This window comes from Peromyscus leucopus, chromosome 12 (genome assembly GCF_004664715.2).
Source record: "Peromyscus leucopus breed LL Stock chromosome 12, UCI_PerLeu_2.1, whole genome shotgun sequence".
Taxonomy (NCBI): Eukaryota; Metazoa; Chordata; class Mammalia; order Rodentia; family Cricetidae; genus Peromyscus; species Peromyscus leucopus.
In genome coordinates, this window is record NC_051073.1 from 51,889,865 (window position 1) to 52,012,809 (window position 122,945).

Here is a 122,945-nt window from a genome sequence, read left to right on the forward strand (position 1 = left end):
ACCGCCCGGCTCAAATAAATACTTCTTATTTAGTACTACTTTTATATGGTGATCAAAAGACCTTTTCAATTACATCTAATCATATAGCTGTTCTCCATGGATCAAAGCCAAATTCTAGATGGGTAAAACTTTGAAGGATCCTACGAACGGTCATAGCTCCCTTTACATACCTGCAAAGCCATCATGTGGAAGAATTAGCTTTGTTCCTGCGGCTCTAGAGGGCAGAAGTGCAAGTGAGTGGAAGGAAGCTGAAAGTATGAATTATTTTTCTAATAAGGAGATGCTAGACCGCGAAAGAACATGCTGCCCTGTGAAGGAGCAGGTTCCCAGATCCCATCAAGTTTGAGACCGACTCTTCCTCTCAAAGCCAGCTTGAACTGGCTACTGCAGCAAACCTCCAAGGCGTTCAGAAATTCCAAGTTACTAAATTTTATTAAACCTTGCAAAAATGGCAAAAATATTTCCAATGCTGCAGTTTAAAAGTACCCCAATTCTGGCTCACTGTATGGTGTTTCTCAAAACACTCAGGCTTAGGGGGTGGGGTGGCCCTCCACTGTAATCACAGCACTTGGAAGGTTGAGGAAGAAAGATCCCGAGTTCAAGACCAGCCTGGACTAGACAGTAAGACCCTGCCTCAAAAAAATAAATAAATAAATAAATAAATTAAAATGAACAAAAACGCAACTTAGAATCCTGAAAATTCTTCCAGAATCTGAAAGAAAACATTGCCAAATTAAAGGGCACAAAAAAAGGCTTGAGTGGAAAGAAATGCTGTCTGCCTAAATCTGGCCACTAAATCCTCACTGATCACTTCCGGAAGCAGTCTCCTGGCCGAGCTGGGGACTGTTCTCTTGACCGTATCTTTTTTTTTTTTTTTTTTGTAGCTGTGTATATTTACATACATGCACATATGGCAAGGGAGAGATGACGCGAGTCTCTCCGTGGAGAGCAAGAGAAATAAGGAAATAAGCCAGGTGTCTGAGCAGGGCTTCTGTGAGAGCAGGGCGGAGAGCCAGTGAGCGAGCGACATTTCACACCTGCAGGAGTCCTGCAGGTAGCAAGGCTAACAGCGGACTGGTGCACCCTCTTGAGAGGCGACGCGCTGGCTTTCTATTCGCTTGCCCGCGGCTAGAGTGCACGTTCATTTATTTTGCACCTGATTTCCTCCTTGATGGCTGGTCACATAGGTTCTTCTGGACTAGCCGCTACTTGGCTGAGGGGTTTGTTGTTGTTTTGAGGTCGGGAGGGAAGAGATCAGTGAAAATTCTCTCTGGGTACGTGGAAGGTTCTCAGCGATGAGAAAGGGAAGACTTAAAAGCCTAAGGGGAAAGCAGCCTTCCCTGGCCCCCCACGTCTCGCGCTCCCCCTACTCCAAACGCGTGACCTCCTTTGGAGACCCCAGGTGGCACATCAGTATTTGATCTGCTCCTCTCCAGCCTGCTGCGGGCGTTCGGCCACACACCACCCAGCTGCTGAAGCCGGCGCCCAGCCCCGCAGGCGGCTTGGGAAGGACCATCTCCGCGCTCGCCCCCACCTCGGGCTGCTTGTGTTTCGGGGGCCCCCGGGGCGCGGCGCCCACCATGCTCGGCTGCCCGAGGCTGGCGCTGTTTTGCGCGCTGCCCTGGCTCCTGCGGGCGGCGGTCCCCGGCCACCCCGCCGAGCCCCGAGCCCAGTCCGCAGAGCTGCTCCGCGATCCCCGCGACCCCGCCAGGGGCGCCGATTTCGATCACGTCTACAGCGGGGTGGTGAACCTCAGCACCGAGAACATCTACTCCTTCAACCACACCAGCCACCCTGGTCAGGTAAGAAGCTCGCTCCCACCGCTGACTCCAACTTCCGAGATCGCCGAGCCCCCTCGGTATCTACGGCTGCACTCGGAATGGACCTAGGGAGACTTCAGGAACCAGGAAACCCTCTCTCTCCGTCTCTCTCCTGCGAGGCAATCGCTGCCCTGCTCCAGCCTTGGCACGGGCTTTGGTCACCTCTCGGTGTCACCTCCCTCCCACCCCAGCCTGATCGCTGCCATTCCTGGGCTTTGCAGAGAGAGGCTCTGGGACCCGCATCCTCTGCGGATCCTGGCTCAGGCTGGGCCTTTCTCCAGGATGTCTGGGTGGCTATGTTCGCCGGAGGACGGAGGAGGGCGGGGGGAGGACAAACCTGTTCCTAATCCAGTGCGGACCCTTCAGTCTTATGGCATAAGGGAAGGTAGAGGTGCTCGGAACCTAAAATGGAAAGCATGTGAGAGTGGACAGTCTCTTGCGTTCTGTTACCATTGCCACGCTGTGTGCTTGGTTTTTTGATTTTTTTTTTTTTTTTTTATTTTTTAAAGCCTAGTCAAAGACGTTGTAACTGTGATGCTCAGGTGATCTGTCCAGGCTTTGATTATAAATACGGGTGAAAATTTGTGCGAAAGTTCTAGATCTGTTTGACAAGAGTTTCGGTGAGGCAAGGAGGGAAGAGAATTATTTCAACAACCATGCCTCTGACTTATCTGATTATATAATGTAAGACAATGCACATAATTCACATTTTCCTTAGAAGAAGATACCTTTAGGAGGGGTGGCTGTCCGGTGTACCTCCTTCAGTTTTCTACCCGTATAAAAGCGTTTACACACACCTCACCATGGCAGCATTCTCTGCCCCCTTGGGGGCACTTCAGAACCAGATGATTGGAGTACCTCTATGCCTTTCCATCCCTGAGTCTCATTCAGGGTCATTGAACTGAGAAATTCAGTGAATTGTGTATTGAGAAAATGTCCCAAGTTCCCCATCTCCTACCTGGCACCAAATCTTATGGCATTTTCTCCAAGGCAGCAGAGACCTCGCCCTGCCCAACTCCTGTAACCCTAAGGTTGGGCCCTGTGGCAAGTGGACGGTGCTGTGTGCAAAGACATTCAATTGCATACCCCACACAAGGGACTCCTGCCTGCCCAGTGTGGGATGCTCATCAGCTGACTGATATGTTACACATAAGATAGGTTCCTAGTCCTGTGGTTTCCTGGAACTAGATGAGAGTCTTGAAAACCGCAGGGTCTCTGGGGTATAGCGCCAGCTTCGTCCTAAATCAAAGAGAATCGTGACAGGCTTTGGTGTTTCTTCAGTACTCCTGAGAGACAAATGAGATGCCTTATTTTATTTTTCTTTCATCTTTCCTTTAAGATTTATTCTGTTTTTGTTTTATTTGGATGTGTGAGTACCTGCGTGTATGTGTGTGTACCATGTACTTGTGTAGTGCCCACAGGAGCCAGAAGAGGGCGCCAAACACCCACCCTACCCCACCCCCAAGAACTGGAGTTTCAGGCAATTGTGACCTTTAGACCTAGTAATGGGAGCTAAATTGAGGTCCTCTAGAAGGGCAGTATGTGCTTCTTTGGTTGAGCTCTCTCTCCGGCTTGCTTGCTGAGATAGAGTCTCATTATATAGACCAAACCAGCTTCAAAGGTGTCATCCTCTGCCTCCGCCTCAACACTGAGACTACAACCATGCACCCACCATGCCTCCTAGAGGACAGACCGCTGTTTTGCGTTGCGTCCACCTTTCTCCTTAGTATTGCAAAAATCCCTCTACCTCATGCAGGTTGTGCTGTCTATACTTGAGCTCACCTTCTTGACTTTCCTTGGACACTTGAGATATTGAGGCCAGGAACACAATCACGCTCTGTTCAATATTTCAGAGCTTTATAAATGTTTTCTGCAAAACTAAATGAAAAGTGGATAAACGCCTAAGAAATAGTTAAGATGAAGTCAAATAAAATAAAAAACATACTGGAAAAACATTTCACTATGTCCTTTCTATTTTGCATATGTGTGCATTAAAGCGCTCTTTAGCTCTTAGTACAATAAAAAGTCAACAAGAGTAAACAGTCCTTAGAATTTTTACTAATAAGTTACTAGTCCTAGAAAACAAAGCACAAGATAACTGGTGGGTTAAACCAGCAATGCACAGCGCTGTACTAACTCACCAGAGATTCCCCCATGGAGGGAGGAAGGATTCCCAGTAGCCGCTCTCCCTTTCCAACTCTGACCTGTCCATCTTCTCGGCCACTCCCTCTTCCCACAGCCCCAAAGGTTGGTCACCGCTATCTAAATTCTTTGTTATTGTTCCACATTGAACAACTTTTACCTCCATTTCCAACTCCAAACTCACTGAGGAGCTGAATAGAGATCCATCATGTCCAGAGGAGGAGCTTGGCATGACCAAGCAGTGTGTTGGTAAGGCAGGACTCCCTCTAGTTTGGGGTCATTTCCCACTACCCTAATTCCAACAAGATTTTTTTTAGTTTGGAAAAAAAAAAGTGTCCAGGTTTTTGTTTGTTTGTTTGTTTGTTTTTTGAAGCCATTCTTGTTTGCCGTAGTGATTTCCTTTGTCTTGAAGAAGGAAATCTAAAATTCAGGCTTTGGTAAGAGAGGAGAGGGCAGGAGCCTTTGCCCCAGGCCTTTCCCATAAGCCACTGCTTCTCCTTTACCACGGGGAATGATGTCACCCGGCTTGTGTCACTCGAGCTGAACTCAGCACCAGGAAAAGTCTGATATGCCTTGAGGCCGGGACTAGTGTAAATATGAAGTTGACATTTAAAAAAAAAAAAAATCACCGAAAGGATGGACTGACCAGTTTAAAGCCAAATAATGGAAACAGTGGTTAAAGGTTCAGGTTCAGCGAGGTAGGATTCCTTTCATTTCTCTGGAGAGGAAGTGTCCCGAGACTCCTATGACTGGGAGTCGGAGGAGTGACACTGTGCAAGCAGGTATAACAGGGCTCAGCCAACCCAACAGGAAGTCGCCTTGCAGGAGAGTCACCGGGGATATGTTGACTGGGACAAGGGCACAGACACAAGTCTACAAGGAAAGGAGACCACCATCGTGGCGACTGGGAGGAACAACCGATGTTTCCCCTGGGGCTGTTTTACCATCAGAGACCCTTACCGAAAAGTGTAACCCGTGCACAGCGGGCTGTCTTCTCTGAGGCTGGCAGGGACAGAATTCCACATTGGCCATAGCATTTGAGATCTGGAAACATCCCTTTTGTTTACTAAGTGGAAGCATTTAGCTCTTTTTGTTGCCCCCTGCCCTGCCCACCCCATTTGCTTGTTTTGAAGTTAGCATACAAAGTAATAGATTTCATTGTGTTGTTTCTCAAACTTTGTTTACATTGGTCCTTCCCCCGGCTCACCCCCATCCCCTGGCTGCACCCCATCCTGCCCTTGTACTGTTCAGCCCCCCATAGCCCCTTTCTACTTCTGTATCACACACTCTGTTACTCCTCCTTCCTGAAAAATCTCTTTTTCTCTTTTATGGTCCCTTCTAGTTCCGTGACCTATATCTACACCCACACCCACATAAATACACATACAAAAATTAAAATCTTGGACACATGTATGAAAAGTTATTGCAGTATTTGTCTTTCTGAGTCTGAGTTGTTTACTTAATGGAACAGTTTCCAGATCCACCCATTTTTCTGCAAGTTCCATAGTTTCATTTTCTTTTTTTTTAACCCATGAGTAAAATTTCATCATGTGTCTGTGTATCACATGTTCATTAGTCATTTATCTGTGGATGGACATCTAGTCTGATTCCATTTTCATATTGTGAATAGAGCATCTATGAACATGGATGTGCAAGAATCTCTGCCTAAGATATAGAGTTCTTTGGATATATGCCCAAGAGCAGTATAATTGGGCCCTGTGATAGTTCTATTTGTACTTTTTTGAGAAACCTTCATATTGATCTCCATAGTAGATGCCCAGTTTATATTCACACCAACACAGAATAAGGGCTCCTCTTTTCTCGTACCCTTTCCATTTATGTTCTTTTGTTTTTGTTTTGTTTGTTTGTTCTTCGAGACAGGGTTTTTCTGTGTTGCCCTGGCTGTCCTGGAACTTGCTCTGTAGACCAGGCTGGCTTCTAACTCACAGAGATCCCCTGCCTCTGCCTCCCAAGTGCCACCATCCAGCAGTACATTAGTGTTCTTAACAGTAACCATTCTGACTCAGGTGAGAGGGAACATCAGCTGTAATGAGTCTTTCTTTGTCACGCCAGCCAGCTCCCAAACAATGACATGGAGACTTCTGATTAATTATGAAAGCTTAGCTTTAGCTTAGACTTGTTTCTAACTAGTTCTTATAACTTAAATTAACCCATTTCTGTAAATTCATGTGCTGCCATGTGGCTTTTGGCTTTCACCTCTCCTCCTGAATGTCCTACTTTCTATGCATCTGGCTGGCAACTCCGCCTTCCTTCTTTCCAGAGTTCTCTCTCTTCTCTGAAGTCCCTCCTATATTTCCTGCCAAGCTATTGGTTCTTCAGCTTTTTATTACACTGAACACAGTAATCCATTTCCATACAGTGTACAGGAATATTCTGCAACAATCAACCTGTGTTTTAACTTTCATTTCTTTGATGGTTAAGGATGTTGAACAATTCATTGACCATTTGTGTTTCTTCTTTTGCCAAGTGTCTATTTGGTTCATTAGCCCATTTGTTGACTGTCAGGGGTTGTTTTGTGTTTAATTTTTTTAAATCTTTATGTGTTCCACATGCTAACAGCTCCTTCCCCAATCTGAAAAATGAATGGCAAATATTTCCTTCTGTTCTGGGGCTGTCTGTTCACTCTGCTGACATTTCCTTTGTTGTATAGAAGTGTTAATTTAATGCTATCTGGTTTGTTGATTCTTGAGGCTATTCTCTGTTACTGGAGTCCTATTCAAAAAGTTCTTGCCTATGCCTATATCTGGAAGTGTTTGTTTTTGTTTTTCTATATTTTCCTTGAATAGTTTCAGAATTTGGGGTTTTAAACTAAGGTTTTGATCCATTTGAGTTGATTTGTGTGCAGGGTGAGTGATGTGAACATAATTCCATTCTTCTGCAGGTGGATTATATCCAGTTCTACCAACACCATTTGTTGACTAGGCTGTCCTTTTTTCAGTGTATGTTTTTAATGCCTTTTCCAAAATGAATGGCCATAACCTGTATGGGTTCACTTCTGGGTTTTCTGTTGTGTTCTATCGGTCTACATCTGTAGTGGGTAGCCATTCCAGCTTGGATCTGGAAGTTCCAACCCCCATTGAGACTCTGGCAACTGTCATGCCTATGAGGCAGGGTCAGGGGAGGTGCCTGGAGACCTGAGAGCTGGATGGGCGAGTGCTCTCTGTGCCGGGACCCTGAACGGTGGAGGTGGACCGAGCAGAGCTCCAGAGAACACCACTGGACTGCGATACACCTTCCCCAGACCCTGAGACCTACCTATCCCTTAATTTGTGAGTTACGCCATTAAATAAATATCCTTTTAACTACGTGGAGTGGCCATAATAATTTCACCTACATCTGGCACCCAACGTGGGGCAAATTCCAAAGGCCTATCAAATTGTCTCCCAAATAATTGCATTTATGCCCATAGATAACTGCTTCTGTTGGCTTTGGTCAGAGATGCTGTTTTTCATAACTACAGAGTAGCAACTACAGAGACTCATGGCTGCTCAAGGTGCTGAGAACACATGAAGACTACTGAATGTCCACCCCTAAATAGACCATCTGCAGAGCACCCTCCGAGGCTCAGGGAAAATCATGGAAGAAAGGACAGAGATAATCCAAGAGCTGGAGGAGTGGGTGGAGTGTTGTAGAACCCTATCATCCAGGCATGGAATGGTCGTTATACTCTGGATTCACAGTAGCTATAATTGACTGCAGAAGATCTGCAGGAGGCTGGGCTAGTCATGAGATCCCACACCTGCCTGAGGATTTATATCCATTTGATCATTACTGAGGAAGAAAGTGACATTTTCTTCACTGTTATAGCCACCAGTAAGTTACTCACACATCTGTAATCATCCCTCCAGCCCTTGTACAAATGTAAAAGGGCTGGAGGGATTATCTCTGTCCTTTCTTCCATGATTTTCCCTGAGCCTCGGAGGGTGCTCTGCAGATGGTCTATTTAGGGGTGGACATTCAGTAGTCTTCATGTGTTCTCAGCACCTTGAGCAGCCATGAGTCTCTGTAGTTGCTACTCTGTAGTTATGAAAAACAGCATCTCTGACCAAAGCCAACAGAAGCAGTTATCTATGGGCATAAATGCAATTATTTGGGAGACAATTTGATAGGCCTTTGGAATTTGCCCCACGTTGGGCACCAGATGTAGGTGAAATTATTATGGCCACTCCACGTAGTTAAAAGGATATTTATTTAATGGCGTAACTCACAAATTAAGGGATAGGTAGGTCTCAGGGTCTGGGGAAGGTGTATCGCAGTCCAGTGGTGTTCTCTGGAGCTCTGCTCGGTCCACCTCCACCGTTCAGGGTCCCGGCACAGAGAGCGCTCGCCCATCCAGCTCTCAGGTCTCCAGGCACCTCCCCTGACCCTGCCTCATAGGCATGACAGTTGTCAGAGTCTCAATGGGGGGTTGGAACTTCCAGATCCAAGCTGGAATGGCTACCCACTACATACATCTCTCTTTCTGTTTGAGTACTATGCTTTCTTTGTCACTGTGGCTCTGTAGTATAATTTGAGATCAGGTTTTATGATACCTCAACAGTGCTCTTTCTGTACTGGATTGCTTTGGTTATCTGTGGTCTTTTGTTTTACCATATAAATTTTCTGATTCTTTTCTAATTATTTAAAAACTGTAGTTGAAATTTTCATGGGAAGTATATCGAATGTACAGATGACACTTTAGTAATAGAGTAATTTTCACAAAGTTAACTCTGCCAATTTAGGAGATGGATATAAGCATCTACCTTATGTCTAGTAGCTTCTTTAATTTGCTTTTCAGTTTCTTACTTTTGGGGGGAGAGAGAATCTAGAAACACTTTACATCCAATTTTTTTTTAATTTTTGAGGATTTCAATATGAGTTCTGCATTTACATCATTTCCAACCCTCCCTTTCCCTCTAGAACTACTTCCTTGTATATCCCACTCCCCTCTCAAATTCATTACTTCTTCTTTGGGGTGTGTGTGTGTGTGTGTGTGTGTGTGTGTGTGTGTGTGTGTGTTTAAAGCTGATTACATGGGAATGAGTAATCTACGGGGGGGGGTGTCATCTCTAGAGAAGACTAATTCTCCTTTTGTCAGCAAAAATTAATTAATTTAGCTCTTCAAGTAATCAAGCTCTTCATCTAGAGGTGGGGCCTTGTGAGATTTCATCTACCCATGTTGTCATTGTGTTGGTCTTATTTAGGTGACTATATTTTAAAAGTTTCACGGGTTCAGATTCCTTGTCATATATAAAGATACTGCCTCATGGTAGACATCATGATTCTTTGGCTCTTACAACCTTTCTGCCTCCTTTTCCTTAATGGTCCCTGGCTCTTAGGTACAGGGATTGTGTTGTAGAAAAATCAACTAGTGCTGGACATCTAATAGAGTCAGTTGATTTCTACATTTTGACCAGTTGTAGTTTTATGTAATGGCCTCCATCTTCTGGAGAAAAAGAAGCTTTTTTCAATCTGTGAGTATAAGGATCACTATTTATAATGCAGTTAGAAATTATGCTCAGAGGGCGTTGGTGGCGCACGCCTTTAATCCCAGCACTCGGGAGGCAGAGCCAGGCGGATCTCTGTGAGTTCGAGGCCAGCCTGGGCTACCAAGTGAGCTCCAGGAAAGGCGCAAAGCTACACAGAGAAACCCTGTCTCGAAAAAACAAAAAAAACAAAAAAAAACAAAAAAAAAACACATTGCTTTCTCTAGCCGGGCGGTGGTGGCGCACGCCTTTAATCCCAGCACTCGGGAGGCAGAGCCAGGTGAATCTCTGTGAGTTCGAGGCCAGCCTGGGCTACCAAGTGAGCTCCAGGAAAGGCGCAAAGCTACACAGAGAAACCCTGTCTCGAAAAACCAAAAAAAAAAAAAAAAGAAATTATGCTCAGGGTTAGGAAAGTGGCAGTGGTGGCTTCTTCTCTAGGGTCCATGATCAGCCACAGGTAGTTGTCTATGTTTACAGCACCAAGCATAAATTCTCTCGTATTGAGTGGCCATTAAGTCTAATTAGATGCTGTTGATTACCCCAAGGATTAAGTACCACTCTAGTACCCTTGGGGACATCTTGCCGTGATTGTCATTATTGTGGTTCATAGGCTTCACAGCTGGGTAGAACTGCTGATTGCTTTCTACCCCAACAGCTTGTATAGCACCTTCTGGTGCTATGGAGCTAACCTCAGGGAGATGGCTTCTGGGTCAGTTCCAGCTGGATTACTCCAAGCCACGTGTCCAATGTATGTGGTGCCTACAGCACTGGGGTTTTACCTTAAAGTTCTGGGAGGCAGCCAAGGACAACAGCAATAGCCTATATTGTCTGAGGAGTCTCTTCAGGTCCCCTGACCAACAACATGAAGGGGGATTTCCCATGCCAGCCACTGGGGTTGCTACATAGTCTATGGCTCTTGGTGGTGGTGGTGGTGGTGGTGATGGTGGTGATGGTGGTGTTTCAACCTGAGTAGCATAATTTTATTAAAACTACATTTTGTGTGTGTGTGTGTGTGTGTGTGTGTGTGTGTAGGTCTTTCACCTTCTTGCTTAGGTATTTTTAAGCTGTGGTGAAGGGATAGTTTTCCCAATTTCTTGCTCAACAAGTTTGTTACAGTCATAAAGAAAAGCTACCATTTTGTTGTTGATTTTGGTACCCTTAAACTTTACTGAAAGTGTTCTAAAAGCTTTCTCTTTTTTCCTAAGTATAAAATCATATTGTTTGCAAAAAGAGATAATTTGACTTGTCTTTCTATTCTGTACCTCTCTTTTTGTCTTTCTCTTCTCTAGGTAAGACTTCAAGCACCGTATTGAATAAGAATGGAAACCTTTTCTAGGTCTATATTTTAAGGAAAATTATCTTCATTTTTTTTCCAGTTCAGTATAGTTTTGTCCATTAATCTTTTCGTGATGTGTATAGTATTTGTTTCTTGGCTTTACTAACATCAACTAGTAGTTGCTTATCTGGACCTGATCGTTGTTATAAACTGGGTGCCAAAACAGACCACAAGATACAATGAAAGCCACTTCAAGAGTTTTATTAGGGGGATAGGAAAAGAGCGCAAGTGGTCAGCCTGCCGGAGAGAGAAATGTGGCGGAAGTGGGGATGGGAGGGTGGAGTCTGCTTTTAAGGATAACTTTGAGCATGTACAGTGCCATGCTATGCATGCACATAGATTATGTAGGCTATAAGGCCCTGGAGTGACTAAGCATTTTGCCTGGCTGCTGGTGGCGCATGTGCGACCATGAGACTCAGGAAGTGGCTAGGAGGACATTGGGAATGATCACAGTTGTAACATCCTGAGTTCAGAGCCAAACAACACTACCCAGTCCTCGTGAGCAGTGAAGTATCTGGACAGCCCAGTGCTAACTTTTGGCTATATGTTAACATGCAGAACCTTCGTATTTGTTGGCTCCTTATCTATAAAGCTACTAAAACCAAATTGAAACTATTTTTAAAGGGGTGACATGCATGATGCTCAACAGGTAAAAAAGTGTTTGCTGTGTGAGCAGTCCTCAGAGCCCACAGTGGAAGATGAAAGAAGAAAATGGATCCCCAAAAGTTGTTCTCTGACCCTCATACAGATGCCATGGCACGCATGAACCCCACTCACACAATAATCACATGCACACACACACACACACACACACACACACACACACACACACACACAATTTTTAAAGGAAAATATTTTTTAAATTCTTAGTGTAACTGGGCAAAATTTTTGCTTGTCCTTATTCCCTAAACTCTACAACATGACAACTCATTACTCAGCATTTGTACTGCATTGGCTATTATAAGTAATGTAGAGGTGATTCAAAGACTACATAAGGATGTGCATGAGCTGTAGGAAAATGGCATGCATAGTATATAAGGTGCTCAAGCATCTGCAGAACATGGTGTCCCTGGGGTCTCGGTAACAATTGTAAGGATACTGGCACACAACCGTAGCACACATTAAAAGTAACCTACAAGAGTTAAAAACTTGGATGTGGTAGCTCAATTCTTTGTAAAGAGTCAGGGCATGCTGGTTCATTGTGCACTGAGGCCAAGAAACCTCCATTGCTGTCCTCCCACAGTCCCCTAGACAGGACCACTGCTTGTTGGAGAGAGGAATATCTCATTAACACATCGTGTGGATGAATGGTCCTGCAGCAGCACATACCACTGGCAGATCTGGTGTCTGGTTAAGGGTCTGTTTTCAAGCTTGCAGATACCCGCTTTCTTGCTGCATCTACCAAGGGGCAAGAATGCCTCATGCGAAGCAAGGTCTCAAGGTCTTTTCTTATAAAGGTGCAGATCTCATCCCTGTGACCTAATTACTTCCCCCAAAGCTCCATTTCAGACATCATTTGAGGGGATTAAGTTTCAACCTGTGAAGAATTGGGGTGAGGTGTGAGACATAAGCATTCAGTCCACAGAAGTCACTTCCTACATTTTTCTCTTTCACTGTGAAAATGACGTCACTAGGTCATGAGGGTGCTTAGAGATTGACATCACTTCAGTTAGGGAGCTGACATTATGGAGGGCACAGCCTGATTATGTGCTGAGTTATAGAATGGATTCTGTAAGTTTGTGGTATCATATAGAGACAGAGACATGCAGATGGTGAGACTAGTCTGAACTGATATATAAAGTACATCCCAGATTTCAAAGACCAGATAAAAGCAATATCAGATGTTTTGATGATTTGTGTGTGTGTGTGTGTGTGTGTGTGTGTGTGTGTGTGTGTGTGTGTATTTAAATGAGATTGTTTTTAGATATTTAAGATTGAACTGGCCAGGCAGTGGTGGCCCATGCCTTTAATCCCAGCACTTGGAAGGCAGAGGCAGGCGGATCTCTGTGAGTTTGAGGCCAGCCTGGTCTATAGAGTGAGATCCAGAATAGCCAAGGCTACACAAAGATAACCCTGTCTTGAAACCCTCACCAACCAAAAGAAATTGAATTGTTTGTATAAAATTCATTTCACTTATCTGTTTTTGCCTTTTCAACGTAGCTACTAGAAGATTTTTAGACAGGCATATAACTCATATTTTACTTTCACTGGACATCGCTGAACCATGAACTCCTATGTTTTAGAGAAATTCTATATCCTACATGTAGTTCAGTTGGAGGAAACTGAGCTTTAAAAGGTCATGGTAGGTAAGCAGAAAGAAGGGGAAGGGCACTTTGGGCACAGAGAAGCAACCTGATTTCTTTTCTGACAAGATGCTTACTTTATCATGAGCTGTCAGCCTATAATGGGCAGCTTCTCGTTGGCTGTTTAGCTTGAGCTGCTGCTTATAAAGAAAACATGAGACCAGTGCTTCATCCTTCACTTGCCAAATTTGAAAATATTGCATTGTTTCCTAGCACCCCATAACACTGTACCATTATCAGTTACTGACTTAAATATACTTGATGCATTTTGGGTCATTGTTGCTTTTATTTTTATTTAAGGGGGAAAAATCACCCATCATTGGGGAGTGAAGGCCAATTTGAGCTGGCTTCTGTTTGTTTGTTTGTTGTTTTGATTTTTAAAAGGAAGTCTCATGTAGCCCAGATTGGCTTTGAAATCACTATGCAGGCAAGAGAAACCTTGGGCTACTGATCCTCCTGCCTCCCTCCACCTCCCAAACTGTGGGATTACAAGCATGTGCCACCATACCTGGCTAATCTCTTGCTTGCTTTCATGAGAGTTACTTTGGTTCCTAACCTGCCATCAGGTGTGGGCTCAGGAAGGCCAGGTTAGTTAGAGTGAGAAATAGTTTTTGGAGACCACAGTACAAGAACTAGGGTTTCTTATTGCCAGTGGTCGGTAACTATTGTTCCAAGCCCTTTCAGTGGCATTCCCTAGACTGGTCAGACTAGGATGCAGCTAATCCTCCCTGTGACAGGTGAGGCAAGGACTCCCCAACTACTTCAGACCCACGATTTTACCCAGTCATGGATTATGGAAAGGACTCTCAGAGTCCTTTTTATAATACAAATCTTCATTAGTGGTCTCTGAAGTATGATAAACTTCCAGTTTTCTCTAGGAGATACCAAGGCTCTTGCTCTGTTTTTATGTATCTCCTCAACACTGAGCAGTGAAAACATTTTTAGTTACACCTAAGGACAATAAACAACTAAAAAGCGATCGGTATTGGGGAAAACACAGGAAGAGAGTTTGGGAGATGTGTTTTTATAAACCCTTTCCCTGCCTTCAAAAAACTCTTTGTTTTATAAATCAAACAAATGTAAAGTTGACTGTTTTCTAACTCCCCCCAACCCATTTGGAAAGCTTCCTATAGGTCTTTCCACCGCTTAGAAGTGGTTTGGTTTCCAAGGCCTTCGCTCCCTGTGTGTCCCTGCGGTGTGCACACACGTGCGCTGAGCTTGGCTTCCACTTCCTTTGTTCCTTCTTTCCATCATTCCTGCTGGGCAGCACGCCAGTCCGATTGCTGGGCTGTGGGTTTGTTGGCGGTGGCTCTTTGTTTTATTTGTACTGTTGTGATGGTCTCTTCTGAGAGAGTACTTTAAACATCTGAAACAATATGCAAAGATGTCCCACCTTTTCCCCCCACTGTGGTCTCAGCTGGCTACTTTCAGTATCTTTTCTATGTCCTTGCTTGCTATAGACTTCAGTCTAAAAGACCTAGGGGGACGTGTGAGGCCTTGAAATCTCTTTGCTGCTGGAAGATGCCAGAGATGTCTCTGTTTCCTGTTCAAATGGAACTGACCCCTTGATGTTAATATTATTAAGGGTTGTCATGCCGCGGTGGCTGGCTCTTCGTGCATTGTTTAACTCTAGGCCTCACAGAAGTTCCCAGTCAACACAGCGGGAACAGGGTGCAGCCATGGCTCCAAGGCATAGCTAATGAGCTATCTGAGTGAGGGTGTCTGCAAAGGAAAATATCAAAGAGACTACCAGAACAGAACACAGAATCAGGGCCATCTATTTCACCAGAGATACAAAAACATTTTAATAAACATTACATTTTTTTCTTGGCTATTTTGAAAATGGAAAAATTTAAAGCTTTTGTTGATGAATTCATTGGCTATTTAAGGGCAGGAGAGACCCAATGAGAACATTTTACTTAAAAATTAGAGTCAGCAAGAAAAATATCACATTCTATTAAATCCTCCATCTAAGATCCTTTCTTTGGCTTAGGTAAGCAAGCTTCTAGGAATGTGTGTAAACCTCACTGTACAAAAGCAATAGATTCATATTTTAAAAGAGAGTGTTTGCGCATTGGTGGGATGCCTCAGCAGGTGAAGGCTTGTACATCAAGCATAAGAACCTGTACTCTATTTTGGGGACCCACATGGTACAAGGAGAGAATCTACTCCCCAAAGTGGCCCCTGGCCTCCATGAGCTCACTACAGCCTGTGCATGCCCCAACCCCCAAACCAACCAACCAACCAACCAATAAATAAATAAGAAATGTAAAGATAGTATTTCCTTTCTGGAGAAGTAAAAGTGAACAGCAGTATTATGCAGCAGTCATATGTTATATTTTAAAAGCTAACCGGCCTCTAATAGCACATAAATCTCAATTCTTGAAAGGCAGAAGCAGGAGGATTGCTGCAAGTTCAAAGCCTGCCTCAGCTACCCATTGTGTTCTAGCCCAGCTAGGGAGACGTAGCAGGACCCTGTCTCAAAAAGCCAAGCCAGCAACAAACTTGGAGTGGTAAACTGAGCAACCAAAAATTACTTGCTGAAGTAATTCCTTACTTAGAGTTTTGATTCCTTCAAAACATTTGAGTGATAACAGCAGACAAAGAAACAGATTCGATTAGAGGCAGGGACACGGAGATTCTGATCTTGTACAAGATTGAACAGGGCACTTTTCAACAGACTGCTTAACAAGCCTGAAACTGGAGTGAAGGTGGCTTGCACTGCAAACATGTCCTGAGGAGGTTGAAAACAAGCTGGCTTTGCTGATAAGAGAGCTATAGTGATTCACTTCCTTGTCCCAGCTGCCAGTGCTGGGACATTGCCTTTCTCTTTAGGTGACCAAAGGCTTTTTAGCAACTAATACTCAAACCCCTGTGGGAGACTTGTGGGAGACCTGTGGGAGACCAGCTCCCACATTCCCTCCCTCCCTCCCCCACCTTCCCACCTCCCCCCCCCACCCCCCGTACTCTTGTAGAGGGTTGAAGTGAGAAATATTTAGATAGAAGGATAGAGGGGAGAGAAACAGAAACACAGGATAGCCTCGGGAGGGCCTGGATCCTTATCCACTGGCCCCTTCTGTCTCTTCTAAAGGGCTACTTATAAGAATGCCAAGGGGTGGAGCAAAGACCCCCCCCAGCTCAGCCATGTGCAGACCCTTCCAATTACCTGGCAACCATACACATGGTCAAGCAATCCTCTAATGCAGCCGTGCTGGGTAAAGCAAGGTCAGATCTCACTAGGAAACCTTTGTGGGCCTCCACAAAGCCCCATTTTAAAGAACTCTCTTTTGGACCCTGCTCTCGACCGACGGTTAGCCTCAAGGCTGGCCAGAGTGACAGCAGGTGCTTACCAGGGCACTGCCCCAGGAAGTGGTGACGATCGCCTAGGGTTTGGTAATATTCCAAGTGTTTTTGTAAATCACTATATTTCTGAACATGGGGGCAAATGAGATTACCTGGCGTTAGCAAATGAACAAAAGCCTTCTCTGGCTGTCTGGGAACTTGCAGTTGGTGTCCTGGAGCTGCAAGGATAAAAATGAAAGACAGAGTGCATGCATTCTTTCTACTTCTACTCTCGGCTTCCCCACTATTAATAACTTGCATTGACGTGTTACATGAACGATGGCCCACCATTGCTACGTCACTGCGTTCGTCAGCCACTGAAGCCCATAGCTTACGTCAGTGTCCCCTCCCATCAGTCCTCACAGTTTCAGGGGGCTGAAGAAATGTCATGTCCCACCGCTGTACTATCACACTGAATTCTTTTATTTCCTCAAAATCCCCCATGCCTTCACAATTGTATCTCTCTTTTCTTCCTTTAAACCCCCGGAATACTGGCTTATTTTTCCAAAATATCTCTCAGTTTTGACACTCCCAGAGCATCATTTTTAAAGGAGGTCCAAACATATCACCTCAAAATATGCTTCTTCGGCATGCTGGCCCTTTCCATGTGGGAGGCCCTTGAGAAGCTGCAGATACAAGAAAACCTGGACTCTGAGCCTTCATTCAGATCCCTAAAAGCAGGAAATAAAATCCCATGGGAAATGGACCTTCCTCATATTGAAAGAATAGTGACTTTGTCATCCAGGATGACAAGGTGAGGCAGAAAGTGTTTTGTACAAACATTTTAGACAAACCCTTACCTCCTACCCACTAATCTGTTGAAGCAACTACCCAAACTCAATTTACCTTATTCACCCAATTCAGTGTATAATCACTCAGCTGTAAGTGTATCTTTAGAACTTCATGTATTAGGACTTCCACATATGCTAAATGTAATTAACTTTACGTGCTTTTCGACTTTTAATCCGTACATGTCAATTTAATTCTTGAACCCAGCCAGGACCATAAAATGTCAAAGGTAGACTTTGGCGTCTACAGTTGCAGCCATACAACATAGAGGCTTTCAGACTTGCTTCCTTCACTTAGCAGCATGCATTGAAGGTTTTCCCATATCTTTCTTAGCTTCCTAGTACTAAATGGTACTCTACTATCTAGATAAGCCAAAGTCCATTTATCCGTGGTCTCATTGAAGAGCATACTGGTTGTTCTCAATTTAGGCCAATTATGAGTAAAGTGGTTGTAAATATTTGTGTAGATATAAGTGTCCAGCTCTGTTTGTTTTGCCTTTGTTGTTTTTGTTAGGAGACAGGGTTTCTTCTCTGTGTAGCCCTGGCTGCCCTGGAACTCACTCTATAAACCAGGCTGGCCTTGAACTCAGAGATCTGACAGCCTCTGTCTCCTGAGTGCTAGGATTAAAAGCATGTGCCACCACTACCACCTGGCCATTGTTAAATACTTGGAGGTGTGCTGGATCAGACAGACTATATTTACCTTTGTAGGGTCTGTCAACATTATCTTCCAAAGTGATCATTTTGTGCTTCCATCAGTGATGGACAAGAGCCCCCGATGCTCCACACCTTCAGGACGTTTATGGCCAGCGTTTTGAAGTCCAGTCCTTTCCACAGATGCTCAGTGCTGCCCCGTCATTTGCATCTACAGTTCCTTAAGAACATGTGTTTCTGAGCACTGTTTCTATGCCCGGCAACTATCTGGTTACCTTCCTTGGTGAGGTGATGCTTCAGACCTTTTGATTATTTTTACATTGAAATTTTCAATTCACTGTTGTTGAGCTTTAAGGTTTTTTTGTGGGTGTTAGATACCAATCCTTTGGTAAATATGTGTTTTATGATATTTTCTCCCTACTTGTCACTTCATGTCCTCAACATTGTCATATACAGGACAAACATTTTACATTTCAATGGAGTGCTATTTACCCATCTCTTTGCCAAGTAATCTACTTTTGTTGTCTTATCTAAAAAGTTGTCACCAAAGCCAAAAGCACCTAGATTTTACCCTGTGTTATCTTCTAGAGGTTTTATAATTTTGTATTTTAAATAGATATATGACCCATGTGACTTAATTCTTATGAAATATATAATAAGGGCTCTGTCTAGATTAGTGGTTCTCAACCTGTGGGTCGCAACATTTTTTTGGGGGGGGGGCTGAATGACCCTGTGTCAGGGGCCACCTAAGACCATTGGAAAACAGAGATATTTACATTACAATGCACAACAGTAGCAAAATTACAATTATGAAAAAACACAGATATTTACATTGCAATTCATTACAGTAGCAAAATTACAATTATGAAGTAGCAAAGCAAATAATTCTATGGTTTGGGGTCACTACAGCATGAGGAACTGTATTAAAGGGTCGCAGCTTTAGGAAGGTTGAGGACCACTGCTCTAGATTATCTTGCCTACGTTGTCCAGTAGTTCCAACACCATTTGCTGCCAAAACATGACTGCATGCTGGAAGATGCTGGACCAGCACGTGCTGCTTGACATCTTTCTCATCACCCCCAGCCTCCTCCTCTTCTGCTGCGGCCACTCCTAGCTCTACCACTCTCTTGTCTCTCTTTCTCCCCTGTGTGTCTCATGTCTGTATAGTCCCCATCCTTCTTGGCTTTCAAATCACGCATGAGCAAGGTCAGCCATGAAGATGCCCCCTCTCCTCTGGGTGTGATCTCCAGTGGATGAGGTTTGTTAAATAGGAACGATTTCTGTCTCACTCATCCCAGGAGACAAGTGTTGTTCCTTTCTTCTTGATTCACAGCCAAGGTGAATGATCCCTTTACTACACTTGTCAAGATTTTGCTATAGAGTTTCAATAACACCAGTGACAGAGGAGGGAAATAACTGTTTGTTTGTTTTTTTTTCAGTCGGTAAGTGTCTGTGTTGATGTTGCACTGTTATTTCCTTTCTTCAACTTGGTGAGCTGTTGGGTATGCTTAGCTTTGGAAATGGAATCAGACTTGCATTTGGAGCTTTTTTCTTTTCTTCTTCTTTCTTAAAAACATTTATTTATTTATGTATCTTATGTAAAAGTGCTCTGGCTGCATGTAAACCTGCATGCCAGAAGAAGACATCAGATCTCATCATAGATGTGAGATACCATGTGGTTGCTGGGAATTGAACTCAAGACCTCTCTGGAAGAGCAGCCAGTGCTCTTAACTGCTGAGCCATCTCTCCAGGCCCCAGCTTTTCTCTGTTCTTACAGAGACTATCCTTTAACACCTTAAGAAAGAGGTTTTAGCCTAAGGGCTCAAAGGACCTTTTAAGTCATCCAGTCTCTTCCCATTTGACATGGATGAAGACTAAAGCAAGCAAAATATTAATAACTTCTTATCCAAAATCATGTGCCAGCTATGGTGGCTTGTGTCTGTGATCCCACCACCCAGAAAGAAGGCCAAATGACTAAGGCTACCACCATCCCCCCCCAAAAAAAAGAAAAGAAAATCATATAACTAATTTGAAATCCAAGAATGTAACTCAAATTCTTGAGAATATTTCCTCAGCATCTTTCCACAGAATCTTCCCACTTCCCAGAAGAGCACATCTGTTACACGGATCGTTAACAACAAAAATAACTTGGAAATACCATGGTCAGACTTTCAGTCACATCTCTTCATTATGCAACTTAAAAACCTTGTGTCTGACTTTCTTATATTCGCTAGAACATGAAGCAAGAGGTTGTTGGCTATTGTTTTCCCACACGGATTGTTTAGACATCACTACAAGCGGGGCCTACATTAAGTCAACCTGAAAATGCCACATTTTCTTCAGTGTTTCAAAAAGCCATGGCCAGCATCTTATGTGACCTGCTGCCTCCTGTAGAGCTTAGAAGGCCAGTCTTGATCCTTTCAGGGCTGTACTCTCGAGCGGAGGCCTCTGAGGTTTATTGTAGACATGAGCACTCAGCCTGCGATTTCAGGGTAAGCAGTATTCCTAAGAACTAGTGTTTCTGGATCCTCACTGAGCAGCTATGAAGATGCGCCCTAACCCACAGGACTAACCCACCGTTTCCATCCCTCTAGATGAACTGCCTTGTTGTGGACAGTGTAACTCGAGGCTATTTTGATTAACTTCATGGCTGGGAATATTTTATGGGTCCTGACACGGGAATGCCACAACTTTATTTTCTTCTTCTCCACCACCTGTTAAAAGGAGCCCATGACTGTCTTCCCTCTCCTTCCCCAGTACCTTTACCAAAGGGGAAGATTTACAGGTTTCACAGAAAAGCACTGTTTATTTGGGTAACAAAGGGCACTTGAGGGGTAAACAGAGAGCCAAACAGTGGGGTAGTCCAGGTATACAGAGGTTTGGAGAGATGTGTAGACAGACGAGTTCTAAAGTAGCTGTGAGGTGTCAGGGAAATGGACATGGAAGAAAAGGTGACATGGTGTAAAGCAAGAGTCTTAGCTACAAAGAAGAGAAACAATTGGCTAGCATAGAGGAGAGCTTGTTAGTAGAGTTAGACTAGGATCATGGCTCAATCTCCAAAGTGTTTGCCATGCAAACATAGGATCTGAGTTCAGATATCCAGCACAGATGTAAAGACTGGGGGTAGCAGCAAGTATCTGTAACCCCAGTGTTGAGAGGAAGCAGAGACAAGCAGATCCTGAGCTCATCTGCCAGCCAGCCTAGCCAACTGATGAGCTCCAGGTTCAGTAAAAAGCCCTGTCTCAAAAAATAAGGTGAGGAGTGACAGGGGAAGACATTCACTGTTGACCTTTGGCCTCCATACCTACGTATGTTCACCCACGTGCATATGTGCGCGCACAGCACACACACATGCACACACAACACACACACCATACACACACACCGCACACACACATACACACCGCACACACACACCCCACACACACACACCACACACACACATACACACCGCACACACACACACCCCCACACACATACCACACACACACACACACAACACACACACCATACACACACAACACACACACACACCCCATACACACACCCCCACACACCACACACACACATACACATACACACCACACACACCACACACCACACACACACACCACACACACCACACACACACACAACACACACACCATACACACACACAACACACACACACCATACACACACATACATACAACACACACACACAACACACACACCATACACACACACCATACACACACATACACACCACACACCCACACCCCACACCCCCCCCCCACACACACTACACACACATACACGCACATGCACATGCACTCACAAGATATTAAATAGGTCATGAACCTGAGTTCATTTGACATTTGGAAACCAAGGAAGACTAAGCTTCAAGATACTTCAGCAGCCATCATGAAGAAGGGGAATGATTTAAGTGAAAGGCTCAGCTTGGCAACAGCGACCCTGTTATTAGGTATTCTCACGGCCATGCACTCTGTTGTTATCATCGTCACCAGCCCATCATAAACTCTCTCTTCACCTCTGTATCATTTGCTCAGAGTTGAAAGTACCAAGTAGATGTGTCTGGCTACTGAGCCTGAGCCATGCATCCACTCTTTTGACATCCCAAGTAACCTAGCAACCCACAAAATCCACACAGCGTTGTGCCATCGACAACATTCAGTGGTTTGGGAGACTGTAGTGGCTGTACCAGAAGATCTCATGGACCGTGCTGAGGCAGAACATTTGCTGGACTGTGTGGACCCAGCACAGACCAAGACTGAGATGACAAGGAAGGAAGCTGAGATGCCACAACCTTGTCTGTGACCAACTAAAGACATGACGCTCATCCGATTGTCAGAGAAGATTCCAAGAATGATACATCGCCTCTGCCTCAATGCCACTGTACAGTTAGAGATGGGTTATGCTCTTCAGTGTGGACTTTCTAAGTAAGGTCCCTTCTGTTTGTCTTTGAGAATCGTTCTTGTGAAGTTTGAAGAGGACGCTACTTATGGAAGCTACAATATGGAACTGACCATATTGTTGAGAAAAATGTCAATTTCCTCAGTAATATTTGCTTTCACGAATACTTATTGAAAGTTATAAATGACATCCATCTAGCAATTCTGCTATAGAATAAAAAGATGATAAACATCATCATATCACAACTCTTATAATTATAACAATAATTTTGTAGCAGTTTCCATTTTCATTAAGTAGGCCTTCAAATAGCTCTAGAAGGAATTTGTCTATAGTGCAATCAGTCAGTGTATAAAAAAAAAAATCCAGAGAATGGTTCCCTGGGTTTGGTCTCAAACCATAGGATAGTTATTTTTGCCTCTTTATCACCGTCACAAGAATAAGGCATAGAAAGGGACAGGGAAGATGAAGATGAGAAAAAGAACCATGCACAGATGAGCAAATTCGGTGAGAGGATGTCCAACCAGCATAGACCGCTGGCTCTCTCACAGAAATGGAGCCTGGAGATGCCAAAGCCGGGGGAAGCCATTGGGACTGAGAAACTCACGTACAATCTGTGAGTGAGCCCGGTGAGATGGAGAAGTGTAGCTGTTGGGGTGGGAGGGTCAGGCAGCCCATGACAGATTGTAGTCTTCCAGACACAATTTCTTTGATACCAGTTCCTGGGAAAATACCCGACAGCGTTTCCCAAGTGTGCTCCGTGGAGGACCAGTTCTGGTGTTGCATGCAAAGGAGATGCCAAGCATAGGATGACTTAGCTGCATCCTGACCACCCAGTAGCCATGTTTTGCTTGGGGCATTCTCTGTCAGGGACCCAGCTAGAGGAAAAGCCCCACGGCACAAACCACAGGTACCTGATTTCTCGCGCCTCCCCCCTGCATCCCCACTAGGCTCTTTTGGCATGCGCATGCCCTCTTGGTGCTGCCAGTCAGCTCTTCCCCACCCTTCCACTTGACAACCGAGGATGCTACAAAGCAGCTGTTGAGCATCGGAGGAGCCAACAGTGGCTCTCCAGAGGAGGCGGTGGCAACAGGACAGCGGCATTTGAAACCTTTCAAAGTCTCCCCATTGTTCTTAGGGCAATGCCCCAACCTTCCTAACAAGACGGACCCCACGCATCCCGACTGTAACAGTCCTGCTCCCATCTCCAGCCCCAGAGATATGAAGTTTCTCTTCATTCCTCCATTACGCTTCTCTCTTGCCCTTTCCTCCCCTTCCCCCTTCCCTCTAGCCCTTTCTCTCCTTCCCTCTTACCTCTACCCACAATGTCATTTCCTTTATTTGGACATTTTTTCCCCTTGCTCCATTCCCTCCCCACTTTTCTAGCTTTTAGGAAAATATTCTTCCCAAAGTCCCTTCTGTTCTCCTTTCCCCCAGAAACCTCCAAGTAAATGAAATGACTTGTTGAACTAACACTCCGCATACAAACCACCCATCTTCACAAAGATGGTAACTATGTCTACACTGCTATCCAAACAATGCCTCACACAGGAAGGAATCAAATATTTACTGAATGAACTAAGACCATCCCAAAGCAGCCAGCTCGCCCGCATTGTTCGGTATTCCTGGCCCGCCCACAATCACACATCCCTTTAATAGCTTCCCTGTGTGTGCGGAACTGAAGCTTCTAATATAACATTTTGATCATAGGCCAGACGATGAGGGCTCATAGAAATGTTTTCATATCTAGGTTACCGATGGCAGAGTGGAGCTAAAATGACATAGTTTATACAGCAGTCTTCTTAGAGACGGGCTCTGGGTCGAAGACATTGAGAATCTGAAAGTGGAAGAAGTACGTAGGCCCCCAGGGATCAACTGCTCTTTTCAATGAGATGGATGAGCTGTTCCTAGAAGCCAGACCGTAAAAGGAAACTAAGGTCCTCTGTGGGATGGATCTTTCTCCTTTGCCATTTGCGTTTGTAAGCCTGGCTCCATTCGGCAACAGATAATCAATAGTGACTGATGAATGAATGGCCCACAGCTCTTCTCCCATCTAAACCCACGCATGAGCAGAGTGGCGCTGCCTTCTTCTTCTCTGGGTGTCCTACAGGTCAAACACACCGCCTCACACTGCCTGTCATCTGATTGGTGACACTACCCAGGGAAGTGAATAGTCTGGTGATGTAGCACGAATCTTAAAAGTTCTTATTAATAAAAACAAACCTGGAGCTAGGTATTGGGGTGAACACTGAAAGGTCAGAGAAACAGAACAGGCCACGGCCACCTCACTTTGCCAATCCTCAGCTGATCCTGTTTCCTCAGACTGGAAGCCTCTGAGTCCTCATCCAGAATGAATCTCAGCTGAACTGCTGCTCAAAAGTCTAAAAGCTTATCCAGGCTCTAGTTCACACCTTAAATACCTTTCTGCTTCCTGCCATCACTTCCTGGGATTAAAGGCTCTTGTTACCAGTCTGGCTGTTTCCAATGTGGCTTTGAACTCACAGAGATCCAGGCAGATCTCTGCCTCTGGAATGCTAGGATTAAAGGTGTGTGTGCCACCATTTTCTGGCCTCTATATCTTGTGGCTGTTCTGTCCTCTGACCCTAGATAAGTTTATTAGGATGCACAATATATTGGGGGACACAACACATCACCACAGGGTGTCATGGTTCTCATGATATATTTGAGGAGACTGAGGCCCACCCAGAAATTTTAAAGCAGTTTTTTCAAGGCCACATAGATGTTAGTGCCAGGGAGAAAAAAAAATGAAACCCAGGTCTTCATATCTTTCTTCACTGTGCCCCAAGAGTGTAAAAGATAGTTTTCCAAAGCTGAACCAGGCTGGCGGACTTTTAACCATACCTAGCGTGACCGTCGCAGTGATTGGTTTAATCCTGAAGTATGCACTAACTGAGGGAGTTGGGTCTGCCACACGTATGAAAAGCTTAGCACGGACATCCTCAGAAGGGGATGCTTTGCCCTCTAGGGGGATGGGATTCGGGACTGAAGGCTGCGTTGCTTGGGGACAGCTTTTTCACACAGATCACACGTGAATTGTCTCCGGGGTCTTGCCTACACTCAACCAGCTGTGACACCCAAAGACTCTTGGCCATGTTGCTTGGCAAGCTGAGACACAAAACAGGTCTGGAGAGGTTACTGAAGCAGGTGGTTGTTTACCAATGAGCCAGAACCAGGGTAGAAGTTGTTCAGGTGCTCAGTCACAGGACCCGAGGAAGTAAAAGAAATCCTTGACTGACTGACCCTTCTTATGTGAGTTAATTTGTAGCTCTCAATTGACCATCTTTAAATTTCATTTTTCTTTCATAAGGTATCAACAGCAAACAGCTCAGATAAAGCATAAAAATCAAGGAAGGGTAAGGTCACACATGCCGTCTACCTGGCTGTGTCTACCCAGGGGCTCTTCAGGTCTGGGGTCCATTTTAATTTCTTATAACAACAAATGAGTACAAGCTGACAGTCAGGGTTAAAGGTCAAGGCTGGTGAAAAGGACTTATTGCTTAAAAATTCTGTGAACCTACAGTGCTGGGTTGATTTGTTGTCCCAGAAAATTATGTTGAGATCTCACAGCCAAGGAACCTGGGAATCTGAACTTACGTGGAAGTAGATATTTGCATGTGTGACCAGTTCAGATGAAGTCGTTAAGATGGAACATACCCCAGTATGGCTGGGATCCCCATGAGAAGGGGAAAATGGGAACAAAGAGGAAAAGAGTCAGCGAAAATGTGGACGCATAGAGAGTCTGCCCGGTAACAAGAAGGGTAAAGGCTGAATTAATGAAGCTGCCAGCTAAGGGATGGCAAAGAAGGATTCTCCCCAGCATCCCAGAGGGAGCAAGGCCCTGCTGCCTCCTTAACTTCAGTCCTCAAGTCCCCAGGAATGGGAAAAAATAAATACCTATTATCTAAAGCACCTGGTTTGTGATATTTTGTGACGGTCATCCTAGGACTCTAACCTAAGCATGCAGAGTCCAGTCTAACCTGTTACTGCTCCGTATACTCCCAGCTTCCGCTGGGGCCCCTGGTCACACTTCTCTACCCTCTGCTCTGCGGGAAGCCAGCACAATGGCCAGAATGTCAGGCTTCTTCCTGTGATTAGGAAGCATAATAGATAAACAGACAAATCGAGAAGATAACGTGCCAAACGCTTGTGCAGAGCTCAGTGTGAGGCATGAAGAGACTAGGATGCTTTCGCTCATCGTCACCTTTGTCCTTTCAACCATCGCTTTACACAACCATTGTGGGAGACGGTCCTCCGCAGGTTTCTTCCACAGAAGGTTGGTTGAAATTTTCTTCTTCTCTTTTTTGTTATTTTAAGGATATTTGCTTAGCAAACATCATCATAAAGTTCACAATGCCTCCCCCTAGAGCTAAAGGCAAGCAGGCTTCTTGCCTGTTGTAAAATATTTAGGTACTCTTCAATTCCCAGCACCCACATGGTGGCTCACAACCATCTGTAATGAGATCTGGCTCCCCCTTCTGGCCTGCAGAGATACATGCAAACAGAATATACATAATAAGTAAATAAATCTTTAAAAAAATATTTAGGTATTCTAATCTTGGGGTTCCTCTCTTGTAGAGCAATTGATTGCATGTACATAGGCATCCATCTGGGCCTACTAGTGTCATGATCAGAATGCTGGGCAAGAAGCAGTGATGCTAATACAGTATGTTGTGACAAGTTGTTTATCTCCACCTGAGACATTGGGTCTGTTCCTAGCATTGTTGAGCATGGTAAATGGGGTCACGTCTCAGATCCTTTCAAGTTTATGGACTCTAGCATCTCACGTTTGATCTTCATTCTTCTCATGTAGGTCCATTTTATTAAATGTGCATATATAAACGTATAGCACGGCTTTCCTTACTCTCAAAGTTTACCCCAAAGGGGCTGTGCAATGGGGATCCCTTGTTCACCTGCTCTCTCTCAGTTTATCTTCCTGAGCTTTGTCCACACTGATCCGTATTCCTGCCACTCACATTTCACCAGGGTTTAGCCTCCTGTGGCAGTTGTATTTTTTGTTCTTCTGTTGCGTAGCTTACTTTTGTTTCGTTTGCTCGCAGTGAACTTTCTCATTCAAGATTTCATGCGTGGGTGTGTGTGTGCACGTGTGTTGGAGTTCTTGTCTATAAACTTGGGAGTGGAAAGATAATTCATCTTCAGCTTTGCTTCCTAGTTTCCACTTGCTTCATGAAGTGGTTGTTATGACTTTTTTTTAGCACTAGGCAAGAGTTCCTGTCTTACCTTGCAAGCAAGGTAAGTTCATACATTTGAGACTCTGTCTTTACGAGGGCTCTAAAGTGCTGAATGTGGTTTCATATGTCCTTAGGTAATTCTTTCTTCTTTAGAAGCTGCTTACACCCTGTCTTAGTCAGTGTTCTGCTGCTGCGAGAGACACCATGACCACAGCAACTCTTATAAAGGAAAGCATTTCATTGGGGCTGGCTTACAGTTCAGAGGTTTAGTCCTTTGTCATCATGGCGGGAAGCATGGCAGCACACAGGCTGACATGGTGCTGGAGAGGAGCTGAGAGTTCTACATCTTGATCCAAAGGCAGTAGGGAGAGAGAGAGAGAGAGAGAGAGAGAGAGAGAGAGAGAGAGAGAGAGAGAGAGGCTGGGCTTGAGCATTTGAAACCTCAAAACCCCCACCAGTGACACACCTCCTCCAACAAGGCTGCACTTCCTAATCTCTGTCAATTAACACCACTCTCTAATAACCAAGCATTCAAATATATGAGCCTATGCTATGGGGCCATTTCTATTCAAAACACCACACATCATTACTCCAATTTTCCACAGGTTGGGGGTTTTGTCTATTACAAGTTCTTTATCTATTTAAAATACCAGTCTGTTGCAAATGTACACGTATGCCCCAGCACGCAGCTGTCTCTTCACATCATGTCATGGTTCTTGTATAGCATCTTGGTTTCCTAGTGGACTAATACAAGATTCACAGTGGTGCATGTTGGAGTCCATGATTGGACACAGTGATGGCATTATATTCTGGCCAAGCATTTGTGGCAGCTGAGTCTCAGGAAGCTTGGTTCCTGTCGTGCTTCTTCAGCACCTGGGTATCTTTGGTAAAATCACATGCCCTCTGCGTCTCAGGCTTCTCATCTGTCAGTGAAGGAGTTGGATAGATGATCTCCCTGTCATCTGCCCAGACAGATGTGTCCTAATGCGGTACATCAAAATTACATGTACCAGCCACATATGTCCCAGCTTGCGTGGCAGAGCCACCTTCATTCAAAAGTGACTAGCCTGCTTCTAGTCTTCGTTGACTTACCCCTAAGGTAGGCATTGTGTCAGCCCATAGCTCATCACCACACTCTTGCTGAGAGCCTTGCTCCTAAGGGGGCTGATGACCTGGGACAGATGTGTGGTCAGCAAAATGAAGAAAACTATGACCACCTGTTTCAAACAAGTGGCCCCGGATAGCCTGAGCCATTTTTGTTTATATAGTTTTAATAGTTTGCATGAACAGTTTTACAATCATATTTGTTTCCTTAAGTTTCTAATAATGATTTCAATAATTGCCAGGCTGTTCCCTCGCCTCATTCCTCTTCTGTTCCCCAACTCTCCCACCGGTAATAATTACCGAATTGACTTGTAGCTTTAATATTAGAAGCATAAATAATATAACAAGCAACAAAGGAAGTTTTCTAACTAGGCACACTTACACACAGAACAGTGTGCCTAGTTGGCAGCATTTTGGGTTATAGCATCATGCAAAGTGAAAGAGAGTTTTGCCTTTAGTGATTAATGTTTACCTCTAATCAAATCTAAGTTCTTTCCATTAACTTATCAGCCGTGGCTGAAACAATTCATTCTTCATTGCTTACTACTCTATCTCCTATAAGGAATATACCAGGTTCTCTCCTATCATCCTGTAAACTACATAACTTAAAAGCTTGCTCTTCATAGTTGGCACTGCTTATCCCCTGTTCTCATGTCTCCTTCCTTTCAGCTTCCTACAGTATTGGCACAGCTGTTAGAAAGGAGGGCACTGTGGATTCCGATGATTCTGCTTCATTCCCTGTTCCTAAGACTGTCCCCATTAACTCTTGATATCATCTCTTCATTTGCATTTCTCCTAGACTCTTATGGTTAGAATCATTCTCTCCTGAACAGTTATGCAAATTTGTAATGTCCTGAACAACTGTGACTCTTTCAGACTAATCACAAGGTGTGTTGGAAAGGTAACAGCCTGTTCTTGAGAATCCTTAATTCATGGTCACACTTGAAACATCAAAGGCTTTAGAAGCTGAATCAGGTCCACTGTGTATTTTTAACAACGTCCCCTTTGGTTCACCCCGAGGAGAGTCATCAGGGAGAAGTTTTCCTAATGCAATAGCCATTTCATCTATAGCTCTAAGAAAGTGAGACTAGAGGCAGCCAGCAATGTACTTTATGTAAAGAAAGCAAGGAGAGCAGGTAGCGATATGCTCCTGGGGTCGTGCTCAGAATTATGCAGCAAAATATCCATTGGCCTTGCCAAAAATGGGTTAAATTCTCCTGGCCCTTGCCTCCAGGAGAATTTGTTCATGCTATTCTCAGGCCTTGTCCCCTAAAGAAGTCACATGGCTCCCTGCACACTCTGATGAGCTAGCATGCCTTCTTTGTGGGAAGATTTCCTTTGGTAATCCCCAGACTCTCTTGGAGCTTCTGAGTCAGGGTCTATGCCCAGTGACTCTTGGGAGCATGGGCAGAAAGGGGGGTAAGGAGGGTGGGAGTAGTTAAAACCAGATAAACACCCAGTGAATACAAAGGAGTTGGCAAGGCCATTACACATTAGCAAAGGGATTGGCCACAGTCACGCCGCAGCCATTTTACAAGGCGAGTCTATGCACTGGTGTGTTTAATGATGGCAGCCAACAGCCTCCGTGTCAGAAGCTGAGGTTTCCTCTAGCAGATCTGCAGTCTCGTTACTTTAGCCAAACCAGAGTCAACTTAGAGTTAAACTCATTTTCATCCTTTATATGCAAGTAAAGTGTATCACCTCCAATTTTGAGCTTTTCCCTGATGACACAAAAGATTAAAAAGGGGGTCTCAAAGCTTTCGGAACTTTCATAAACATGATCTGTATACTACCGGAGGCGGAAATCCTTGCATAATTCTCTACTGCCTCTAATGTGATTCCCTGCTTGTAGTAAATACAGGAAGAAACACACTCGAGGTAATAAAAGTACTCTTTTTGTCAGGGAAACAAGAGGAAGCAAAAGGGGAAAACCATAGGCTTTGAGAATGCTCTAGTCCGAGGTCTCAGAGTCCATTCAGCACGGCCAGTGGCCACCCTTCATTAAGCTTTATCTTCACACAGCCCACTTCACTGTGGTAGGCGTAGTCCAATTTTCTCCACTGCTCACTAGCTTTTGGAAAGACACAGCAGATTCTGAGCGAGGCCCTCGATCCTTTCCTCTGGGTAATACCTTATCTGTTCATCTTGCAAAACTGCCCAGTGTCGCACAACTCCTACTCTGGTATCTTTTGTGCCATTTATTATGTCAGTATCTCTTTATCATGGCTGGCAAGATCATTATTAAATAATAAAAAAGTAAGTGGATTATGAAAGCTAGACCAGGAAGATCAGGACGTGGAGATGGATGAGCAGTGGAGGGGCTTAGACAGCCAGGATGTATCTGTCGTGATGCCCTGCTTCAGGCCCAACGATTTCAGCTTCCAGGCTGCGGCTGTGGTGACGATGCTGAGCTCATGGTCGGGCATCTCACAGTAACACATAGGTCAGGCAGTGGATCAGTAGATGGTTCTAGAAGAGAGCTTCCACAGTGTAGGCCCCCAACCAAGGACTCCAACCGCCCACTAGTATTTGTTAGAAATGTATACTCTTAGGCTTGTCCTTCATCAGCTGAATCAGAAACTTCCTGCAGTTGAGGGGAGACTAGAATTGCTGCCTTATAATGAAGTGTGGAAAAAAATTCTGAGCAGCTCCCTCTGACACTAAGTCCCTAAGAAGGGGGCTGCATCTAAGGGAGGACGGGAAGAGGCATGCTGGAGAAGCAGCTTGCCCATTTGAGTTTACCTGGGTTCCGACTGCTCTAAGTAAACCACACTGTAAACCACGTTGTCTAGTATTAGGATGTCTGCATTTCAGTTACCAAAATTCAACGACTTCTGAGTCCACCTACTTCTAAGGTAATTTATTCTGTCAGGCTCTGGGGCTTCTGAAAACAAGGTTGGCAACTTCCTCAAAGAGCCAGGCAGCCAAACTACCAGTTAGGCATGAAGGCACACACCTGTAATCCCAGCACTTGGAGAAATGAGGCCGAAAGATCATGGATTCAAGTCCGGCTTGAACTACTCGAGAAATCCTGTCTCAAAAATCAAAACAGAAACAAAGAAACAAAACTAAAATGCAGTCTACAATAACATACAGCTTTTTACCCACTAGGATGGCTGTAATAAAGATAGGCAGTAACAAGTATGGACAAAAAAAGTAAAGAAACTAGGAACATTGGGGGATATATAAATGACTGAAGTGTAAAAATGATACAACTCTGGAAAACATTTTGGCAGTTTCTCAAAAAGTTGAACATAGAGTTATCTTGTCTCCCAGAAATCCAGTCATAGTATATACCAAAAAGAATTGAAAATACATATTCACACAAAGTTAGTACACAAATATTCATGGCAGCATTGTTTGTAAATACCCTAAATGTGAAAGAAACATAAATAATCATTAAAGAATAGATAAATAAAATGTTGTGTATTCATGCAATGGAATATTATTCAACAATGAAGAAGAATGAAGTTTTGGTATCAAACAAGACAGACCAGGTCCGTGGGGTAAATTTGTACTCAGTTTAAAAAAAAAAAAAAAAACTAAGAAAAGCAATTTCTGAAACAATTGAAAAGCTACAAACAACATGTAAATATCAGATAAATTAAAATGGTGGTGAGATCATATTGTTTATGTTTTTAAGATTTATTAATTTTCCATTGTATGTGTATATATGTTTGTCTACATGTATGTGTATCATGTGCATACCTGGTAACCTTGGAGGCCGGAAGAGGGCATTGGATCTCCAGAGTTACAGACAGTTATGAGCTACCATATGGATGCTGGGAACCAAACGTGGGCCCTCTGCAAGAGCATCAAGTACTCTTAACTACTTAGCCATCTCTCCGGCCCCTGTTTATGGATTTTGTTAAGGAGGCTCTACCTCTTAGAGATATTCATTAAGCTATCTGATGATTAAGTAATATGCTTTTGTGTGTGTGTGTGTGTGTGTGTGTGTGTGTGTGTGTTTCAAAACACAATGAAGCAGTATGTGGAAATAGAAAGTATGAATAAAACAAAATATATTTGTTAATAGGTATCAAAGGTGAATGATCCATGACTATTTATTGTCGTTTTCTTGTTACTTTGGCGTCAGACTGGTAAAGTTTCTGAGCCGCTGAAGGTCTTTGACATGGAGAGTGACAGATGAAATTGACATTGCAAGGGATGCAGCCGAGATCAAGAAGAGCACTGGGGGGCTCAAGTCAGTAGAGAAAAGAGGCTGTCAATAAGGCACTGAGGACTGAGCTTAGTGTTGTCAGGGAGGGAGGCCCGGGTAAGATCAGTCTGAAGGAGTTAGAAGTGGCAGAAGCAGGGACCAACCAGAACCCTCAGGTTTCAGGCTGAGATGAGTAGCTGCATGATGGAACTATTCATTAAAAACCAAACAAAAACAACAACAACAAAACCAAAAAAAAAAAGTCCGGAGTGAAGGGAGTGGGAGATTCCATGTAGCCACATGGAGTTTAAGAGGCCTGTGGAAATCCCACAGTTTAACAAAGAGGTCTGCACTTGAAGTACAGTTGGAGCAATTATCAGCTTCACCACTGTTTCCATGGAAACAGTGTAGGCACAGGAAATGCTCCCTCGGGAACGAGTACTTCTTATCAAATTAATAAATTACTCTTCGCCTGTGCTAACATTAAAAACGTGAAGCAGTGGCTTCATCGGGGAGAATTCAGAGTACTAAGCGATGGATACGACACACAGGCTCTTGGCCTGCATTTGGAATGTGTGGTAGGTCTTCAAGGTTCAACTTGGGACTTGCTTTTTTTTTTAAATTTTTATTTTTCCAGTGTGTGTGTGTGTGTGTGTGTGTGTGTGTGTGTGTGTGTGTGTACATGTGTGTATCTGGAGACCTGGAGGTTGTGGGTGAGAGGCATCCTCAATAGCTCATCCAGCTTATTCACTGAGGCAGTATCAATTGAGAGCCGATTTAGCTCGTCTCTCTAGTCAGCTTGCCCCCGGGGTCTCCTGTCTCCATCTCCTGAGGCTGAAATTACAGGGAGATTTGGTGGCCCCAGCATTTGACTTGGATTCTGGGAATGCTTTAGCCACTGAACTACTTGCCGAGCCATTTTACTGTCCCCCACCCCCCCAATAAAGAAACTTTCAAAAGAATATAAAGGCGATGGATCCATACATAAAAATGCCATGTAGAAGATCACGTTTTATTTTTTCTTTTGCTCTTCTCCATTTTCCTGTATCATCTTCCGTATCTCATACGGTACTGTAAAAGTTTTACGGAAAACACCAAAACCCTGTAGCCCCCAGGAGCAGACTTAGCCTCCCATCTTCAGGATCAAGACTCGCTTGGTGTGCGTCGTGTGCTCTCTCTCATGCAGAGTGGCGAGCTTGTTCGTGACTTACCCTGAAGCAGAGAGACTCAGGCCCTGGAGGATGTGCTGCAGTTGGATAGGGAACAACAGACCATCTCTTTGGCTGTTTAAAAGAAAAAAGGAATTGAAGCAGAATGATTTACCATACCCAAAGTTTGTCAGCAGCTGGGGGGCGGGGGGGGGCTTGTAGACTGTGAGGTAGTTTGGGGGTATGTTCATGATTTTTATATTATTTGTATTTATAGTCAAATAAGGAAAGAGTACATTGAGATCTTTGTTTTTCTCTCCCGGAGTTATTCTTGAAGCCTTTGGTTGACCGCTCAGCTCCAACTCCTCAGTTTACTACTTGACGGCTCCATAATTTGGCCTCATCCAAGAATAACTGAATCAGAGTTTTAAGCAAATCGTATCCAGGCATCAATTATTATAAATTTCCTGGGGCAACTTCAATGCGTGGTCAAGGGTGAGACCCACTTTGGCTATCGTATGAATAATAATAAAAGACAGCTGGAGCACTGGGGTTACCTGTCGTGAGAAGAAACGTCAGGAATCAGTGAGCTTGTGTTGGCCTGCCCCACAGGTGACGGCTGTGCGGGTGCACGTGAACAGCTCCACTGAGAACCTGGACTACCCCGTCCTGGTGGTGGTGCGCCAGCAGAAAGAGGTGCTGTCCTGGCAGGTCCCTCTGCTCTTCCAAGGACTGTGAGTATTCTCTGCCCGGGTAACGTCACTACGCTTGACATTCTTCAATCTCCGAAGACTTAGATGGGTTATTATTATCATTGTTTTGTTTTGTTTTGTTTTTGTCTTAGCCAGAAGAGAACTCAGACGTGGGAATGCCAGGGTAACACATGTCACAGGCAAACACAGCATGCCCCAGCCTGCTCAGGGCTATACATGTCCACCCTCTCTGAATTTCAGATAAGCATTCCGTCTAGGTTTTCAGTACCTTACACCATTTAAGAATCGATCATAGCCGGGCAGTGGTGGCACACGCCTTTAATCCCAGCACTCAGGAGGCAGAGGCAGGCGGATCTCTGTGAGTTCGAGGCCAGCCTGGGCTACCAAGTGAGTTCCCAGGAAAGGCGCAAAGCTACACAGAGAAACCCTGTCTCGAGAAACCAAAAAAAAAAAAAGAATCAATCATAATATTCAATCCCCCCCCACCCGCTTTTGCAAAATAGATCACCCCATAGCCATTCACTGGGTTAGGCCCAGCAGTCAATAGATGAGCAGCACCAACCCCATTCTTCAAAACGCCTCTTCTGCTTGCATTCTTCATTCAGCAGTGTTTACAGAGCAGTGCTGAGTGGGAGGTTTGGGAAGACACTATAAAAAACAACAGGAGTCCCTGTCCTGACAGAGTCCCTGTTTTGCTGAGGAGAGTTCATTAAGGTGTTATGGCACCAATACGGAGCCCAGAAGGCACAGAGAAATGGGCACCGACTGAAATGTTATTACGTGGTTTTCAAAGGTTCAGGAATTTGAGGGTTAAATACTAATTCTGATAGTTTTATCTTGAAATCAGTGAAACTGAAGAAAGAGAAAGGAAAAGACTCTATGGTGGTTTAACCAGGAGAGTTCCTCCCTCAAATTTTGGTGTTTTCCCTTGAATAACTTGGGAGTCTGGCTTAACGCCATGTAGACACCGCTAAGTAAACTGGTCAGGATATAACAGTTCCTATGTCCCTGTCATACAGTGGATGCAACTACAGCTTCCCTAGGGTTGCTATCCATAGATCCAGCCTGAAATTGGACTTAAAGCCACATCAGAGAGGAGCAGAGTGAGGTAGCATATTCTCCCTGGCCCCGTTCACTGTGTCTCCTTCTTGCTGATGTTGTCCACACACCCACCTCTGCAGATACCAGCGGAGCTACAACTACCAGGAAGTCAGCCGCACTCTTTGTCCATCCAAAGCAACCAATGAGACCGGCCCTTTGGAGCAACTGATCTTTGTAGATGTAGCATCCATGGCTCCCCACGGTGCCCACTACAAGTTGCTGGTCACCAAAGTCAAAAACTTCCAGCTCCGGTAAGCAGGCACACGTGGCTCTTTGCTTTCTGCTCTCTTTTGCCTATGGATACTCAGCTCAGTGGCCATCTTTACAGATGAGCCAGGCATTGCTTCAAGAGAGACCTCAATTTGAATGAACCCTCAGGGAAGCCAGTGGTACCTTTGATCTGTTACTGTCACCTGGCGGTAACCTATGTGAATTGCAGGGTTGGTATTCGGTGAGGTAATTTGACCCCCAGGAAAGGAACACTGTGAAACTGAAGTCCTTGGGTCACAGCTCTGTGCAAGTGTTAATGAATGACTTGCAAATCTATTCTGCCACGATGTTTTCTGTTTTCACTTCGTGTAGTATGACTTGGTGTCATCAAACAGACCCTGCGAACATTACCAAACACACAGAGTTTGGAGAGCTTGTATGCGATGAAGATAAACCTGAAAAGAGGTGGTAGCTGGACTCTGCATGCTCTGCTTTCTCAATTCACCAACTTTGCTGGTGACCCAGAAATCCAGAGGATGGTGGTCATGGAGTCCAGATGAGGGGTGTGATAAGAACCAGGTGATGCTGCAGTTTCTGCCATAGAGTTGGGATGACAGCCTAGAATGCATATAGAACACATTTCGACGATGTCCAGAGGTTTCTGTTGTTCTTATTTGAGACTAGGGTCTGCCTAGGTTGCCAGGCTGGCCTTGGACTTTTAGGTTCAAGCCATCCTCATCCCTCTGCCTCCTAAGAAGCTGTGACAAGAGGTATGCATCACCACACCCAAAGAGGTCCAGAGATGCTAAGTCCATGCCCAAAGTCACGAAGACAGAAAAAGGCAAAAATCAAGCCTGGATTCTGCTCACATCTTCCTCTTCTAAGTTCTTCTCCTTATAACACATTCTTTCTTCTTTCTGTTTAAATCCATCCTCCCAAATTTATGTCTCGCTAAATATGCTTCTCAGTTGCACAAAGCATTTGTTTATTCAAATTCAGATTGTAAAATAAGACAGTTCTGCTTTTAGGCATTGCTCTAACTCCTTTCACACACACATACGGCATCTTCCCAACAGCTCCCAACAGCAATGGACCCTTCTGTGTCATTAGAGGTCACAGTTGTAGGCAGGGAACAGTGGGAGGGTGGTGCTCTAGAAACAGGCAGCCACTGGATCGCCGGGCAGGGGGAACACAAGGAGGCATTGAGAAGAGAGTTGTCTACATTGCGCTATTGCGTGAGGAAAGGATTGAAGGAGACAGTATTGGGTGCCGAGAAGTTCGAAGGCTGACACCATGGTCAAGGTAAAAAGTGAGAAGCTGTCTTGAAGAATGTAAGAGATGAGATTCTCAAAACTTGAATGACTATGAAGGAAAGGGGAAACGGGAGGGTCCAGAATGACATCATGTTTTGTTAGAGGAAATGAAGATTGAGTGGTTGTGACTGTGTGGCCAATCTCAAGCAGGAGCTACTTGACATAGAACCTGGTCAGGGAGATTCACGGTTAGTCGCCTCTCCCTCTCTCCTCAGCTTAGAAAGCACTTGAAATGTATAAATTACAGGAACTTTGCTAGAATCAGATACTTTTTGATCTTCAGCTACATTTTTTCTCTTTATGGGGAATGTCAGCGGTCATGACTTATAACATTACCAACAAGGTGTATCCTCACCATGAACTCCCATGTATTCACTGGACTCTCAACACTGTGATCCAGCAGTCCAGTGTGGAGGCAGTTTCCTTGAGGTATGGCAAAGCTGTGGACCCATCTGTTCCTAAGGGCTTTGCCTGTGTTTGGTATATTAAGGGGAGAGACTCCATGGCAGCCAGAGCAGAAAATCAGGATGACTGATTGCTGGCTTTTAGATATTACCAGTGATTGGAGTCTGGGCTGAGTGTTTCAATGAATTGAAATAAAGGCACATAGATTTCAGGTTAGAGCAACAGCAACAACAAACTATCCAAAAGCATATAAGTAGTATAGATCAGAATATGTGATCAGAAGCCACAGATCACATGAGAGAGGACCGAAAGACTCCAATTATTTTTTGGAGTTTCCTTTTATGGAGGTCAAAAGGAGGAGTTTGGTTGGTAAGGGCATATCACAGGTGGTTCTATTCTGATTGACAGGCATAGATTATGTAAGCCTGTGATCATTGCGCATGTCCTTTCTCATGATTCATCAGATCTCAATCATACCATGCCCAACTATGCATAGACCTAGTATGGTAAACAGGGGATTCTCCCCAAATCTTCACTCAGAAGACACAATTTGCATGCACCCAAAAGTACTTCAGACCTGATTGGACCCCTATGTTCATATTCAGAGATTTCTAGAGTAAGACTAAATAGAAACTATCCATTCTTGAGGATCATTAAGAGGAGGAGAAACTTATTCTTTTGTTTGGAGAGGAGTGTGCACCCAGCTCAATGCAGGAGGGGATCTTAATCTAAAAGGCTGCTGGGTGCGTTATTAGGAGAGGGGTGGGGGTGAATGCATAGCCCAAACCAAGTGGAGTCCCAGGCTGCTAATCTATTCTCTACTGCAACAGAGCCTCAGGATAACTGAGGAAAAACACAGGGGAAGCAATCTTCAGCAGAGATGTGTGGTTTGGTACCAGAGCACACTTCTTCACAACCTCTCCCCAGCATGTCCATCACATGGCTATGACTTTCAGTAGAGTTATAATGACAGGAGGTACAGTTATCCAGCCTGCATTCCTTCTCTTCTTATTGTTTGGGCTATGGTGCTCTCTAAACACCAGGGGGTCCTGGCTAATTCCTGGTGAAAGGCCAAAACAAAGAGTGGACAGCAGGGATCTCCTTCTATGACTAGAAAGTGAAAGACGGCCTGCAGGCCATTAAGGACTGACCCAGATAAAACAAAGGAAAATTCTCTCCTGGAATTCCGGAGGCCACTGAAAGGGAACTGGGCAAACTAACAGAGAGGAAGAGAAATGAGTCAGAGGAGGAACAGAGCAACAGCTCTGGACACTGGGCGGGGGTGGGAGGTCATCTGCACATGGCTCTGCTAAGGACTGGGACCTGCTGGCAATGAAGATGAGGGCTAGCCAGCAGGCACTGATCAAGGATGCTGAAAGAGTCTGAGTGGGAAAGAGTAACAACCAGGGCCAATGGTGAAAATGACTTTGAAGCACCTTGTGGAACTTAGTGATCTTATCTCTTTATTGTTATTATTGTTGTTGTTGTTGTTGTCCTAGGTGCTTGTGTATGATCAAAGGTTTATCCTTTCATGGTGGTACATGCCTATAATTCTAGCACTTGGGAAGTAAAGGCAGGAGGATCAGAAGTTCAAGGTCATCCTTAGCTATGCAGAAAGTTTGGACTACATGAGACCCTGTTTCAAACAAATTCTCCAGATCCTGTACCCCAGTATCTCAGTGCCTGCTCCCTGTTCTCCCTAGCCTGTCTGTCCTAAGGACATTATTTTATATTGCCTTGTCCCAGCCCCGCTTTTACCTACCTTTATGTTTCTAGTAGGTTTGGTTTTGTTTTTAGGTCTTAACCTGAAATGTTTGTTTGTAATTTCAGTGCCTCGTGGTGTTGTAGTAAGGCACTTGCCTAGACGCATCAAGTCCAGAGCTAGCCACCCAGCACTGCACAAACTGGGTGTGGAATCACATGCCTGGAATCCCACCCCTTGGCAAGTGGAGGCAGGAGGATCAGAAGTTCAAGGTTATCCTCAGCTACTTTCAAAAGAAAGTTTGAGGTCAGCCTGGAGTACACCAGATTCTGTTTCAAAACCACATGCACACAAAAGAAATCTTGATACTTCTTTAGGACAACAGTAACAGACTTTACCAGCTGTCTCCAAGATAGTCTTCTATTGTGTAGGGAGCATGGGTCTCTTCCTTCCAGCATGGCTAGCCTGGAGAAATGGCTCAGCTCCTGTCTTAGGGTTTCTCTTGTTGTAAAGAGACACCATGACCATGGCAACTCTTATAAAGAAAACATTTAATTGGGGTAGCTCACTTACCGCTTCAAAGGTCCAGTCTATTATCATGATGGGGAGTATGGAGGTGTGCAGGCAGATGTGGTGCTGGAGGAGTAGTTGAGAGTCCTACATTTTGCAGGCAACAGGCAGTGGTTTGAGACACTGGGTGGTATCCTGATCATAGGCAACCTCAAAGCCCAAAGACCCCACAGTGACAGACTTCCTCCAACAAGGCCACACCCAAAGCTACATCTCCTAATAGTGCCACTCCCTGTGAGATTATGGGGGCCATTTATGTCCAAAATACAGCATTACATTCCCTGGCCCCCATAAGCTTGTAACAATATCATAATGCAGTCCAACTTCAAAATTCTCCGTAGTCTATCACAGTCTCAACAATGTTTAAAAGTCCAAAGTCTCTTCTGAGATTCATGGGCTCTCTTAACTTTTAATCAAAATCAAAAGGCAGATCACATACTTCCAACATATAATGGCACAGGATGTACATTAGCATTCTAAAACATAGGGAAGGGAACATAGTGAGGAAATACTGGACCAAAGCAAGATCAAAAACCAGCTGGGCAAACTCCAAACTCTGCATCTCTGTGTCTGATGTCAAATCACTCTTCAGATCTCCAACTCTGTATAGCTTTGTTGATTGCAACACACTTCTTTCTCTTGGGCTGGTTCCACTCCCTATTAGCAGCTCTCTTAGGCAGGTATCCCACAACTCTGACATCTTGGGTTCTCCAAGGCAATCCAGGCCTCAATTTCACAGCTTCACTTAATGACCCCTCTAGGCCTCCATTCAGTAACACCCCTGAATACATGCCTGGCCTCAGCAGCTTCCCTTAGGCGAGGAGGCAAATTCCATAACCTGTTTCTTCTATCCTTGACTCTAAAGCCAGAACCACGTGGCCGAAGCTGCCAAATTCTGCTGCTTGCTGGAAATGTGACATGGCCCCCTTGTTCAATTACATCTTCACCAGCTTTCTGTCCTTCACTGCCTAAGCTTGGCTGTCCTAAAACTTTCTCTGTAATCCAGGCTGGCTTTAAACTCAGAGATCTGCTGGCCTCTGTCTTTCCAGTGCTGGGATTAAAGGTGTGCCCCACCACACCTGGCTCTAAGCTTTTCTTTAGTTTCTTTTTACAAACTGGAAACTTAGCTGAGTGAGAATTTGCCCTGAGGTCACCACTCTCTTTATTCTATTTTTTAATCCATCTATCTCCTTGAACACAGAATTTAGCTCCACTTCACTTCTTGGTGCTCTTTTCCTCCTCAAAATTTACATTTTGTATTTTACCCTGCTGAGTGTGTTCCTTTTCATTATAAACCCCCATTAGAGTTACCACTAATAACCACATAACAGAGTCTATACAAGGCTATTTTAAGATTTTCTCTGCCAAAGAAATCAATCTAAAGCTCTTCACTTTAGCCTCAAGCAGACTCTTCAGACAAGGGCAAAAAAGCAGCCACTTACTTCACCAAAATATCACAAGAATTATCTCTAGGCAACATGCCAAAATTACTCTCCTCTGAAAATTCTTGATCCCCACAGTTCATCAAATCATATTTAGCACCACTGTCTTCCATGCTTTTACTAGTATGACCCATTAAGCAGTTCTTAAAGCATTCCGCTGCTTTCCTAATCCAAACTCCCAGAGTCCGTATTACTACAAACAAAAACATGGTCAGGCCTATCACAGCAATACCCCAGTCCCTGGTACCAACTTCTGTCTTCGTTAGCAACTCTATTACTGTGAAGAAACACCATGACCACGGCAACTCTTATAAATGAAAACATTTAATTGAGGGGGCTCACTTACAGATCCAGAGATTCAGTCCAATATCATCATGGTGGGACATGGTGGCATGCAGGCAGATGAGGTGCTTGAGGAGTAGGTGAGAGTTCTACATTTTGCAGGCAACAGGCAGTGGTCTGAGACACTGGGTGGTATCCTGAGTATAGGAAACCTCAGAGCCCATCTCCACAGTGACAGACTTTCCCCAACAAGACCACACCCACTTTAACAAAGCTACGCCTCCTAATAGTGCCACTCCCTATGGTATTATGGGGACCAATTTAAACTACCACAGCACCTAAGAGTGCTTACTGCCTGCTCTTCCTGGGGGCCAGAGTTTGGTTCCCAGCCCCAACATGATGGCTTACAACCACCTGTAACTTGATTCCAGGGACTCTGACACCCTCTTCTGGCCTCTGGAGGCACACACACACAGAGAGACACATACACACATAAATTAAAATTAAAATAAATCTTTAAAAAATTCCAACATGGAGGCAGGAGAGCAACCTGAGTTCACCCCCACCCCACCCCCACCCCACCCCACTCCACCCCCACCTCCAGCTGAGGAGCTGTTGGTTGTTAATGGCTGCTACAGTAGGGAAAGTTGCTTTTGAGGGAAAGTTGAGGGGTGGCCACTAGCAGGTTGGCCGTGCCCCAGTGGACAACCCCACAGCCATGTGCTTGTAGGCATTACTGATTACACTTGGTGGGTTGTTTTTCTGTTTGTTTGTTTGTTTGTTTGTTTGTTTTAAAGAAGACGTAAAACTGGAAGGGAGATCTAATGGGAAGGGGATGGGGGATTGAAGGGAGAGGGTGAGGAGCAGATGTTTAACACACATTGTACAGATCAACAAAATTTTTAAAGAATAAAATAAAAGTTAAAAATAAAGTAGACAGCAATAAAGAAACACACTCAACATTGACTGACCTCTGTTCTCCCATGTGTGTGGTACACATAAACACATACACACACACACACACACACACACACACACAGAGAGAGAGAGAGAGAGAGAGAGAGAGAGAGAGAGAGAGAGAGAGAGAGAAGGGGAGAGTAAGGAAAGAACTAGATTGGACTGGTCTACCATTTGTTTTGGAATGATCAAGACAGGAGCCTATTTAGGAGGAAAGGAGCAGAAAGACAAAGCAGATTCATAAGAGAGTTGATATCTGTAGACGCAAAGTCCCCGAGAAAGGAAGAGGGAGTGGGTGGGGTACAGGTGCATGAGGGCCAGTTGCACACACCGGAAGGATGAAGCCTGGAGGGTGAGAGAGAGCAGGAGGGCTGGGGAAGGACTGGGGTCGGAAGGGAGCTCACGACAGATGGCAGTCAGCAGACAACAGGGAATGATATTGTGAAGTCCGTGGTGCCCAGTAATAATACAACATGATTTCCTTCAACGGAGTGGGGTTTGGAAGAGCCCTTGTGCCCCGCCAAGAGCTCAATGACATAAGACGTTCTGTCCTGTGACTCTTATGGTCCCTCACTCAAAACCACTGAACGTTTGTCTCTGCCTCACGACCCTCTCACCTTTCCCTCCTTCAGTTGTGTTACTCTCCTATAAATATTTTTTTTTCTTCTTTCCCTATCCCTCTGAGCACCCCTCTGCCTCTTCTTCCTCCATCTTCCTCATCTCCTCTCTTGACTCTCACGTGTCTTTTCGCTTCCCAGCTTCCTTTAACAGCCAAAGCCTGGAACAAAGCTGTGTTTTCGTCTCTTGCATAAGCGTTTGTTTCCTGTTTTTCATTTGTGAAACAAACGAATTGAAACAGTTTTGAAACAAACGAATTGAAACTGATGTTTCTTGCTGTAACGCTAAAGGGGCCGAGGAGTCTCAGTTGACTTTGTGCTGTCGACTGGTGAAATCCTTTGATAAAACACACCTTGCTTACCTCAGTCAGCGCCCTGCCAGCAGGTACCGCTTCACCCCTACCTACATATTGTTCATTTGAGCTACTGTTAGCACCACAAAAACCAGAAGGCTTAAATGTTACTGTTTTAAAAACAACAAAACCCAAGGAACTAAAACGAACAAAGACAAAAACCCCTAGAAAGTCTATGTTGATCCAGTATTACAATTGGAATTGAAATCATGAGAGGCATTTATAAAAATCAAATTTTCAAGTGGTGGTGGTACACACCTTTAATCCCAGTGCTCAGGAGGCAGAGGCAGGAGAAGCTCTGTGAGTTCGAGGCCAGCCTGGTCTACAGAAACCGAGTTCCCAGACAGCCAGGGCTACACAGAGAAGACCTGTTTCAAAAAACAAAACAACAACAACAACAAAAAAAACCAAAAAACAAACAAACAAAAAACCCCAAATTTCTGGTCCAAGCGCACATATTGCTTCAGGAAAGCGCACGCTTTCTGTTGCTAACTTAGAAAGTCATAACCTCCAAAAGTCTTTTGTCATTCCTCTGACCTGGCAAAGAGCCCCGAAGGGCCCATGTTGTCCCAGTAACAGCAGAGCACTGCCCAGACCATACATAGCACACTGCCCAGACCACACACAGCACAGCATACTGCCCAGACCACACACAGCACAGCACACTGCCCAGGACATACACAGCACAGCACACTGCCCAGGACATACACAGCACAGCACACTGCCCAGACCACACACAGCACAGCACACTGCCCAGGACATACACAGCACAGCACACTGCCCAGACCACACACAGCACAGCACACTGCCCAGGACATACACAGCACAGCACACTGCCCAGGACATACACAGCACAGCACACTGCCCAGGACATACACAGCACAGCACACTGCCCAGACCACACACAGCACAGCACACTGCCCAGGACATACACAGCACAGCACACTGCCCAGACCACACACAGCACAGCACACTGCCCAGGACATACACAGCACAGCACACTGCCCAGGACATACACAGCACAGCACACTGCCCAGGACATACACAGCACAGCACACTGCCCAGGACATACACAGCACAGCACACTGCCCAGGACATACACAGCACAGCACACTGCCCAGGACATACACAGCACAGCACACTGCCCAGGACATACACAGCACAGCACACTGCCCAGGACATACACAGCACAGCACACTGCCCAGGTCACACACAGCACAGCACACTGCCCAGACTACACACAGCACACTGCCCAGGCCATACACAGCACAGCACATAGCCCAGGCCACACACAGCACACTGCCCAGGCCATACACAGCACAGCACATAGCCCAGGCCACACACAGCATGGCACTGCCGGCCTTTACTCTGGCTGTGGACTCTAAAGTGGATGTACCACGTCATTTGATACTGATGTTGGCATTCTTAGATGACTTGAGGTCAGAAGTTTACTACTGTGCTCCTGCAGAACCAGCGACCCACATGGGTAACAATTTATGCCAAAAGTTAAAATATAAAAATTGCACCCATTTCTATGAGCTCTACTCAGAGTCCAAACCAATGACAGCCATTACCTTTATAAACAGTGCTCAAATGTTATGACTTCTAAGTAGTACCTCTTACTACATGCACCTTGCCTAAGTGTCTTGGCATGCCATTTATAAAAAAAAAAAAAATGGTTAAGTCTTAAACCATTCCATTTTTATAAGAGGAAAATTGGAAGTAGAAAGAAAGTCTTCGGAGAGCCCTAGGGATTGAAGATGGTGAGGGAGCCCAGGAGTTCAGGTTCAGATTTAGCAATGCAGGAAGAGATGGACATGGGGAGAGTGGCCATTTCATCAGCATTGGGAACTCAAGTGTGTGGCCTTGAGTGACTGGTCTGCAACACTACTGATGAGGCCCGAGTCACGAAGAGCATTCGCAAAAGGACAGCCCTTATGGAGAACCCATTCTTTTCCAGCCTCTTGAACTGCTCCACAGATGCTCACACCAGACAGCGCTTGATGCCGCAAAGCCTCCCTCTTCCGTAATTCTAACACTTTCCCTTTCTCTGTTCCTGGATCCTAGCTGTCTTAGTATATGAGAAACCAATTCCCGGTCAGTTTCTGTTGGGAGATCAAATAACTATACTGGGGTAAAGATGGGCATTAGAAGACAAAGTCCAATCAACTGATCTGTTTGGGAGGCATCTAGGCAGTGGTACCAGGTCCTGGGCTCATTGCATGAGTTGGCTGTTTGAAACCTGGGGCTGATGCAGGGTCGCTTGGCTCAATCTGGGAGGAGGGAACTGGACCTGCCTGGACTGAGTCTACCAGGTCGATCTCAGTCCTCGGGGGAGGCTTTGCCCTGGAGGAAGTGGGAATGGGGAGTGGGCTGGGGGAAGGGGAGGGGGGCAGGAAGGGGGAGAACAAGGGAATCTGTGGCTGTTATGTAGAACTGAATGGTATTGTAAAATAAAATAAAAGGAAAGGAAAAAAAAAAAAAAGAAGAAGACAAAGTCCAAAGCCAAAGAGGATGAAATTCTGGAGAATTCAACAAGTCTTGTAGGAGACTGGAGAGATGTTTGGGGAGAGCAGAGCATATTCCTACCCCTGCTGATTGTCCCACAGTGGCCCTCTGTTCACCCTGCTTATAAGGAATGTTCTTGTGCTGTGGATCCATTAACGTTATTGTAAAGTGGTGTACTTACATTATTCAAAAGGACTCAAGTCTGCATTTCCTCTCTTACTACCTACTTCTCATGATCAAGCTTGATTGATTATATGGCTTGATCGTAATATCTTAAGAGAGTCCAAAGGCGAAAGCAACCATAAAACTAAATGAGGTGCTTATAGAGTTATGACCTCATGGATGTTTAAAGATGTAAAAGCAATCTTCCTCCCCAATTTCATCATTATTTATTGTAGAAAACACAGTCTCCTTGAAGTTTATCAGACGGCAGGTCCAAATGCCCTTCAGAAAGGGCAAGGCACTGGGCGTCTGGCTTAAGTGGCTCTTCTTTAAGTAACCAGTTCTTGCTTGCCAACTCATTTTTTTTTTTCTCTCACTTTTCCCTCTTACGTCTCTCAGGACAAATGTTGCCTTCCGCTTCACTGCCAGCCCCTCTCAGCCTCAGGTAAGTGGAGATTTCCACGGGCTGTGGAGAGGTCCGCATGCTGGTGTTGCACACAGGAACGTCGGAACAGCAAGAGTGAAGTCAGCGTGTGTTATTATCACCCTTGCTCTTACTCTGGGTAATCTAGCTTGTGACTGAGGTCTTGGGCACAGTTGATATTACCACCTGCACTGGGATAAAATGGGAAGCACGCTGTTTACTCCCAGCATTCCTTGGGACATACTTCACTGAGTGAAGTCAGGTGTCTGATGTGTTCCGAGGGATGTTAAGCAGTACTGGGTGCTGTAGGAAAGAGGAGGAGATAAACACAGACTCTGTGACTGTTGACTTCCTGGTGATTGAGATGGGGGCAGGGAGACAGATACGCAAACGGCTGTTCTGAACATATAAAAATAAGACTGATTTCCATTCCTGCCATAATATTGGCAGATTGAATATGTGTCCCGTCAGTAGAAATAATTAGCTATTTTTATGTGCTCCTCAATAAAAAATAACCACAAGCAGAATAGATACATAATTTTTTTAAGGTTGTTTTCCTGATGACATTTCTAACTTCCTTTTTCCCCCTTTCATGGTTTCCGAAAGGCTCTCTGCTGTAACAAGTTCAAAATGGGTTTTTGGTCCTATGTAGTGGCTCACACCTTTACCCAACCACTCTAAACACCAAAACCAAAACGAGAGAAATGTGAGTTAGAGGCCAGTCCGAGCTACACAGTGAGTTTCGAGCTAGCCTCATAGCTATATACTGAGACACTGTCTCGTAACAGCAAGAGAAGACTAGTCTATATGTCACAACATATCCTATGGTTTTTGAAGGCTTTAACATGATTTTGCTTATAAACGGTTACTTAGCTTTTGTTTTGAATATAATAAAACTGGTGAGTGGGATGGGGGAGGCACACAACTTGATTTGTGGCTTCTGCCCATTCCTGTGGTGTAAATCCCTCCCTCCACCGTGGCTGCTTTCCCACGGCCGACATGATGTCGTTGATCATGCTGGGAACAGATGTGCGAAGCGGTGCTCCCAAACCTGTGGAAATGAACTCCTGCGTTTGTTTTGTAGCACTGGGGATTTGAACTCTGGACCTTGTACATGCTAAGCAAGCGTCTTACCCGCTGAGCCGCGTCTCTGGCCTCCCACAAAGCTAAGACTGAAATTGTCTTTCTGTGAAAAGCCATCCTATCTACTGATGCCCAATGGCAAGGAAGGCCACAGGGCATGATTTGTTCTTCTTCATAGTTACTGACCATTTAAAACAAGTGGTATTTAGAGGGCTAGGCAGGTGGTCCAGTAATAAGACACTTGCTGCTCCGCAGAGCACCTGGATTTGGTTCCTAGTACCCACATGGTAATAGGTCTATGGGTGCCGGGCGTTGGTGGCGCACGCCTTTAATCCCAGCACTCGGGAGGCAGAGCCAGGCGGATCTCTGTGAGTTCGAGGCCAGCCTGGGCTACCAAGTGAGCTCCAGGAAAGGCGCAAAGCTACACAGAGAAACCCTGTCTCGAAAAACCAAAAAAAAAAAAAAAAAAAAAAAATAGGTCTATGGGTTACAGATACCCATAGCTGTATCTGACTCTAATTCTAGGGCATACAATGCCTTCTTCTGACCCCTGGGGCATCATATCATGTGTACACAGACATATATGCAGGCAAAACATACACAAAAAATATGAATAAAATCTTTCTTTTTCTCTGTGTAGCTTTGCGCCTCTCCTGAAACTCACTTGGTAGTCCAGGCTGGCCTCGAACTCACAGAGATCTGCCTGGCTCTGCCTCCCAAGTGCTGGGATTAAAGGCATGCGCCACCACCGCCCAGCGAATAAAATGTATTTTAAGGCAGGGGTCTAAAACTTTCCTTTGGGGTTTGTAGTGATTTAGAGATAAGTAAGACTGATAATTGTTTGACATATTGATAAGTGTTCAAAACTATTGACTGCTTACGAAAAAATCATAAGCTAGTAATATATATTCATTACTACAATAACACTCTTGAATCATAAAGTATGGCTGGCCTGAGAATCACCCTGGGACCTCTAGGCTCCTCCTTTGGAATAACCGTTTTTTGTGTGTGTATTTGAATCATGCTCCAAAATGCAGTCATACAAGGCATGAAAAGATTTCTAAGTGGGAATGTGAGTGGCATTCCTTAATTCTGACATTCTATTTACATTGAATTAGTTCTCAAAACAGCATTAGTACAAAGGATACTGGAATACAAAATTAAATTTTGACTTCTTTACCTCTTTTTAAAAATGATGTGTTTACTAGGTCTATAAGATAGATATCAGACTCAGGGTGGGTTTCCACAAAGCCTTAATCTCAAACTTGATGTTTCTCACACAGTTGCCATACTTGAAATTATTGGGCTAAATTCTCGTTTTCTCCTTTTTAAAATAAAATGTGTTAAAATGTTTTAAGAGTTAATAGGTTTTCCCAATGGATTCATAACTGAGGAAGGTAAATAGTGTCACCTCTTTCTGTTAGTAATGTTGGGTTAGGAAAGATGGTTCTGGGATCAAGAGTGCACATGGCTCCTACTAAAGACTGGGGTGTCATCGCCAGCCCACCTTGGCTGGCTCACAATGCCTGTCCCTTGCCTTCTTCTGGTCTTAGTGGACACCCTCTTCTGGCCTTTGTAGTCACCCACACATGTCACACACACACACACACACACACACACACACACACACAGTCTACTGATACTTGAAAAATACATTTACCCCAAATCACGAACATATTTCAAGGGTTCAATGTCAGACTTGAATCTCTTGATCTAAATAGCTTCTCAGAATATCTCAGTTAGGAAAACAATTCTTTACCAGAAGGTTTAGAGGAAAGATTGGTGTAAAGCTGATTCTTCCCTCTGACAAGATTGTCAACATTCTTGAGGAACAGGAATGTCTGCTCTTCAAGGCGGAGCTTCCTATTTCCCAACCGCCCCACAGAAGAAAACTGATGTTACATCCTGTGTATCTCTGCTTTTAGAAAAGGCTGACAGCAGAGAGCTTAAGTAGGAAATGGAATGACGCACAGTCTAAGTTAATTGATAAGAAATGTCTGTATCACAAAATAAAAAGGCAGCCTCGTGTGAATGGCCACTCACCTTCGCGGCTGTCTTCCCCGTGTGGGGCACAGAGGCCTGTGCAAAACAGTTTGTTGCTTGTCGTGTACGAGATGGATGGATGACAGAAACAGTAGCCGTCCACTGAACTTTTCATCTGAGACTGACACATGGTAGAGAACACAGTCCCACACATGGTTTGTGCTTCGACAAACATTTCCTAAGATTAATAAATCACGTCTCTCTTTTTCTCATTCTCAGTATTTTCTGTACAAATTTCCTGAAGACGTGGACTCCGTTATCATTAAGGTGGTGTCTGAGAAGGCTTATCCGTGTTCGGTTGTCTCGGTTCAGAACATCATGGTGAGCTCTGATACTGTCGGCCTTCTAGCATGTAAGATTCTAGTATTCCAGAATAGGTGGTGTGTGTGTGTGTGTGTGTGTGTGTGTGTGTGTGTGTGTGATCCCCTTACCATCTATCACCCCCAAAATGCCAAATAATAACAACATTTCATGCATATGAGTGGGCAGTCCATGGTTGCTGACATTGATGAGAGATGAGAAGTATCTCACCGACAAAAAGAACATCCAGTTGGAAGTTCAGGGAGAAAAATAAAATAAAAGCAAGCCTACCACTTGTTTTGTTTTAGATTGTTGTCATGACATTTAGATTGTGCTTTTTCTGCAACACAAGATGTTAACAAAAAAAAATAGGAAATACTATATACTTTAAGGCAATCTTTTTTTTTTTTTTTTTTTTTTTGGTTTTTCGAGACAGGGTTTCTCTGTGTAGATTTGCGCCTTTCCTGGAACTCACTTGGTACCCCAGGCTGGCCTCGAAATCACAGAGATCCGCCTGGCTCTGCCTCCCAAGTGCTGGGATTAAAGGCGTGCACCACCAATGCCCGGCTGAAGGCAATCTTTTTATAGTTCTCTTCAATATAGAGTGATTCTGGCATGTTAGGTCAAAGTCCACACTTTAAGAGGAGCATTTCATGACTGTTCTGCAGAAAACTTTCCATGGTGTCTAGATTAGAAGATTCCCCCGACCTGTGATCCAGGTAGTACAGCCCCATCACATGCATATGGAGTGACATCACGTGACAGGGCTGATGCTTTCTTTTTTTTAATCTCTCATGTGCTTTAGTGTCCAGTGTATGATCTGGACCACAACGTGGAATTCAATGGTGTCTATCAGTCCATGACCAAGAAAGCTGCCATCACGCTCCAGGTGAGACATTGCTTCTGAAGTCACAAGAGTCGTGGGGTTCAACTGATAGTCACTTTCCCACTGGGCCAGCACCCAAAGGAGGTGGCTCTCCATTGTGTACCTTGGATCTCTTTTCTCTCTGATTGGTTTAAAAATGAATAGTGCTTTGCCTGCAGTCGGTGCCTGGGTGGTGGTGGACAATGCTATCCTTCCAGGCTTTCTTTCTTTCCCCTTGGGGGTTCTTGGGAATCTTCAGTGCAGTAGGACATATATCTAACAGATCACTTACAGGGTTAAGTCCAAATGAGATTCCAATTTATTCAGTGAGGTGTGACAATTTAGGGTAAAACTTATTACAGCCTTTTAAAGCAATTTAACATATTATAATAATTTCTACCAGTAGCACTCACCAAAAGTTGGATTCAACTCCGGAGAGAATAACAGATTCAAAGGCGTATGATCCTTATTCATGCAGCACTTAGCCCTTTTGGTATCTGTGACTAAACTGTAACTTCAGTGGTATTTTATAGCAAACATGTACATACATTATGCCATCATATTCCAAGAGACATTCTACCCCAGTCTCTGGGTTGGTACTCTATGAAATCTGTGATTTGATCTGTCTGTGTAGCATAAGACAACATTGTCCTTGATGAATAGACAAAAAGTGCAAAGAAGCTAAGTGTAATTTAGATATCAAACCTAAAATTTTTCTATCAGTCAAACTTCAGATTTGGAGCATCACAGACTTAATACCCCAAATGTCTTGCTGTCCATGTTTATTTCTTCCTTAGTATACCAGAATGATGTGGTCCCCAATTTAAAAAGGACACACACACACAAATAGCAACAGTAGGTGTTTTCATTTGCTTTCTAGTGCTGTATAAAACATCATGACCAAAGGCAACTTAAAGAAGAAAGGGTTTATTTGGCTTACCTTCCACATCACAGTTCATCATGGAGGAAAGCAAGGGTGGGAACTCCAGGCAGGAACCTGGAGGCAGGAACTGAACCAGAGGCCATGGAGGAACACTGCTTACTGGATTTCTTTCTATAGCTCATCCAGCTTGCTTTTTAATACAACCCAGGATCACCTGCCCAAGGGCACCATCGACAGTGGGCTGGGCCCTCCCACGTCAATCATTAATCAAGGAAATGCTCCACAGACAGATCCTAGGAAGGCATTTTCTCAGTTGAGAGTCTCTCCTTCCAGATGAACCTAGTTTGTGTCAAGCCAACAAGAAATATTATACCAGGCTAATAAAGGGCAAAGCATAGCCATATCTACCATGTCTACCTTCTGTGGATCTGGCAATAAATTGCTGCTTCTCGTCTCTTTTCTGAGCATGTGCTTCAGTTTTAGACATTTTCTAAGTGAACTAAACACAATATCAGAAATTTGAGTGTGTCAAAAATGCCTGGGTTAAAGAACTGGAATGTGTGGTTATTTTGTTAACCCTACTTGAACCAGACTAAAGAGGGATGGGCACAGAAGTCAAAGCCACCACAGCCACAGCTCAGTCCTCCCTCCCAAGTCCTTCATCTCCCTATCCTGCATTATTTATTTAACTACTTACGGCATGATTTTAGAGAAGTTATTTATTATTAGATTTTAAAATAAAACAGATAAATTGCTGAGTGTGTGCCTGTAAGGCTAGCACTCAAGATGCTGAGGCAGGAGGATCAAGAGTTCAAGGTCAATGTAGGTTACATAACAAGACGTCTCCAATATATGTGTGCTTATATGTACATGTATTTTATACAAATATTACTTGTTAAATCTAAGCTATTGCTTGTTGTGTTTATTACAGCACTAAGTCCTCAAGTGGGCACAGATTTTGAAATTCTCCACGTACCTACTTACACTAATTTCTTGGATGACTGTAGTGCTCATGGCTGGTCTGGAGTAGACAATGGGCTTCGGAAGCCCTTTGTGGGGATTTAGAGGACAGGCGTGAACTTTTCTTTTCTTCCTTTCTCTTACTGTCCCTGACCCCCATGGAATTCTCCTCCTGGCTGTCTTTCTTCCCTGCGAATCATGAGGTTGTTATGTCTTACACAGAAGAAGGATTTTCCAGACGAGCAGTTCTTCGTGGTGTTTGTGATAAAACCTGAAGATTACGCGTGTGGGGGATCATTCTCCATCCAGGGTAAGAGGCACCGAGGGATGCTTGGGAGGGAGGGAAAGGAAGCCAAAAGCTCATCCCTACTTACTGGGAGCCTAACAGCATCGACTTGACAAGGCACTCGAGAGACACTTGGATTAAAAAAATAAAATGAAGATAATCCTATATCTAAAGGCAGTATTGGCACTACAAAATGTCATTCAGTACCTTCAGCTTTCTAATATAATATTTTTAATTCTTTGAGCATTTAATACAATGTATTTTAATCATGTTCACCCCCTACTTCTATGCGTAACTCTTCTCCAATCCGCCCACCACCTCTCCCCTTCCTCCCAACATCAGGTCCTCTTTATTATTTATTTTTTACATAACATATAGAGTCCAATTTGTAATGACTGTATATTCCTGGGTGTGGGGTCATCCACCGGACTATGGTCAATCTATGAGGGGCCACACTTTTAAAGAAAACTGTCTTTTCCTCCCCCAGAGGCCATTAACTGTCAGTAGCTCCTCAGTTAGGAGTGGAGGCTCATACTCATGAGCTCCTCTCCCTCAGGGCTAAAATGGTGACTGGCTTGACTTTGTGCAGCTTGTCAACTTTTTGAAAGTCTTATGCCAGGCCGTATAAAGTGAGTTCGCTTAGTTGTCGTTTCATTTGCTTCTGTGATGTACATGCAAAAGGGTCTGTTCCCTGGGCTGGTGAGACAGCCAAGCCAACTGACTTGAGTTCCATCTGCCATCCATCCCTGGATACTCTATGATGGAAGGATAGAATCAGCTCCAGCAAGTTGTCCTACACACACACACATACACACACACACACACACACACACACACACACACACACACACGAGAGAGAGAGAGAGAGAGAGAGAGAGAGAGAGAGAGAGAGAGAGAGAGAGAGAGAGAGAGAGAATAGATGCAATAAAAACATTATTAAAAGTCCATTTCCTAATATGGAGCCACTTATATGGATCAGCAGTCAGCCCTTCCACAAGGATGTACAAGGAAAACCTGAAGTTTGCCATCTCAGTTGCCAAAATTGTACCCGACAAGACAATAAGAAAGCCGAATGTGCTGACTTATCCTGACAACAAGGGGTTATATAAGCTCCGGTGCCTGTACAAATAGTTGTGTTGTCCAGAGAGTAGACTAGACTGTTAATTGAGAACACAGACCCTTCTGCCAATGGGTCACATGTCACCAACACAGAGGGTGTTTTCTGTTGGCTATAACATGGCTCCCTTGGTGACAGGTGACATTTCTGCTTATGTGTCCTTGAATCTCTTAATGTTCCTTGAAAAACTCTAGAGCCTTTGATGACTAGGTAAAGAAAAACAGATTTTCACTGGCTAGGGAAAAAAAATGCAAGCTAAAGAGGATGTAGCTGTTTGTTCGGGGCACATTTTTCTTGAGGAGTTTGTGGACATCAGGAGAAAGGTCAAGTCTTTTACACTGGAGAAGGAAGGCTGCTATTCCAGTTCATGTGTGTCAGCTGGTGCTTCTAACATACACTCAAGCAAAGGCCAACCAGAGAGTCTTAGCAGAGGGACCCCTGATGGCTCAGATGTTGGATTTTACTCCAGTTCTTGTACAGTGGTCAGAGTGGGTTCTGGACATTGTCTAATACAACTGTTCAGTATGGGGGTGGGGAGGTGAGAGTCTGACCTCTGACCCACTGTGCTTTCTCCCTTGTCTGCTTGTGTGGTGTTGCTTTGTTTTGGGTTTTCGTTGTTGTTGTTTGTTTATTTCTTTGTTTTTACCAGAAAATGAAAACCAGACCTGGAACCTGCAACGATCAAAGAACCTGAAAGTGACCATTGTCCCGTCCGTCAAAGGTTGGTTTGGGCTCTGGAGTGTGGTGGAGAGATTCTCGTGTTGGGAGATCTATCACGTAATTCAATGTTAATGCCTTCCCCTCCAGGGGAGCCTTCCTTCATAAGAATACTAAAGTCTATTTAACTTGGAGATGGAATTAGATCTTTTTGAAGAGAAATAGGCATACTAGGGGTGTGGTTTAGTGGCAGAATACTTGCCTAACTTGTTTGAGGCCCTCCAGCATAGAAAGGCTTGGGAGGGGGTTGGAATAGAGAGAAGGAAGGGGGAAGGGAGAGAAGAAGAGGGGAGAGGAGGGGAAATAAAGGACATGAGGGAAGGAGGAGAAGACAGGAAAGAGGAGACTCAATTCTAGAGTTGTATACACTGATTCCCGCTCCCCCCCCCAACCGCACCCCGCTTCCAAGGGCAGTCATCACTATGAAGCTTGTGGGTGGTGTCAGGATAGCCTCCCGTACTTCAGCAGCTTCAGTGAAAATACACTGGGATTTAAGAATGGACGGGATGGAGGCTGAGTCTTCAAGCTGTGCTGTTCCCAATATAGCCCTCCTCTTCCCAAGGACAAGCTGACAAGCGCTGTTTCTTTCTCCCCAGAATCTGTGTATGTGAAATCCAGTCTTTTCAGTGCATTCATTTTCTTGTCCTTCTATGTGGGATGCCTGCTGGTCATGCTTGTCCATCACGTGAGGTAGGTCCGTGGTCTCTTCATCTCCTTTGCCTCCCCATGAGATGCTTAGAACACAGGGCTTTGGAACACCTTGACGGGCCGCTAACTGAGATCTTGGGCAAGCTGCGTGTCCTCCTCCTGTACCTGAACTTAAGGTTGGTCATCTGTGAAAGGAGACAACGGTTGACTCACTTGCAGGTCTGAAGTCAGGGTCCCACATAACACGCCGGTAGAGTTTTCATTATGAGACCACAACAAAAAAGTAACTAGGCTGTTCTTATACCTCAGAATACTCGCTGTAGATCACACAGACGGCAGGAAACCGTCAGCTTTCCCCAGCATAGAGTCTAGAAGCAGACTTAAGCATTCTGTCGGAAGCAAGCTCAATGCCTAAATAAGCCTGGAGGTACAGCCTATCGCAAGAGTGACATGCTTTGATACGTGTTATTACCAGGCACACCAATTTCCCAGTAAACCGATCCTTCAGGACAAAAGGGAGAGAGGTAGGTAAGCTGCAGTCTGATAAAGGAAATGCCCCTGCCTAAGGATTTGGAACCCCTGGTTAAAAACAAAAATAAATAAGATTTTATAACGCTCTTGGCCTCTCTCAGCGGGGCTGAGCTTTGAGAGTCCTGTTTTTGTTATGCTTTCTGTGAAACAACTACAAAAGGATGTCAGGAGACTTCCAGTAAACAAATGGTGTTTCCCTCTCCTCTTAAACATGGGGTGGGGGGAGGCAGCAGAGAGCTGTGAGCACAAGACGCACACACCAACTGTGAGGAGAGCTCCTTGACAGAGCAATCTTAGTAGCAAAGGCCCTTCTCTCCCTCAGTAAACAACTCCCTTCCACACCCTCAGAAAGCCTTTGAGTTGAGATACCGCCTTCAGAACCCCCCCCACTCCCCGCCAGGGGCATGCCTAGAATCCCACCACCCAGGACGGGGAGCGGCTAGGAAGTGTAGAGTCTACACAAACTACTTAGAGAGTTCATGGCCAGCCTGAGCTGCAGCATAAAGACTCTGCCTCTGAAAACCAAGAGCTGGGAATGTGACTCAGTGGTTAGTGCTTCCCTAGTAGTTAGTGCTTCCTCAGCACAACTGAAAAACTAAATAAAAACAGGTCCACCACTAGCCAAACATTTAAGCACCAAAATAACTAGGAATTATGCATTATTTGAAAAAAAAATGAAATTATCTGAGGAAATAAATACTCACAAATATATATCCAGTGAATTCAACAAATCTAGAACAACCGCTGCCGATCAGGGAAAGGTGCTTCCAACAAATACTGATGCTAAAATAAATGTATCTCCCCTATAGCAGACCAAGAGCTGACTGGTAAACACAGAGGAAATGCTCAGGTTTGAAAACCATTTGCAAACGTCACAGCTGGCACTCGCCCAGGTTAAGAATCGTCAGTAGATCCGGGTCTGGTGGTATAGGCTACTGGGGAGGCTGAGGAAGAGGTCTGAAAATTCAAGAGCTGCCTGAGCAACTTAGTGAGACCCTGCCTTAAAATAAAAGGTTAAAAAACCAAGTCTGTGGCTGTAGCTCAGTGGTAGATCACTTGTCATACCCTAGCTCCCCTGACCCCCAAAACTAAGAAAGTAAAGCAAAGTTTTCAATGAATGCTAAGTTGAGGGGAGCCAGACAAGGAACAGGGTGTTTGTGTAGCTTCACATATTGCTAAGCCATAAGGGGAAAAAGTAATAAATACACAGTGGGGAAATAAATCACACTGGCCTGTCAATCAAAATAAATACTATTTATTTATTATTAAAGAGAAAGTGAGCAATGCGTGTCTCCAGATATGACACCACTCTGGGAGGGACACAGCATTACTCCTTGTAGCTTCCTACAAATGTATATTTTGAATCTAATCAAGTGGAAACATTTAACACAAAAGCTCTCATAAAAGGGGCAAAAGGATATGCAAAGGATCCTGTTAGAGGAGATGATAAGTGTGAAACTAAAGACAGCGTGACCTCAGATTGGATCTTGCACTTAAAGAAAAAGTATGCCAGAAAGGATAGTTTTAGGCCAGTTGAAATTAGAAGACAAACAGTCGATGAAATTCTGTAATCCTAGCTATTCTCAAGGAGGGAGATCTCGAATTCAAGGTCAGCCTGAGCTACAGAGTGATTTAAGACCAGCCGGGGCAACTTAGGGAGACCCCGCCTTAAAACAATAAATAAGCTGTGGGCCAGGATATAACTCAGGGGCACAGTGCTTGCCTAGCATGCATGAAGCCCTAGGTTCAATGCCCAGCAACACACTAAATAAATATATGTGCAAGTGTAAATTTATGGAATTTGATATTTTCTTCACTCTATAGAAGTGTGGAGGGTAAAAATCTATAGCAACTTCAAATGACTTTCAAATGGCACAGAAAAGTTAATATACATATAGATGAGTACATGCTGGAAATTAATATACATGTAGATGTTGTTGGTTGGTTTTGCTCTTTTGGGGGACCTGCCATCCAGCTCCCAAATATATCACACACAATGGCTTATTCTTAATTATAAATGCCCAGCCTTAGCTTGGCTTATTTCTTGCCCACTTTCCTTAAATTATCCTGTCTATCTTTTGCCTCTGGGCTTTTACCTTTCTCTTACTTCTGTATATCTTACTTTCACTCTTACTCCGTGGCTGGCTGGCCCCTCCCCTTGTTCTCTTGCTCCTTCTATTTATTCTCTCTGCCTGCCAGCCCTGCCTATACTTTCTCAGCCCAGCTCTTTTTTAGACCAATCAGGTGTTTTAGATAGGCACAGCAATACAGCTTCACGGAGTTAAACAAATGCAACATAAAAGAATGCAACACAACTTTGCATCATTAAACAAATGTCCCAGGGCATACAAAAATGGAATGCATCTTAAAATAATAGTCTACAACCTGTAGATGACCACATGCTATAAATTAACATATGTGCAGATGAGTACACGCTATACATTTGGGAAAGGAGAGCTGAGACAGAGCTAAAGCCGGGTTTTTTGTAGACATTAGGGAGGCAAGAGGAATTCCATGTCAGTTTGGGCTACTGCATGAGATCCTTTCTAGAGAGAAAGAGAGAGAGGGAGAGAGAGAGAGAGAGAGAGAGAGAGAGAGAGAGAGAGAGAGAGAGAGAGAGAGGGAGAGAGAGAGAGAGAGAAGAAGAAGAAGAAGGAGGAGGAGGAGGAGGAGGAGGGAGGGAGGGAGGGAGGGAGGGAGGGAGGGAGGGAGGGAGGGAGAGAGAGGAGAGGGAGAGAGATGGAGGGGGAAATGCCAACAAGTGAATCAAGGTAAAGGATGTATTGACAGATATTCTATTTTCTCTACTCATCCTTGAAACATCCCTGTAAATTTGAAATTATTTTAAAATACAAAGTTAAAGGCAGAGCTGGACAAGGTGGTGCCTACTTGTGACCCCAGTGCTCAGCACTCAGGAATTGGAGGTAGGAGGATCAGGAGTTCAAAGTCATTTGTCCTTGTGTGGCTCCAGTGCGGCTCCAGTGTGGCTCCAGTGTGGCTCCAGTATGGCTCCAGTGTGGCTCCAGTGTGGCTCCAGTGTGGCTCCATAGTGTGTTTGAGGCTAAATGAGATCCTGACTTTAAAAAAAAAAGAAAAGTATTAAAAACAAAAGCTTAGGAAAGTATATACATGAAGGGCACCAGTTTACTCTAAAAGTTTCTGTTTCTAATGTGTTAAATATAACTGTATATCTGCTATGTGCCTGACAGTGTGCTGAGCCCTTGGGGGGTTATCTCACCCAATGCCCCAGCCACTGTTACTGGGATACTGTGATTGTTACTATGTGGAGGGTTAAGGAAATCGAGGCACAGAGGGGGTGAGCAATTTGATCAAGGATTCGCAGCCAGTAACTGAAGGACTTAGGATTTGAACTCAGGCAGCTGGGCTCTAGAGACTGAAGTCCTCAACAAGCTTGATCCAAGTGGGTCTTGAGTGGTAGAGGCATGTGACACATGGCTGTTCTGAGCCAATGAAGTGTGACCACCAGCCTACACCTCAGCCATGCTTGTACAGGACCCAAAACGTTCCTGTTTTGCTTCAGACGGCTCCAGGGTCACAGGAAAGAGCCCACATTCTGCCTCTTAGCAAGATGTCTTTCTTACGTTTTAGGTTGAGAAACCAGAATCCTTTCTCTTCAGGCAGCTGACACCAACACCCAAACAGATGAAAACTGAGCTAATGGCTCACTCTTAGTCACCATCTCTGAAGCTGTCGCTCAGTGGCTGAAGCGAGCAGAGTCTTTGAAAGTTGTGCTCAGATGCTGTTGAAAGTTCACAGCAGACGACTTCGCTCCAGTCAAATGCACAAGCATAGACTCTTTCCAAATATAGACACACTGAAATAGAAACCTAGAGACATAGACCCATTTGGCATTCTAAATAGGGGACTAGACCGAGGGAAAATGCTAATAGGAGAACTTTCCCTCTGTTGAACTGAGTGAAACAAAGTTTTCCACTCAGCTATGGGAAGTTCTCTCAACCTAATGCCATTTGCTCGGTGAGTCCTTATATTGTAAGATGAACACATGAGGGATTTATAGCCCACCCTATGAGTTCGTAAGGAACACTTGGAAGGGCCATGGCCCCAGGTCTTAGGGATGCTAAGAACTTTCCCAAGTGTCTTCCTGATGTCCTATCATACAAATACCATTTCCTTCTCACTTCCACCTCCCATCTCATGAATTTATTCATCCCCCTACAAGGGATGTGCAGGCTTGGAGTCAAGCACTGAGTATGTGTTCTCTTGTTTTCATCAACCACCTAACACTCTCTAAGTCCAACCACCCGGTTCTGGGTACTTATCCTTCTCATTGATTCTTTCACCCGCTGCCACGCTGTCACTTTAAAAAATGACCATATACAGAAAACAGCAACCTCAGAAGATGGTGAGTTAGCCAATAGTTCTGTTTTGATTAATATCTCCAAATGGTGCATTTAGGAAAAAAAAAAAATGGCTTCGTTGAGAAAAGAAATCATAAAGCATCAATTCACTTCTTACTGGTGTACAATCCAGAGACTTTTAGTATTACCACAGCTGCACTCTTAAATCTCAGCTGGATGTTGTCACAAAATATGACCTGCTGGCAGGTCCAAGAAACTGTCAATCCTAGAACGGCCTCAATAGCACTTGGTCTCTGTACTCCAGCAGGCCAGCCTGGGATTGTGGGATCTCAGGGAGAGGAGATGGGTGTGAGCCTCAGAAGAGTTCCCCCTTATGGGATTGAATGAGTCATGAGGCTAGCCCAGTTTCCAGACTAATTGTCCAGGTGTGCCCATCTCGGTCAATCCAGCATAGTTCCCATCTTTTAAATTTGCTAACTAGATACTTCCTACCACACCTTAGGTGTGGAAATTACTTAACTCCTCTCATGAAAAACTGTAGCAGTTCTAGAAGCTAATTCAAGCACGGGTAAAGCTCATTACTCCAAATATATTAAATTACATATATCATATATAATATAATGTTTATTATATATAGTCTAGATGGTCACCTGCCCATCAGCACCACCAAATTTGATCAGAAAGACCTTCCCCACAGCATCCTTCTGGGTGGAATAGTCAGGCTGATCCCTATCAAATACCATCTTGTTTTTTTTTTTTTTTTTAAACAAAAGTTAACAAATTTATCCTAAAATACATATGAAGATGCAAGGGACACGTAATAGCCAAGATCTTTTCATTTATACATACATTATTTTCTGTATCTACTCAAGTCTGGGAACCACAAGAGAAAGAAGATACAGGGTATCTGTCATTCTGAGAGTAGCTTAATTCACTTATATGATTATCTCCAATTGCATCCATTTTCCTCTGAATGACATAACTTCATTCTTCAGCTTGTTTTCTTGATGACTTCCATTCTGACTATGATCAGATGAATACTCATTGTGTTTTGGTTTGGATTTCTCTCATGACTACTAAGGTTGAATTTTTTTTTTTTTTTTTTTTTTAGTTCATTGGCCGTTTGTATCTCCACTCCAGAGACCTTCCTGTTCATTTAATTGGCCCATTTATTGATCAGGCTGATTGGTTCTTTTCTTAATTCTTTTTTTAAATTCTTTTTTATTTCAGATACTAACCCTCCATCCGTTATATAGCTGGCCAAGATTTATCCCATTCTGTAGACAGCCTCTTTACTTAATTAACTGCTTCCTTTGCTATACAGAGAGAATAGAAAAAAACCTTGAATAAAAAGAACAAAATTTAGAGGACTTGACACTTCTTGATATCAAAACATATTCCAAAGCCTTGATAATCAAGACTCTACAGCTGATAGAGTGAGAAAGAGGAGGGAGGGCAAGAATAAACTCTTCTGAAAAAAATGTTTATGCTTACTTTGTGTATGCATGTACATACACACACATACATACAGACACACACACATATACACACACGCCTGAGCACAGGCCACACATGTGGAGGTCGACCAGAGGATAACTTGTGGGAGTTAGGGAGATGTTTCTCTCTTTCCACCACATGGCTTCCAGTGGACCCAAGCCAAGTTGCCGGGTTTAGCAGCAACTTCCGCCACCCATTGAGCTATCCTGCCAGCTCTCTGTGAATTAACTCTTAGTGGTCGGTTTCCTGTAAAACCGTGCAGTAGAGAAAAGGTGTTTTTCTTTCGAAAGTGTGGTGCTATTAAAACTAGATGTCATATAAAGAAAGAAATAGTGATGTGGGCTCCTACTTCATATCATATACAGATATTAACTCAATCTTGGATCAAAAACCTAAGTGGGAAAGCTAGAACCATAGAACTCTCTAAAGAGAAAATATGGTGTAAATTGTGGTCTTGGATTAGGTAATTCTTTCTTAGTCATCTAAAGGACAAACAAGAGACAGAGAAAAAAATATGTTATATAAATTGAACTTTATAAACAAATGAGACACTTTATGTTTCAACAATCACATCAATAAAGTAATACCATTGTCCACAATATTTTGATAAAATATTAGCAAATCATTTATCTAGTAAGGGTCTAGTATCTAGATAATACAAAAACTCTTACAGCTCAGTAATAAAAAGAGATTATTTAAAACGAGTTAAAGGGCTGAAGAGATAGCTCGGAGGTTAAGAGAGCTTCCAGCTCCTCCAGAGGACCCAAGTTTGGTCCCCAGCACCAGTTTATTCAGGGGCCTCACAACCACCTGTAACTCCAGCTTCGGGGGACCCGGTGCCCTCTTCTGGCTTCCATGGGCATTGCACTCACGTGCACATAACTGTGCTCAGACAAACACACATACACATAAATTTCAAAAATTTAAATAATTAAAAAATGGGTAAAAGATTTAAACAGACACGTCAAGGAAGATGTATGGATGCCCAACAAGCATGTGAACAGATGTTCATCATTAACTCTTAGAGAAATGCAAATCTAAGCTGCAACAAAATGTCAGACTCTCAAGGTTAGGCATAATAAAATGTTTTAAATAGAAAATGAGAATTGGCAGGGCTGTAGAAAAATGGGAGTCCTCAGACTTGGCTAGTGGGAATGTGAAACAGTGCTTGCTCTATAGTCCTTGTGGAAAACAGTTTGGGAGAGTAAAACACAGGGTGCCCTCAGGCCTCCCCTTCTAGTTATAAACCCAAGAGAAGTGAAGATATATCTATAGGAAAAAAACATGAATGCCGGGCGGTGATGGCGCACACCTTTAACCCCAGCACTCGGGAGGTAGATCCAGGCTGATCTCTGTGAGTTTGAGGCCAACCTGGTCTACAGAGGGAGGTCCAGGACAGGTATCAAAACTATAGAGAAACCTTGTCTTAAAAAAAGCCACCCCTCTCCCCCCAAAAAAAGAAAAGAAAAAGAAAGAAAGAAAAAAAAAACATGAACACAAGTGGTCATAGCAGTGTTATTTTAATACATGGCAAACAGAAGCAATAGGAAGTTTTCATCAAAGGAAAATAAATGAGATGTAGTATACACACACACACACACACACACACACACACACACACACACATATATACATTGGAATATACACATATAATATTGGAATATTACTCAATGTTACAGTATGGATTAACCTTGAAAATAGGCTGTATCAAGGAAGCCAGTCAAAAAAGTCCACATGCACAATGATTTCATTTATATAAATTTTCCAGAAGAGGTAAAGTTACAAGGACAGAAAGTATATGAGCAAGGGCTGGGAGAAGGGGAAAACGGAGAGTAATCTCCAACAGACACAGCTTCTCTGGAGGGGGCCATGAAAATGTTCTAAAATTGTCATGGGGACAGTTGCACAAGTATTTGAATATATTAAAACGCGCTGGGTTGGGTGCTTTAAAAAACACATGCTATGATCTTACGTTTACATCTGAAAACAAATGAAGGCTAGCAAATAATGTACCTGCCCGAGAATGGAATTACTGGGTCCTATGATCACTCTGTGTTTGGCTCTCTGAGGAACTGGCAAATCGTCACCCAAAGTGGCTATCCCGTTTTAAACTCCCGCCAGTGGTTTCTCCAAAGGGCCGTTTTAAAGCGATCCCAGAAGACAAATTTTCAACAGAGTGTGTAGGAAGCTAGTGCAAAATGCTGACTCTTAAGAGACTATGGACATGTGCTTATGTATGTATTTGTACTTATGCTTGCTTGCAGGTTTCAGAGGAAATCCATTGACGGAAGCTTTGGTTCCAGTGATGGTAAGGGAAATCCTTGGCTAATTCCTGATCCCAGATGATGCTGCACGGTGCAGCCACATCCTTTGAGTACCCTTTGTCTCTCTTCTTTCTTCCCCCTTGATTCTTTGCCCGGAGTCCTCCCATCCACAAATTTTCTACAGATGACAGGCTAGTGAGAAACGGTTTTATGGTTGGTAACTATTGAGACATGGAGCCCACACAGACTCTGTACCTGGAATGCCCTTCAGTTATTCATAGAGCACTTGCCAACCATTCATCTTTTCCAGAAGCTGTCTCCACACAGGGATGGAACCGCTCACACCCGTCCCTTTCCCTAAGCTGACTTGGGGGTAGCAGTGAGTGTTATGATACTCTAATGCAGGAGGTCCTGGCAGGTAGAGCCAAGGTGCCCCATGGCGGGTGAGAGACAAGATGCCATGCAGACAGCGCTCAGCGAAGTTTTATTTGATGGGGGTGGGGGGGAGAAGGGAGAGAGAGAAGGAGGGAAAGAGAGAGATAGAGACAGAAGAGCGAGGTGTCGAGAGGCACGCACCTCGCACCTCGTGGGAGGAAAGCAGGAGAGGAAGAAGGGGCGGAGTTTTCCCTTAATAGACTTTTACGTCGTCGGGGCATAGGATGACGCCAAGGGGCGGGATCAGAATACTAACAGTGAAAAAGTGTTATGTCAACTCTCATGCAATATACTTTTCCTTTGGAGATTAAGAAAACTTTGTGCATTTATGGGTTTAAGCATCTAGAAAATCAGAATATTTGAGACTAGAAGCACAATTTAAAAAATGTAATAATTGAAGAACCCAGCATAATTAAATATCCGACCCATTCCTCAGCTCTGAGAATTCCCACAAAGGATTTTAATTGTCTGATATTTTTATTAAAACTTAAAATTTCAAATGTGCTCAGTTTGACAAAGCCCAGATCACCATAAGCTCTGAGACTGTTTGGGAAGGAGTGGAAATTGAAAGTGGCAGATGGGACGGACTTCATTTGAAGTCAGGTGTAGCCAATATTTAGTTCTGTGCTTTCTACAAGACAGAATCCTAGAAAGATACCAACTGACTGCTACCTCCACCCAGCAGGATTTTCTCCCTTTGCTGGAAGGCTTTTTGGTGTTTACATTTGTCTTCCTTGAGAAACAGCTAGACTGTTTTTCCAGCCTCTTCCCGCCGCGGGCGCTTTGTTTTTAATAAACATTCAATTTCCAATATAAAAGATTGAAAAAACACCTGCTCTTGGAGCTTTAAAAGGCCAGGCTCCGCTTTCGCTGTTGTTTATAAAATGTTTCACTAAGTTTGCTTGGGGCTCATCTTTTCTACCCTGCTCCCCAGGTTTTGCTAATAACAAATATAATAATAAATGTAAAGTACGTAATATAAATTAAGCCCTTTAGAACTTGGGCCTAGATCCAGTAGGTTCAATTTCATTAAATGCCCTCTGCATGGAAGGTCTGTTGTTTCTTTTGATGTATATATAATGTAATTTTGTGATTACTATAATCACTAAAGGAATTCCATGTCAAGAAGGGTCGCTTAAGCATCAAAACATACATCAGTGGGGCTCAGGCCTGAACCAGACCATTGCTGAAAATCAGGTACATTGAAAATAGCTAGGAGCCCCCTTCAGATGACAGACAAAAATGAGTGAGCAAAGAGAGTGAAGGTGTACTCATCTTATTCATGTGGATCCACATAGCAATGGCAATCAGTGCAGAATACACTTTGGACCCACTTTTATACCAGTGGACCCCTCATTGCCTGCAAATCGAGGGAGGGTAACTTCCAGGGTCAATGATGGAGTGCGGTACTCTGGTCTGTTTCTCCGCCAGCCCCTGCACTCTCTACTCGGAGGGATGTTGAGGGAGATACATTAAGGCTCACATCCTCATGAGGCAAGGTCAGAAGATGCCACCAATTGCTTCTCATGTTCTCTCCGTGTAGAGTGTATCATATCCTTATTGTTAGATAAGTCACTATATAGAGATAGTTTTGTGGCTGGGTGTGTAGCTCAGTAGGCAGAACGCCACTCTAGCTTGCTCCAAACCCTGGGTTAGATCCCCAGCACCACATAAACTGAGTTGGTGCATGCCTATAATCCTAGCACTTAGGAGGTGGAGGCAGGGGGATCAGAAGTCTTCTAGATCATCCTCTGGAGTCCATAGTAAGTTCAAGACCAGCCTGGGATACCTGAGACCCTATATCAAAACAAGTGGGGACATCAAGTAAATGCACTTTTAGAATTATTAAAAAGTCCTCTCTATCTCTCAGGCCATAGTTTTTCTCAACATCAACATTATTAACATTAGAAGATTCATAATTCTTTGTTGTTTGGGATACAGTGGTGGATTAAAGTATACTTCCTCCTCGAGACAAGTACAACTGTCTTGGCCAGACATGGCCAGATATCTTCTTGGGGTAAAACTGGAAAATCACCAATTTACATACACCAGCTGGGCACAGGTTGAGGACGCCTGAAGAAAGCAGGTGTTTTCTTCCCTTCAGGAAGTAGAAAACAGGTATGCTTGCCACAACGGGCTTTGAAATAGGGAGGAGATACTGAGCCTTTGTGCACAGAGAAGCCCCAGGCAGAGCTGGCAATACCTCCAGTGTCCCATGACCTTGAGGGAGCCAAGACCTAACTGGCCAAAACTAGAGCAGACGAGGGGCAAGCTCCAGCCAGCCAGGGGAGGACCGGCTGAAGGGGTGACCTTCAGGCTTACGGAGCTGTGCTACCAGGAGACACTCACAGGAGGGACCTTGGGGGCGGGGGGGGGGGGGTAGGGGAATGAGGCTATAGAAATGTCTTTCTCTCCCATCAGCAAAGTGTCTGTGAGAAGTAGAAAGTCAATGGAACTCAAAGCAACAGGAAACACTCCGAGGGCTGGGCTCAGATCAAGAGCTAGAAGCAGGTTCTCAAAGCGGGAGCAATCCCTCGAGACTTGACACGTTGTACTGTCCACTCATTGGGAAGCGGGACCCGTTGCTTACGTGTGGTCATTATTTTGCTGTGTGTGTGTGTCACACATGCACATATATCAATACGTTATGCCTCTTAAATATATATAAACAAAAAATTAATTTTGCACAAAGACATTTCAGCAGATAGCACAACGAGTCGCTCTCTACCCGTTGCCTGCCTGGCTGGGGAAGCCGCTTGATCTCTCAACATCTCTATTTTATCATCTTTAAAATGGCGGAAATAAGAGCTCCCATCTCTTAAGGCTGTTAGAAAGTCCAGAGTGCCTGACACAATGCATTCTCTTCAGTCTGAAGGAGGGGCAGCCTCCGCCCCGGCAATGGGAGCATCAGGAACGGCGGTGGCTCTGGTAATGGCGGAGCTTGTAGTCAGCAGGCCAGGGGCAGTGGCCAGACTCTGTGTTCTCATGAAGCCAGAACTGGCCCGAATCGAAAGGAGACAGACATGCGTTCACACAGCAGTCTCTGTGCTCCAATTTGATTCTTAACATTCAAGAGTCTGAAGCCAGGCTGGGAATATAGCTCAGTGATAGAGTGTTTATCTGTCACATGCAAGGCCCTAGATTTGATCCCCAGCACACACCCATATACCCCCTACACCCCCACATACAATGTGTCTAAAGATAATCGTTTCTCAGCTTTGAACTTGGATGGAAAGCATGCATGATGTTGACGTCATGCTGTGTCCTTAAGGGTTAGCCCAAGCAAGTCAGAGGTCTGAGCTCTCTAAATAATAAATATATCAAGCCCAGAAACAATGCCAGGGAGAGACTCCATCCTGCAGGCCCGGGGAACACCCTCGCCTGCCAAGAACATTTCATTAGCTCCAAGTCTCGCTGACTAGTTGAGGCGGCCCTTAGCTCATTCACCAAAGGGGAAAAGGGAAATGAGTCTCTTAGACCATCAGGTTTGACTCGTCTGGAAATCTTGAATTTGGCACTTAGTTATTCTCCCCAGTGGAGGAAATCAATGGGGACACAAAGAGTTTCAAAATAAAAACATGGAATGGAGCCTGGAGAGCTGGCCTCAAAAACTATGACTTTTTGAGAGTTAGTTCATCAATGGAACAAAGTCTGAAAGTAGGATGAAGAAAGCTGACTGTGACTAGGAAGTGTTCGGAGCTGTTGCATTTTTTTTTTTTTAATGTATGTGGTATACTGTAGCTTTTAGGTAACAACAAAGAACATTTTCAGAAAAATCACTGAAATGTATTGAGAGCACAGGTGTTTCCGAATATTAGTTATGTTCGCTGAATGCGCTTCCCGATCGCATCATAAGACGCTGTTGAGTTACCTGGGGATGTAGTTGAGTGCTAGAGAAATTGCATGAACCATGAAAGGCTCTGGATTCAGTTCCCAAAGTCCTATTGAAATGGAAGAGGAAAGGAGGGAAGGAGAGAGAGAGAGAGAGAGAGAGAGAGAGAGAGAGAGAGAGAGAGAAAGAGAGAGAGAGAATGAATCACTCTAGGACCTTTTGTCAGTCATGTGACCGGCAAGCTCACCTCTCAAAAAGAGGAATTGCTCCAGATTCCCACTGAAAGACCCCCAGGGGAGATCTTCCTTCAGGAGAGACCCCAAACCCAAGGAACACACTGAAACCACAGATCAGATGCAAACAGCAAGAGGGTTTATTTTGATACACAGGTACCTGGGGCGAAGTCTCTCGGAGGACTTGTGCGCCTTCCTAGGGCAAGGGGGACTTTTTATGGGATCCCAGGGGCAGAGGCGCGGTTACAGAAGCGAGAAGCATAGTTACAGGGTCCCTATTGGTTGTTTCAAAGAAGGCCAGGGTGAACTTGGGGTCGTATTCTTAATTCTCAGAAATTTGATGTGTGGCTGACTTGGCCTTGCCCAGGGTATGGTGGGTGTTTTTCCAGCCCAGCTGCTTATTTCTCAAGGCCAGGGGGCCAGCCATAAAATATCCTGATTTGACTCAACTGTTTTTCTCCCAAGGCCGCCGACCACAGTTATCTCTCTCCCAAGGCCAGATGGCTGGCTATAGTTATGTCTCTCTCAAGGCCAGATGGCTGGCTACAGCTGTGAACTCCTGTTTTTCTGATTCCTTCAGAATGGCGTTTCTTAGGCTAAGTTATTGGGACGGGGGGGGGGGGGCATTTCATCAGCCCAACGCCCCATGTCCTCATAATGGAGTGGGGGTCTTTCACCACCAGCCCTTCAGTATCTAAATCCTTGGCAAAGTTCAGAGAGCAGGGAAGGAATGAATGTAGCTTTGGGTTCCCTCTATGAGTTTGGCTCCGGCAGACACTGCGACAAGAGATCAGAGACACTGCCTGGATGCCTGCCAATTTGCAGCCTCTGCTCCCCATCTATTTTCCTAACTCTCAGCAATGGATTAACCATAAGGAATAACCCCTTTTCTGGTAGTCACATAGGAGGCTGAAGGTATTTTCCTGTTGTGAGTGGTGGGGTGACTCCAGAGACACCCCTGGACTCTCAGAGAAAGGGGGCCGCTCTCTTTGTTACTAGGAGTCCTGGGCCACACTGAGAATGTTTGAGTCTGCTTTAATCTATCAGCAACCCATTAGCAACAGATGTACCTGATCTACCCCCTTAATAGCCCTCAAAATACGTCAGGCTTTCTTCCATGTTTTCAATGGCTGTGTTCATCACGTATGGCTTTAGTGAGTGTAGTAATGGCCTTCTTACCCATAGTTAGGATGCTTCTAAATGATACAGCAAATCAACCCCAAACTACGGTGGCTTAATAACAGACCATTAGTTCTGCTGTGACTCCTGCGTGGAGACACTCGCCACAGTGATTCTAGACCCACGCTCTCTCACTCCTAGAACGTTGCTGTACTGCCAAGTTAACTACTTTGTGTAGGGTCAAACGGTAAATATATCAGATATTTGGAGACATATGGTCTAAGTTGCAACTACCCAAGTATGTCACTGTAGCAGAAAGCAGCCATTTCTGTACCCAAATGAGGGGGGGGGGGCTACATTTGGATCCTACTTTGTTCTTGAGTATTGAAATTTCAATTTTGTATAGATTTTACATGCCCTGAATGATACTTCTTTTGAATTTTCTCTGCAAATAAAGAAATTTAAAAACAGGTCTTCATTTATGAACCACACAGAAAGAGGTGGCAGGGTAGGTTTGTCCCTGAGACCCACCGTGATGACTCCTGTATTCAAGTGGAAAGAAAATCAGATTTAAAGGTTTCTGCTGAGTGCTTCGGCTACTTCAGCCGCCTGAGAGTAAAGCATCTCTCTCCTTTTTGTTTTGTCTCTTGCTGCAGGCTCTGGAAATATGGCTGTGTCGCACCCCATCACTGCCAGTACACCTGAAGGGAGTAACTACGGAGCAATAGGTACCTCCTGCGATGGGTCCTCTGGTCGAACTCTGTCTCTGCTCTGCGGAGATTAGTATAGAGGGCTCTGCAGCCACTAATCATTATGAGCACGTCCCAGCTGCCCAGGGACGCCGTCCTTGCATGTACAGTACGAACTGGCTGGATATTCTGGAAAGTTCCTTCCAGCGCTCTCTATGGGTCTATGGTTCTGTTTCTTGGATCAGCTGGCTACACTTGAGCAGAACCCACTACAGTGGTTGCCATCAATTTCCAAGGCTCCCTTGGGACTTAAAATTTTTTTTATTACACCTTTATTTATTTGTCTTGTTGGGGGGGGGGAATGTGCCATTATGCCTATTGGGGAATCACAGGACAACTTGCTGTAGTTGGTTATGTTCATGTACCGTGTGGGTCCTAGAGGCTGAACCCACATCAGTGACGGCAAGCACCTTTTACACACTGGGCCCTCTCACCAGCTCCTTAGCTCCTTACACTTTATTTATTTACTTATTGATTGATTGATAGTGTGTGTGTGTGTGTGTGTGTGTGTGTGTGTGTGTGTGTGTGTGTGTGTTTGTGTGTCGTATGCGTGCACATGAGTGGAGGTCAGAGGACACTTCTAACTCAGTTCTCTCCTGCTACTCCGTGGGATCTGGGGATCAAACTCAGGCCATCAAGCCTGCACACACGGTCCTCTACCCTCGCTGCTACCTGGTCAGCTCCCTGAGGAGCTGAGTTTAGGGCTTGAAAGACATATCCCAGCCAGCCACTGTCAAGTGACCAGTTCCTTCCTCCCCAGGTATCAGGGAAGTAGGCATTAGAAGTCTGAGACAGGGCTGCGGTTGAACATGGCTGTAGCCGAACTGAGTTCCCAATGAGCCTGCTCAGTGCCACCGGTGATTCACTGGGCAAGCCTAGAAGTCATTAAAGCCTCCTGGAAGGAACCAGACCCGCCCCCATACCTATCTTACAGGGCAGGAGTGCAGGGCCTGCCCCTGCCATGTTGCTTGTGGGCCTGTGAATGGTGCACTTTAAACAGTTCCATAGAGGGCCTGCAGTCCTGCTCTGTTAGACTATAACTTTGAGCATGTGGGCTCAGTGCAGCCTACTTATTTTTAGTTCTGTTAGAACAGGGTTTTTGGGTTTTTTTTTAAACCATCTGAACAGAAGAAATAAAGCGGAAGGTAGGCTCGGCTCATGCGCTCACGCTGCACACAAATCCCATCTGCTCTAGAACATTCATGAGAACAGAAGAATCCTTCCCAAGAATGCTGTTTTCATTATGTAATGATGGGAATGGCATGTGGGGGGTTTCTCTGAATAAATAGTCTGCGAGAAATGTACAGCAGTTGGATATGCATGTGTTTACCCACATGCATGGTAGAAGCCATAAATAACCCGGCACGTGCGTGCTTCTACATCTGTGTTCGTATCTTAAAATATGAAACATGAAACGCAAGCGCAAATGTTATTTTTGCATCCAGATACATACAGAGCAGATGCTAGTTTATTCTTTATAGTCAGCCCTAGAAACAGACAATCAAATAATATATATATATATATATATATATATATATATTATATATATATATATATATAAAAGCAAGTCCATTTGAGAAGGCAGCAGAGGAGCATGTCTTGTTGGCAAAGAGTTAATTTGGTCTAACACAGTATTTTCTAGAATGAGTAAGCACTGTGCTTTTTGCAGAGGCATGACCTCCACAGACTGTGCCTGGCTTTTCAAGGCAGATGAGTTCTCTGTTTCAGATGAGTCGAGTTCCAGTCCTGGAAGACAGATGTCTCCCTCGGATGGTGGGCAGCCATGCCACTCAGACACGGACAGCTCTGTGGAGGAGAGTGACTTCGACACCATGCCAGATATTGAAAGTGACAAAAACGTCATCCGGACCAAGGTACCAATGTTCCCTGACCGTGGTGTTTGAAATGTTTGGTAGTAAAATAAACTTCACCAGTGCCTCAATTTCCTTAATTTTTTTTTCCTTTGAAGGTTTTAGTTGGAACCTAGCTAGAGCCCGAGACAATAGCTTCTTCACCAGTTGAAACAGAACAGGGTATTACACAGTCCCAGCACCCGAAGTGTTTGTGACTAGGGAAGGATAAAGGGATCCAGCCAGATGGAAATTGAGATTTGCCTCAGGGCTACTCTGGAAACCATCCTCATTTCTGTGCATATCACCTTTGAGATCGAAGCCCATTTCTCTCCGGCATATGTTTAATACATTGCATTTTATCTACCAAGAGATAGGGGTGTACATCACACAGTTTCAACTGTGTGCAATTCGGGAACGACAGAGAGCAGGTCTGAACGCTGAGTAGGCAGTGCTTGAGACATGTGAAATATTCAGTACTCCTGATAGGCAGGATTCCTGCATCAGCAAGATCCTCCTTGTGCCACGGAGAATGGTGGTGTTTTCATTGCAGTATCTGGAGAAAAGTAAAATTAAAGGAAATGTCTTTGATGAATAACTTTAATCTGCAGTAGGGACGAAACTGAACTTTCTAATGTTCTCCCTTGTGTACAAGAAAAGCCAAGCTGTGCTGTGGATATCGCTCTCCAGCAACAAAGCTGGGCTCTGCATTCTCTTCCTATTGGTGTCCTAGATGTTCCTGTACCTCTCAGATCTGTCCAGGAAGGACCGGAGAATTGTCAGCAAAAAGTATAAGATTTATTTTTGGTAAGTAGGTGACTAGTAGGTTCATGGTTTCCTTAAAAGTACTGAACTACTTAAATCCATTTGTTTTTATGTACGTGTGTAATGAAGTGCTGGAGATCAAACCCAGGCTCACATATGACTGGGAAGGCAAGTCCTCGACCACTAAGCTACATTCTCAGTCCCTAAATTCTTTACATTTACATTTTTCTTTGTAAAAGCTACTACCCCTTATATCACATGGAGTTAGTGTTTAATAAGGCATGCCATGGATGATGATGATGCCTCCAACTTGTAACAAAAAAGACGTGTAATGTGGCCATTCTCGTGGGCATGTCCTTCCACCTAGTCAAGAGGCTGAGCTGCCTAGCAGGGGCCTCCCTCTGCTCAGAAAGCTCTGGATTAACTGTGATCCTCTTGTGACATCCACCCCCGCCCCATACCTCCATTTTTATTTTCTGAAGAATCCTCCTACTTCTGGATGCAGACATTAGAAAGAAGCCAGGGGGCGGGCAAACGGAATTTTGTAGCTGAGCTCTCATTTTTGAATTAAGTGTTATCTGAGAGCCTCCACGGGTTACTCCTCGCTTGTTACCTGCACTCTAATCACATTTAATCTAACAGTGCACTAAAGGGGTAATGTGGTTCCATAGAAGTACGTTCTATTCTGTTTTACAAATGGCTGTACAAAGAGGAAGAAAGGAGGAGGAGGAGAAGGAGGACTTCAACTCATGGAGTACCAATGGTTAGCTTTAAATACATAATTTCAGGTCATGCATGATGGCATCGTCTGTGACCACAGCTCTTGAAATCACCACAGGTTCAAGACCAGCTTTGTCACATAGCAAGGTCTAGGCCAGTCAAAGCTACATAGCAGGACTCTGTCTCCAGTCAATTAAATAAACGAATGATTTGATGATTTCAGTTAACAGTGCAAGGATGCAAGGATTCTTTGCTATAACCATACCAGTCAGTAGTAACCCAGGTAAGTTTCGTTTACTTTCCCCTCTGTCCGCTTTGGTCCAAATCCTGTCTACCAAGTGTTCAAATGCACAGGAGAGGAGAGGCAAACGTCAGAATCAAGTGCCACACCATCATTTCCTAGTTGCTTTTGCAAGCTTGGTGTGGAGTTGCGAGGTGGAAGCATTCTTTTTTTAAAAGCTGACCAGAGTCCACGGTCATTTTGGGGTCACCATGTATGGTTCATTCTGTCGCAGGAACATCATCACCATCGCCGTGTTTTATGCCCTGCCTGTGATGCAGCTCGTTATCACCTACCAGACAGTAAGTGTTGCCATGACACCCACCCAGACGCCCAAGTGTCCATCCATAGGGAAAGCCATCACTCTGGCTTACAGGGAACAGTTTAGCTTGGGAGCAGGTCAAAAACTATTTTTTTTTAAAAGATTCATTTTTTTTTTAAATTTCCTGAATCTTGAGTGTATGTGTGTGTGTGTGTGTGAGAGAGAGAGAGAGAGAGAGAGAGAGAGAGAGAGAGAGAGAGAGAGAGAAAAGCAGAGACAGAGACAGAAACAGAGAGACACACACAGAGAGAGAGAGAGAGAGAGAGAGAGAGAGAGAGAGAGAGAGAGAGAGAGAGAGAAAGAGACAGAGACAGAGACAGAGAGACAGAGCGAGAGTAGTGCCTGAAGAGGCTACAAGCATTGAATCTCCCGGAACTGAAGTTGCAGACAGTTTTGTGTTTCCTGCCGTGGTGCTGGGCACTGAACTCAAGTCCGGGTTGGAAGAACAGTGTCTGCTTGTCACCACTAGGCCATCTCAGCCTCTTCCGTTCCAAGAACTATATTTTTTGGTTAATTGTTTTTTTGAGACAGGGTCTATTTTGTAGCCCTGGCTGTCCTGGAACTGGATATATAGACCCAGGCTGGCCTCGAACTCACAGAGATCTACCTGCCTCTGCCTCCCAAGTGCTGAGATTAAAGGTGTGTGCCACCAGCCTCCAAGAGATTTTTTTTTAAAAAAAATAATTTCCCATTTCAATTCCAATTAGGCTTCTCCATGAACTACCTCATCTCTGGGACCTTTTCCATTTACTTCCCAATTGTTTCATCACAAAAGAACCTGGCACCTTATATTGTCTACTTTACCAACATAAAAATCAATCATTCAGGGCTGGAGAGATGGCTCAGAGGTTAAGAGCACTGGCTGCTCTTCCAGAGGTTCTGAGTTCAATTCCCAGCACCCACGTGGTGGCTCACAACCATCTGTAATGAGATCTGGTGCCCTCTTCTGGCCATGCAAACAGAACACTGTATACATAATAAATAAATAAATCTTAAAAAAAAAAAAAAAAAAAAAAAAAAGAAAGAAAGAAAGAAACCAAAAAAAAAAAAATCAATCATTCGGCCATAATGTCTATCAATGGCACCTGTCATTTATCATCATTATGAGACATAAGAAGGCCCATTTAGAATGATAGGACATTTTGTGCACTGTCCCTCAATTTTTGTTATGCATTAAAATCGCATGGGGAACTTTTAAGAATCACAGGGTCCAAGGTAGAACCCGACACCAAGTAGATCAGAGTGTGTGGTCATCGGGAAACAGTGAATGGAGTAAATAAAGTTCTAGACCAACAGACAAGGACTGTAGTGGGAAGAGTGTTTGCCTAGAATGCATGAAACTCGGTGTTCAGCCCCAGCCCCTCATAAACAGATGTCACATGTCTGTAATCCCAGCAATAAGGACCAAGAGGCCAGAGGATCAGAAGTTCAATGTCATCTCAGGTAGTGAGTTCAAGGCCAGCCTGGGCAATGTGAAACTGCCTCAAAAAGCAAAACAAAATAAAATCTCCAGACTTAACAAAAAAAAAAGTCAGAAGTCTAATTTAGCCTGTACCTGTTCGCTGGAGATAGTCTGTAAAATGAGAAAAAGCTTCATAAGGGCTGGAGAGATGGCCCCAAAGCTAAGAGCACTTGTTGCTCTTGCAGAGGACCTGGGTTCCCAGTGCCCACGTGGCCTCTCACAACCATCTGTAATTCCAGGTCCAGGGCAATCTTCTGACCTCCATAGATGTCAGGCACACAGGTGGTACAAAGACACACACACAAGCAAAGCTTTCATACACATAAAATAAATCTTTTTCAAGTAGTTTAAAAGCAGTTTCATGGAACTAACAAAGTATTACACCAACAACAAAAAAATTAAAAATCAGATGAAAAAAATCACACTGAAATAGCTTGATAACGCCCACTGTTCCTTCACAGAAACCCTGGATCCGAGTCACCAGAGTCGGAATGTAATTGGGATCCATATTTCTAAGTATAAATTATTCTAGAAATTATGAGACGTAAGAAGGCCCATTTAGAATGATAGGACATTTTGTGCACTGTCCCTCAATTTTTGCTATGCATTAAAATCACATGGGGAACTTTTAAGAATCGCAGGGTCCAAGGTAGAACCCGACACCAAGTAGATCAGGGCCTCAGGATGCAGAACCATGCATAAGCATTGTTTAAATCCTCTATGATTTCTCTGTATAGCCAAGTTAGTGATGTGAAATATTCAGTCCATCCATACTCCTTACATAATAAAGACAAAGTCCCTATGAAGTTTGAGCGCCACTGTTTATAATCTCAACATTCTCTACTTACATGGGACCCAGTCAGAACCTGCAGCTTGCTATGGTTTAGGTAGGTTCTTGATGGACAAGGGGATAGATAAGGAAAACCAGATACTCCCTCACTGGCTGCGGTGGGGCCCTCAGAGGATGGGGCATCTCCCTTCCCTCGGAGCCCCTTCTGTTCTTTGTGACTTTGGGCAGACTCAGAGGATGGAGAAAACCACATTCCCTCTTCTCCCACTTGATTTTATAGGTGGTAAATGTCACCGGCAACCAGGACATCTGTTACTACAACTTCCTCTGTGCCCACCCCTTGGGCGTCCTGAGGTAAATAAACCCAGCCCCCTGGAGCCTCGTGAAGCATTCAAGGTTCTTCCTGTTTCCCTTGACTTAAGGTTTTGAAACCATGGAAAACAACCGCGGGAAACTACCCTAGTCAGGGCAAAGAGGAATTAAAGCCAGATGTAAGAGACCAGGTATGCTTCTCTCCTGGGCAATATCCCTAAGAGCAGCCTGCTGAGGCCTGGCCTGTGAGGTTTCTAAAAATCCGATTCCCTAGCTATGGGCGGCACATGCCTGTGAACACGAGTTCGTGGCCAGCTCTCATTTGATCTGTTAAATGACCTCATGAGGTAGGCAGTGTTAGTACCACCATTCTAGATGAAGATGCTGAAGCTTAGACAGGTAAGGATTTTCTGGATTTGGTTCCCTTAGTTCTTAGTGATGTCAGAATCCGTCCACAACCCCGGCTGTTCTAAAGCCCCCAGAACTTGGTGAAAGAAAACGTCTTCCAGAGAGGTAGGAACTCAACTTCCCTCTACAGAGCAGAACCAGCCGTGGTTCCCTGAAATAAAGCCACCGTCTGTGACGTGTCTGTGCTTTCCCTGAAATCCACAGTTGGAGAGCTGTGGAATATTGATTGACACACTGTGGGTCTGCTGATGAGAGTCATGGGTGGAGCTTAAATGCTTGTCTGTCTCTGGACCAGCCCTCTCTCAGGACTCATACTTTGCCAGTGCAAGGACAAGCGATGATCAAGTGGATGTTAGGGGTGGTGAGCAGGCATCCTAAGAAGAAATAGCTCTGTTAAGTCAAGTGAGCGTCTTCAAATCAAGGAGTTAGATTAAGGAGGATGTCTGGGGATTGTCCAACCCTGAAGGCCCAGAGAAAGTTTAATAGTGAAAGGCACCAAATGCTGCATTCCCCAGCTCGTTTTTTTTTTTTTTTTTTTTTTTTGCATCCATTCTTTGAGTCCCCGGGATGGCTTTCACACTTACCATTTCTCACTCATCTCTATAGTGCCTTCAATAACATTCTCAGTAACCTGGGCCACGTGCTCCTGGGCTTCCTCTTTCTGCTGATAGTGTTGCGCCGGGACCTTCTCCATCGAAGAGCCCTGGAAGCTAAAGACATCTTTGCTATGGTGAGGAGGAAGCGGGACAGGCCAAAGGCATGAACTGGGACGGACCGTGATTTCACGTAGCCCTGCAAAGGGGAGGGATGGCTGGCTTGATGCTGTGCTGATAAACTGTATGTAGGCCCACTTGAGGCCACCGCTCGGGATTCTGGATTCTGAGCAGGTCTCCGACTAGTGTCTTTCTATTAACAGGCCTTTCTCCTTTTTTTTCAGGAGTATGGGATTCCCAAACACTTCGGTCTCTTCTATGCTATGGGCATTGCGCTGATGATGGAAGGCGTGCTCAGTGCTTGTTACCACGTCTGCCCTAACTACTCCAACTTCCAGTTCGGTAATTAGAACGTATATCAGTGACTTAGGTTTGAGTTACAGGAGCCCTTCCAAAGGCATTTGGGGTGAGCGGAAATAATCTGAGTGAACCTTGCCACTGGGCAAGATTTCAGTATGTTATCTCTCTCTCTCTCTCTCTCTCTCTCTCTCTCTCTCTCTCTCTCTCTCTCTCTGTCACCACCATTTAGTCTAGAAAACACTCTATACTGAATGCTGATGCCATGATGAGACACAGTGTCAGGGGCCAACCTAAGCGTCACTGCCCTTCAGACTACCCTCCACGTAACTTACCTAGTTGGGGAGTTAGCCTGCTCTGGGGTGAACGTAGTGGAAAACTCCATTTGGAGTTAACTAAATGATAAGGCCACCACACTGACTGCTCACTGTCTGGAAGGCAGAGGAAGGAAGGACTTTGTGGCTGGCTTACCTGAGGGCTCTGACCCTATCTTCCCCGAGTGTCCCTTTGTATGTCCCTGGCCTGTGTGTTGGTTTTCTCCCAAGGGTCACTTCTCTCATGATGGCGAAAACATATCCATAGCCGATCCTGGTTTCAAGTCGCCTTCTCCAGGTTCAGAACAGGTTCAAGGTAGCCGGTAAGGACTGTTAGGTTAGAGACCTCTCTCTACACATCAGCAGATTTTCCACTGAAGCCAGGGTGGGGCAGTCAGGAGCTGAAGATAGAGCCCGGAGTGTCATTGCCCGTCACCCACTGAACTTCTTGACTTGGGTCCTCAGATACTTCCTTCATGTACATGATTGCGGGCCTCTGCATGCTGAAGCTCTACCAGACCCGCCACCCAGACATCAATGCCAGCGCCTACTCGGCCTACGCCTCCTTCGCTGTGGTCATCACACTTACCGTCCTTGGAGTGGTGGGTCCCTCTCCGCCTGCTTCAGTCTGCCTCTGGAAAAGTGTCCCCTCCCTTTGAGCGGGGGGGGGGGGGGATGTTGCTTGTTTGTGTCTCTTTGTTGGGCTTTGGGTACATGGACCTGGGTCTGTTCATGGCACTCGGGCTGGGTTACAAGCTGATGGTTTCTAAACATGTAATAATCACCTGGAAAGCGAGCTGAGGGTGGTTCTTAGACTAAACTGGAGCCCGAGTCATGTCAAAACTGGAATAGGTACACCTAAGCTGCCTGGAGGAGCCAGCCCGAGAGAGAAACCATTCCGAAGTGTGCATGGGCAGCAGTTGCTGGCTGCCTTCAGTCCTTTGGAGAGCATGCACCCCGGCTCTAGACCAGCTGCCCTCCACGGTTGCTCTGTTACCATTCCATCTCTTCCTGCCTTCATTTGGCTAGATAGCCTTTTCTTTTCTGTCCACTGTACAGAAAGATTGAGGTCAGAAAACAAAATGCATGTAGGGCTAGGTGGCTTTGTAAAACATTTCCATTTATTCTTGGACCTGTATATAACACATCTCAATGGACCTGTACATAACGCATCTCAAATGCATCTACCCCCAATTCCCTCCTCCCACCCCCTCAAGCCATCCCCAACCCCCAGCACATTCCCCTCCCAGCCTTCATGTCTTCTTCATTTTTTATGTTTTTAGTAAGCCAATGAGTCGAATTAGTGCTGTGTTCTGTGTGCATGGGTGTAAGGCCATCCACCTGAGTATGAACACTCTACCCACAGCCACACACCACATCCCCAAAAGGACTCTCCCTTCTCCGGCAGCTAGCAACCGCCAATAACTCCTCAGCTAGGGGTGGGGCCTCGTGAACCCCTCCCCATGCTCCCTGGAGTGTTGATTGGCCTGATCTCATGCAGGTCTTGTGCAGGCAGCCACAGCTTCCGTGAGTTCATGACAACTGCCGTGGCATGTCCAGAAGACATCCGTCACCATCCTTCAGCTCCTGTATCCTTGCCCCCCCCCCCACATTGTTCCACAAGGCTTATGGCTGGTTGATAGAATGTCCCATTTAGGCCGAATGCCCACAGGTCTCGGTGTGTTGACTAGTTATGAGTCTCTGCATTAGCTGCAGCCAGCTGCAAAAAAAAAAAAAAAAAAAAAAGGAGAAGTTTTTCTGGCCACAGTTGAGAACAGTGCTCATCTGTGGGTATAAGCATAAATATTCAGAAGGTGATTTGACAACATGTCCTTTAGAAAGAGCTAGTTTTTGTTTGCTTGTCTGTTTGTTTTTTGCTACTACAAGCCTCAGCAAGAGACAGGGATTTACAGAGTTCTCTGGGGAAACCCCGGATCACGCTCACCCCCATCTTTATCCCTAGGTGTTTGGAAAAAATGATGTGTGGTTCTGGGTCATCTTCTCTGCAATCCATATTCTTGCTTCTCTGGCCCTCAGCACCCAGATCTACTACATGGGCCGATTCAAGATAGGTGAGTAAACACGGGCACTAACTTCCCCAGGGGAAGCAAGCGCAGGGTCCTCACTCGCCCTCCATGACAGTGCTCCTAATTATCATGAGCATGGGCTCTGAACTCCCTGCCAAGTTTGGTTGTCTCTTAGAACGTCTCCCTCCTTATAGGATCTCAATAAACCATCATCCCTATTTCGGTTTTCAGCTGAGAGATGTAGCTTCTCATGCCGCAGAGCTGAGGCACACCTCTACCTGCGGGCTGCAAAGACTTTACAAATTACCAAAATTTCAAAGATGTTAGGTCAGGTAACAAGTCCCAGGATGGCCAGGGCGACATAGAGAGACACTGTCTCAAAAATACAAAAGGGGAGCCTTTAGGGGAGCCGTGTGCTTGTTGCACCATGAGCCCTACATCGAGGAACCTTTGCCCACCTGCAGCATTCAAAGGGAGCGTTTCTCTAGTGCTAAGTGGTTGTCCAGAGTGAACCATACCCTGCTTCCAGAGAGGAGGACTGAGACTTTTGAGACCAGCTTTCCTCCTGCACTGCTTCCGGCAGTGTGGACTGGCTGCCGTATGGAAAATAGCTTGTCACCTCCTGACGGTCGTCATACACTGGAGGAGGTTCCAGATGTGTTAGAGTATTTTTTTAAGTGATTTTAGCATATAGGAAGTCCTACTCAAGGTCTCATTTGTGTATTTCAAGATAAATCATTATGTTGTAAACGTAGACCCGCCGCTAATATTGGCAGAGCCCAGGGAAAGAATGCAAGTAAAAACCCCACAAACAAACCTTGTGAAAATTTCCAGTTATAAAGCAGACTAAAGGATACTAAAAATAAAAAGAAGAAAGGAGTGAGGGGTGGAGAATGGAGGGGGGAGGGAGGGAGCGGGGAGAGGGGTGAGCTAGGAGTAGAGCCCAGTGGTAAAGCATGTCCTTAGAATGTACAAGAGCCTGAATTTGATCCCTGGCAAAGGAAAGAAAAAAAGGGAGGGAGGGAGGGAGGGGAAAAAGACAGGGTCCTGAAGGGTAATGGCCCTCAGTTCCAGAGAACAAAGGGAATTTCTTGCTCTTACAGGTTTGGGGGAGAGGGAGTGGAGCCCATGCCTTGTAACCTAGCCTCTGTGTCAGGAAGAGGAAGCCAGGAAGGCACTAGATAGAAGTAAAATTATAAACGGGACCTGGGTGTCACGGGCCAGGCAAGGGGGTTGGAGACAGACGGCCACTCTGTCCTGACAGGCTGTAGGGAGAGGTGACCTGCACCCTGCCTGGAGGGTCATGGGGAGGGACTAGAGGATCTGTGATCTCACAGCTGTTTCCATGTGCCAATGATTGCGTTTGAGGTCGGTCCACAAGCAGGAAGCTGCATTCACAGACGGTGGTCCGGCCGTCTCTAACCTCTCCCCAGGTTTCCTCAAAGCCTTTGCTTTCTAACTACAGATCCCTTTCCCTGCAGTTCTCAGGAGAGCACACAGGAAAGACAGCGACACAGAGCATGTTGTAGGTGGACAGAAACCACAGAGCCATTGCCCAGATCGCCCCCTGTGTCCTTGTCCCAGACCCTAGGAGTTAGACCTCGTGGGTTGTTCATAAGAGAAAATGGGTTCCCGACAGCAAGTGCTGAATGGACGTAGGAGAGGAGAGAAAGGCCTCCTCTGTTTTATTCTTGGGGAGGGGCTTTCTGTGTGTCTGAGATAGAGTCCCATGTCCTGCATGGGGGGGGGGGCGGAGCAGACATCACTTTTACAAAAACCAATTAAAGCCATCGTGTTAAGAAAAAGAAAGTCAAGTGAGAGGTGGTTTACGTGTCTGGCTTCCTTCTTACAGATCATTTCTCTCTCTTATTTCTTCTCTGCTTCCCACTGATTCAGATGTGTCTGACACAGGTAACGAATGCCCTGCCGCCCTTTGTAGGGATCTAAACCGGTTCTGGACTCACCTGGGCTGTCCTCCAGCTCTGCCCCCTGCCTTCCCCTTCCGGGTCAGGCAGTGCCTGGGAGGAGCATCCAGAGAAAGGCTCAGAAGCCAGTCCAAATTGCAACCCTCGCTGGGGTGCATCCCTTCTGGGCTATCACAGGGTCGGGCTCCTTCCTCCTGGTTAAGTTCACCCCAGCCTAGCCTTGAAGGGGAGGAGAGACCCATCAGAGTGGGGGGTACACTCTCAGCAGTGCTGACTCCGCGTACACTCAGTCATGCTTTTGATGTCAAGACATGAGTAGCTCACAGGGAGAGAGACTTCCTTTGACCTTGACTCTGAACGTAGCAGCTGGACCTCTCACACTGATGCCATTCCATTCCAAATGTGCCTCATTGCAGGACTATGTTTTAAAAACCCTTTGTCTTTCTGGCCCCATCTTAACTTACCTTCCTTAATAAATTTGAATGTTGTTTCCATACTGCTACACTTTCTAAACATCTCTAGTACAGCCCAGGATCTCTTGGTTCAGAACTGAGGAACTCAGAACCGCACTGAGAAGTGTAGATCGGAACCCTTACAAGTTATGATCCCCAATCCCCACTATGGAGAGCAAATCTTTTAAGGTAGATTGGAGGGTCCCATTACATCTCCGCTGATAGGAAACCTCACCAGAGTGACCTTTATACAATGGAAGCTTAGTGGAAGGAAGCCGAAGGGTGGCAGCTGCCTGCCATTCATGTCCCTTGGCAGCCTTTCTGCTATATGATCCATGCGCATGGCATTCCCTCCAAGACAGCATCGTTTTCTAGAGCAGTGGTTCTCAACCTCCCTAATGCTGAATACAGTTCCTCAGGTTGCGGTGACCCCCAACCATAAAATTATTTTCATTGCTACCTCATAACCGTAATTTTACTTCTGTCACAAACCTTAATATAAATAGCTGTGGTTTCCGATAGTCTTAGGCAACCCCTTTGAAAGGGCTGTTGGACCCCCAAAGTGGTCGTGACCCACGGGTTGAAAAACGCTGTTCTAGATCATATTGCTCGCCTATCAGGTGCAAAGCATTTCTCTGTGTGTTTTCATCATGTGATTGTGTCAACACAGATCTGGGAATCTTCCGGAGGGCTGCTATGGTGTTCTACACAGATTGTATCCAGCAGTGCAGCCGACCTCTGTATATGGTACGTGCATGCTCCTGTGTTTTTTGGCCATCCCCCAGAACGTGGAGGAGCAGTGGGAGAGCCAGGTTGGGGGGGCAGGGACTCAAACCTCCAGAAATCCAAAGAACCAGATGGCCTGAGATGGCTGCAGTCCAGTCAGTGGGGAAAGAATTGTGTTGTTTGTTCTTTTAAAAAGGCAAGCTACAATGGTCCTGCTTTTATGGATAAAATATTTGCTAATGTATAATGAAGATAAAGGAAATATATAATCACACACACACACACACACACACACACACACACCAAACTTTTGTTTTGTTTTGTTTTTCAACACAGGGTTTCTCTGTGTAGCTTTGGAACCTGTCCTGGAACTCACTCTGTAGGCCAGGCTGGCCTTGAACTCACAGAGATCCACCTGCCTCTACCTCCCAAGTTCTGGGATTAAAGGCGTGTGCCACCATTGCCCGGAAAAACCACAAACTTTTAAAATGGTGTATGTGTTTTAGTTTTATTTTCCTTTTTGAGAACATCACATATGAGCACTCTATCTCCATGACTACTGACTCTTCCTCTTCTATTATGATTGTTACATATATATGTATAGATCTATACATACACACACATGTATATGCAACCTACTGAACCTAGTTGGTGTACATGTGTCCAGGGCTGATCCTTTGGGGTTGGAAAACCTGTAAGGGAGCTCCTCCCTGGAGGAAACTGATTCTCCTTCTCCCAGCAGCCATTGACCACCTGTAGCTCTTCATCTAGGGTTGGGACCAGGTGGAATTTATCCCGTCCTGATTGGCATGTCAACCGGAATACACCAAACTTTTAAATAGTGATTATTACTGCGGGGAGAATCAAGGCAGAATGCCTTTATAAATAATCCAAAGAGGTGCCCTCCCTCGTGAAAATGAAGTCTCACACTATTAATACTTTGACCAGGACAGCAGGTGGGACCGGGCACAGCTCTGAACAGAGTTTCCTTCTGGTCACCTCCATGAGTGTGTCAGTTGCTCATTGTCGCTGTGGTAGAACTCTTAGACCAAAAGCAACGTTTGCAGGAAAGGGTTAATTTGGCTTACACTCCTGATCACAGTCCATCACTGAATGAACTCAAGGTGGGACCTCAAGGGAAGAACTGGAACAGAGACTATGGAGGGGTGCTGCTTTGTGGCTTGCTCCTTATGACTTGCTCAGTCTGCTTTTTTTGGGGGGGGGTGTTTGTTTGTTTTTGTTTTTCGAGACAGGGTTTCTCCGTGTAATTTTGGTGGCTGTCCTGGATCTCACTCTGTAGACCGGGCTGGCCTCGAACTCACAGAGATCGGCCTGCCTCTGCCTCCCGAGTACTGGGATTAAAGGCCTGTGCCATCACTGCCCAGCCATATTATCCATTTCTATACTAAGCCTAAGAGACTGGGGCTGAAGCCCTGCCTTAGTTTCCTGGCCATTGACCTTGGGAAGTAACCAATGGGAAGAAGGATCCTCTGAGCCTTGGCCTTTGCATGGTTCTGTGCTCAGATCTGATGCTGCCTTCTGCTCCAGAACACAAGAATTCAGTAAGAGCCCAGTTAATAATCTAATAGCCAGAAGGATTGCTACATCAAGAAATATGGAGAGCCCCTAGCCTGACAAGCTTGGGCAGGAAAAACGGAGAGACTTGAAGCAGGGATTTTGTCTAGGTGAGACCTATAAAGCCCATCAGAACCTACGAGCATTTTGGGAGTCGCGTGTGCCTGGGCTAAGAGCCAGGTGGGGCAATTGATGTCTGAAGCGCAGAACAATTTTAGCTTCACAGCAAAACTGAGCAGGAGGCTCCAGATTCTCTACACGCTCAGGGCTCCTACACATGTGTAGCTGTCTCCACACTGTGAGCATTCCCGCAGGCCGTCACATGAGGCGGCATCAGCACCACCCCCAGTCTGCGGGGCACACACCGCTGTCTCCCGCCTCGTCCCTGGTGTGGGTTTCGACAAACATATAATGACAGGTTTCAGCGAATACATGGCATCGCTCGGAACAGTCTGGCTTGCCTAACACTCCTTGGTGCTCTCTCTGCCTGTTCGCCTGTCTTTCCTGGGGCCACTGCCAACCTCTGATCCGCTTCTAGAAGGTTGCCTTCTTGTTTTGCCTGTCTCCACGAGTCACATGACTGGACTCGAGTCATGTGACACCTTCTCTTAGGCTTACCTCTTTCACTTAGCTCCATGCATCTACATTTTCTCCTTGTTCTTTCCATGAAGGGACAGCTCTTTTCTCTTTAGTTCTGAAGACTCCTCCTTGGTCTCAGAGTACTACCTCGTATTTATCTGTGAACCTACTGAAGGCTGGCTTGTTGCCTCCAGGTTTGGGTCCTTACCACTAACACTGAGAGAGCATTCAGGGGGGTGGGGTTGCTTGAACCCACGTGTTCAACCCATTTGGGTGCCTACCATGGGGAGAAATTGGTGGATGACATGGTAAGCAGGTATTCAGTTTTGAGTGAAAAACAAAACAAAACACCCAACTGCCCCCAAAGTGGCAGAGTCCGCCTGTACTCCTACACATGTGTTCCAGGAACAGACTGTTCTGGTGACTCCACATCCTCACCAGCATTGCCAACCAGTGCTTTAGATTTTCACTATTCCAGCAAGTAAATAAACTTTTGTTTTGTTTTCAGACAGGGTCTCCCCATGTAGCCCAAGCTGGCCTGGCACTTGCTATGTGGACAAGGCTGGACTCGAACTCAAGAGATTCACTTGCCTCTGCCTCCCAAGTATTAAAGATTAAAGAACTTTTAAAAAAAGGCATTTCTTTTATATTGGATGGCGCAGGTAAGGAAGCAGAGAATTGGGAAAATGGGAGACAAGTAGCCATGTACATGCAAGTATAATTAAACCCACCTAGGAGTTTTAAGTAGTAGCAAAGAGGCAGAAAGAGATGGAGAAAGAATTTCACTCAGAGTAACCTTAATCACGTGGACAGTTCCCTGTATCTCCCAGCCCCCATTCCTTAACTTCAGGGTTAAGATTGGGGCTTAGGAGTGAAAATTAACTCCTACATTTAGTTCTGACTGTGCAGTCCAGGGCATGGGCGCATAAACAGTCGAATCCTCACGACTGAGTCATGAGTACACGTCACCAGCCTCCTGCTGAGAGGCGGAGCCAGCTGCTCAGCTCCACTCTCCCCTGCAGGGGCAGCCACACCCTGCTCTGCTGACCACACTTTCCTACACGGAGCTCTGCTACAACCCTTTGTAGTCAGGTCTCGCTGTCCAGCCTGGCTGAGGATTAGGGTAAACCCCAGAAGAGACTTTCCACAAGGTTATTGTTTTTCCACAGGTGACGCTTTCACCCTAGTAAGTTGCTAGCATCACAGCCTCTGTTCTAACACTCACTCTTCTCTCTTCCAGGACAGGATGGTGTTGCTTATTGTGGGAAATCTGGTTAACTGGTCCTTGTAAGTGGAATTACGGGCAATAATGTCCTTATCATTATTAACGTCTGTAACATTCGGTTTAGAGTTCTTTGACTGTCATTTTTACAAGGAAATCTGAAATTAAGGAGAGACTGTAAAACTGCTTGTCCCAGAGACTTGATAGAAAGTGTTAGGTGTTCCTTAACACCTGCAAAAAAACAAAACAGAAGAAACAGAAAACCAAAACAACAACAACAAAACCACTAGGAGTCTGGATAGATGGATCAGTTGGTAAAGGCACATGCTGTCAAGCCTGAGACCTGAGTTCAATTCCCAGAACCCATGTTGTGGAAGTCGAGAACCAACTCCATTAATTGTACACACACACACACACACACACACACACACACACACACACACACACACACCTTAATATGCTCATATATACAAATAAATAAATAAATGTGGACCTATTTTTAATTAAATAAATGCACTAGGAAGCTCTTGTATACTGGTGGAGGCTTCTTTAAAAAAACATTGATGCTTTGCTAGAATTCGCCCAACAAGACAAGTATCTATGTGGACAAACTGGATGGATGGGTGGATGGACGGATGGATCGATGACTGTGAGAAAGAAAGGAAGGCAAGAAAAAGGGAAGGAAAGGAAGACTTTTTCCTATGAGTGCAAAATGCAACATAATTTAAAATTATCTTGTAGAACTTTGCATGATGCCTATCGAGGAGGCATTCGTTTTTATAAAATACTTCTTCCTCAGTTTGTGGTGTGTAGTGTGTGTGTGTGTGTGTGTGTGTGTGTGTGTGTGTGTGTGCCTTTGCTATTTCTTTCTCTCTGTCCTCCTGTTCCATATCATTCTCCTGCAACTTGTCCCTCTTCATCCTCTAGTCCGTGTTTCCCCAGGTGAACATAAAACAGCTGCAACAGACGCACAGTCTCTGCCAGCTGAAATTCTCTTCTGCGACCTAGTCACACTTGTAACACAGGAGCTGCTTCAGTGATCTCTCAAAACCAGTACCTTCAGCTGTTTTTATTTATGACTCTCAGCTAATATGTTTCTCCGGCTCTGGGACTTTTGACTCCCCATTCCTGATACACATAAGGACACAATCCACTCACAAGACAAGATGAATAGCCTCTCTTTGCTCACACAGCTCTGTAGGATGTCAAGTCCAGTAAGGTTTGATGTCCCATAATTCCCTGTTTTCCTGGCAGAGGGGCTGTCTCTTTTTCTGTTGTTCCATATAGATATAGAGTGATTGGCTATGACTGTTATTTTAAAAGAGTAACTCTCAGACAGGGTCTTCTGTAGCCCAGGCTAGCCTCTTGCCCCCACCTGACTGCTGGAATTATAGATGTGTGCTACCGTGTCTGGTTTACCTCTATTCTTCTGTTTGTTTGGTACTGTGGATAAAACTCGGTCTCCTGCACACTAATCAAGTGTTCTTCCACAGAGCTACACACCAGCCCCAGCCCATTCTTATCTACTTATTAGAATGTTGTTTCTCTTAGTCAGAACATACATGCAAACATGTGTTCAAGTGGATGCAATCTATGGCCAATCCAGTATTTACAGATCCCATATTGTGTTCAAGTGGATGCAATCTATGGCCAATGCAGTACTTACAGATCCCATATTTATAAATATCAGCATCTATTTACTAATCATTATTTATGTATGTCTTCATCGTAAAGGAATAATTCCTATATGGCTCTGAAGAAGAAAACCTTAGGGGTGTCGCGGGGGGGGGGGGGGACCCAGAGAGCCCAGGCAGCCCAGGCAGCAAGCAGAGCAGCACACGTATCAATTACTAACTGATGAATCTCAGGACAGGCCACCCAGGAGTTTTTAGTGAACTGAGGATTTCAGAGTCCTAAAGGATGGCATTTCGTGCACAATCTACAGCACAGTCAGCTGGACTTTAAAATTCAAGGCCATTAATAACAGCTTTGCACTTGAAATACTTAGGAATAAAATTTGAGAGATGTGCGGAATCTTTCTTCTGAAAATTTAATTGCCTTATTAGGACACATGGAAGAAAATGTATCTGAGGGGAGAGAGATGTCGGGTCTCGGTTGAAAGACAGATTACTATTCTCCAACTAATGTATGAATTTAAAATCAGAGCTAGAATTGAGATAATGGACTGTTATTACAGAATGTATGCACTCAGGCAAGAGCATCAACAGTCTCTGAAAAGCAAGGTTAACATGAGGAAGGAGGGGCCGAGAATTCAGTAACTATTCCAACATTATCCAATAGAACTTTCTGGAATTATATAAATGCTCAGTACTGTACAGTCCTAACAGGAACTATTAACATGTGGATATTGTGATGCTGAAATGCAGCCTGTGTGTCTGAGGAACTGAATTTCAATTTTTATTTAGTTTTAATTAATTTAAATTTAGATAGCCATGTGTGACTGCCACATGGGTTGGCATGGCTAGCCTAATAAGGAAATCTAATATTAAAAAAAAAAATAACAAAACAGAGTGAGGCAAGCACTGATCCAAAATTAGAAATATAAGCCAGTGAGTCAGAATGAAGAGGACAGAAGCAGATGTGCTGGTACGCATTATAACTCAGCTACCTGGGATAGAAGGCAGGAGGATCCCAAGTTCAAGGCCAGCCTGAGCATCTAATTAAGATCCTTTCTCAGAATAAAATACAAATGGTTTAATCCCCCAGTACAGTGAAAGCAAACAGAATAGAGACAAGAAAAATCCTGACAAAACACCATGCCAATACAGATTTTACCACATTTAAGTTTTTATTAACATGTGATGATTTTACACACACACACACACACACACACACACACACACACACACACACACACAAACACAAATGTAGTTTAGTGTGATATTTCAAAACATGTATTCAGCATACACCAATCAACTCCACCTTCCTTTCATCCACCCTCCACTTCCCAACTTCAAGTCATCACTATTCTTCATTCGGGTTTGATTTCCATTTCCCTGGTAGCTAATGATCCCAATGGCTCTGTCATATATATGCCATGTGTATACATTCTTTTGAAAAGAATCTAGTCAGATTGTCTGCTGCTGCTGCTGCTGCTGCTGGTGGTGGTGGTGGTGGTGGTGGTGGTGTGTGTGTGTGTGTGTGTGTGTGTGTGTGTGTGTGTGTGTGTGTGTAGGCGCATACATTAGGGAGCCCCTTATAGAGATCAGAGGCATTGGGTGTCTTTCTCTGTTGCTTTCCACATATTTTCAGGATTTCAACTAGACAGCCTGACAATTGAGGTGCCAGGATCCAGCTGTCTCCATTCCCCAGAACAGAGTGTTCTGCCATGTCTGTGATGGGAACTCAGGTCCCCATGCTCATTGCAAGAGCACTTCACCCTCTGGGCCATCCCCCCCCACCCCCCCACCCCCGCCACCCCTGCCACCCCCTGTCCCTCATCTGCCTGTTTTAAAGTTGTATTAGTTGCTTTTTGTGTTATTGGTTTTTTGAATTCTTTGTATTTTGGGTATTGTTTAGTTTGCTTTTCTGTTGATGTGCTCAATACCATGACAAGAGTCAGGAGAGGGTTTATTTCGGCTGACAGTTGTCGTCCATCATGAAGGGAAGTCACAACAGGCACTGAGGCAGCTCCCCGGAGGAGCACTGCTTACTGGCGTACTCAGTCTGCTTCCTTCCACACCCAGGACCGTCAGCCTGGGGCTGACGCCACCTGCAGTGGACTGGGCCCTCCCCCACTAATGCCTGATCAAGAAAATGTCCAGCCTGACGGGGGCATTTTCTCAATTGAGGTTCCTTTTCCTAGATGACCCTATCTTATGTCAAGTTGACAACAGAATAAAACAAAACTAGCTAGGACAGATATTAACCCAAAATGAATCAATCCAGGGTTGTTGATAGCTATTTTCTTGTTTTCAAACGCTTGTCTCTTCCCTCTGGGACCTGTTTGCTGTGCAGAAGCTTTTCAATTTGATAAAATCCCACTTGTCAATTTTTACTTTTTGTTTCCTGGAGTCATAACATAGTTGTTGTTGTTGTGTGTTATACTGTGTGTGTGTGTGTGTGTGTGTATGTGTGTGTGTGTGTGTGTGTGTGTGTGTGTGTGTGTGTGTGTGTTTGAGACAGGGTCTTGCTATCTAGTCCTGCCTTGTTTAGTCCTCACTTTGTAGCCCAGGATAGCCTCAAGCTCATGGCAATCCTCCTGCCTCAGCCTCCAAAGTGCTGAGATTACAGGATTGCGCCACCCATCACACTGTAGGTTTTTAAAGTATATTTATTTATTTATTTATTTATTTATTTATTTATTTAAAATTCAAATAAGGAGATGAAGAAGAGTTACAGCTGCATGTAGCACAAGCCTTTAATCCCAGCACTTGGGAGGCAAAGGCCAGCAAAAGCAAAGGCCTGTCTCAGGGGGGGAAATGTTACCAATATTTTGTTATACTGAATAGAAATTTTAAACAAACTTGAAGTTAACCCTCAGTCAAAGTAAATTTCAGTGTCAAATTAAATATGGACCGCTGGCATTAACTTGGTAATGCTTGTCAAGCCAATTTGCTGTGAGATGTCCTGTATGTTGTGAATAAATAAAATGCTGATTGGCCAGTACCCAGGCAGGAAGTATAGGATAGGTGGGACAAACAGAGAAGAGGGGCTGGGAGGTAGAAGTCTGGAGGAGACGCCAGCCTGCCGTCCAGGGAGCATCATGTAAAGGCAGCAGGTAAAGCCACAGAACACGTGGCAGGTGATATATAGATTAACAGAAATGGGCTGAGTATAAGAGCAAGAGCTAGACAATGGTAGGCCTGAGCTAATGGCCAAGCAGTTTAAATAATATAAGCGTCTGTATGTTTATTTTATAAGTGGGCTATGGGACTGCTGGGGCTTGGCGGGACCTGGAGAGAAAAACTCAAGTACACCAATTACTGAGGCAATCCTACCTCCAGTAATCTATTCTGATGAACTAATAATAAATGAAAACAAATACAGTGTGTCTGAAGCATTTACTCCTTCACGACAGTGCTGTTTATAATCATGAAAAACTGAAGGATTCTGGGGAAAACCATTCCACCCAGAGAGGAAAGATAACTGTTGATGGTGCATTCACTCATAAGCCCATTGTGAGGTCACTAGAAATGAATGTTCTGGCAAAGATGTAATAAGTTAAAGGTTATTTATATCACTCGTTAAGTTGTGTAACTGTCACTCACCATCCAAAGACATTTCAGTTAGCAGAGGACCACGTGTACACAGTGCTTCCGAAAGATGGTATGACCTAGTGACATGGTGGCCATCTTGGCTTGCATAAGGACATGCTATGATGTTCACACAATGCCAAACTCACCGACTATACATTTCTCAGAATGTATCCCCGCCATCACACAATGCATGACTGTGCCTTAGAGTGGGTTTTTAACTAGTGAACTCCCACAGTGGGTAATGATCCACTCATGTTATACCCGGTTTCGGCTGCCAACACCCTGTCCCATATCCACAGTGCCTTCTTTGGATTGATCTACCGGCCCAGGGACTTTGCATCCTACATGCTGGGCATCTTCATCTGCAACCTGCTGCTGTACCTGGCTTTCTACATCATCATGAAGGTGAGCACACGTGAGGAGCTGGCAGCGCCGGGGGCCCTGCCTGCAGCTGGGACGCCAGCCTCCATGGCTTTGCATCTCTCCACAGCTCCGCAGCTCCGAGAAGGTCCTTCTGCTACCACTGTTCTGCATCGTGGCCACGGCGGTGGTGTGGGCTGCGGCCCTGTACTTTTTCTTTCAGAACCTCAGCAGCTGGGAGGTAAGAGGTCCATCCTTTCATCCGAGCAGTTCTCGGTCCATCCTGCCTTTTGGACCTTCCTCCCTCTCCTGCTCTTGCCGCCTCTTATCTTTCCCCCATTATTTAAATCCACAGCTTTCTCCAGAAGAGAGAAGGCTTAGCAACCACCCTTAAATGACAGGCAAGTGATATGTGGTCAGCACTGCCAGGGTAATACCACATGAACTTGCAAACCCCGTAGATAGTGCAAACATGACCTTCTCTTACAGTCTGTGCCCAGGGATGTTTAACGCTCAGTTAGTATATTGTCGCCATCTTTCTCGTCACAGCCGTCATCCATCAGTAAATGCAGGAGTGGACACTACGTCCATCCTGCAGACAGGAAAGCTGAGACCTCAGAAACCAGCACTTTGTCTGAAGCACAAGCAGGAAGTCTCATCTCTCTACCACAGCATCAGCACATTTGATCTTAGAACATTTGTTTGACCCCAGAAAGCAAACTCATGAGCAGCCATTCTGTTTCTCGTTGACCTGGTAATTCTTGGCAGCCACTAATCTACCTTCTGTGGCAGTGGAATTGCCAGTCTGGGTATTTCCTAGAGCAGTGGTTCTCCACTTTCCTGTTGCTTCCACCCTTTAATACAGTTCCTCACGTTGTGGTGATCCACAACCATAAAATTATTTTGCTGCCACTTCATAAACTGTAATTTTGCTACTGTTATGAATCGTAATATAAATATCTGATATGCAGGATATTTGATATGCGTCCCCTGTCAGGGTCTCGACCTACAGGTTGAGAACTGCTATCTTAGAGATAGACACACACACACACATCATGTGGCCTCTGAGTCTGGCTTTATCCACGCAGTGTGCAGTGTGATGGTTTCTAGGTCACCCACGCTATGGCCCTGCATGAGCATGTCTTCTAATTACTGATCAGTTTTTCCACTGTGGGGCACAGTGCATGTTATCAGTCCATTCATCAGCTGGTGGACACCTGGGCTGTCTCCATCCTGGGACTATTCTAAGTAGAGTTGCTGTGAACAACTGTACCCGATCCTCAGAAGCTGACTTTCGGAGTGCTTCCTCAAAGTCAAACCCTGAAATCGTTGAACCACGGGACTTTTGCCTATACACGCCTCTTTCCTCCAGGGAACCCCAGCTGAATCCCGGGAGAAGAACCGGGAGTGTGTCCTGCTGGACTTCTTCGATGACCACGACATCTGGCACTTCCTCTCTGCTACTGCCCTGTTTTTCTCATTCCTGGTGAGTCAGTGGCATCTTCTAGCTCCGTTCTTCCCTTTGCAATCTTGCGTATTTCCTGCTGCTCATCCTCAACCTCTCGACGTTCCCCTCCAGTTACTCTCTGCATTTGCTCAGTGCAATTCAACGCACTGACCATCTCCCCGTGCTTTCTTTCTTTCTTTTACTGTAACTTCTGTGAGATCATAACTTTCATTTTTCTCTACTTTCCCATGTTTGCACACACAGAAGAGCGACAAAACCATTTTCCCTAAGTTGCATGGTGACCTGGGACAGAACTGGTTCTTGGACCCAAATGTTCAGAATTCCCCCGGTGGTTACTTAAGGCATTCACTAAAATTCTCGTCTATGGAATTATTCCTTCTCATGACAGGCTCTCTTCCTTCCCTTCCTCCAGCCTCACTGTGTATTTTGTAAAGATTAGGTTCCTAGAGAAACTCAAAGGGCCACCTAGCCAGCGTGTTCCTAATCTAGGGTTCCTTATGATTTGCTCGTGCCCCTTCCCAGAATCCATTAATAGTTATGCTGACTTAAGTTGACCACCCTTGGCATTCTTTAGTCCTTTTTTAAATTTCCAAATTAAATGTCTGTGGTGCCTGGACACAGGTTGGGGTGATAACTGTGGGCGGTCACTGCAGATGGCCTCCAACCTTATGAGGCCAGGCATGCAATCACAAGAGTGGAGCAGGGCTGCCCTCTAGTGGCCCGAGTGGAAAGTTCTACCAATTTCTGTGACTCTTGGACTTTTCTGATAAGAGAGAAGACATGAGATAAGAAGAGTGGTCTCATGTGGGAAGGGAATTAGAGCAAAGCAGGAATGGTCCATTTCTTATATAGCAATGCACTATACAACAATGCTTCGTCTTGATTTACACGTCTTCTAAGGAATGACTACCCAGCCCACCTTACTCAAATATTTTACCATTCTGCACCGCAAGCTCCCGATACTTACGCCCTAGTTTAATTTTAACCCTCACACATCTGTCTGTGAAATATATTGTCTTCTACCTCGTGAGCTTTCTTCCTTTTTAAGATCCTTTCCCAAATGTGAGCTCCAGGGCAGAGGGTGGGTATCACTTTCATCCCTAGCTGAGTCTCTAGTATCGTGAATAGCACATGAGAACCCTCTTCATGGGTATTTCAATAAGTTGACACAGGAGCTATAATTTGGTAATAATAAGCCCCAGTTAAAAGCAAGGCATTGCGGACCACTGCCAAAAATATGGGAGGGGAGATGTCGCTTTCAGTCTGTGAAGTCACAAAGAGAAAGCAGGGGCTCCGGGTGACCAGGATTTACATTCCCTTCCCATCTCCAACCCTCTCACTACAGGTGTTGTTGACTCTGGATGATGACCTGGATGTGGTCCGCCGAGACCAGATCCCTGTCTTCTGAGCCTGCAGTATCGCAGGAGAAGGCCCGATCCACCTTGGTGCTGTTTCCTGGAAAATACGGAGACTGCAGCAGCATGCCCACTGCCGGACACTCTGCTCGTCCCAGCGGGAGTCCACGGTGTCTGCATTCACACGGGAAGGCCAGAGCTTGGGGTGAGCTCACCTGGGGAAGAGTGGGAGAAGGGAAGCTCTGTTGTGCACAGAGGCAAAGCCAGGAGGCTCCAGAACCTCTGTCTGCAACTTCGAGCTCAATCTAGATGCAAGCTGCCTCAGGCCTGCTTGCTGCCTCGGCCCCTCCCCTCCTCACTGAGATCGGTAGGAGAAACCAGCTAGTTGTACCTCCCACCTAGAACCTTTGCTGTGATCACTGCCAACCCTGTAAGATAGATACCTGCTGCTCTAGAAGCCCAAAACACCATCTCACTTCCCCGGGTCCTCAGAGGATGTGATTCCTCAGAATATGGTGCAGAAGTGGGACTGAGTCTCCATCCAATTGAGACAGACGTTCTGGTAACTCAAGCTATTCAGGAGGAATACTAAACAGTCTCCCAGGTTCCTGGCGCTACTGGAAATGCTCAGGATGGGACTTTGTCATGCACGCTTCTGATTGGGTCACCATTGCTGGTCCCAAAGTCGAGGGATCACCTATTTCCTAGTGTCTTCACCTCACCACGGGATGTTGACCCGGCACTCTGAAGCGGCCTTCTCAGAAGGGCCCTCTTTCTCCATAGACTTCTGACAGCTCCAAGATGGATGAGAAAGGGAGAAAACTACAGCAGAAGAAGTGAAAGAGGTGACAGACAGCGCCAAACGGCTGAGCATCAGGCAGGCAGCCTCCTCATCTTAAGGACTCTGGATTCTGGAGCAAATTCAACCAAGCAGCAGTGTTTGGTGGTCCCCGCACACACAGCTCCATCCGTGCGTGCGTGCGTGAGTGCGTAAGTGCGTGCGTGCGTGCGTGCGTGCGTGCACAGCCTTGGCAGGGAAATCAGCATTCCCAGCGGCATTACCCCGGGGTCCTCCACAGTTGAGCCTCTCACCGGTCACTTACGGAGCTGTAACTCTGGATGGACACGTGTTCCTCCTCAACGTGGGTTCAGGAGCTCATAGTTAATCCAGCCGCCTCGAATTGCATCTCCCTAGTCTGATGTAAAACAGCTCAGTGCTCTAGTTCCTCCTCTCACATCATCTGGCAAATCCTGCGAGAAGCCTCATTTTGACCAGGCTTCCTGGTTGCCTGGAGTACGGTGTCACCGGAAAATAGACATACAAGTGTGTGTACACATGCCTACTTGCTTGTGAACTTGAAGTCTCTCCTCACCCGTGCTTTCTTGATCACTTATGAAGGAAACGGACCAGGCATTCCTCTTTTTAAACGTTATTATTCTTTCTCTCAAATATCTGCATACTGTTCGAACATGTGCTTTGGAAGTTTGAACAGTGAGCTTTTCTTGATTTAAAAAATGCAAAGATAATTTCCACGAATTATTTTGTGCGGTTTTTCTTTCTTTCCTACGTGGTCCTGTGTTTGCAATGTCTTTTCTGTTACTCTTCATTACTTCAAAACTTGTTGGCTTCTGTGGGTCATATGAAAACTATCGATTAGATAGTTGTCCTAGTCAAACATCTTTAAAAAAAAAAAAAAAAAGAAAAGGTTGCCAACAAGTGAGACGTTGTAGCTCAAGCCCTTAATCCTAACAAAGGTAGAGGCAGGTGGGTTTATGTGAGTTCAAGGACAACCTAGACTACAAAGTGAGTTCCAGGCCAGCTAGGGCTGCACAGTGAGACCCTGTCTCAAAACAAAACAAAACAAACAAACAAAAGAAAGAAAGCAAGTTCAAATCTGATTGCTTATGGCTAATCGCTGATTCTTTCAAAGCAGTCCTTCTAATGTTGAATCCTAAATGGTCCAATAAGGAAAGTGTGTACAGAAAAGAGCATCCAAACAGACCTGTGACCTGAGAGAATAAATACAAAGATAAACTATCTAATTTGGAATCTTGTTTGCGGGGCAGAGAGTCAATGAAAACAGGACAATAGAAAGGGCCCTATGGAAGGGAAGGAGAGAGGGTGATTGCACTCATTCTTGTGTTCTGTTGTGTCTTGTTGTACTATAATGTCACATGTCCTGGTCATTTCTGTTCTTTGCAGCAGGACTAAAAAGCCCCAGACCAAATCTGCCTTTAAAAATAGAACTTCCAAGTCACGTGTTGCTAGTTGTTTCTACAGCCTAGATCTTGTGGTTGGAAGTCAGTGTGCTTCATTTTAGGATGCTAGTATGCTGGGGTAGAGGAAGGCCACTGGAGATGTCAGGAGCCTCTGGCACATCACTGAGATCTAAAACAATGCCTATGCAAACTCTCTGCCAAGTTTTTTGCTCCTTAAAAGCCAAGGCCAGCCGGGCGGTGATGGCACAAGCCTTTAATCCCAGCACTCGGGAGGCAGAGCCAGGCGGATCTCTGTGAGTTCGAGGCCAGCCTGGGCTACCAAGTGAGTTCCAGGAAAGGCACAAAGCTACACAGAGAAACCCTGTCTCAAAAAAAAAAAAAAGCAAAGCAAAACAAAACAAAACAAAAAAGTCAAGGCCAGGCTCACTCTGAGGGCCAAGTGCAGCGGACAGGTAACAGAGAGTGAGAAGGCTCCTGGCTGAAAACACTCAGAAGTAAAGAGAGCTTCTCGGTTGGAGAGGAACAGAGATGCAACAGCCAGAGAAGGGAGGCTGTGCTCGTAAAATACGAGCTCTTCGCACCTCTGACAAACGCCGAGGAGCCAGCTGCACCTGTTCACGCAGGATGCCTGGGAGATTCGCCTGGTTTTATTTTAGCAGCAAGAGAAGCCAGTGGAAAACTGGACTCTATCTGGGGAAGGGACTTTCCATGACTAAAGGCAACCCCTGAGCCAGCAACTGGGGACGAAAACAGTTGCAGCTGCTTCCCCGGTGACTCCAGACACCCCGCAGAATGTTCTGTGGGGTTGCAGAATGCATGTGTCAGCGAATCAAATAATACCCGAACCGAATGCTTCTCGTTCTGGGTGCCAGGCGCTCTGTCTTAATCTAGGGAAAGGCAGGAGCTAAAAGATACCTCATGGAAGCAGCGGTCAAGTGCAAGCGAGATCACAGAGCCGGACCTACTGGCTGTATGACCTAAGTTTAGCTGCCGAAGCTGAAATTCTCTGCACAGCTCCACAATGTCGCAAGGCTCGTGAGAGTGGTAAGGGCCCAGGAATGCCATCCCCACAAGACTGGTCCTCAGGTCCCACCTCCTAACACCCACGGGGATTTGGGACAACAGCATAGCCTTCAGCTGTCCTGGTTCTCGCCTTTCAGATCCTCCATGGCAGCCACCTGTCCTGTTTCCTACCCTCATCTGCAAGTGACCCTAGGGTTGGAAAAGGCTTTTGACCTTCAGAGGCAAGACCCAGATTGTCGCTTATCCAATCCTTAGGTTCCTCCTTGCCCTCTGTTTACTGGACAGCATAGAAAGCTTCACATAGGGACGAAATGGGGGATACTTTACAGAACTCTTTAATAGGGTTTTTAAAGGGATTAAGTCACTCACCCCCAGTTGACCCAGATAATTAACAAACAAATGCTATCAATCAGTATCTGAATGTTGTCTTCCACATGTACTGTGGATATTCGTTTTAAAAGGTTGCTTTCAACCTATTTGCTGTTTCCAACATTTATTACTCTAATATACACATACACATGTGTTACTCTGGATCGGGGCATGGAAGAGAATATCAGTTAAGGTTATACCTATGTATTAGCCTAGGTTGTAGAAGCTGATCACATGGGAAATTCCAGGAAGTGAGGTTGTTACACTGTTCTCATAAAGGCAGGCTACAAAGTGAGATAGCAATCTTAAGTTTTAAGTAACCCACGAGGTGTATTAGTGACTCTGAGGTCCAGAAGAAGTTCCAGTCTTTTAGAATGTAGGAGATATTTTTATGATAATGTCTCACCACACCCAGCACCCATGGTGGGCAACTTATATCCATCTGTAATTCCAGATCCAGGGAGAACTGACACCCTCTTCATCCCTCTGTGGGTGGCTGTCTCAGACACACACACACACACACACACACACACACACACACACACACTCAAAATAGAAATTTCTAAGTTCTCCTATATCCTTTGGCTTCTGTGAAGTCCCTGTGACCCAAGGCTCATCCATTTCCCTGAATGTGAATGATGGCTAACCACACTGGCCTCGAAGTAACAATACACTTTAGTCAAGAGCTAAAGGAAATGTCCACCGCCCATTTCTTAGTATATCACAAAAGGGAAGAAGAGAAATCTGGTATTCAGTTCCCCATATCCCACTCTGGGCCTCTTTAAGCTAAATCTTGACATTCCTTGGGAATAACAGTCTCTGTCATTTAAATAAAAGGTTATCTAAAATGATTCAAAGTATCTTATTTTAGGATAATGAAATGTTGCCATCAAAGAAAGATTCTGATTTGCATTTTGTGGTTTTTATTACATTGCTTATGCAAACTTCCACAGGGCATCTGGTGCCAGGCAGGCCTCTTCCATGAAGAGGGTGGCTTCAAGCCTGTGTTTTCTCTGCTTCTAAAACATGGGACAATTTGTGGGGTGATCTACTTTTTAGGGGGTGCACTGCCCATTATTTTCTTCCCACTACTCCTCTGCTCGCTTCACCCAGTAGCTGGGAAATATTTGGACTGGGCAGTGGGAGGAGTCAGGTCATAGCGAGGACAAAAAGCATACAGACTTTTCTATCCTGTGCTCTATAATCCAAAAGAGAAGATGGATTGGAAACAAATTAGTATAATGTGTTCGTTATAAGCAAGCAAAGAGTGAAAGAACAGAGTGGCTTAGCATGTCTTGGTCACTGTTCTATTGCTGTAAAGAGACACCATAACCAAGGCAATTTTTAGAAGAGAAAACATTTAGTTGGGGCTCACTTACAGTTTCCGAGGTCTAGTCCATTATCATCACGGCAGGGAGTATGGCAGCAGGCAGGCCAGTGCTGGAGCAGTAGCTGAGAGCCAAGTCCTGATCTGCAGAGAGAGGGGCGGAGAGACAGAGACAGAAGCACTCTGAACCTGGCATGGGCTTCTGAAACCTCAAAGCCCACCCCTGGTGGCACAGTTCCTCCAATAAGAACACACCTCCTAATCCTTCTAATCCTTTCAAACAGCGTCACTCTCTGATGACCAAGCATTCAAATCTCTGAGCTCATGCGGACAGTTCTTACTCACACCACCAGGGCATTCACACAGAAGAGGAAATAAACTCAAATAATTCTCAACAGTTTTCAATCTGGAATGTAAAGCCCTTCTTGCTGTCACAACTTAGCATCTCTCTACAACTACATTCCGAGAAGGACTGTTTGGCCCACTAGATCTCCATCAAGGGCCTCTTTGGGGGGGTGCATGCTTTCTCCTCCTTGTCTACTTCTATCTCACATGATGAAAACCATGCCTTGTATTCAGCCTCAAAGAGAAGAGAGTGTGTCAGGCTTGGTGGTGTACACCTTTAATTCTAGCACTTAACAGGCAGAGGCACACAGATTTCTATGATTCTGAGGCTAGGCCTAGTCTACATAGCAGGTTCCAGGCCAGCCCAGGGCTATATGTTGAGACCTTATGGTGGAGAGAGAGAGAGAGAGAGAGAGAGAGAGAGAGAGAGAGAGAGAGAGAGATATTAAAGAAAGAATGGGAACTTTGAAGACATAAACTTCACACTAAAATGTCTCCAAATATGCCTGAGAATTTCCAGTTGAGTTTTGAGTGTTAGAATAATGTAAAAAGAATGTGAATGGGATGCTGCAGAGAAGGAGAATAACACACACCACACTGGAAGACAAATGGAAACCCAGCTGTGGAACTGTTTTCTGACGGCCTAAAGGGGAGGAACACAGGTAGGATTTCAGCCTAAGATACTCCTTGAAGTTTTAAATGTGAAAGTGGCTTTAAACAAGAAGGTAAGTGTTGCTGGAGGGCTTCTCTCCAGGTTCCCCAAGCCCGGCAGTCCCACAATCCACTTATAAAATAATCACTCAGATGTTTATATTACTTATAAACTTTATGGCCATGGCAGGCTTCTTGCTAACTGTTCTTTTATCTTAAATTAACCCATTTTTATAAATCTATACCTTGCCACGTGGCTGGTGGCTTACCAGAGTCTTTACATGCTGCTTGTCCTGGCGGTGGCTGCAGTGTCTCCCTCCTTAGCCTCCCGCTTCCCAGAATTCTCCTTTCTCCTTGTCCCACCTACTTCCTGCCTGGCAACCTACTTCCTGCCTGGTCACTGGCCATCAGTGTTTTATTTATATAGAGCAATATCCACAGCAGGTAAGTGTTCTCTAAAGGAACAGACTGGATAGAACACACACACACACACACACACACACACACACACTCACATACACACACACACATACACACACACTCAAGAAAAAAAGGCCAAGAATCTGATAGTTAGTTGTTCAGTCCACAAGACTGGATGTCTCTGCAGTCCAAACCTGGTGCTGGAGTCCTGGAGTCCCTAGAGAGCTGCTGGTCTTCAATCTACATTGGAATCCCAAGGAGGTAGACTCTGACACCAGGGAAGGAATGCCTCGGAAACAGGGTAGATGAACTTGCCAGTGAGAACAAAAACTAGCGGGCAAACGCCAAGTCTTCCTTCTTCCATGCCCTTTTATGTGGGCTGCCACCAGAAGGTGTGGCCCAGAGTTAGGGTGGGTCTTCTGACATCACTGGCATGGCCGGCTGCTTGGGTTGATAGCTTTTTCCAGATGTGGTCAAGTCGACAACCAAGATTAGCCATCACAGTAAGCAAGCAGAGACTGGACATGGAGAGAAACTCGGTTGCTTTCAGGTGACAAAAACAAAGAGGCGACACACAAGGGAAGAAAACTGTGTAACTTCCCAGACAGCAGTGCACAGGAGTGGTAGTGACCCGCAATGGATAGAGCCTGCAGAATGTCATTTAGTGAGAACACTCTATAAATCTTAGGGAAGAGTGGCCGGACCAAAGGAGGAGGAGCAAACCATTGATGCAAGGGTTTAACCGGTTTGCTAGATTTTTAAAAATTAATTAATTAATGTGCATTGGTGTTTTGCCTGCATGCATGCCTGCTGTATGAGGGATCCCCTGAAACTGGAGTTACAGACAGTTGTGAGCTGCCATGTGGGTGCTGGGAACTGAACCTGGGTCCTTTAGAAGAGCAGCCAGTGCTCTTAACCGCTGAATCATTTCTCCAACCTTGGTTTGTTAGGAAGATTAAAGTGTGTATGGGGGAGAGGGGAGGCAGTCCCCTGGGTTCCTCTGAGCTGAGGGTGCAGACATCTGCAGCTACTACAGCGGGTATTTTAAAATACCACGCAGGGGGCTAGCAATGTAGCTCAGCTGTTGGAGTGCTTGCCCAGCACGCTCGGAGGCCAGCACTGCACAGACTGGGTGGGGTGGTGCATACTATGATCGCAGCATTTGGGAGGTTGAAGGCAGGAGGATCAGAAGTTCAAAGCTGAGGTGTTATAGACTTAGCTCAGTGGTAGAGCACCTGCATAACAACCACTAGACTTGGGGTTCAGTCCTCAGCACTAGAAGAAACAAGTTCAAGGTCATCCTCAGTCGCGCAGCAAGTCCTGGGCCACCCCAGGCTACAGAAGAACCTCTCTCAAAAGAATGAAAAATGAAATACCATATGCAGACTAATGGGTCAGCTGACAGCCACTGGGTTCTCCCAGCCTGGAATGTCATGCCCAGAAGAAAACATCTGTCTTTTCAGATAAACGGGGAGATAGATGTCAACCAATAAGGATGCTTCTAACCAACATCAAGTATTTCACAAGAAAAATGAGAAGAAAAAAAATGACCATGTCCAGTGCCAGCAGGGAGCAGAGGTTTACAGAGAGGAACATTTGGGGTGGAGATCCTTTGAATTCATCATCAAATAAACAAAATCAGTGCCTCCAAGCCTTGGATATTGCCAGGGCCTCTCCTGCTACAGAACAAACATGAGCTGGAGTCACTCGGGCTTTGCAGAATCTAACCACTGGCAACTGGTGGTGCCTCAGCTCCTGACTCTGCCCCAGAACCTGAATGGCAGAACAGATGATTCAAAGAGCACCCATTCACCAGGCATCCTGCCAGTACTGCGCATGTCTCTGGATCCAATCCTGAAACCCTCCCCATGCCCCACATGGAGAAGCCGATGCTAAGAGAAATCACTAGGGGAAGGACCACCGCTGCAGAAACCTGAATTTCCAGTCAGGAAGGTGTGATTGGGGTCAGACCAAAGAAGACAGGATTGTACCCCAGGGAAGACCCAGCCGTTCTCTGGGTGTGCTTCCGCACATGCCAGACACACAGCCTGGGGTTATAGAACCGCTGAGCAGCTGAGCTTATGAACCAGAAGCAACAGCTATTCGGAAAGCCCAGAAGATATGTGGCCTTTACAGAAACTTAGTTATAACGACCCTGCAAGGCCACTGGAGAGCCAGGCAACGAAACTAAAGTTTTGGAACTTTCCGGCTCTCTAAATTGGAAACGCAGGACTCACGTGAGGATGGCTCCATCCATTTCAAAGCCTCTGAGTTCAGAATTAAAGTCTTTTTTCTTTTTCTTTTTATATAAATTCAGTGATTACACTGGCAAAGAGCTCGAGACCCAAATACTCTCATTTTAAATTAAAATCCACGCGCTGTAAAGTTTCAGGTTACCCCTGGGAGCCTGCTGATTCAAATCTAAAGTTGAAAATGGAAAGAAAGAAAAAAAAATGTAGTGGCTTTTCTAACTTAAAAAAAAAAAAAAAAAAAGACCGGGCGGTGGTGGCGCACACCTTTAATCCCAGCACTTGGGAGGCAGAAGCAGGCGGATCTCTGTGAGTTAGAGGCCAGCCTGGTCTACAGATCAAGTTCCAAGACAGCCAGGGCTGTACAGAGAAACCGTGCTTCAACCCCTCCAACAAACAAACAAAAAAGATCAGAGACTCAAACAGTTGCCAAGGGTCAAAGGTCATCCAGCAGGACCTCTGAGACAACTGTGTCAGCCCAATGGACAAGACAGAGTCTCCAAGTCTCGTCAGTGATGGAACCATCTTTGCTTTTGGTATCTGGGTCCTGCTCTCACCTCCGATAAGGCTGTGGTTTCATCTCAGCAAAAGTAGGCAGAGGAAATAGCTGCACTGGAAAAATCATATTTCTTCTTCTTCTTCTTCTTCTTCTTCTTCTTCTTCTTCTTCTTCTTCTTCTTCTTCTTCTTCTTCTTCTTCTTCTTCTTCTTCTTCTTCTTCTTCTGAGACAAGGTTTCTGTGTAGTCCTGGCTGTCCTGGAACTCAGTCTGTAGACCAAGCTGGCCTCTGCCTCCCAAGTACTGGGATTAAAAGCATGTGCCACCACTGCCTGGCCATATTTCTTCATTTTTAGTAAGATGACAAAATATTTCTAAGTTTGTCCAGAAAAAAAAATAAAAACCTCAACACAATTTGTTTTTTTGGAACAGGGGCATACTATCCAACTTTCTTGTACTAAGATGTCTGCTAGACTTACACACACACACACACACACACACACACACACACACACACACACACACACACACGAGTGTAGTGTGTATACAATGTGAATCTGCATGGTCACTCCATAACATCAACCAAAACACCAGGATCTAGCCTAATTGAAGCATGGACTTCCTGGAAAGTCTCTGAAGCAGGAAGTTCATCACATCAGTCCGGATGCGGGCTCTTTGCGGACCCACAGATCTGAAGCTAAGGGAGGGAAGGAAACATCACTGATAACCAGCAGTGCAGAGAACAAACTTGTCTCAAAACCGGATTTCCATCTTCCAAAACATCCGTAGCTTACTTGATGGCATGAAAAAGTGGTCCCGAGATACTATTCAGCCAAACTACCTGACTGCCGACTTACCCAGGAAGCAGAGTAACCTCACCTCTTCAATGTCTCACCGGGAAAAGAAATAGCCAAGGTAGAAGTTGGTGTTGCTCAGCTAAAGAGACTACGGTGGAAGCCTGAGGTTCAGTCGCAAGTGTAGAGAGATGGAAACAAAGCAAGATTTTTGTTGTTTTGCAGCAGTGGGGGCGGGGGGACCCTTTCAGATATAATTATTTTTTTTGTCTTTCCTAACACCTGTGAGGTAGGTAGGGTAGGTAATGGTAGCAACAAACACATAAACTATGACACAGAGAAGTTATGGAGCTTTGCCAGACACAAAACAGTAGCACAGATGTCTCAGAAACGGGGGGGGGGGGGGCGGCTGAGGGCATAGGTTAGTCCATCACATGAGGTGATGGGGGAGAGGCAGAAAAACTTGACGATGCTGCTGGACTTGGTCAAGAGAAACCAACATCAGCTTGCACTTCCGTCACAAGTGTTCCTCTGTCCTATTCTTTATTATTTTAGGTGTATGAGTGCTTTGTCTGCACCACTTTGGTCCTGGTGCCTGTAGAAACCAGAAGAGGGCATCAGATCCCCCTGGGACTGGAGTTACAGATGATTGGGAGCCACCATACGGGTGCTGGGAATCGAACCCAGGTCCTCTGGAAGAGCAGCAAATGCTCTTAACCACTGAGCCATTTCTCTCCAGCCCCAGCATATCATGTCTTAATCTCGATTCTCAGGAAGCTAGGAGAAGGGAAATATTGTGGGCCTTGAAGTCCTGTGCACTCCTTTCCTGGGGTACTTATGCGACCTTTGTGGCTCTCATTTTCTATTTATATATTAGACTATGCTGTGCTATAAACATGAAGTGTACCCAGTTGCCCGTGTATTGTAGGCTTGGTATTGAGCTGACAGATCCAGTCATTGAGAGGGCCCTGGAACATGAGGCCCCTGACCTGATCACCAAGTAGTTTTCTAGTTGATACAATCACAATTGATGGCATTATTTGGAGGTAATGGAAAATCTCAGAGGCTAGATTTTAGTTGGAGAAAGTAGGTTATGTCTTTGGGGGGATTTTCTTATCTTTTGTTTTAAAGCTATTTTATTGTTTTATTCTTAATAATACCTGTATGTGCACATGAGTATAGGTGCCCAGAGACCAGAGAGCTTGTGAGATCCCATACGAGCTACTTTTCTGTTGCTGTGATAAAACACCATGACCAAAGCTACTTACAGTGTTTAATTGGGCTTATGGTTCCAGAGGGACCAGTCCATCATGGCTGGGAACATCCAGCGAGTGGCAGGAACAGGAAGCTGAGAGCTCTCTTCCTTTACCTCAAGCATGACTCGAAGAGACAAATTGGAAGTAGGCCAGACTTCTTTACTCTCAAAGCCCCCCCCCCCCCGCCCCCCGCCCCAGTGACACATTTCCTCCAGCAAGACCACACCACCCAAACCTCCCAAACAGCACCACCAACCAGGGACCAACCATCTAAATGCCAAAGACCGTGAGGGACATCTCATTCAAAACACCAAAAAGCACCTGAAACTAGAGTTACAGACAGTTGTGAGCTGTTCAACATGACTGCCGGGAACCATCCTGGGGTCCGCTGTCAGAGCATTTGCATGCTTCTAATTGCTGGGCCATCTTCCCAGCCCCCGCCCCTCACCGGGGCTTTTCTTACCCCGACCCCCTTGCATCTGTTGCCCTCTTGGCCACCATGGAGTGGGCAGCTTTGCTGTTCCACGCTGCCCTGCCATACCACAGACCCAGAAACAAAGGATCCAGCCAACCAGAGTGGAACCTGGAGATCACAGTCCAAAGCAAACCTTTTCTCCTTCCAAACTGTTTTCTCGGGAACTTGTCATGGTGACAAACAGGCAACATAGGACAAGATAAAGATGAGGTGTGAAGGCTGATCTTGTCAACTTGATGAGATCTGAAATCAATATCAGATACTCCTTTGGGCAGGTCTACTAGAGTATTTCTTAAAATGATTAACTGAGGAAGCCCCTCTCCCAGGATGGAAGGCACTTCCTGGTGGGGGACCGGCTACCAGGAGGTTCTAGTGAAAAGCTGTGGCCTCTCACCTGCCCGCCTTCACCCTTGCTGGGGGGTGAATCCACACTATCCCTGCCTCTGCTCCTGCCAGCCTCTGCTGCCCCTGGAACCCAGCCCCTTCAGCTTTCCAACACGCCCTGCAGACCGGGGGCTCTCTAGGAATATTCCAGTCCTCCCAGCACCACACTGGGACTGCTGAGGTATCCAGCCACCCGGCCTGAGCAGCTTTTAAACAGACTGCCCATTGTGCAAGAGCCCAGCATGACCCATGTAAGCCAACCAAATAAATTCCCCCTTTTATATATATATAATATGTGTGTGTGTGTGTGTGTGTGTGTGTGTGTGTGTGTGTGTGTGTATATATATCCATTCAATTAATTCTGCTCCTCAGAGAATCCTAACACTCAAGGCATAAATGAGACCAACCCCTGACTATCTGCTGCCCAAATGCAAGTGACCATATTACTATTGAAGTACTTTTTCTTTATATTATGCCAAGCTGCTCTTTTCTAAGTATTATTTATTCTGAATTTGGGGTTGATCATTTCTGTATCGTTTTTACCCCATCTGAAAACAATACATTGATTGGAAGGATCTATAGATAATCAAACCCAGGGCCCTGTGCTTCACACGTAATCCCTTACCACTGAGCTACACCTCAGCCTCAAACTTCATATAATTTTAGCCAGATGTGATACTTGTGATAGCAGTACCTTGGACAATAAGCAAGAGGCTAGTTGATTCCAGGTCAGCGAAGGCTACATAGTGTGAGACCCTGTCTATAAAACAAAAGCAAAACAATATAAAGCTTATGTACATTTTATACAAAATAACAACTTTATATAGTTTTGTATAAACTTTTATACTCTGCAATTCAGTTTTCCCCTTATAAATTGTGCTTGTTAAGTTTTTAACTCAGTTGCTACAGTTATAGCAAAATATCCAACTCTTAGTTATGTTTTTAAGGCAGGGCTCACTGTGTAGCTCTGGCTGCTTCTGCCTCCCGGGTGTTTGGGATTAAAGGTGTGTACCATCATTCATGGTCCTCCAACTTTCTTTAAAAGATTTAATTTTTAATTACGTGTGTCTAAGTGGGTATGAGCCTGGGTGTAGATGCTTGAAGAGGGCAGAAGAGGGTGTTAGATCCCCTGGAGCAGGAGTTACAGGTGGCGCGAGTATGTGCTCTTCACAGCTGAGCCATCTCTCCAGCCCAATACCAACCTTCACCTCAAATTTCTATGCTTTAGTTTCTTCCACTACTCAGTTGAGATTTCAGACTGAATCATCACTGAACACTCTTCCATATGTGAGATTCTAATTTTACTTTTTATGATGAAGGGACAGGTGTGCAGCTTGCTCTAACAGTTTAGCCCTGATCATAACTGGTTTACTTGAGGTGTGACCTTAGGAACAGATGCCCAATGAAATGTGTCATGGGTTCTTTTCAGATAGATGGCAAAACTTAAATACACTACTACAGATGTAAGACGAAGATCTGACGTGAAATGGGGAATGAACAGAAAAATAAAAAATGAGAATTCACAATGCAAAAATTGCAAAGTTTATTTTCTTAAATAAAATACTATATCCATATCCATACAAATAATTATTACAACCATTAAAATGTTACATTTAACAATAAAAATTTCAAAACTTTAAACAAGAGCATGTTTTGGAATATTCACATCCTAATACAATGCATTTGTAAAAAGATGCCAAAATAAACAGGACCTATTCTTATTTACAACTGTAGGGCAATCTTGATCATATTAGACATATCTGCTCTGTATTCCATTACAAAACAAAGTAGTTTCCATTAGAATTACAAAGCAAGTGGTTACAGTTACAGGACACAGTGCACAGAAGACGGCTGGCTGGGTGGGAGGTACAGACCACACCACTGAAGCGCTGAAACTCATGTTCTCCTGGTGCTTGTCTGTGGCCAGCATCACAACCAGTGTATCCCTAAATAATCCGGGAAAGTAATCATGTTCTCAATTTTCGACCTTTTAAAAATCCAAAGTGAACACACACACACACACACACACACACACACACACACACACCCTGCTGAAAATGGAAGAATTTTCCTTCACAGTAACACAACTGTGGCATTTTAAGCAACACCGTCTGGTCCCTTCTTGGAAGTTAACAGTTCCACAGCCTGAAAATTTGTCACTATCGTCAAGTCCTGTGCCCAGTGACCTTACAGATGAAAAGGACTTGAAGACTTCAGGAGCAGGAGGGCGGGGAGATCTCAGAAAGAGTGAAGACAAAATTAAACAGGTCAAACTACAGTTTCCTATTACATACTGTGTGTGTACAGCTGTACACACAACTGGGCCCAAAAAAAGTTAAAGATCACCTTTTTTTTTTTTTTTTTTTTTGAAAATGTGCTACAAGAGAGGTTTTGTCTGTCTCATGAAATTTAATGAGATTGTGTATTCATCCAAAACAACTTGCAGATTATGCCCAACATTCTCAACCTAAGCTGAAACACCTGACCACATACATATGCCCCCCTCCAAAAACAAAAAACAAAACACAACAACAACAACAAAACCCAACCACCAGGTAGAGTTTATGCAAACGTGGAAATGAGATGGGAAAGGACCACCTGCCACACAAGCTCTGCGTTTACAGGCTCAGCTACACAACTCACTAGTGACTTTGTCGACGATGGCTCAGAGGTGGTAAGGCAAGAGTGAGAAGCATCAGCTGCACTCGGTGTGCAGGAGGCGTTTGCTTACACAGCACGTACCCTCCCTGGAGCCCCTATACTGCAGCGCAGGGCTGGCCGGGTGATAGTTCTGGGACCTGGTCTCAGGATCAGAGGCACAGTTTCAGGTAGAGTGCAGTGCCAGGGCAGAGGCATGGGGTTAGAACCAGAAACTCTGAGCCCAAGGTCCTCAGTGTGTCCTCCCAGCCCGCACGGACTGCCTCCATCTGAGGCTACTAAGAACAGTTTAGCTCGTGCTATAGTAGAATTCAGCACAGCACGGGCAGGATGCAGAGTGGAGTTAAGCAAAAAGCAAGCAAGCAAACAAAACAGACAAAGGAACAAAATCCTTGTTTTTTGGTAGAACTTTGGGGAAGGAAAACAAAATGCTAACATTCGGCCGGAAAGGCATCTCTAGAATAAATTAATTTGCATATACACATTACAAAACCACCACCCAGAGATTAGGTCCACACTCGCTTCTCTGGTCATTGGCTAACGGTTGCCCTCCAGCTGGAACAGCCAAAGGCACACTTCTTCCAGTCAGTCAGCACCTAGGTGACAGACTTGCAGTGACTTTCAGGCATCCGAGGATATGGACTCAAGGCTATTCTAGTTTGGTACCACCTTTAACCTTCCCTTCCAGTACAGGGGAGAAGTTCACCGGTCCAAGGAATGCGCCATTCTCACATACAAAATCTCTTAAACCAACTTGAAAATACTGGCATTTGGAGGAATGATTGCCCTTTAAGGAGGAGGCATAGGGGTTGCCAAGAGGTAAAACCTGGGACTCACTACTACACGCTGATCTAATAGAGAGGGTGGACCCAATCACATCCCAACACAGGTATAACTATCCCAGGGACGTGGCCAGGCTGGCTGCCATGTTCGATGTGGTACAGCTGAGAGACAACAAGGGCCTACGCACTGCATGAAGGAAAGACAAAACCAAGAAGCAGCATTACCCTAACATTTTCAATGTTTCCATGAAAACGTATTTCTACAGTTTCTTTGATTTAGTTTTTGGAGTATAAGTTTTAGCCTCTCCACGAGATGGCTAACGTCAGAAGGCAAGAGCAAGGCAAAAGAAGTCTTCTGATGAAAAAAACTAGCCTCCACTGCAGTTCAGCATAATGCTGATCAGTGTCGGGACTGCTGCAGACACCTCACCTCCCAACCCCAGATTTTAGATCTCTCAGACTTTTGAAATCACACCGCTGTGGGAATCCTGCCCTCCACTCAGACAGGGAGTGACCACTGGCATCTCAGAGGTGTTCTAACAAAAATAAAAACTTAACTCCTGAAGAAATATAAGACTTATAAAAACCCAAAGTCGATTAAAAACATAAAAATGGATTTATTTCATCTATGCTCAACATATTTAACAAATTCACTGTAGAAATAAGTATACATAGAGAAATCTAAAATTTTTCACTTCATTAGAATTTAACTGTGGACGTCTGAGAGGAACAGAGCACATTCAGTGATTCTGTAGGATCAATAAATAGAACAAAATGAGTTGATCAATGACTCTCACTTAGGTGGCAGACATAATTTTGTGTATTTCCAGAAATTACAAAGTTATCTGTGGAGATGTTTTATAAAGTCATGTCAAAAGGTTGGACAACATGAAACTTATGACCAAATTTGACTGCATTTTCTTCCATTACTTCAACAAAAGTTTTACCTAGATATTACCAAAAACCATTTAAGTTTCCTCCCCAAATCATGTGGCTTTAATCATCAACACTGTTAAGTACCCAGATTGTTAAACCAAGTAGGAGTGCAGTGCAAACTATTTCTCATCTGAGTCCTTGTATGAAGTGATCTCTCACACACAAATGCATTATTATGTCTTCAATTAGAGCCACATGTGAGCAGGAGTCCAATTATCGACCTCTCTCTTCAGATGGTCACAGAAGGCTGAGAGTCAGACAACATTCCAGTCCTGTACTCTCAGCACAAGACCCCTGACAATGCAATGCTATCTCTGGACAGAGCTGAGCTGCTGACAACCAGCCAAAACAAACTCAAAGTCTTAACGGCCTTTAGGACTTAGGCTGCAATCGCAGACGGAGCACCTCAGCTGGGTGGAGGAGTCCACCCCTAGGCCCGGCTACGTGGAGGCGGACGTGGAAGGACTGTTTATGCTCAGGAACTCAAGGCCAGTCTGGATGACACAGCAAGATCCCTATCTCAGAAACAACACAAAACTGGAGTTTCTCCACGGCATATAACCTTTGTTCCAATAAAGCAAGCCTGCCCTTCAGAACTCAAGTGCCACCATGATGTAAGGATGTATGTGTGAAAGACAGCCACTAAGAGAAGGTGGGAGGGAGTCATCAATGGCCATATAGAATGAAATTGGCAAACTGGATCTTCCAAGGACAAAGAAAACTCTAAATATTAATGCTTAAAAGCAATTCAGAAAAGTCTCTTTTTCCTTGGTAACTTATCTGTTGTGCTGTTCATGCGCTAAGTAATGCATCTGTGATGTTCTCTTCTCCCCCAGGAACACTGTGGGGAGGAAACACGGGTTTGCTTTGTTCACCAGGACGGGGTGATTTTCAAGGGCAGTGGAAGCGGAGGGAGGGGTCTGGTGAAAACAGCTGACTAAGCACAGGCAACCTCCTTTCCACTGTGCCTGTAGACAGGCATTCAGCAGTATCTGCTCTGACCAGGCCTGGGAGGCTTCATTAGGATAATGTTTTCAACAGAATAGAGCAACAATTGAAAGCTAAGAGTTTAAATGGTTTTAAAAAATTCAGTACATATAATTTTTTCTTAGTTTTAAGTTCTCAAGATTTAATATATGCTTTAAAATCGTTACTAACTCAATGGGTTAAAAAACATCTACAGAAGAACCCTTTTCCTCCTAGTGGGTTGCCTTGTCCAACCTGGATATTAAGTTTCTGTCTAGTTTACTGTAACTCGTCACGCCATGTTTGGTTGAGGTCCCTGGGAAGCCTGCTCTTTTGTTCTAGTAATGGAGAAGTGGATCTGGAGGAGAGGTGGAGGAGGGGTGCTGGGAAGAGTGGAGGGAGGGGAAACTGTGATTGGGATGTAATGTATGAGAGAATTTAAAAAAAAAACCCACCTCCTGTTTTCCCATGCTCTAGAGCAAGAGTTCTCAACCTGTGGGTCACAAACAGCCTTTCACAGGGGTCATCTAAGACCATTGGAAAACACAGATATTTACATTATAGTTCATAACAGTAGAAAAATTACAGTTATGAAGTAGAAATGAAAATAATTCTATGGCTGGGGTCACCAGTTAGGGTTGCATTAGGAAGGCTGAGAGCCACTGCTCTAGAGAAAGTCTCAATTTTCCACCTGCAGATGGCAGTCCTACTGTTCATTTTTAATTGAGACAAGACTATATTATTTATCATGTACAACATGATATATGTATTTATATATATGATAGACATCTCCAATAGCAAGGACCAGTCTATACTTTAAAACCCGTTCTCACACGCACTCTCACTCATAAACTCACTGATATACATAGAGAATGTATTTTGTGAAGCACCATTTCATACCTACAAGAAAAATAATGAATTCATTTCCTTAAAATTATGAAGGATAAAATGCAATTTACAATGCAACATTTAATATAATCAGTAAATTAAAATACTGAGACAGCTTAAAACTCCATTTAGAAATATCTGAGAAGACTCAAATGTGTCTTCTAAAGACAATATTCTAAACACAATATGAGCAGTTCTAATATTTAAGTGATTGTAAATTAATCTGTTTCAAGACCAAATAAATAGAATGAAGGGAGAATATATTCAATCAACTCAACTGGTGAAACACTGGTCACTAACTGACCCTAGGAAAAGCCACAGTACAACTGCTGTTCTTTGGACTAACGCAAAACCCAAGTACTAAGTGGAAAGCATTCCTGTATTCTATCTTAGCTTTGTACTCTTAAGGCTCATTGTCTAAGGAAGACTTTTGCTTTACATGATCTTGGCACATTAAAGGATAATGAGGCTCTCTGAAGAACAAGACATGAAATTTGGGTAGTTTATTAAAAATTATAATTAAGAAACAAGTGCCTGTAACAGAGCTCAGGAATCAAACACTTCATGTATTTTCTATCTGCTTGACTTATGGAATTTAACTCATTACCAATTTATCACTTGCCGCAGCACAGAACTGTTAGCTGTTGACATCAACCAAGTGATGAATTGTGTTTTTTCAAGTTGCTTTTACTTTTGGATTTGCAACTCAGCCATCTCAACTATCTGTTTTACAACCTAGCGACAACTGAGTTTGCAATCTCAGCTCCTTCCTACCATCCAGCATGTGCCAAGATCTCCTTAACTTCTGGTTGATTAGTACTTAGGGAATAAAAGATTACAAATCAAACTTGGAAAGGTAAATTGTTTAAATGATTAAAGAAAGCACATCACTCAGAAATGAAAGATGATTGTTTTGACAACCCCAGTGTATGCATCCTCTCTGACATGACTTCCTTATAATCAGAAGCTAAATGAAAAATGGCTATCCAAAACAAAGACACACACCCACGCAAGTTCTCTCAATGCACATGTATACACACAAGAACAGTTGTCGCATCAACTCGAAGCCCCACGTTCAGTCTCTCTGGATTTAAACAGCTGAGCTGCAATCGTGCCCTAAGATATGGCTTATGTTGTGAGCGGGTCTGTTTGAGGACTGCTTGGAGGAGTCAGAAGCAGAGGAGTTTGCTATGGTGAGCAAAGGTGACATCGCGGAGCCATCAGGAAGAGCCGTTGCTATTTCCGGAAACAATGATGTCATATTAAAATTGGATAGGTGAGAGTTGGCCATGTGCATTGGCGGCATCTCAGGGAGAAGAGGAAAGCTTGGCTGCGCAAAGCCAACGGGTCTGGGAGGAGATAAAATGGATCCAAATCGGTTGTTTAAACTTCCACTGTTTACTTTCTCTGTGCTAGGATTGGAGAACATTTGATTAGAAAAATAAGGGATTGAAATGTCATTGGACAGAGTAGGGTGAGCAGGGGAATAGGGGGGATAAAAGGAGGGGAGAGTGTTTTGGGGATCTACTGGGATGAGAGCTGGAGTTCGTGTAGCACTAGGCTGGGTAACCTGTGGAATGAAGGAAGTATTCGCATTTATTGGTGGATTCATGCCACCCTCAGGAATAAAAGGGAAGCCAAAATTTTGTGACAGCGTATGCTGGTCAGGACCTGAATTATCATTAGGTACTTGTGGACTATCAGGCATGAAACGGACAATACTCCCTCTCTTTTCTGCAGCAGGTTGCTGACGTCCAAGAATCATGCTGCCGCTAGTAGAGAGAGGAAGATGAGGAAGACTTGGATCAAAGACATTGCTGTGCCTTTGATTTCCAGAACGATTCCTTTCAGGTTGGCGGATTTTGGAACCACCGCTGTCTTGCAGGGGATGTCTTGACCTATGGACAACTGAAGAGTTAGCCTGACGTACAGGAGGCCCTTGGTCAGCATTCCCATGAGACACAGACGGGTGTGGCAAAGTTGGCCTTGCAACCCCATGCATGTTGGATGTGACAGGAGGGTTCATGTGGCCCTTGGTCCCATGACTGTCAGTAATCCTCATGGGATTAGACTTCTGTACAGAAACATTGGGACTTGTGTTTCGACCTTGAATATCTCCTGAGGAAGAGGAACTTGAAAAGGGAATATTCAAAGTGCTGTTCCTGGTGTTAATTGTACCTAAAGACATGTCACAACTCTCCCTATTCTGACTTTCACTCTCTCTCCTAATATGAACACTCTCACGAGCTGGGGGACAATTATATTCAATTGTTGAAGATGGACCACATTGTGTATTCCTTGAGTGTTCTGAGAGTGACCTTTGGCTCCCAAGGACCTGATCACCAAGGTGAGGAGCAAGTAAACTTTGCATGAAACTCTGGTGACATGTATTCTCATTGTCCCTTGGTGGGACAGTATTTCCTGTTGGGATGCTCTGAACTGGTGGATAAGATAATCTCTTTTGTCGGTCGATTGGTGGTGGGCCAGTGTTTTGACTGATTCGAAAAGCCTGGGACTGCATGCTTCTCAGTGATGGCACAGGGTTACCTATTTCATTATTTCTTGAAGATTGTACTTCAAAATTACTCTGGGGCTGCTGGCTGGCTCCAGCTGGTTTGAATGTCTGACAATCAGGAAGGGGGACGGGATGGTCCATGCGACCCTGCATATTATGAAGTGCCAAGCTTTTATTCCTGGGAACATCAAGATAGCTTCTCATTTCCAGCTGCTCTGAAACCCTGGAGCCCTGAATCGACATGCCCATTCTCTGCTCTGAAGTAGATGACGACTTCCCAATGAGTGCTTCAGCAGAGTAACTGGACACTCGGTTTCTCTCTGGCCTGTGTGGGGCACAGGTCATGTCTGAAGACCTAGTCACAATACTGGGTTGGGACACCATTTGCTGCTCTAAGCCTCTTGACGGCAAAAGCCTCTGCATTGGATTATGTCCGGATACATGGTCAGAAGAAACCGCTGAACCTTGCTGTCTGCTTCCAACATCCTGTTGCTGGTGCAGAATATCTTGATTGAGATGGTTCTGGGCATGGCTATGGTGACCCCGGTTAGTTGAAGAGTTTTCACAACTCTTCTCCGGCTGGGAACTTGCAAAGTGTTGCTGCATCTGTTGCTGCATCTGTTGATGGTGAGGATGTGGCTGACTACTCTTGGGTCTCGACTGATCAGTCCCATGGTGTTTTGGTTGTAAGGACAGCTGAGAGGCAGGAGTACCCTGAACGAGATTTCTCTTCTTCTGCATCTGAACTTCCTGTTGTAGAGTTCTCTGTTGGTGCACAATATGGGGCTGGGAGTGGACAGCACTGTCTGCATGAGGCACATGATGCTGTAGCTGATACAAGTGATGCCTCTCTCTTAACTGTCCTGCTTGCTGCTGCTGTTGCTGCTGCTGTTGCTGCTGCTGCTGTTGCTGCTGCTGCTTGATGTAGAGATGGTTAGTATGAAGGTGAGACACCCCTTGAGATGGTACATGCTGCTGCAGGGCCTGCAGATGTTGACTTGCCTGAGTTTGCTGCTGTTGCTCAGCAACAGGAGGCTGAGAACTACATGGAACTTCCGTCTGCCTCAATGCAGGTGCCACAAAGTTGTTACCAGGAGGGAATAGACGGGTAAGGCCGTCACCATGCGCTGGGTTGCTAGCAGGTACAACTGAGTTTGAAGAGTTGGTGGGGATCTGACTCACCATCATTTGAGTTTGATCAGGAATGCTGTCTGGAGTCCGGCTCATCAGGGGCATACTTTCAAGCCTGAGAGGGGCTGGCTGACAATGCTTTTGGCGTTTGGCTGAAGACAGTAAAAGGTCATCTTGTACAGTGCGCTTTGCAGAATCTTTACGGCTTTCGTGACTAGGCTTTGGAAGGGGTTCTTGAAGCTGTGGATTTGGTATGGCGCTAGTCATGCTATTCAGCTGTTCCTGGGAATATTCTGTCATCAGAGGTGGCACAGGAGGCTGGCTGCCATAAGAACTGGATGCAACAGTCATATTGACGGTCACAGGAATAGATGTTTGCTCGGAAGGTTGGGATAACCCTGTGCAGCTGACCAGAGGATGGTTGATACTGCTCTGATGGATAAGATTATTCACACTTAAACTGGTAAGACTTGGTGGCTGAGAGGCCGACACCTGTAAGGAGGCATTTGATGTTTTAATTCCCAGAGAACAGCTAGGCTTTTCGAGAGGCCTATCAACTGTGACTTCCACTGAATCCTGAGAGTTAAATTCATTTGGTGTTGCATCTGCCTGTCCTGTGCAAGGCTCCTTATGGACCTGTGGTTTAAAAGGCTGCTCTCCCTCTAAAGAGGTTTCAGAAGGCTTGGAAGTAACCTCCCTCATCTCAGCCTGTGTGCCAACCCTTCCCTTCTCAATGTTCTCCTGGTCCAAAATAGCTCTTGCTGCAAGGGCTACGATGTCAGTTTGCTCTGCAAAGGTGCAACTGTCACATGCGTTAGTTGTTGTGCTGCTGGTCACATCTTCCCGAGCTGTTTCAGGAAGCATGGATGCAACCGAGAAACTGCGGCTACTGCCAGAGCTGGTTGACATGGGAGAGTCAGCCTGCCTGCTGGGGAGCAAAGAGCCATTAATAGCCTCTTGATCGGGGAGGCAGGGGCGGTGCTGTGCTGGGTCTCTGTCATCGCTCAGCAGTAACAGTTCCTGCTTGGGATGCAACTCGACATTAGAGTCACCCAGCTTAGAGTCTTCTGGAGAAAAATCAGGGTGATCCATCTGGACAGAAAGAGACGATTTCTGAAGGTCTTTCTCTTTAGTAAGATCGGACAGCAACATAGTCAGACCCTGCCCCTTTAAAGGCCCTGGGGTTTGCATGGTGTCCAGTGCATCCTGCTGAACTGGGCAAGGTTCGGCCACAGTTTCTACCTCAGAAATACAGTCAGTGCTCGAAGTGCTTGTAGTGGACGACATACCAGAAACCTGAGAAACCACAATCTGGGATTCAATAGGAGACGGAATCAACACATTGGTTGTGGTACAGGATTTTGCAGCACTGGACAATGCTACAGCAGTTGGTGGTGTGCCCTGAGATGTCTCTTGCAAGATGGGAGTAGGATCTTTGGATTTTGCTGGGTCCACTGCAGACTGTTCATTTGTTTCAGATTCTTGGGAGGATGAGCTACAGTCTTCTGCTGACTTAGATCTGGACACAGACTCAGGGGCTACTGAGTCAGAATTCAGAATGGCCAGTGGAGCGGAACTGCTAACACTCTTGGCCTGGGACACGGCAGCAGACGCTAGGCTGACAGGGAGGCTGTCAAGCAGTCCATCACTACACGACAGTTCTGCTGAGCTGTCTGTTCTGGGGCCATCTAGCTTGCCCACATCTCTGACTGAATTCAGGGGACATGCTGGCTTGTTAGCTGCATGTTTCTTGGCACCTGGCTTCTTGTTCAGTCTTTTGGATTTCATGGTAGGGGGCAAACAAGTGACGGGGTTTGTGGAGGAGGCTGTTGTTAGACTGTAAGTACTGGCTAGTGTGGCTGAATTTTCTGTTGTCACGGGAGGTGCTACAGTAGTTGCTAGGGGAACACCGTTAGCAGGACTGGTTTGACTGTTTGCAGGCGTCTGAGGATTAGCAGACTGGCTAATAGACAACTGTACACAGCTCTGGCCAGCCATCTGGGATATGCTCTGATTGAGGCTGGCTAGAGCCCCAAATGTGTTCAGGGCAACATTGGTATTTGGATCTTCGCTGGTGGTGGGTTGAATAATTTGCATAGGGGTTTGATTTGTAGTTCCTGATGAAGACATAACAGGCTGCAAAGCAAAGAGCTGTCCATTTAAAGAAATGGTTTGAGGCTGCTGTTGGTTTGACATGGTAACAGAAAAGGTTTGGGTTGAATTAGACATGGATAAAGATGAAGGTCTTGGTAATATGTGGACAAGATGCTTCCCCCCAAAAGTCTGTGGGGCTGGCACATTTTGCACGGAATTATGAGACCCTATTATAGCACTGGCCCCATTAACAGGAAGTCGAACAGGGCCAGGATGGGGAGCAGAGAGGAGTGGCAATGGGTTCTGATTGGCTGTCTGTATGATGACAATCTGCTGACCTACTGCTTGGCTGGGAACCTCCGCCCTCATCATTGCTGGGCATGGGGTCGTGCTGGGTGGCTGAAGAATGATAACGTTTTGGTTACCTGGAGCCGCAGTGACAGCTGACCCAACTGGCTGAGCCATCTGAATCACTTGCATTGCTGAGTTCAAGGGAAGGATATTTTTTGGAGGCTGAGATTTAACTTGTGGCTGGGCAGTTGGTGGCTGCATAGGTAAGGGTGGACATGAAGGCAAAGTTACCATGACGTGTTCAGCTGGTGGTCCATCTGCTGGAAGGGAAGTGTTTAAGGTGATGCCTGTAGCCACATGCTTGTGGTGGCTCGGGGTAGGGCTGGTACCAGACTCACTCAGTACTGGAGTCACAGCAGAAGACGGTGTCTGGCTCAAAGGCTGGATAGTGTTTCCGGCCAGATGCAAAGTAGTCCATGTTGTCTGTGTGTTTCCAGCTGAAGAGATTCGGGTAAGGCTAGTGATGTTTTTCAAATCTGAAGCACTAACACTTGAAGAAGGCAAAGAACAAGAGAGGGTCCAACCACTGTCCAAAGGATTTGCAGAGAGACTGCTCACCGGGAGGGTGGTCTTCACTACACCGGCATGAGCTGGGGCCACCACTGTTGTCGTATTCGTTGAGTCTGCTGTCTTGCTAATGCTCCCCGGGGAAGAGTCACCCACACATCTGGGAGGCTCGGAGCATGCTGTGGAGGTAACTGACACAGCAAGGGTGTCTTGCAAGGCTTCACTGAAGTCCTGCACGCCCGGGCCAGATTTGGTTTCATGATGGACGTTAGAGGCAGCTGCTGAGTTGCCGGAGGAGATGCTTGTGACACACGCAACTGTTTTCTTTGATGATTTAGGGCTCTCTTGCCCGTTGTTATTTTCTGGAGCATTTTGATCATTTAGGCATGCGTGCAAGGAACGATGCTGGTGAGGGTCAGGGCCAACTGCAACGGTGATCAGTGAGCCGCCAGTGGCACCAAGCACACCTGGTTGGCTTTCGGAAGTAGAAAGTTCGAGAATATTTTGAGCAGAAATGGCAGCGGGAAGACAAAGGGGAACAGGCTGGTTGGCAGCCAGTGCAGACACTGTAGTCTGATGCCACGGCTTGTTTTCAGAAGGGTAAACTCCAGAAATAGACACAGGAGTCACAAGCTTGCAGGTCCTCTGCACTGGCAGCACGTTGGCGGTTTGCCTCTGCAAGCTGTGACCGACATTAAAGGTGATTCCCTGAACGGCTGTCCCCTGGCTGTTTCCCCCAGGCTGGCTCCCGCTGGAATACACAATGATGTTTTTTTGGACCTGGTCACTCGGAATAACAACCGACACCTTTGAGTTCTTCAGATTTCCTTTCCAGTGGATTGTGGGGTCATCATATAAGCATATGTCATTTGCTTTCAATAATTCAATATATCGGCCATTTTCTTTTTGAATTTCTTCCAGTTGTTTCCGTAGCTTTTTAATTTCTTCAGCTAAAATATTAGAAATGAAGATGTAAAAATATTGGTGAATGTCAGTGATTATAACAACAAAAATATACGTGCTAAGCCACTGAATTCCAATTCTAGCCTTCAGATGCCTCAGCAGGGCCATGAGCTTTCTGGTGCTGTAAGGTTCTCTTCCCAGAGTGACACCCCAAGCCTCCTTTATATTCCTTTAAACTATAGACCTTTACAGGCCAGCCACTGAGAATCTCCTGTGGTTACAAGTCTCAACATTCCCAATCCCAAACTTCCCAGGAACACAGCTAACAGATGAAACGGAGTAAGACAAACTGATTCCTGGTAACATGCTTTGGATAAGCTAAAAGCTCTTTGCTCGGGACTCCGAGTTTAGAGTTACCACAACTGACAGGCCTCTTAAACTGTATGGTACAGAATGCTAAGGTGTAGCCCTTAGCATTTGAGCTGAGCAGTCTCTGGCTCAAATCCATCAACTTGTGGGACAGTCTTCAAAGCAGCCTGACATAGTAGCCTATGGGTGATCAGGACATACTAGATAGATATCCTCACACTACCCAATGAGGACACTTGTTTTATTATCAAGGCTGATTGGTGTAATTCTTAATTCTGATAATGTCCCATCTGATTGACAAAACCAGGTTAAAACCATGCTAAACACTACCATCCCTTTTGGCAAATAGCTTTGGAATTGGACCAATTTTCAGAATCGAAATGAAATGAATTGTACCTATTATAATCTTAGTATTGATTATATCAGTCTTGGACCTTGTGTGCTTAATTATCTTAATTTTTTCCTCCTCTTGTTTACAGTCAATCCAGCCTCAGACAGTCCTGTGGCAATCTTAACTTCATGTAGTTCAAAGTCAGCAAGAACAGAATCCTTAAATTCTTGTAGCCCAAAGTAGCCAGACTAACTAGATGTCCAACTGCTAGATGACCTGAGGGTCTTATCTCTTGAGGAAGAAATATGAAGTAGGCAGGTAGATATTAGAAGGCTTGGAGGTCATTGGGATGAGCCGCTCCCTCATAATCAGCAGCTTTTAAACCAAGAATCAGAACTGCAGGGCTCCAATTACTGGTCAAAGAAATGGGATGTACGGCTTATCTCTAGTCCTAGGTGAAGATGTGACATTATGAACTGACTAGAGGGTCACTACCATATTATAATATTATATATATTGTATATAATCATGTTATATATTTATATTATATTATATTATATTATATTATATTATATTATATTACTCTGTGTGTGTGTGTGTATGTGTGTGTGTGTGTGTAAACTACTATTTACTACTACTAGTATATTATTGCCCCCCTCATTTGGAATCTATTAAAATGGGCCTGTTAATCTCCTGGACAGGAGTATGTTCTCAAGGTAAAGCTTCTCCTACAGACTTTATTACGAAGCCTGCCTGAGATACATATGGGCAGAGTGGTCTCTTTGATATTGTCTATCCTT

General features: G+C 44.9%; 2 protein-coding genes across 6 annotated transcripts in view; one reads left to right on the forward strand and one right to left on the reverse strand.

The window, feature by feature from the left end:
* Positions 1–920: 920 nt before the first annotated feature.
* On the forward strand, positions 921–97,520 carry Sidt1 (SID1 transmembrane family member 1). Of its 4 annotated transcripts, XM_028872088.2 has the most exons (26): positions 922–1,802; positions 34,515–34,636; positions 35,797–35,967; positions 46,637–46,682; positions 50,007–50,108; positions 50,893–50,976; positions 53,018–53,105; positions 54,848–54,919; positions 55,512–55,605; positions 64,196–64,239; positions 70,471–70,542; positions 72,292–72,437; positions 73,147–73,220; positions 74,414–74,480; positions 77,033–77,106; positions 78,079–78,202; positions 78,410–78,527; positions 79,262–79,398; positions 80,760–80,868; positions 82,720–82,734; positions 83,871–83,947; positions 87,321–87,367; positions 92,821–92,926; positions 93,012–93,122; positions 94,254–94,367; positions 95,695–97,519. In XM_028872088.2, exons 1-26 carry the CDS (start codon positions 1,581–1,583, stop codon positions 95,755–95,757), a joined length of 2,499 nt encoding a protein of 832 aa, XP_028727921.1. In that variant the 5' UTR covers positions 922–1,580; the 3' UTR covers positions 95,758–97,519. The 4 variants fall into 4 exon arrangements, with proteins under 4 accessions (XP_037065640.1, XP_037065641.1, XP_028727921.1 ...); XM_037209745.1 differs by lacking the exon at positions 95,695–97,519 and having other exon boundaries at positions 921–1,802; positions 94,254–95,174; XM_037209747.1 differs by lacking the exon at positions 82,720–82,734 and having other exon boundaries at positions 95,695–97,520.
* Positions 97,521–114,864: 17,344 nt separating this feature from the next.
* The window catches only part of Usf3 (upstream transcription factor family member 3), a 62,120-nt gene continuing 54,039 nt past the window's right edge, over positions 114,865–122,945 (reverse strand). For both annotated transcript variants that reach the window (XM_028872086.2, XM_028872087.2), the window contains exon 7: positions 114,865–121,492. In XM_028872086.2, the coding sequence (XP_028727919.1) occupies positions 115,035–121,492 (6,458 nt within the window). In that variant the 3' untranslated portion in view covers positions 114,865–115,034. The remainder of the gene's footprint in view (positions 121,493–122,945) is intronic.

Coding starts and splice junctions, on each gene's coding strand:
- Sidt1 (XM_037209745.1), top strand. CDS start 1,581: ATGCTCGGCTGCCCGAGGCTGGCGCTGTTTTGCGCGCTGCCCTGGCTC. Junction 54,920..55,511: donor CATTGTCCCGTCCGTCAAAG/GTTGGTTTGGGC, acceptor CTTTCTCCCCAG/AATCTGTGTATGTGAAATCC. Junction 79,399..80,759: donor CACTTACCGTCCTTGGAGTG/GTGGGTCCCTCT, acceptor CTTTATCCCTAG/GTGTTTGGAAAAAATGATGT.